Source organism: Ammospiza caudacuta, chromosome 3 (genome assembly GCF_027887145.1).
Source record: "Ammospiza caudacuta isolate bAmmCau1 chromosome 3, bAmmCau1.pri, whole genome shotgun sequence".
In the NCBI taxonomy this organism is placed as follows: Eukaryota; Metazoa; Chordata; class Aves; order Passeriformes; family Passerellidae; genus Ammospiza; species Ammospiza caudacuta.
Window position 1 is genome coordinate 27,347,965 of NC_080595.1, and position 144,179 is coordinate 27,492,143.

Sequence of the window (144,179 nt, forward strand, 5' to 3'; positions counted from 1 at the left end):
AACTTGAAGGACTGTTGCTCATGGAAAATCTTTCTAGATTTTTAAAATGCTGAGCTGGTCTCTTGCCATCTCTGCCCTTAAAGCAGTGGTAGCCTGTTGTTGTAGCTCTGTGATGGGCTGAGCACACACACAGGGCTGGTCAGACTCAGTAGGGAGAAATAGTCTGTGGGTAGCTGGGAAAAAGAAAAGTTTCTGAATGCACAGCCCTTGTTCAAGTGAGCAATGTGAGTAGGTGAAACTTGGAGCAATTATTCCCAAGCTGTATTCAACTTGTCATTTTTTTCTTTCTTTTTTAAACTCCAAGAAAGGATTTTGTGCTCAAAAGTGTGCCCATTTGTTCAGTTTCAGGCAATCTAACAAAATCTAGCAACCTTACTCACTCTTGAAAGGACAATCACCACCATACAGCATATCTTAGGCTAAATCTGGTCATAATAATCAGCGCAAACTGTTTATTCAATAAGCCCCTTTTCTTGGCTCTTGAACAGTTTCTTTATAATCCTACTTTTGACATTCATAATTCTTGAGTCTGTGAAGTTTGCAAACATATTTGATCTGAGAACAGCACATACAGAGTTTGTACTTGCTACTCTGAATTTGCTTATCCAAGGTTTGTGATTGATCGTAACTCCATTTTACTTGTTAACTGGATGATTTATGTGTTTATAAAGTGTATCTGCTTCTCTGCTTCCTATGCATTCAGTTCAATTTATTTATTAAGCCAGCTTCTGCTACTGGTCCAAGATATATATCCTACAGATATTTACAGAGAAAAATTTTCTTTGAGAGCATGCAGAAAATGAAATGCAGCTAGAATTCCCCCAAAGTTAAAAGAATAATTTTTCTCCCCTACCCTTCTGCCAGTGTTTAGACCCGGGAAAGTTCAAACGCCTGAATTAAGACAGTATTAAATATATGCAGTTTTCTTTCTTCTGTCTCTGTCCTCTCTGTCAAATTATCTCAGTACTATAATATTCTTAGAATAATTCTAGGTGCTAGGAATAATAGTTTGCAAAATGCATGTGAAATGTCACATTCTAACTGCTGAAGCAAAGGACACTGAAGAGTTTTGGTCAAGACACTACTCTGAGAGTCAGATACCTATATTAATCTCTGCATAGAAATAACTTTTTTTTTTGTTTTTAACTTATTTGGTGCAAATTTCATATAACTTTCTTGTGCAAGGAGCCAAATATTTTTATCAGCCTTCCTCAATCTAACCCCAAATTATGAGGACTTATGACATTCTTATATAGAATATGGTGAAAAGGAAACTAACTCTGAAATAGGTATGGCAGATTAAGAAAAACCTTTGCATTACTGAATATATTCAACTTTTTTCATTCCAGATCTGTAGAGTCTTCCTAAGGAATTGAATTCATGTGTCTTACTTACAAAGTGCCAGATAAAAAAAGTCTGCATTCAATTCTGCTGAGTCCTCTGTGAACTGCAGCTGAAAGTGAGTACTGTGTTACTGTCATTCACAGATTTGTTTTGGAATGGTCTCCTCCAAAGGCATGTACATGAATATATATTTACTGTTATATGTGTATGTACATAAATATACATATCGGCTCACATGCACTCTCATGCTGTGGGAAAAAAGCCCAGACAATTAAATAATCACAAGACATAGACTTTTTCCTATGCACTACTAGAAATTAGAGTAAATGTTATGCCTGTGGTCTCCTTCAGTTTCATCCTGGATGGTTCTGTTAGCTAAAATACATCTGTTGTCAGCACTATGAAGAAATAAAATCTATGGTTTAAACTTAAAATGTGATGGGATATTGCCTGGAATGTTTTCTCATATAGACAGTGTTATCTGAGTCCTGCCTTGGCAACAAGTTCAATCTGAAGACAGTTCTCAGATGGTTTCAGCAGCTTAGCTTGCAATGCCTCTGGAAGCAGCGCTCTGTTGTCCTCTTAAGGAATTCTCCCTCCCTAATCCTTCCAACTTTTTCATCTTTCGGGAAATTCACATTTGACCAAGAAATCTCCTTCAGCTCCTATTAGCATTTCTGGAAATCAGTAGACCTACCTTTTTACTGCTGCCATTAGTGACACGGTGTGTGCCCAGAGGAGCCAGGTGCATGCTGCATTTGTCACCCGCGGGCCTTGGCTGGTGGCTGCAGCGCCCCAAGGTGCAGCCTGCCTAAACCCACAGGGATCACAGAGATCCCCAGCCCTCACATTTGTTTGTTGTGCTGGGGGAAGCCACTGACACCAGCTGTGGCACTTCAGTATGCAGAGAGATGAAGCCTTTCACAACCTGTAAAGTGCACCTAAAAATAGATCACATGGAATAACTAATCCACAAATTTCAGAGGCTTTAAATTTATTTTTTCTATTTTTTTTTTTTTTCACTCATCAAGCAGCATAGAGAGGACATTACAGAAAGGAAGCAAGTAGTAAATTTGTTGGTTTGCCTCTAACAGCTGGTTTGGGAGGGAGCAGCCATTTAAGACAGAAAAGAAGGAATGCAGGATGGGGGAGTGAAAGGGAGATTGTAATAATACTCATAATTAAAATACTGCATTCTAGCTGCAGATTTCTGGAAGAAATTTGATTCCATGAAGTGCTAGAGGCCATGAGTGAAAATTCTTTCATAAGCAGGAAGTGAGACAGGGAACTATAAGGAAATATTTAGTTTATTTTGGCCATCATTCTAAAAAACCTGGGCTAAAAGCAAAGAGAAATGAAAGAAAGAATACTGATAAATGATGTGTGAAAAGTACCCAGAATTTTTGGAAACTGCAGAGCCTAATTTACCAAGCACGAGTAATTTATTCATGTGTTGTCCCGGAACTAATCAATATTTTGCACTTTATTAGGAATGGAAGGTTGCGTTGTCTCTTTCAAACATACGGTAGTTGGCTGATTAATTGAGTGGTTTGTTCAGTAGTATGACCAGCTGTTATAAATGGTTTAGTAATTTTTTGGCACTAGAAGTAAACAGGACTTTTTTTGTCTTTTTGGCTGGGCTAAATAGGAGAGCACATAGCCAATAAACCTAGATCATATTTCAAATCCTGAATTTTGTTTTAAATGCATAATAACCCTAAATGTGTTGCTACATTTCTAAGCAACCTCTCAAGATGCAAAAATAGATAGTTATTTTGCTATGATTAAAAAAAGTTCTTTTGATGTCGTTATTTTTCTTTACCAGTTCCCCTCTGACTGGCTCTAGCCACAGCTACAGAGAAATTGAGGCCTCCTTGAGGCCTGGTTTTTGAAGATTCTGACACGTATTTTTGGAATAGGTCCCTTTTCCTTCTGGAATAATATCAAGGAGGTGACTGGAAAGTGCTAGAGATGCTGAGTACGAGCCCAGAGCCTCCAAGGAATATCCCTGCTAACATTAGAACTGTGCAGCATGTGAAAGCTATGGGCATTATAAAATGGACAGGGCAGGCTGAGGAGGTGAATGGAGGAGGTATATTCAAAAGTAGGGAATGCTGGGTGGTGAGGGGCATGGGACTGCAGTTTCTTTGGAATACTGGACCATTTAAAAAGCTTAAGAATGGCTTGTGGCCGTGAGAAACATGTTTATCAAAATGCATCCCCATGCCTGGGGGCTGGCGTGATTCAAGTGTCAGACTTTCGTTTGGATTTGTAAAGCTGAATCCCATCCATGTTTGTGCCTGATTCCTTGCTGAGCCTGAAGATGTTTTTGGGCTGAAGAATGGCATTGTGTAGTTTCCATTGTCGGCTGTCACACTGCATATGTTTTGGGACTGATCTGAAGTTTTGTTTGACATCATGACTTTTATAAGAATCAAAACCCCCAAATCCCTCAGATGAAATCCATATGGCTTTGTTCACAGGCTGAAATAAAATCATGCTCACAGCCTTTACTGCAACTGAGGGATATTTGGTGGGAGTCGTTTTTTGCTTAATAAAAGCATAACGTTCAAATGCTTGAAATGTGGATATTATTAAGTACCTGCTCTGTGAGAATAACTCAAATGCTATTTTATTCCCTGCCCTTTTGTTAGTTCACATGCACAAGAGTCAGATCTGAGGCGGACATGAAGAACGATCTCCGCAGCCTGGCATGGACCCAGCTTCACTTAAACTCTGTTTTAGATATTATTGGGGGTTTGCCTGCATTTTGGCTCCTTGCAGCTCAGTGCTGAACATTTGGCATAATGTGTGGTAAGGGTTGTTACGATACACAGAGGTGAGGTAATTCACATAATTTCTGCAGTGTAGGCAAGTTTGCTTGGCTGCTCGAGCGGTTAGAGCAGGAAGCTTCCCGGTGTGCCGAGATGCTGATTACTGAGGGTCAGGCCTGGGCTCACCATGACATCATAAAACACAACCAGGGGCTGATTTATTTAAGAACTGTCATGTCACTGGTTTTGTCAGCAGAAAACCAGAGCGCAGAGAAGGTGAGGGGGAGCAGCAGGCTCACACAGCGCTAGATTTCTGCTGAGAAAGAAAACACTGATGGCTCCTTTGCCAGTGATGTAAGAAATGTTTTAGTCACCAGTGGGGCTGAGGTATGGAGTGGCACTCTTCTTTCATTGTGTCATTTCCAAAATAAAGAAAACATTAATAGCAAGTCTGGCAGGAGAGGAAAGACAGAGACAAAGCTCTGGGCAAATATTTAGACCTCCTTAGCCATTGCATTTGGCAAACCCAACCCCACTTGTCATTGGAAACGCTTGCAGTGTTTGCACATCCATTGTAGTGCCTTCAAAGGCAGTGCTGCATGAGAAAACTTTACCAGCTTGTCTTCCAGAAACAGCCATGATCAAATGACGCTTCCAGTGTCCCACTGCTGGGCTTCTGTGGCACCTGCTCCTATTCCTTGTACAGGACATATTACCTGGTGCTGGATTAAGCATGCTGAGATTGCTGGATACTGTTCCAATACTCCAAATGCTGTTTGAGTGATACAAAAGTGACACATGGGTGGTCTTAACCTGACCACTTCTGTAATTACTTATCAGAAAAATAAGTAATTCTTTCTTTCCCCTCACAAAAATTGAGTTTGCTTCTTGAAGATCAACACATAAGATACACACCCCCAAACTCAAAATAAACTAATAAGACTCAAGCACTACAAAAGCAATGGAAATTCACATTTGAATGAGACTGTAGCATGAGAAAGGGAATATGCTTTTATAAATGCACAATGCAAAGCTCCATACTGATAGGGTACATCTTGTCTTTTCCATACATGCGGTTGCAAAAACATGTGCTTATTACAGCTAGCATCTCACTTTAAGACCATTTTCCTGCCTTGATTCACTAGATTTTTGCTTCAGCTCTTTAGTATATTTTCTGGAAAATGTATGACTGCTTCTTATGCCAAAGAGTGCTCAGTGTTTGGTTTGAAATCCTACTGATTAAGTTATTTTTTGTAGTTCAAGTATTTACTTCATCTGGCTGCCTCAAACCCTTTTCAAATGAGAATTAGGACTTGCAACAGGCAGGAGGTATTATTAATAAGGGCAAATGAGACAGGCAGCTTCACTCATTTCCCTGAAGACCCTGAAATATGGGACTATAAATGCAAAAAATGCCTGGTACCTTAAATAATTCTGCTGAAATCAATGTTTATGTGCAACTTGGTAGAAGAACTCTCCAGAAGACTGAGTCTGAGTTGGGGTGATATACACATATATCCCTTAAAATGGGATTTATCAACCACTCTTGAATTCACTGTTACACATTTTTCATCTTTAAGTTAAAATCCTGCTTCAAGGTGATAAGGGCTTGCATGAAACACATCTTTTATCCACAGGTTGCTCCTATACCCAGTTAAAAGTAGAGGTCATAACAACTGATTTTTTTTTTTTTTGTTCATTGTGTACTTGAGAAAAGCACAGAAGAATTTTGATGAGAGTGCATTGGTATCTTTCAGCACTGTGACCAGAGGATGCTGGAGAATGTTTTCCTGTCCACAGTTTATGCAGCAAAGACAAGTGGAGAACATGAGGCAGGTGTTGGGTGTCCCTTTCTTTTGTTACTTGTGGTGATGCCCTGAGCCAGGGAAAGGAACAAATGCCTGGGCTGCATGTTTCCCTCTGGATGTGCTGAAAGCAGGCACCTTTTAGGCAAAGTGGGGAGGCACCTCTGTCCAGATCCCATTCTGTCAGTGTAACACTGCCATTCACATTCAGGTCCCAGCGCCTTTGCTCTGTTTAAAAATGGTTTAACTGAAAACACAGCTCGTGTATTTGTTGCAGAAGGGTTTTTTTATACGTTCTGAAAATTCTCTGGGTTGCTCAGAGCAGTTCCCAGCTCTCCATCAGAGGAAGATTTGACTTGAGAGAGGAGTCGATAATTGAAGCTCTAATTGAAGTTAGTGAGAATTCAAGATGTTTATCTTGTAAATCAGAATATACCTGTCCCTAGTATTAACTCCCTTGATTTGAGAAATACTTAGGTTTTTGGGATAGTTCCATTAAAAAAGTAAAAACTCACAAACTGTGTAATTTAAGCTTCCCTCCTTGTTGCAATCCTGTGTTTTTATGGGCAGTACATGGGAAATCCCATGTTGCCACATGCAGCAAGTGGAAGTGGTTGGATTTGCTGGGGTTTTTTTCTCAGCAATGAGTCTTATTCTGCAGGGTGCGTTGATTTTGGCCTTATTCGGGGCTGAAGGAGGGGGCCGAGCTGTGAGCTGGCAGCAGCCAGAGGGCTGTGGCTGCTCAGCAGAGTCACAGCTTGGCTGTGCCCCCCAGTGCTCCTTCCTTGGCTGCCCAGCGCCCAGAGTGGCCTGGGGGCTCTCCAGCGACAGAGCCCAGGCAGGTACAGCCCTGGTGGGAGAGTGGGAGAGGCTAAAATTTGTCCCCTGTCCTTTCCTCAGAGGACTAGAGATGTTCAGGTGCTGGTCCCTGCTTGAGCAAATGATTTCTATGCTGAGAGATGTGGCAAGATTACTGCCCAACAGACTGTTAAAGAATTCTATTTCTTCAAATAGAATACACCCCTACACTCTGTATTTGGGTCAGACACAGGGGCCAGACAGAGAGGGGCTGTCTTAAAAATCTCATTCCTCTGTATTTCTGTGTGGTTTTAGTTGGCAAGCATGTATTTAATACACAGATTATAACAGGCCTCCCTAAGTCAATGCAAGGAAATTTTATCTTAATTAACATTAGTCATTACAAAATCACCACCAAGGACAAATTTTGGTCAATTTTAGCAGTTCCAATGACAGCCTGTGTATAAATCACAGTATTTTCCTTAAATTCACAGTCTTTGTTTCAGTGCTTAGTTCCATGCAACTGGAGAATTACTTCTGGGATATTAATGAGATGAAGATTTTTTGTTAATGTGAAAAAATTTTAAAAGACTTGTGTCAATTATCCCTGTCTCCCTTTTAATTTAAATCTTAGGCTACTGAACTTAATACTGGGAGTATCATTAATTTGCAACATCTCCTTAATTTTTTTTTACTTTAAATGAATTGCAGAAGGCCAAGAAGTGGCAAACTCACTCACTAAATGGTGACTTGTATTGGTGGAGGTCCTTGGTTGTCTGAAATCAGAAGCCCGGAAATACAAGGGGATTTTTCCAATCTTGATCAATGCTGTGTGCAAACCCTGTTTATTTAAATAACAGCAGATATTTGAATGTTCATCATTCAAAGGGAACTTTTAATAACACTTCCTTTAGGTTTGGGCTTGCTTTCTGACCCTACTGCTCAAATAAACAGCGGGGTTTGCTGCTCTTTACATACCAGCAGTTTAAGTTCTAAAGCCACTTTTACTGACCTGAGATCAGATAAATACTCTCCTGGGAAGTTTTAGGGTTTTTTGCCGACAGTCAGTTGTATTAGGAAGGGTACAATTCTGTGAAAAGGCAGAAAAAAGTAGAGATGTTTCTTTCCCTGGAAGATAATTGACCCTTGCTCTTTGCCCTGGAAAAAGGGTTGAGGGAGCATTTCTGCAGGGTGTGGGAAAATGGTCAAGCAGCTTTTCTTTTGTGAAGAAGCCTGAACCAATCTACTTCAGTTCTGTGGTCATAGAAGACCTCAGTCTCAGCTTCACTGGAATTACCAAAGAAACTGAGGGAGCTTCAGCAAGTATCAGATAGGTCCAGAAAGCAAAAATGTGGGATATGGCTTAGGCATTTAAAAAACCCTCCAACAACCAAGCACAACATCTACAAACATAAAACTACCAAACAAATGGGCCCAAAACCCTGCAGATCAGCTGCATTTTCTTCCCAACTCAGCTTGGAAAATATTGATAATCATGAAGGATCTCTTGCTTCTGGTTTTCACAGCCCAGTAAAACACAGTCAGTGACTGTGGAACTAAGGAAAAGACATCCTCAGCATTTCAGAAAGGATCTGAGTATGTCTGGAAATGAGGGATACTACACCAAAACAAAGCTTACTGTGCTGTAAAGAAAGATATCTTGAGTGGACTGGACAGAAAGCATCTATGTAATTTAACTTAATGTGCTTCTATATAATTCTTCTCTCTACCTCCTCCTACTCTTTTACTTCAGTGTTTTCTTGGAGAAGTTTTGCCTGATCTGAATTAAAGGAATAATATTTTATACCACTGGAATGCTTGCCTGTTTTACATCTCTGGATGAACATTAAAAATGTGCATTGCTGCTTTTTTCTTCTTTCTTGCTGTATGTATTTGAGTGCCAGATTTATCAGTTCTGTTTTTCCCAATGCTGGAAAATGAATTTGCTTCAAATTATAGCTGTTTGAATGGGACCAGTGCACAAATGAATGCCATTAGTGTGTGTCTACAATAGGGCCAAACCTCTGATCTCAAATTCAATTTTGAAAATGAAGAGTTGACTTCTAATAACTTCAGTCAAATCACCTTGGATTTACACCAGGGAAGAAGAAATCAGAATCTGGACTTTCATGTTTGGTCTGGGAAGCATTTTGAAATTCTTGTGGATGAAAGATACTAAAAATGTATGTTATTATTATGTTATTCTTTTTCCATATCCCACTTCACATCACAGGGCTGACCATATATCTTAGGATTGTTCAACCCACACTTTCCCTAAATTTTACCCCTTTAATCTGATGATTATAGCTCATTCATATCATAAATCTACAGTTAAGGTTAAGCAATCACGAAACCATTCTCTTCAGTAGTGTCCTGGGAAATGTGAATGAAATCTATTCCACCATTTTTTGAACAAGAATATGGGAAGTCAGTGTTTCTTCCCATTTTTAATTTATCCAGCCTTGTGCTGCCAGTAGTTTACTCGAAAGCTTCTTAATGCACGGTCTGCAAACTTGGCTTGGACAACTGAGAAAACTTTGTATATGTTAAACCTTTGCTAATAATAGTCCAAAGCAAACTGCAAGAGGAGAAACCGCTGGCTTAATGTATAGTAAATACAATAAACATCTAGTGGAATAAAAGTTCTTTGGGAAGATAAGAAACAATGCTGAAGTCAGTGCTTACAAGTGTGTAATACCATGGGGTTATCTCTTCAGAAATGTTTGGATGATGAATTTAGAACTGTCCTTGGGCTTGCAGCTTCTTTGTCTAGATTTGGCAGTCCATGAATGCATAACTGCAAAGTAAAGCTTAACAATTTAATGAAAAACTGAAGCTTAAAGTTTAAATGTATGAAAAGGGGGTTTAATGGTAGATGCATGAGGCTGTGGTCCTGGAACAAACACACCTGGCCAATCCTGACTTGGAGGACCCCACAGCTGGGGCCATGGGGAACTGGAACCTTGGTTACATAGGGCCTCTGATCCCACCCCTACTGAAATTGGGGGGGAACAGACTTTAATTAAATTTCTCTGTCTCTGGCCAGGCTCAGGAAAGGACATTGAAAGTACATTTTCAAGCATGGGTTTTGGTCTTTTTGATCAGAATTTGCATGGTTCTCCTGCTTGATATATGCACCTCAAATTTTGTCCCAGCAGTGTGTTTTTCAAGTTTTAAAAATAAGTTGACTAGCCCAAAATATTTTTTTTTTCTGCGGGGCTCACTTGATCTTTAAGCAAGGATCAGAATGAAACATTGTCACTTTTTCAAACTTTGGGTGGTTTTATGGCTTTTTGGTTCTTGAGTTAATAGTTCAGGAAAAAAACTTGGAAAACACAAACCAACATTTTAGATCTTCTGATATGCAGTTAAATTTTCTGGAATAATGACAAACTTGTTCATTACTACAAGTATCTGAACTCAAACTCAGACAAGCCAGGAATAACAGAGCTAAATACATTTCCAGGAGTAGGGTCTTTTAATATCCCCTGCTAATAGAATTGTAAGAAAAAGATCGTGCCTGAATCTTCTACAGGGCTTTTGCTCTTGGAGTGTTTTACACAAAAGCCTGGTGATGCTAAGCTCCTGTTAAATGAGAAATCACTGTGCAGCGTGATGGGAAGGTTATCCAGCAAGCTAATGATGGGAGTGGGGCTCAAGCTGACTCTTGCAGGGTGGGTTAGCTGTTTTAGCTGTTCCACCGTGCCTGCTGGTGCTGGTTATTGTCAGAGCCAGGCTCAGGCTGCCTGTGCTCACTCTGCTCCTGCTGCTCCACCCAAAGAGGCAGGAGCTGCCTCACATCCTCTTGTGGCTCCTGAAACAAAAACCACTTTCTCAACTCCAGCTCTGCTCAGAGAGAAGAGTAAAACTAAAACTGTCAAACATGACTGGGACAAAGTGGAAAGCACCCAGTACTAAGAGAGTCTCAATAGGGTAGCAGTTTGTCTAAGACTCGATAAAAAATAGGGAGGGGGAACCCCAAACTCTGAGAGCTGTAATTGATAATGGGTATCATTGAAGGCTTTAGAACATAGTGTTCTGTGCAAGAACAGGCACAGTTTCGTTTGTTTGATGAGGTGCTTGAGCATAGAAGAGGCAAAATGTGTGGTAGTGTTCACTGAAGATCAAGTACAACTTCGCATCTTGAAAATGTAGCAAGACAGGCACAGGAAAGTACTACCTCAAGGTTCTTTAAAAATGAGCAGCAGCCAATCAACAGTTTCCTTCACTACTCTCATGTTCAAAAATGGCAATTTCTAATGCATAATGAAGTGCACATAGTCTTTCTCAAACAAAGTAGTTGTCATGGAAAATATCTCTATTTTCTCCTAGCAGTGCAAAACAGCTTTGCCACAGGAGACAGCTATAGAAAGCCCTCCCTAAAGCCATCTCTAGCCAGTCCTGGCCATTTAATTTCACACTTAAATCCTTCCTTTTATATTCTAAATGGAGGAAACAACAAGTCTAGTTGCATTGGTGGGTATTTCAAATAACCTTTATTATAAATCTTTTCCAGGCCTATCAGTTTCTTCCAGGCTTTTTCCCTGCAAAAGAGTTGTATTATATAAACAGGAAACATATAGGAACTTGCTAATTGCTGGTTTATTTTTCTGGTTTATTTTTCTTCTGCAGCAAGGGAGGCTGCTTTTCTTACTGTCACTGCAGGGATCAAGTTACACACGGAGCTGGGATGCTGGAGAAGAATGTTAAAGCAGAAACCTCGCTCAGGCTCAAGGAGCAGGGTAGGTTAGGACTCTGCTCTGTTGATAAAGCCCATCAGTTGTTTCTTCTAAAGCTCCCTTACGAACCCTGTTGAAAAGATAGTCCTAAAAATCAAGGGATGGTTGATTTTTTGGAAAACTGCTTTATATCACAAGGTGATGCTTAATGCTGTGGGTTTTAAAGGTGTTGTTGCCTGGGCTGGCCAGTATATCTGAGTGCTGCACAGCATTAAAGATTTCTTTTTTCCTGGCTGTGCTGAAATTCATACATAGCTGTCACCTCAGCCTTACTTTCAGCTGAGGTAGATTCTCTCTGAGACCTTGTGACAATAAGGCTAGCACACCGACACAGAAATATCCAAAAGTATTAGAGCTGGCTCTTATTTGAAGAAAATATAGAGGAAAAGCTGCTCACTGATAAAGAAAGCTTGGAGGCAGGCCTGTAAACTATTTGAGGATCTCCTGTTCCCAGATCAGAAAATGTCCCATTCAACCAGGACAAGTCCTTATAAGAGATCCTTTAACCACAGATCTGGATCAGCTTTTAAACCCATTGTAACCTTTATTTTGGGACTAGTTCCTTGGGACAGTTACCCCAGCTTCTGACTTTGACGGTTTTAAGGTTCTCTACCACAAGGACAGGGCTCTCAGCATTTTCTTTTGTTTTTACTGCTTTTGTTTGAGGGATTGTGGCTGCCTCTTAAGTTATCCCTTTTTTGCTTTGCTTTTGTTGTAGCAAGCATTGTGAACCAGCTGGAAGAAATCCTTAATAAATATAATACTCATGTTTTGATACAGAGTTTGCTCTCCTGATGCATCACACAAGATACTTGCAGAGTTTGTGCTACAGTGGGCTGCTACAGTGGACTGACTGAACTTAATGTATGCCCCTAGATTCGTATCTGAGAAAATATATAATGCTATTGCCCTGCTAATTATAGTTTCCTTGTTTGCCAAGAAGAAAAATGATCATTTCTGGGATCTTTAGGAGTCATCATAAATTAAGTGGAAAATAACCCCATATGTGAAGTGCTGGAGTGTTTCTTGGAGCATGCTCAGTCAGTGTCCCCAAGGAAGCAAACGCCTCCTTGTAGCTGTTCTAGGAAAGCAGAGGTGTGAATATTTTCCTGAGAGAAAGGGGGTTTGCTGTTGATAGCCTACTGTCAGTGCCAGAATCTCATATGTTTTTGCAATATATTTACTGGCATTTAGAAGCCTGAGGAGATAAGTGATTCAAAGGAGCAGCGTGCTACAGAAAACAGCCAGTGAATCAAAGTGAAAAAGGGGAGCTAAGGAGACAGTGATGATACAGTGAGGAGTTTACCAGCAATCCTTAGGCAGTGCTTTTTGCTCTCTCCTGAAATTCTGTCAAATCCTCTCACTGTTATAGTAAAACATTTCTGAAATGAAGACCAAGACTCCACATAAAACAGAAATAAATCATGGGTTATAATGAGGGACTCGTCAAACATTTCAAAAAGTAACAACCAAGTAGCAGGGAATGTTATACTAGCCCGGTACTTCTGGTTGGTTACAGTTATTGATATAAAATCTTCCTTGGAGGTCTATGGCTCTCTTAGGATGGCCACCTCATACACTGAATTGTGTGTTTCCCAGGCAACAAATGCATTTTGCTTCTGTGCTTCAAGTTTATTTAGGGAGAAATGAGGCCGTCAGGATGTAGGGGACCCAAAAAGGGGAAGGAAGGGAATAGTTGCAATATGAGAATATCAAACAACAAGAAAAAATAAGCTTTTTTCTTGCCCAGAGCTGGGTTCTGCATACCTCAGCCCAGGGTAGCCCCAGTGAAGCTGGTAGAGAAACCTGTGCAAGCTGAGTGAAGCTGGCTCCAAATTGGAGGTATTTATCTGAAAATGCCTTAGAAGTAGAAAATCTATCAGATTTCAGTTAAAATAACAATTCTTTGCAGCTCTGCCAAATGTCTGCAGGCTTCTGGTGATTTATTGTTCAACCAATGCATGGAGAAAGCTGAGGTCTGCCTTCCCCTCCTTCCACCCCAAACAGAGGAACCTTCACAAGACCTTGGCACTTGTCAGATTTAAATCCTTAGGGCAGTATTTCTCACCTCAAGTGCAAAATTCACCACTTCCCTGTGAAAATCGGTCTGGGTGAGAACTGCACACGGAGCAGAGCTCACTACTGGAGTTTATACAAGATTGATTATGTGGGTTTTGGGTTTGCTCTTGGTAGTGTCAGAAACGGGGGGGGGGGGGGGGGGGGGAGGGGAAACTGCTAATTATCCTCCACCCCCTTGCCCAATAAACTTAAAATATCTGTGTTAGAGTGCAGTCTGGGCCTGCCTAATCTCAGTATTGGTTTTGAGAAATAATCTCATTCCCACTCTCTCAGTTTCTTTGAAAGGCAATGAATTGGAATTACATGTAAATGCCAGCAGTATTTCAAAGGGAGGCTGAAGCACAATGTCTGGCCACTAATTAGTATTGCAGTGTGTGGCCTGTAATCTTGATGACAAATGAAGCAATTGGCCATCAGTGGCTTCAATTAGATGGCAGTAAAAATGGTAACAAAATAAAGCCACCAGTAAGGAAATTTGCTCTGAAAAGTGCTGCTGTGGGTGGACTTCAAGCTTTGCAATGAATTGGGGCTAATTGGCTTGTTTGCTCATTGTTCCTCAGGGCCAGAGCAAGTGCCTAATTAGAGAGAGCTTTCCAGGGCCCAAAGAAAACAGGAAGAGAAGATGTGCCATGGTTCCTCTCTCAGAGTACCCTATCTCCCCACACCACTGCGGGGAGAGCACACACTGCTCTTGCTTCTCCTTTTGGAAGATTTCTCGGATATTTATTGGCAAACCAGACTTCAGCAGAGCCTTCTCAGACCCTTTTCTTAAAGCAACAATCAGGAGCTGGCTTGGAGCTGGCATTGTGCTGGGGGGAGAAGTAAAAGGCAGAGAGCCCTGTGGTTGCTGAGCCTGGCAGTGATTCCCTCACTGTGTAGTGCATGGCTCTGTTGGTTTTGACACTTAAGTGAGGGAAAATAAGGATGGTGTGGTACTTTTCCTGGTGAGAGATTCATCAATGTTTTCCCACTTGCCCAGACAGTCTTTTACTCCAGGACACTCCCCTCTGTATAAACAGGACAACTTGATTGCTACCAAAAATACACAATAGGGAAAAGAGCCAGGCTGGTGGTACAAACTGTTTTCTGTCTGCTCTTCTGAATACATTTGTCTGTCACCACCTGTAAAGTCATGCCTCTCAGTGGTGATTATCATTATTTTAGTGGGAGACTTTGAGGCTGTCTCTCTTCCCATAAATGCTTTTCAAAGATGATGAAGATGCACAAATAAGATCGAAGCAGAGCGTGAAAAAACAAGGGATTTTCAAATTGGGGCTTACGTTTTCAATTAGGAGACTTTGTTATTGAAAACAAGAAGCTAGTTTGTCAGAGGCAAAGGCTAATTTGTCTTCACCTCTAAAAACCAGAGGGAAACAATACATCCTGCTCACTCCACACCCTCTGGGGAAAACCGAAAGGGCTGCCCAATGGCAATTCTGCCAATTCAGCCTCTCTAGGAACTGCTGTACATGTTTTAGAGGACAATGATTATTCCTTTCCAATTTTTATGGTATCCTAAAATGCATCTTAATTGAAATACAGCAACTAGATGGGGGCAGGGGTGAGGAATAAAGGTGTTGCAATGTCAAGCTTATGTGATTTAGGAGTAAGCTAGGGAGAGCTGGGGTCTGGCCCTGCTGAAAAATTCATTTTTGAAGGTGTTAAGCCCATCAGCTTCCAGGAAAGATATTGTATTTCAGTACAAATTTTACCAAATGATACCAAGATTATTTGGACAGTGCCTGTGAAAATTGAAAATTCATTTTGAAAGTATAAAAATGCTGCTGTGGCACTCTTTAGCACTAAATTTTCTTGATTTTTTTGCATCTCAGGGCTAACATCTCCAGTAGCACTTCACTCATGGTACATTCATTGCACAGCATGCTCAACATTTTACTCAAAGCAAAACAGACATTTACCTGCCTGTCTGTGGTGCTGGATGTGTCTGCCCATGTCTCAAGGAGCCCTGTGTATTGGCTCTGCCTGGAGCAGGCTGGGAGGGACTCCTGCTGGCAGCAGGCAGCTGTGGGTCAGACCCACGCTGGGCTCTGCAGGGACAAGTGGACTCTTAGGAGATAAAAAATGTCCTAGAAAGGCTGGAAGGCACCACAGTAGGTTATCTGGTCCAGCCTCCCTGCTCAAGCAGGGTCATCCTAGAGCACATTACACTGGATTGTGCCTGGACTGTTCTTGAGTAACTCCACAACCTCTCTGGACAACCTGTTCCAGTGCTTGGTCACTTCACCGTAAATGATTTCTTCTTTATGTTCATGTGGAACATCCTGTGCATCAGTTTGTGCCCATTGCCCTAGTCCTGTTGCCTGGCACCCCTGAGTAGAGTCCATCCCTTTGACACCCCCACCTCAGACACTGACGGACACTGATGTGGTCCCCTCTCAGTCATCTCTTCAAGTTCAGGAGGTCCCCAATATTGCTGCCATTCTCTGGATAAAGACCAACTATCCATAATGTTCAGAATTGTGTCTTTTTCAAAATGACACCTTTCCCACAGTACCCTGCTTCTTGATGAATTTCTTTTCTTCAGACAGTTGTTTTTAAACTTTCAGTGCTGCTGCCTCTGTTCCCTGAACAGTTGAGCTGTGGTGTTCAGAAAGGCTTTGTGGTATTTCAAAGAACAATCTACCATTTTGCTTCTCTTCAGGGAAGTGTGAACCAATGCAGTTAGCAATCCTGGCTGACATCTAAATTCGTAATGAGAGGAGTATGTTCTTGCAGAGCAGAGAGAAATAACTGAGGCTGCATTGCATCCCCTGCTAGTTGTGGTTATTATCAGTATACATTTATTACTAGCAAACTGCTGGGCTGGACATTTAGCCCATACACTAAAAATACTTTTATGTTTTGCTCCTCTGTTTGAGGATTTGCAATTGGAAAAAAAAGGGTTGTTATTTAAAAACAGGCTGCTAAAATGAGACACATAAAATACTGCTGTATTTTTATTATATATAAAATTAAGTCTCTGCATTTGTTTTTTATTAGTGCGTTACACACAACAAATGAATATGCTCTGAGCCAACAATTTCTACTGTTACACATGTGCACTGTGTTCCTCTGACTGCAGAGGGTTTTGACTAAGCCCTTCTAACCAGTTGAAAGAGTGGGCTGAATGATATTAGCTTAAGCAATGAGAGTCAACAGGAAATGGGAGATTTGGGGTCTGAATACTGAAATGAGTCTTGGAGCATGTCATTTGCACAATGGCAGTTCTTGGCATCCAGTGGCTTTGTGCTAAAAATGAGAGTTTATTCCTTAAAAGTCTCCAATTTGGGGAATGTGTGGTGGGCTTGAAAGGGCTCAGAACCTCTTGCCTGAACGACACCACTGGGGCTGGAGGCAGATTAAGACTTTAATCACTTCCAGTCATCTGCTCTGCATGGCTCAACAGGAGTGAGCTAGAGAGCATTACTGTGAGCAGGGCCAGCATGTAAGGCCTTTTGGATCACTGGTGCTGTAAGACCGGTAAAATCTTAGAGCCAACAATATAAAAAATATGACTATGTTCTTTTTTATCTGCAGTGGTGACACAATACCTTGCCTACTCACTCCACAGCTCCCTGTAGAGTAGTAACCGAATGCCAGCTGAAATTGCCTCGGAAAACAATTTTTTGTTTTAGATTCATTGCAGAAGGACAATCAAAACTGAAGAAAAAACAAAGTTTCCTCATCTTGAAGTAGATTCAAGAAAACATGCTAGGTCTGGGACTCCTTTTGCTTAGTTCAGTATTAGAATGTTGTATCTTTGGAAATATTCCTGATGCACATCAGAGGAAGTCAGGAAAGAATGAGGTCTGATAGCTTCATTCAGAGATGAGTAATGGGGTAGACCAGCAATCAAAAATCTTCCAAATTGGAGAAGAACAAAGCTTTCCTTTGCAAAGCTATAGCTGAATGCAACCACAGAATAGAGGTTTGTCACATCAGAGAGCCTTCAAAAACATATAAAGCAAACAAATTAAGATCAAAGAGAAGTCTGGAAGGATGGTTTTTAAAGGATCTGAGCATTGCCAGGAAAACTCCTTTTTTTTTTCTTTTTACTCCTTTTGGGTGTCCTAATCCATTGACTATGGCAACATCCTAAAGACAGGAAGCAAGTCCATGACCCTTTCCGTGTCAATCCACAGTGAGGGATTAAGCTGTGTAAAGCATAAACCCTGTTGTCAAGCAGAAGCTTGGCTCATCCTGCGTGTCAATATTAAAGTGTACTGATCCCATTTCTCTATGATCTTTACCTATAGCTGTGCTTGAATACCTGCATTAGTTTCAATTTGAATCTGAACTGTTCAGTCCCAGTTCATGATGATCTTAATTCTCATGTACCTTCAGTGGGTCCTATCTTCTCTGTAATGATTGCTGTTACTACCTGGTAAAAGCAACAGGAACAAAGATTGGCAATCTACCTGCCCCTGGTTTACCTTTCTCCCTGTTAATGCAAGATGGGATGTTCAAGGTAAGTCCCTAGTTCTTTTCCACCGTGGTATTTTTCAGAGTGAACCATAAATCTATTATCACTCCAGAGGGAATAGTTATCATTGGGTATGATTGCAAAATTAAAGTATGATTAAGGAGGTAGAAAATGGCAGAGTAAATGGCAGGTGTAAAGTCCATAACATGAAGAGAAACCTCATTCCTTATTATTAAAGTATAATAATTAGAGTAATATTATTAGAGTACAACATCACAGGCTGTTCCTCCATGGATCCACTGCCAAATGGCTCAGTCAAATGCTTATTCCTTGACTCCCTTTATTCTCTGGATGGGTGAAAATTGAACTTGGTTATAGAAAATTAATTTAGCAGCCAAGGAATTAGTGCATAGAAAGTAAAAATGTCTTTCCTGACAGAGTACAGGCGAAGAAATATTTGGATGAGATGGTGTGAAAGAAGGATATTAATATCCTTTCACACCAGGACGAGTATCATGAAGAATGCATGTCTGTCCTAATAGTCATTCATGAATATGGGGTTGTTTGAGACAGATTACTTTCCTAGGTTGCTCAAAACTAGCTCCCTAGACTGACAAATGTAAGATGTCTGCTAATAACAGCTTACAAAGACAGAACATATATACATATATATACACACACGTACACATGCCCACACACACAAACTCAAATACTTCTTAGTCATCCATAGTATTCTTCTCATGTCTGCTCATCTGCCTCTACAAATGTTGAAGCAAAAATACATGTATTTGCAGCTTATGAATATGTTATTTACTCTGCATTTATTGGTAACCCACAAATTATGTTAAAATGAATGAAAAAGAGCTTCCATTCTTTCAGGGTAGCTCCCCTAAAATTTGGGATACAGGACCACGGACAATCCCTTCATGTTCCAAGGGGAAAACAAAAGGATATACTTCAAATAGCTACACATAGTGGCAAGGCAGGTGTTTGGTGGACCAACTGTCTTCTGGTGTCTGTCATGGGCTAATAACTCCTCTGCCTGCATCAGGATTGTGAGGAAGAGAATAAACCCTGGCACCTGAAAGAGACCCTTATTTGCGTGTCTATGGAACATGTGCTGTTTTAAGCAAGTTTCAGTAATTTCTCTGGCAATACCCAAGTTTCTGGTGTGAGTAGTTTCTCAGAACTTGAAGATTTCTTGCTGCTGTCCTGACCCTTTCCTCTATGTGACTTGATCTCACCATTGAATTTCAGGTGAATTAGGAAATTAATAAATGACTGTAGTTGAGTATTTATTGCTTCTGCTTATGTTAAAAAGTTGCCTCATTGAGCAGAGGCAGGGTTGTACGGATAAGATTAGGCAGAAATTTGAAGTCCAGTGTTGTAGCAATTGTATAATTTTGCTGTTCATGGCATGAAAAGGTGTTTTCCAGGCTGCTTGGCAAAGACCAAAGTATTGACTTTGTCAAGAAGAGAATTGGATCTACTGGACCTTGCTGTCATCACCTACCTACCAGAAAAGTTGTCTTTTTCTGGTCTTTTCTGAGCTCTCTCAGCTTCAAGAATAAGGTCTTACTAAAAGACCTCAACCTCTGTGAGCAAGAGGCAGCTGGAGGTTTGTTGGGCAAGCTCTGCAGCTCTGTCCCTGATCACTCTGTCACTGGTGATGCTGGGCAAAGCCTGAGGGAAGCACCAGAGACAGCTGCCAAATTGTTTAATTGTTTGAGCAAGAAACTGTGATGTCCTGCTAGAGCTGGCAGTGAGATACAGAGCTGGTGGCAGCTCAGGAGCAAAAGGCAAGTGCCCCACTGTGGGCACCTCTACCCAGGTGCCATGCAAATGAAGGACAAATACTATTAAGCAGCTATTCAGGACAGCAGTGCTGTAACAAAAAATTATTATTTTCTTCTCTACTCCCATTATTTTTACTTCTATGTGCTAAGAAATGAATTTCAATCCTTTGAATTTTATCTTTAAAGGGTGAAAACATTGCCTAGCTGAGTAACAGCTGAACACTTTGAGGACCATTCACTGTGTACCACTCTATAAAAGAAAAAGAAATAGGAAACAAAACCTCTCAGTTATCAGGGAGACTGTGGCAAGGAGTAAATAAATGCCAGGCATGATTATTTGCCTGAAAGTTAATAAATAGGTAGTAGCAAGGCTAGGCTACTCAAAGTACTTTTCATGGATGGCAGATGCTGTGTGTGATCGAGACCTGGGGCTGGTGTGTGCTCTGGGATGAAGGATGGTTATCTCATTTAAGCTGCAGTGAGCAAAACTCTGAGAAGGGCTGCCAGGCTTGCTTCTACATCTGTGTTTTCTACAGCCAGATGAAAGTCATTTTCTGAGAGCTGGCAATTGCTAACAGGGTGTGCACCAATGGGTTCTGTCCAGAGGTGAAGGTCTTTTCCACAGCGGCCGAATGCATTTTTGGCAGCTTACATTGCTCTGAAAAAATCAATGGATTTTTTGTAGCTGTTTGTTATCTAAAGGCTGCGTTATGCTGTGCAGTGGTCTTCAGAGGAAGATGGATTAGAAGTAGATTAGAGTTGCAGTAAATGTGGCTTTGCATCAGGCCCTTGCTGTTTGAACTTTCTGCAGTTTGTGGTGCAGGCCTCCTTATCGCTGAGCTGCTCCCAGCCAGGATCTGAGGAAAAGGAGTGCTTGTAGTTGAGGACCCTGTTTTGGGTATAATTTCTTTTTCTTGGGTTTTTTGTTGTTGTTGGGAGTCTGTGTGTGTGTGTGTGGCGCTTGTTTTTTGTTTGCTTTGCTGGTTTTTATTTATATTATTAAATTCTGAATACTTGTATTGCCATATGAAGCAGTGTCGACAAATCTGACCCCAAATGATTTCCTGGTGTGCTGACATAGTGAAGGCAGATAGTGAGGTAGCCCATACCCTAAGGAGGTTTGCAATACAAGCAAATAAATAAAAAAATGAAAGGGCATAATGAGTCATGCAGGGATTATATGATTTTGTTCTGGCTTTGCAACAGAAGGGAAAGAAAAACTCTGATTTCTCCTGCTGACATGCCAGTATTCTGTCCATTAGTCCACATAAAAAATAAATTATGCTTACGTTCTCTTTTCACACAATTCTATGCTGGTTACTGCCAGCTCACAATTTTATTAGGGTATCCATATGTTCTCCTGTTTTTTAAAATCTTAGTCCCTGGATATGTATAATTATATGAGAACCTCTCTTAGGATTTGTTTTGTTCATTCTTGTTTTTATTTTTAAGTACATCTAGACCTTAAGGAGTAAAGCTTAAATGTGGTTCGTGAATACAAATTGCCCAAAAAACCAGAAAGCAAATAAAGAATTATAAGGGGTTGTTCCTTTGCTTTGTTTCTTAGAGACATTGGAGTAGTTAGGCCAATGTCCTGGATTTTTTAAGACTGATTCAACATTTTTTGAATCTTTTGGCTTTTCTCTACCCTGGTTCTGAGAAGGCTCTGGAAGAGGAATCCCAGGAACCCACAGAAAAGGGCCTGTTGTGTTTTCTCTCTGATTTGATTTTGCTCCATTTCATAGGAATCCTTATTCCCACCTGGGGAGAGTTTGGAAGCTGGAGATGAGCTTTCCTCAGGCACCTAATGTTAGAGGCTTAGAAATGCTTCCTTTCTGTCATGAAAAGGCAGCATGACAGCAACAGAAATGAGAGAGGAAGAGAGATTTAGGAAAAAAGGAATGAAAGAGTGGTTGTGATATATTCTGAATACCACTATGCTGTTCCTTGGCTGCTGTGCTCTAATTATTAAAACATGCTGTTGGCTAATACATGTGCTTTATTCCTGGGGGGTTTGCACAGAATTATTCACATTTATGCGTTTCGTGTCTCGTAAGCCTGGGTATAAATAACAAAGGCAGACACCTGATTGTCCTGAGCAGCCTAATGTCAGTCAAATGAATTCCCCAATTCAAACCAACAGGTAGCATTTCCAGAAATGAGATTTTGTTGTGGAAGTAGTATTATTCAGGTTATATGGTTTAAACTAGTGATGGTGTTGTGCTCAGCACTTTTTCTTGTGAACAGGTATAGTTGTGCGGCATTTCTAATAACCTAGGATTCTCACCAGTGTTAGCACAGGCAAATAGGGAATATTAGTCCCTGACTCTGGGCAAGGCAGGAGACAATTCTGATTATGGATAAACTGATGGCCTCAAATGGATCTGAACACCTGCCTACCTTCCACCCTTTACATTGAGGATATGGATTGGATTAAAAGTACAGCTTCTGGAACCATTCTGCCTGTGAACTTCACAATCATTAGGTATGAAGTACATTATTTTCCACAGTGGCTGGCCCTGATCCATCCTTCCTTGCTGTCTTGATATTCCCTCTGGGACTCACCTAACAACAATGCCACTCTTTGTTCATATTTTTTAAAAAATTACACCTCACTAGATTCCCTATGGATATTCATTCCAATAAAAAACTCCCAACACAAAGCTTTTGTCTTAAGGCCACAGTTAAGCCTTCAGTTAACAAGTACCCAGGGCCACACTAGATCTATCTTTGTTTGGAGCAAGGCAAGGTATCTCCCATGCATCCCTGAGACTGAAATGCTCCGCAATTGTGGGGGTTGCGCTGCATTTCTCCAAAGGTGCAGGAGAGGCAGTCCTTCCTGTTGCAGACAGCAGGAGTGCTCCTTCATCTCCTTGCAGAGTAATTTAGCCTGGCTCCTAATCCCCCAGTGGTACCTGGGTCCCTGGACAGGGTGTGAGCTGCTGGTGCACTTTGCTGGCTGCAGCACATGTTCCTGGGGAAAGGCCAGGAAACTGCTCCTTCCATTTCACTGTGTTATAGAATAATGTAGGTTGGAAAAGACCCTTGAGATCCTTGAATGCCAATTCCATCACTGAGCCATGTCTCCAAGTGCCCCATCTGCACGGTTTTTAAAAAACTCCAAGCATGGTGATGCATCTCATGTGTTCCTCTGCAAGCTGAGGACTGACATCACTTCTGCCTTTACTGGCCCGCTCAAATGGTGAGAGCTTGAGAGCATCACAGCTAGTGAAAGAATTTGTGCACTTTAGAGCCCAGCATCAAGCTGGGGAGGTATTAGAAAAGGTGTTAAATATGACACCTGATGCTATGACAATGCAGAGCTAAGGACTGGAGACAGCCAAAAAAGGTCAATCAAACATCACTTAGGGGTGATCAAGGGATGTAACACAGTTGTAAGGAGCTGAGGGTGGTACTGGCCAGGTGGCTCCAGGGCTCCTGGATGGGCATGAGCAGTGCAGCGTGGCAGCCTCATGCTGGGGGTAGCTCTGGGACCCCAGGGAGATGATGGTGATACACCCTTCAGAAGCCTTTGCCCCAGATCTACTCACATTCCTCTGATTGCCAGGATTGGGATGTGCCCCAGACAATGCTATCTTATGCTATCTTATACCCCTCCCATGAGATTTTATGGAAAAAGACTCTCCATTGATTTAACCTTAGCCAGACTTTGCTGTGTGGAGAGCTGGGTGCCATTTCCTGCTGGATGATTTGTCCTGCAACAGCTCCAAGAGAGGCTAATGAAAAATGAGAAGAATGTGCTGGCCATCTTAGCAGCCATATTTCACAGTGTGGTTTTGAAACCGTTTGTTTTCTTAACTTCCCGAGGTCAATGGTTACGGGAGATGGATGTCACCACATGTGCTCATTTGGAAAAATAGAGATGGTCAGGCTTCAGCTTAGTGAGCAGCAGTGTGGGAAGGCAAAGAAATTAAAACAAAACTAAACAAACCCTAAAAAAATAAAAGTAACTGACTTTTTTGGGATATGGCCAGGATTTCAAAAATCTCAGTTGAGGATGTTGATTAGGCAAATTAAACAGGCCTTTCAGTTAATTTATGATTTGTTCTAGACCTGAAGAAACAATATGTAAATGTCCAGAGTTACTCTAGGCTTTTAAAATTAACATTAGGGCTTTCTTCAAACAAATGGACTCCCATCTCTTCCAGAAGCTTTTTGATCTCAGCTTAACATGAAAACTTGATTTTTATCAGGTACTGGAAATGCATTGATTTAGGATACCAACTGAGTACTTGAAGGTGTGAATTATTAAGGAAAGTAGTCGCCACTATTGTTTACGGAAGTCTAAGTGCTTGGAGGTTTTAAATAAAACACATTTGAATTTGAGTTGTGAGACAAATTTGAGCACTGCAAGTGCAATAGTAATGGTTTTAGCACTTACATAAAAGCCTCACTGCCAGCTCCAAACTATTTCCCAAATAAGGATATGCATTTTGCAGACAAGGAAGGCTGATGTAATTTATTGGTGGTTGAGGGCAGGGCTAAAGACCCTGAGCCAGCTGTTAATGGGGCCAAGAGGGAGCGTGGGTCTGTCCTCCCCAGCCAGGGCCCAGCCAGGCAGCACTGGGGTGCCCGTGGCTGGCTCAATGCCCCTGGGACTCTCACAGGTTACAGCCCAACATGGCATTAGCCTTGTGACTGCCGGATGGAAGTGCCACACAGCTGGACGTGGTCCCCCCTGCATGGGACACAGCCAGGCTGGGACGGTCCCTGCTGAGCTGGCAGCAGCAGTGCCTTTATTTGAGCCGGTTGTTAGCTGTGGGATTTGTCACCCAGCGCCCACTGGCTCTCCTGGAAGTGATGCTGGCCGGCTGTCCGACGTGGGGAGCTGGGAATATTCCGCTCCTGGCAGTAATAAAGGGCAAGGCAACGCTCCCTCCGCTGCTTCAGCTTCCTGGCTGCGTCATGCAGCGCATTTGGTGATACTCAGTGCTGGCCAGGGATGAAAAAGAAATGAATTGGAAGGAAAGAGTATGACAAAAACGAATGGTATGGTATAACAGAAACTGGCTACAAGGCGTGAGACGCCAGTGCGGAGCAGTTATGCTGAAAAATGTTGAACAGATGGCATAGGACAATGCAAAGATTGTTTAACATTACCCTGAGGTACAGTGAAATATTGTCAGGTGTGGGAATGGAGTGAGATTTTCCAAAGAGGTCTTCTGGGACTGCTCACACGCCCCAGCGTGTTGGCAAGCGTTGGGAGACAAATTGAAACTAATAGCTGAGCAGGTGAGACCAACAGGATCTACACTCCTGTTGTTAAAATGAGTCTTTAATAACACAGGGTGGGACAGTGCTGTATATTTGATAGCTATTTTTGTTGCTATTGCAACTAATTTGTTTTATGTGGACACTGGAAAAGATAAATTACTAGTAGCATAGGTGATTAATATGCTAAGCAGAAACACTGCAGCTCTTCTTTCAGATGCCAGTGTCCATACACAGGAAAATTTACAAGAAGCTGTGAGCTCTGGCAGCCACTTTAGAGTGCCAGAAATAAAGGCACTTATCTAGATTTAAACCAAATTTTAACATAATACATTTTAATCAGGAAAAAACCCTAAGCAGTCTTCAAATATCTTTTTAAAAACTTAACTATTACAACTGGTTAGTTGCACAAGCATTTTTTAAAAAGTAATTACATTGGATTTTTTAAACATTGATTCCTATAGCACATTAAAATAATTAAGAAAAAGTACTACTTCTTTCTTGACTTCTGTCTGAAAGTATGAGACAAAAGTTGTCAAACACTTGAATGTGGCTTCTGTGGAATCAGCCCCAAGAGTGTTTTTAGTTACAAGAAAAAATGCTCTAATTTTTCGAGAATTATATTGGCTTGGGATGTGATGAGGTTGGAGAAGTGCTTTCTGTTTTATTCATAAAAAGAAAAATTTTTGGAGGTCATATGTCAAAGTTGAGTTTTTCCTGTTTTCTACAAAACCAGCAGGTGGTACTTGCAAGAAAACTCCATTCTTCTAATTTGCAAAAATTCCCAAGAAGAAAATATATGAGAGAGCTGCAGTTGGTTCCAGTGTGAAACTTGGCAAGAAAGATTTTGCCTGCAAAAATCAGGGCTTAGTTATTACATTTGGCACTTATTCTTTTTCATTATGCAATAAGGACATGAAACATCTACTGGATGCTCCCTAGAGATGGACAAAGTTCTCCCTTGAATTCTTTCTTATAAGAAGTGTATGCACATAATTTTTTTAAAGATTTCCATGAAAGAAAAAAGTGAAAGCTGGAAATGTTGTGAGGTTGTTGGGGATTTTTTGTCATGCCCAAACAAAAACCCAAATAAATAATTTTTTGACAAAATCCCAGAAAAATCAAAGACTATTGTTTGCTTTTTTAATTTCTGCTGAAAGATTTTGGGAGCCGTTTTCTCTCTGCTTGTCAACTCTCCTAACCTCCTCCTCTCTCCTGGAAGCATCTTTTATTCCATGCTTCATAGGTCTTTGTTATTGTTTACAAATATTACAATTTTCAGTGGGAATATACAATTTCTAGGAGTTCCTGCTTGTATTGTGTTTTGAAAGTCAAGGTTTATAAACCTAGGCACTTTGGTTGTTAAGAGTTTGGTTCTACAGTTTTGGACAGGGAAACACCCTTCCCTGTGAATGTCAGAGTTAAGATACCAGGACTAAGCCCAGTTGCTGTTGGCCTGGAATTCCTTGGGGGTTTGATCCCCAGGAGAAGATGGTTTGGTGATGGACTCTGGTGTAATCCCTGCCCTGTAGGGGGATTTCATGCCCACATTGGGCTGGCAGGAGGTGACACACAGGACACCATAACCCTGTTATGTGCCCTTCTGGGAACCTTCTTTTAGCTTTCTGGTGCTGTCTGGGGCTTGAGGATGCTCGTCTAATCCAGCCTCTAGTAGGCACAGGCCATTAAATACTTCTTCTTACTATTCCCAAGGAGATCTGTAACCTGCTTTGCTTTATAGATTGCCCAGGGGAGTTGTGGATGCCCTGATCCTGGAAGTGTTCAAGGCCAGGTTGGACAAGGTCTTGAGCAATGTGGTCTAATGGGAGCTGTCCCTGCCCATGCCAGGGGAAAGAGGGGGTTGGGACTAGATGATTTTTAAGGACGATTCCAACCCCTTAACATTCTACGATTTTATGATACTACAGTTCTACAAATCCATGATTCTATGAATCTTGCCTTTGAAACCTGCGTTCCCCAATGGTCCTTCTCTTGCAGGCACAAGAGCCCTAAAAGCTCTAAGGGTGATCACAACCCCTTTTTTAACTTGTGTCACCCTCCAAGAGCTTCGCTGGCATTGCCTTTCCTCTGACATGATTCACTGCTTTTCCTCCTCCCATTTTTAGTGCAGGTTAACAGCACTTACTGAGGCAGTGACCGTGCCCTGTCACAGGTGTCACTGTGCAACATGCCTTTCCTCTGGGAGGCTGGTGGCCTGGCTATGCCAGTGCCAGGACTGACACCTGACAGACAGACAAGGAAGTCAGTTGGATGCACTTTGCATCTTTCTTTGCCTTTGTCAGGCTTCCCACTTCTTTTTGAGCGAGCAAAAGCCGCTGACGTTACCATCCATGTTTTGGAGGGTAAAATAGTCTAGTGAAGTGGATGGTGAAAATAAACAGCCAAATTATGTCAAAATGAAACATGAATATCTAGGCATAGCTTCATCACTAAAAAAAATTCACAGCAAATGAAAGAATATGTTTGGCACAGTGCATCCAGCTGAAAAGATCTCTCCCTAAAGTTTCATCTTTAGTGCTTTATTTCTCCATGGCTGCAGGCAGTTACATGGGCTCCCTAAAACTAAATTAGGCTTTCAGGCTCTATATCTGATTCCTCCCTGTCTTATACCAGGAAATGTAAGTAGCATGGCTGATGTTAGCAGGGCTAAAATCCAAAACTGAAGAATAAATTCTTATGATGCATTTTTGCATTTACTGAAAAGCACATCTGTCAATATTTTTAAAAATTAAATCATCAAATTAAGATAGCAATCATTTCTCATAAAATAAACTATACTTTGTGTCCCAGACAATACATATGTGGGAATTAATCTCAACCAGGCAAAGCCTTATTTAATTGATTAAGTTTTAGATATGGTAAGTAACCACATTGGAGTCTATGCAATAAAGCTAAACATATGCTTTGCCTCTGCAGAGCTGGAGCCTTAAAGCTGAAAAGATATAAAAGAACTGCTTGGCTGGAAACCATCAAATTTGTAACCTTTCACTCTTTTACTACATACAAAAGAAAATACCTTGTATTATCAACAACTTAATTTATGGCGAATTTAAATGCAGTTTCCATAAAATAGCTCCCATTAGGATCTCATTAGAAGACACTGCCACTTTTTCCAGCATGTGTTACTGAATTCCTCATGAAGTTTGTGGGAGTTAAGGGTAGGGACCATATTTTATCATGAGCAGGATTCAACCTCGTACCAAACAGTAAAAATTGCCCCCTGACATTTTGGCCTCAAGTCCTTGTAAATGCTCATTTCAGCATAGCATTCCTACTTAAAACACTTGGCATGGATAGATAGATGTAAAAGTAAAAGAGTTATTTTGCATTCAAGAATTCTCCCATCCCACTTCCACAAGTGGCTTGGATGTGGCTGGTGCCTGTGAGGCATCAGGGACCGCTGATGGCAGTGGAGGAGGAGTGTGAAGGTCGGTGTGGCCGTGGAACCCTCGTCGGTCTGATGGGTGCAGGCTGACAATGAGCAAGGACCTGCCCTGTAATCCAGCTTTGAACTCTTGTGTGACCTATCTATCATGCAATGTCAGGATCTAGATGTGGTGTTTCAAGGGCTTCAACTTTTCCCTGGTTTTCACTCACATGTTGAAAATAGCTGGCTTCCCAGAGCGATGCCTGTGAAGGATGGCAAGAGACACTTGCTCTTTCCCCTCACTCCCACTGACCTGCTTAAATCAGGTAAAACCATGCTGATAAAGGTAATTTCAGCCCAATTTTAGGCTAGGTCCAGGGGGAAAAGGAAAAGTAAGTGAAAGCCCTAATTTTTCTATTTGTGGATTTACAGTGTGCTGCTTATTTTGGATCATCTCTGATGACAGCTCGGAGTTACTCTGTCATTATGTACTGTGCCACAGTCATGATGACATCTTGTAGTGGAGTGCAAATAACATTTATTTGTCAGGCAAAATATAGACCTAGTGGCTTTCAGATTTTTTGGGGTTTTTTGTTTTTTTTTGTTTTTTTTGGTTTTTTTTTTGGTGTTGTTTCTTTTTTTAAGGATTTTTTTCTCTATTATATTGAACCTAATATATCAATATTGTTCCAGTATCTATTTTATTCATGCATAAGAATGCATGTACATGTGTTTATATATATATATATATATATATATATATATATATATATATTTATATATATATATGTTTGGACAGGTTGTATATAATTGATTTGGAGCATATTCTGTATTGATGCAATATTGGTATTGTTTCAATGAAAGCTCTGCAATATATATAAAGAATCTGGCTTTTTCAATATTAAACTACAAAAATATATTCTTGTCTTCACACATTCACCAGACCTTCTGCTACATGACATAAAGTATATAAAGCACCAGACCTTCATTCATATCAAAAGCTTATTTCACTTAATCCAGAGTGTTCCATTGTGAAGCTTTCCCATTTTTCATAAAAGATAATGTTCTAAGTGCAACACTTTCAAAAACAAAGGGAAAAAAAGGAAAAGGAAGCCAGAGTAAAAATAAAACAACATATTCCTCAAAATTAAAACCAGGATGATATTCTTATGCAGGCTGAGCATGTTTTGGACTGATGTGTGTGTGTGTATATATACACATATAGAGCATGCAGACAACTAGATGTTAGTCCAAAACGTACACATTGCTATGTCTGCCAGAAAGTAGTTTTGTTCATGTGTGAATTTCTGAACTCTTATCCAATTAGACAGTTTTAGATAATTTTTAAAAATACATAGATAATCTACAGTGAGTAGTGAAGAGTGTAGGAAAAATTTACCTGTATCATCTCTGCATTAGACTGATTCAGTGATTAAGATTTTGACATGGTCAAATATGGAAAATGGTTAGAAAATGTTAAATAAAACTAATAGTAGCTGGCTGTATGGAGATTCTGGGATTTGATTCTCTTCCTGAAATGCTTTAATGCTGTAGTAGTAAACACAAGTTTATTCCCTGAAAAGCTGCAGCATAAACTGCCTTGTGCTTATATGTGCAAAAGCAGGTCTTGTTCCCAAACTTTTCCATGTTTACAACTGAATTTTTCTAAGAATAAGATCTGTACATGAAGAGAAAAGTGTTTAACAGGGAGCAGGGAGAGCTTGTGACAAAGCAGCACTATCAGCTTGAGGGCAGGCACTGCAGCTTTTGAGTGCATGGCTGAAACAGAGTGGAACAGAGAGCTGAATGCATTTTCTTTCATTGGGAATCACACAGCCTTGCCAGTAATCCTTCCATCACTTGTAGCTGTGCTTCCCATGACTCTAGACTTTCCCTGTGATCAGGACAGGCAGAAAACGTGAAATCAGTTAATTAGTCTTTCAGCTGGAAGCGTTTTAATCTGCTGATAACAATTAATAATTGGGAAGGGTGGAATGAAGCAGCTGTAATGCTTAATGATTTTTTGAGGGAAGGGGGTATAAAATTAAATCTCAGTTGTTTTTGTTGGTTTTTTTAACTGGTAAAATATTATTCAGGGAATTCAATCAATCTGTTACACATCTTTCAAGGATTTTGATGCTCTTTGTAAACTGCTTCCCTTACAATGACAAATTGCTGATCTGTCACTCCACTTAGTTGGCCCTACACTCTTGCACAGTGTGGACAGACAAGGCATGTAATTTCATTCCTACTTGCTCTGCACACTTTTCCTTGGCCTGCTGGCAAAAGCCCTCTGGTGCCAGGTCTCCCATTCCAGCTGTTGTGCATTTATCTTACCAGCGGACAAATACTTCATCATGCTGTAATTCTTTTTTGAATGGGGCTTCAGGGCAGACAATATTTGTGGGAAAATCTGCCAAGTCTGGCTGTGCCTTCTGACACAGGATGAAGTGGTTTTCCTCCCTGCCATTTAGGAAGGTCACAGACAGACACGTTTGGCTAAAGAGCACAGAGCCCTCTTTGCTGAGCCTGGTTGCTGCAGACAGAGCAGCCGTGTGTGCTCAGTGCTGGGATGGGATGTTCCTCACTGGCAGTGTGTGCTCAGTGCTGGGATGGGATGTTCCTCACCTGGCAGTGTGTGCTCAGTGCTGGGATGGGATGTTCCTCACCTGGCAGGGTGTGCTCAGTGCTGGGGATGGGATGTTCCTCACCTGGCAGTGTGTGCTCAGCTCTGGGGATGCTCCTCACCTGGCAGTGTGTGCTCATTGCTGGGGATGGGATGTTCCTCACCTGGCAGTGTGTGCCCAGAGCTGGGATGGGATGTTCCTCACCTGGCAGTGTGTGCTCAGCTCTGGGGATGCTCCTCACCTGGCAGTGTGTGCTCATTGCTGGGGATGGGATGCTCCTCACCTGGCAGGGTGTGCTCAGTGCTGGGATGGGATGTTCCTCACCTGGCAGGGTGTGCCCAGCTGGGATGGGATGCTCCTCATCTGGCAGTGTGTGCTCATTGCTGGGGATGCTCCTCACCTGTCAGTGTGTGCTCATTTCTGGGATGGGATGTTCCTCACCTGGCAGTGTGTGCTCAGTGCTGGGATGGGATGTTCCTCACCTGGCAGTGTGTGCTCAGTGCTGGGATGGGATGTTCCTCACCTGGCAGTGTGTGCTCAGCGCTGGGATGGGATGTTCCTCACCTGGCAGTGTGTGCCCAGAGCTGGGATGGGATGTTCCTCACTGGCAGTGTGTGCTCATTGCTGGGATGGGATGTTCCTCACTGGCAGTGTGTGCTCAGTGCTGGGATGGGATGCTCCTCACCTGGCAGTGTGTGCTCAGTGCTGGGATGGGATGTTCCTCACCTGGCAAGGTGTGCTCAGCTCTGGGGATGGGATGTTCCTCACCTGGCAGTGTGTGCTCAGTGCTGGGATGGGATGCTCCTCACCTGGCAGGGTGTGCTCAGTGCTGGGATGGGATGTTCCTCACCTGGCAGTGCCGGGCTGTTTGCAATGGGAAGCTGCTCACAGCCTCGCCCTTCTGGCTGTAATTGTCTCCTGACAGCTACCTGGGTTTCCTCAGCAGCGTCCCTCTTTTCCAGTGAAACCCGAAACCAGGTGAACCTTGCTCAGTGTCAGATTTCACTTCCAAATTGAAATTCAAAGCTAAAAGAAGCCCCGGGTCTTGCAAGGTTCACCAGCCTCTTGTCAGCCTAAGATGTAGAGTAATACAACCTAAGCCAGTTCAGGGCAGTGGAAATAATGTGTCTGAGACTTCTCTCATTGCTTTTGTCCACACTTGCCTTTAAAAAAAATTTATTTACTTAGAATCTTTTTCCTTCCTATTTGCACATCCTCTATGCAATAGAATATGTTGATTTTGTTATTACATCCAGGACTTACGTCACAGGGCAAATGCCTGTTTTTTAATGAGTGACATAGTGTTATAAGTTGAAATGTATGACAGAAAAGTACATAATTCACAACTGTGTCCAAGACAAACCTCTCACTCAGTAGAGTTTTATTTGGGTGAAAATAAACAGACAAGTCCAATTAGGAACAAAGTCTGTACACAGGGATTATTTTTGGTTATTTTTAAAAAGAATTCTTTTTTTTTTAAGAAGAAGGAGTTTACTTTGGATAATTCTGCTAAGCAGCTGGACTTTGAGGAGATTATGTAAGATGAACTAATTGCCAAATTTCTGATTCTTGTTTCTTGCTAGCCATAATTTAATTCTATATTAAAGTTTCTGGCTTTCACCCGCAGTTCCTCATGATTTGTGCTTTGTGCAGGGCCTGGGATGGTGAGTAAACAGTAACTATGGTAATGCTGAAATTCTTCTGTTCCTATGCCAGCCATGCGGCCCATCAACGTCCTAGGTGCATGTTAGAGTTGCCTTAAGGCTATTCTAACTCATGCCTGCTCAGCTTCCCACAGGAATATCCACACAGCTGGGAGGAACAAAATTGTCATTGCTGCACAGATTTTATTTATTGTTTCAGTGTAGTATGTATGCCAGCCATATTTCACATTTATTTTGAAATCAAAGGTTTTAAAAGTGGTAATGTCATAAAGAACTCAGACAATAAAAGACATGGGAGCCACAAAACTTGTCAGAGCTGAGTATATTGCAGATATCCAATTCTATACTTAAGCTGTATTAAATATAGCAGTGGGAAAAGTGGGGAAAGCATCCCTGTGATAAGGCACCAGCTGTGAACAGTTTGGTCTACAAAAATGCTCCTACTGTTGCAACTGCTGGAGGAGTGACCCAGGGAGGGAGGGGTGAGGGGAAGTCATGGTAAGAAATCAGAACAAAAATGCAAACACAGGCCCAGCCACAGAGGCGAGTTTATCACTGACTGAGATTGTGACCTTTCTCCAGCCTATCAAAAGGACCATCCTACAGTGTTCTGGTGAGATCCACCCTCAAAGTTCAACATTGTTCAGCCCCAGAAGCTCTCTCCTGGTGCCTGTGGTGGAAATATGGTTACTGTGTCAAATCTGAGGAAAGTTCTTGATAGGAGAAAAGAACTCTGTTCTTGTTTGCCGTTGCTATTCTTAGAGAAACTAATGTTTCGGTCACAGCTGGGGCTTGATTTCTTTCTTTGCTTGACCCCTGGGAGGTCACAGATAGGTCCTGAGGCAGTGTGCTGACGTCCATGGGGCAATGTATCCCGAAAAGCCTCCTCTTCTGCCTAGTAAAAGCCCATATTTGACTTGGTGGCCTTATACTCTTACCTCTCCCATCTCCATCTCTTTGAAACCATGTAATATCAGGCTGTGATGTTCTTGAGCATGGAGGACACAAATCCTAGCATGTCTTTTCTGTAACGGGATGTAACAGGAATCTCAGCATGGGTATGTGACAGGACTTATGATATATAAATATATATATATATATACCAGGGTATACCATGCAGATATTCAGGGATGTGAGATACAATTTTCATCATCCCAAAGAAATTCCATAATCTGCAAATATTCCTGTCCACTCCTTATCCTGCCTCTCCTCCAAACAGTGGGTTATTAGAATTTGAAAGTCTGTTTTAAGGAACACTTGTGAGATATCAAAAACAGATTCTGTGAGTCTTGTCCAGGGCTTGGGTGTTTTTCCCTCAGCTTGATTTGAAATTACTCATTCTGCATGAAAAAAAAAAGCATTTGGGAAAAATAACAGTAAAGGACAGGGTACTAAACTTCCCTCTCTGTCTGATAAGTCACATTCATTGCTCCTTTTATTTTCTACCGATTTTTTATTAACTATAAATTGTTTGTCATGAATTATTATATATATATAATATATATATAATATATATTATATATACATATCTAATGTTATATATATATATATCTGTATATTACATAATGGATCATTAAAAGGCCAAACTAGGACTAGGGAAGGAATCCTTGCATTGGATACTGGAGCAGATCTCCACCTGCTTTGATAGATCAGGTGTTTTGCCTCTGACTTTCATTGCAGGCTGCATCAGAGTCATCAGCACCTTTGTCTGACTGCATCAGCCTTGTCCCATCTCCCGTGTCTGTAGGGAGCAAACCTTTGTGAGGCATCATGCTCAGGAGAAGAGCAGTGTAACTGCTGACTAACTTACCCAGGGGAAGGCCCTTGCTCTCACCTCCAGGGAAGGTGTTCCTTCTGGCACTCTCAAACTGATGTGCATTCCGACACACAGGGACTGCAGTGAGCAGCTGAGTGGTGCACATTCACACCAGTAAATAGGAATCAATCTAAACAGTCAATGATAGTAGGTAATAAATATGATTTCAAAAACAACCTCCTTGAATTCAAACTATTTCTTTATCAACAGGTTGGTTGATTTGTTTACAAATTATCTAAAGGACTTCCTCTCACATTTTGACTCTGTCAGTAAAGTGCCCTTGCTTTTCCTTTATTCATGTGGTGAATTTGCTTTTCATGCACCTGCCATTACTGTTGTGTTTCACTGACAAGCAGAGGCAAAGCTTTTCTCTTTTGGAGAATTATTGAATTACATTTATTTTCTCGTGCTCTTTACTTGCCTCTCTGGAAAAGATCTCAGGTTCACAGGCTTGATGCCTGAGTGATCCACAGAGCCCCATTAACCGCACGTTTCAGTGCTCCAGGTAACAAAAGTCATCTCTCTCTGGTCTCTGAAGTGGAAAAGCTAACTGTTCCCTTCAGAATGAAAGGGGACTTTTGTTCCTACTTTATTACTTATGACTAACAGCATTATGAGGGGCTTGCTGTTGTGCCTCTGCTCTTGCTGCTGCTGCTGCTGCTGCTGGAGTGTCTTACAGAGTGCATTCATGGGCTCTTTCCTACACTCCCAGTAAATGTGCTCCTCTTGGCATCTTGTTGGATGAAACATGGCACATGCCATGTTTCAGGCAGAACTCTCACTTTGGTGACAGGATGTGTCCCTGGTACTCCAGATGGCTCTTCCCTGCTCAGGGAGGATGACCCCCACAACCTCAAGGGTGGATCTTGAAAAGCAAAACGTGAAGCTATGGTCTCTGCCTCTGTCTAGGGCGAGAGTTATCACCAGCTCGCCAGTGTCTGGAATTGCTTGTTATTGATTCCTGTTAGTTGTCTTATTTGTCTGAGGGCTGCCCAGATGAGCAGCAGACGCTTGAGAACTCTAAATACGAGTCAGCCACAGAGTTCAGAGATTAATCTGTCCCTTTGGGGTGCTGAGCAGCCAGCAATCCAAACAGCTTGTTGTAAGAGGCTTAACAATGCAGAACAGCTGATTTCAGATTCATCCATTGAAAACATACATTCATGTTGCTGGATGTTGGAATAATGCTAAATCACTTTAATCTAAAACACATTTGAATACGACTCCCACAGTTTAAAGGGCACTGAATTAATCTTGGAGTAACAGAGTTGCCTTGTAAAATGAATTTGTGTGATGTTATAAGAAACTTATAAGAAACTTGACTGTGAAGGGGCCAGCTCTTTGAACTTGTAAACCCTCACTGTTTAGAAATATTTAGCTGCTTGAACACAAGACTAAATGCAGCAGAATTCAAACAAACTATTCCTCTGCTTTCCCACATTTTAATGTGCTCATCAGTGAATATTTATGTAGGAACCCTGTAGTAGAGCACAGTCGTCATTTCTCAGCTGTCTCCAATTGGCAGATCGATGAAAAATTTGGTGTGCTCCCAGTCAATTGAAAAAAGTAACTAACAGGCTGCTAGGTCGTTTTCTCTCAACATTAATCCATCATTATCACCTGAAGGGCAGCACTTTGAAGACTGAGGAAGGTCTATATTTCAATTTAAATAATGCCTAACAGGTATAAGCTTGACATTTTCAGTTCCCACTAAAACTTAAAGAGCTGACAGCATTTTATTTTGTTGAGAATATATCTTTTCCTCCTCAAGAATTTCTATACAAAGACCTAGACATAGGTAAAGGTATGTCTTTATGCTAACCAGAGAGGAATCTAGTTTGTTATTTAGAAATGCCTTTATTTTGTACGGCTTTCAGTTATCATTGTGTCAGAATTTTAACAATTATTTTGCTATTAATTTATAGGATTTGGGTTTTTTGTTTGGGTTGTTTCATTGTTTTTGTGGTTTGGGTTTTTTGGGGGGGAGGTTGGGGTTTTTTTGGTTGGTGGTTTTTTTTTATTTTAATAAAAATCTTCATGACCTTGGAAAAGGAGAATTCTGGTAGATAAGCTACCTGCTTTGTTCTGAAAGAAATGCAGGAATCTGGTTTTGCAGCAGCCAGATGGGTTTCATCCTGAATTTTTCACCTAGGAGAGGCAAAGGAGGTGGTAGCCTCTTTTGGGTGAAAGGGCAGGATTTCTGTGGAAATCCTTTTGGAGGTATAACATGGGTTCTACAGACTTGTAGAGTGAGTCCTGCTCTGCGTGACCATCAGGACTTTCACAAACAAAGGGACGGGAACGTTGCTGGTGCTCTGCACCCAGCAGGAGTTTGGGGAGGGATCCCACTGTACCAGGATGCACTCAGCCCTCCCTTGCCTCTCCTCCAAGGCACACGTATGCACAAATGCATGCCAGGCGTAACACAGTTGCCAAAGGTTCAGAATGTCAGGTTCAGTCAGGTCTCAAGAACCTGCAGATGTTTCAAATCAAAGTGTTACCTTAATAAGAATGATTGGGTGTTTGAGAGAATATTTTGGTCTGTGCCTTTTGAATGGGAAAAACTATCCTTTCTCTAGCCTAGGGATTCTGTTCATCTGAGCATCTTTGGCTCAAGTTTCTTCCCATAAGTTGTCTGGAGAAGAAGGCCAGTGTTTTTCCTCTGCAACCATGATGGGTAGAATTTAACACCTTAAAAATGCCCAGATACAGAGTAAGGTGCTCCAAACAAATGTTGAGCAGCCTGTTTCCAGTGCTGCTGGGCTGGGGGGCAGGCACTGCCCATGGGATTCACTCCCCAGTGCCAGGCAGCAGGTGCTCCCTGATCCCATGGCAGGAGGAAATCTGGGGAAATGGAATTCCAGATGCACTTCCTTGCACCTTGGACACGGCAGGAATGTGTCTTGCAGCAGACAGATGGACTCCCGTCTAAATCTGCCATGTAGGGAACATGGTAGCTCCTTTTGGAAGGAAGTGGTGGAAGGAAGGAAGTGGCAGAAGGAAGTGGCGGAAGGAAGGGAGTGGCGGAAGGAAGGAAGTGGCGGAAGGAAGTGGCGGAAGGAAGGAAGGAAGGAAGTGGCGGAAGGAAGTGGCGGAAGGAAGTGGCGGAAGGAAGGAAGGAAGGAAGGAAGGAAGTGGCGGAAGGAAGTGGCGGAAGGAAGTGGCGGAAGGAAGTGGCGGAAGGAAGTGGCGGAAGGAAGTGGCGGAAGGAAGTGGCGGAAGGAAGGAAGTGGCGGAAGGAAGTGGCGGAAGGAAGTGGCGGAAGGAAGTGGCGGAAGGAAGGAAGGAAGGAAGGAAGGAAGGAAGGAAGGAAGGAAGGAAGGAAGGAAGGAAGTGGCGGAAGGAAGTGGCGGAAGGAAGGAAGGAAGGAAGGAAGGAAGGAAGGAAGGAAGGAAGGAAGGAAGGAAGGAAGGAAGGAAGGAAGGAAGGAAGGGAGGAAGTGGCGGAAGGAAGGAAGGAAGGAAGGAAGGAAGGAAGGAAGGAAGGAAGGAAGGAAGGAAGGAAGGAAGGGGCGGAAGGAAGGAAGGAAGGAAGGAAGTGGCGGAAGGAAGGAAGGAAGGAAGGAAGGAAGGAAGGAAGGAAGGAAGGAAGGAAGGAAGGAAGGAAGGAAGGAAGGAAGGAAGGAAGTGGCGGAAGGAAGGAAGTGGCGGAAGGAAGTGGCGGAAGGAAGTGGCGGAAGGAAGTGGCGGAAGGAAGGAAGGAAGGAAGGAAGTGGCGGAAGGAAGGAAGTGGCGGAAGGAAGGAAGTGGCGGAAGGAAGGAAGGAAGGAAGGAAGGAAGGAAGGAAGGAAGGAAGGAAGGAAGGAAGTGGCGGAAGGAAGGAAGGAAGGAAGGAAGGAAGGAAGGGGTGGAAGTGGCAGAAGGAAGGAAGGAAGTGGCGGAAGGAAGGAAGTGGCGGAAGGAAGGAAGGAAGTGGCGGAAGGAAGGAAGTGGCGGAAGGAAGAAGTGGCGGAAGGAAGGAAGGAAGGAAGGAAGGAAGGAAGGAAGGAAGGAAGGAAGTGGCGGAAGGAAGTGGCGGAAGGAAGGAAGGAAGGAAGGAAGGAAGGAAGGAAGGAAGGAAGGAAGGAAGTGGCGGAAGGAAGTGGCGGAAGGAAGGAAGGAAGTGGCGGAAGGAAGGAAGTGGCGGAAGGAAGTGGCGGAAGGAAGGAAGTGGCGGAAGGAAGGAAGTGGCGGAAGGAAGGAAGTGGCGGAAGGAAGTGTCGGAAGGAAGGAAGGAAGGAAGGAAGTGTCGGAAGGAAGTGTCGGAAGGAAGTGTCGGAAGGAAGGAAGGAAGGAAGGAAGGAAGTGTCGGAAGGAAGGAAGTGTCGGAAGGAAGGAAGGAAGGAAGGAAGGAAGGAAGGAAGGAAGGAAGGAAGGAAGGAAGTGGCGGAAGGAAGTGGCGGAAGGAAGGAAGGAAGGAAGTGGCGGAAGGAAGGAAGGAAGGAAGGAAGGAAGGAAGGAAGGAAGGAAGGAAGGAAGGAAGGAAGGAAGGAAGGAAGGAAGTGGCGGAAGGAAGGAAGTGGCGGAAGGAAGGAAGTGGCGGAAGGAAGTGGCGGAAGGAAGTGGCGGAAGGAAGTGGCGGAAGGAAGTGGCGGAAGGAAGGAAGGAAGTGGCGGAAGGAAGTGGCGGAAGGAAGTGGCGGAAGGAAGGAAGGAAGGAAGGAAGGAAGGAAGGAAGGAAGGAAGGAAGGAAGGAAGGAAGTGGCGGAAGGAAGGAAGGAAGTGGCGGAAGGAAGTGGCGGAAGGAAGTGGCGGAAGGAAGTGGCGGAAGGAAGGAAGTGGCGGAAGGAAGTGGCGGAAGGAAGGAAGTGGCGGAAGGAAGGAAGTGGCGGAAGGAAGGAAGGAAGGAAGGAAGGAAGGAAGGGGTGGAAGTGGCGGAAGGAAGGAAGGAAGTGGCGGAAGGAAGGAAGTGGCGGAAGGAAGGAAGTGGCGGAAGGAAGTGGCGGAAGGAAGGAAGTGGCGGAAGGAAGGAAGGAAGGAAGTGGCGGAAGGAAGGAAGGAAGTGGCGGAAGGAAGGAAGGAAGGAAGGAAGGAAGGAAGGAAGGAAGGAAGGAAGGAAGGAAGGAAGGAAGGAAGGAAGGAAGGAAGTGGCGGAAGGAAGGAAGGAAGTGGCGGAAGGAAGGAAGGAAGTGGCGGAAGGAAGGAAGGAAGGAAGGAAGGAAGGAAGGAAGGAAGGAAGTGGCGGAAGGAAGGAAGGAAGTGGCGGAAGGAAGGAAGTGGCGGAAGGAAGGAAGTGGCGGAAGGAAGTGGCGGAAGGAAGTGGCGGAAGGAAGTGGCGGAAGGAAGGAAGGAAGGAAGGAAGGAAGGAAGGAAGGAAGGAAGGAAGGAAGGAAGGAAGTGGCGGAAGGAAGTGGCGGAAGGAAGGAAGGAAGGAAGGAAGGAAGGAAGGAAGGAAGGAAGGAAGTGGCGGAAGGAAGGAAGGAAGTGGCGGAAGGAAGGAAGGAAGTGGCGGAAGGAAGGAAGGAAGTGGCGGAAGGAAGGAAGGAAGTGGCGGAAGGAAGGAAGGAAGGAAGGAAGGAAGTGGCGGAAGGAAGGAAGGAAGTGGCGGAAGGAAGGAAGTGGCGGAAGGAAGTGGCGGAAGGAAGTGGCGGAAGGAAGTGGCGGAAGGAAGGAAGGAAGGAAGGAAGGAAGGAAGGAAGGAAGGAAGGAAGGAAGGAAGGAAGGAAGGAAGTGGCGGAAGGAAGGAAGGAAGGAAGTGGCGGAAGGAAGGAAGTGGCGGAAGGAAGTGGCGGAAGGAAGTGGCGGAAGGAAGTGGCGGAAGGAAGTGGCGGAAGGAAGGAAGGAAGGAAGGAAGGAAGGAAGGAAGGAAGGAAGGAAGTGGCGGAAGGAAGGAAGTGTCGGAAGGAAGGAAGTGGCGGAAGGAAGTGGCGGAAGGAAGGAAGTGGCGGAAGGAAGTGGCGGAAGGAAGGAAGTGGCGGAAGGAAGGAAGTGGCGGAAGGAAGGAAGTGGCGGAAGGAAGGAAGTGGCGGAAGGAAGGAAGGAAGTGGCGGAAGGAAGTGGCGGAAGGAAGTGGCGGAAGGAAGTGGCGGAAGGAAGTGGCGGAAGGAAGTGGCGGAAGGAAGGAAGGAAGGAAGGAAGGAAGGAAGGAAGGAAGGAAGGAAGGAAGGAAGGAAGGAAGGAAGGAAGGAAGGAAGGAAGGAAGTGGCGGAAGGAAGGAGCTGCAGCTGTCAGAGACCTGCTGCCTAAAAGGTCATGGGAGAAAGAGGAAAAGAAAACATTTCTCTACAGCTTCCCACTCTTCCTGGGAGAGTCCTTGGAGCCCCGGCCATAACTTTTGCTGCACGTACTCCCTTGTTCAGCTTTAAGGATTTTTTCCTCCTCACTCTTCCATTCCTTAGAAAATCTACCTCATGCTGAGCAGTTTTGCATAGTCAATTATTAACTATGCATTATTTCAGAAAAGTGCTTTGAAATAATTTCTTTTTATTTATTTTAGGGGAAAAAGGGGGGAAAAATTTTCCCACCAATTACAGTTTCCTTTTCTAACATATTTTGCATGAGATTGTTGTTTTATGGGACATTACACAACTCATTAACTTTCGGAATAATTGGTATCCAACAGTGAAATCAAATCACAGGCTATAAATAAAGGAATTTTAAGATAGAAAATCTTCACTGAACCTCTCTCCTAAAACATCCAAATTTTTGAGGCATCTTGCCAGCTCTGCAAATTCTAACTTACCTGCTTTGGTCAAAATGATTACCCATTAGAGCAACATATTCCCATGGATAGCAGAATATAAAAAGTTGTTAAACACACTGTGTTAATATCTTATGAACACACTTGATAAAGGATATTCCCAAAAGTATGAAGAAAAGCACAACAAATAACATTTATAAATAGAAAGGCTGAAACAAGACAGGCAATTGAGCAAGAGTGCCAGTTTTTGAACCTGGAACTTTGTACAGCTTTTTTAGAAGATACTGTTGTATATTTTTCTGTCTTCCACAAGATGTAAAAACATCACTAATCTGATTCTGTTTTTTCTACCCATCTAGATTTATACTGCATTCCTCAGTGTGGTAGCTTAACCTTACTATCTCAAAGCTTTACATCTATTCAGATATATCATCATTAGGTGTAAAATAATATTCAGTAAGATGAATTCATAGCTACATATATAATGATCTGATCCTTATGAGATACTGTCTCTCTTGGTGGTGCACATCAGCTGAAGAGCTGACAGTAAGCACTTCAGACCATTTAAATATATTTATATGGAGAGAGACACAGGGAGACAGATATATATATATTGAGAGACATAAATATATAAATATGTGCATGTTCAGATGCTGCCCTCTGAAGAAAAATGTTTCAGAGGAGTTGTTGGGCTCTCAGAGGATGAAGGAGAGGGCCAAGTAAAAAGGGTCAAGCCTAGGCTTGAAAACCAATATTTTATCCAGAAGGAAACCCATGCATTTATCATATGTATATGTATGGTACCTTTAGATCAAAATATATCTTTATTTCCATGCACTGAAGGCAGGAGACACATCAGGGCAGGTAACATTGCCCAGACTTGTTCTGATGCCCTGAGTGTCTGCAAGGGAAAACCTGCCGAGACTCCAGGAGTGTAAGTCCCGTGCTCTATCTCTGCTTCCCTCAGCTTCCTTGCCAGAAAGGACACACAGCTTGGAGGGTCTCCTTGTGGTATTAGAGCTGAGACCTCTGAGGGAGTATCCACAGATATATCATTTCAATTCTTCCCACGTGTTTTAAAATCCGCACTTCCAACCCTTGTGCATTGTCCGCTGCTGTCCATCATTCACGACAGAGAGAAATGAAGGACTGTGAATAATGATAATGTAAAAAGCAGCAGGCAAATGTAATCTGCAGCAATGCTGGGTGGGGAGCAACATCTCTGACTGGACTTGGCTTGTGTTTATATGGGCTGCTATTAATAATAAACAAGTCTCTGCTCCTTTGCCATATGATAAGCATCATGTTCAGTACAGAGTTTCAAGATTTGGATCTGTCTTTGAAACCTCCAAAACAATACACACATGACCAGATCTGAACCCTTTGGATTGTTAAAAATCCGACTGCTCTGGCAAAGTCCACTGGAGAGCCAGGTGCTGCTGCTGTGAGAGTGGCTTTTACAGGTACTCCAGGGGAAAAAAGGTCACACTGGGCCAGGGTGGTTTTCAGTGTTCAGCTTCCCTTTGGTAATATTGTTAGACATGGAGAATATTTAAACAGGGTTTATGGCAACTGGCAAATCAATTGCCTTGAAATGATATGCATAACAAGGGAACTAAGGAAAGACTAAAAGTATAATCCCTAATCTAAAGCATTTGACATTTTCTGGACAGTAGTTTGGTATTACCCAGACTTCTGCTCGCAGAGTTGTCTGTGCAAATCAAAAACATCCATCATACTGAAATGAGCTTAATTATGAAAGTTTTGCTTTTCTAGTCAAGCTTTAATTTCAGTTTTTCCTAATTTCACATTACTTAGCTTCTCCTTTTACATTACATTCTGCTGTACATCCTGTACATCCATCACACTAAAGCTGTTGGAATGACAAACGCAAAAAACCACAAAGCTGATTCTAAAAGATGGAGATGAAAATCTTCAAACCCCTGTGTTTCTAGTGGAATCATTCCTTAATCATTGCAACATTTTTAAATGTATTGAAACCAGGAGTATCACTAAGGTGGTGGATGTGTCAGATCCCAAGGACACCTGATAACTACCAGCACCCCAGCCTGCAGTGAGCTTGGACAGACAGCCCTTAGTGTCTCTGTTCAGTCATACCAAAACACTGATCCTCCTGAGGGGAGCACTGGGATTCAGTAACCCTTGTACAAACCCAAGAAACCAGTGGCAAGATTATCTTTACCCCCAGTAATTTATTGTTTGTGCTAAATTTTTGCCCTGAGTGGGGGCCACACCTGTGCCGCAAAGAGGTTTGAGGTGAAACCCCTGCTCCTGCATCTTGGGGCTCTGCATCTCAGAGCCCCTGGGCTGTGTGGGAAGACATCTCTGTGTTAGGAAGCTTCACTACTGGTTGAAATAGTCCCCAAAGGCTACCCCGGTGTAAAACTTGGAAACAGTGTCATGCTGACTTTCTATAAAACATGAGGAGTAAAAGTAGATAATTCCAGGCTGATTACTCAAAGTTTTTCAGTTGCACAATTTAGCTTGATACAACATATATTTATCTGCAGCCCTGAAACTCTGAAAAGGACTTAATTCACCCCCACAAAACCTTTAATACTGTTGCACATGGCTGAAATTTGTCTTCCTATAACACAGAAGTTCCTTAATGGTACTTTCATCCTTTAAACAAATCACAGTTAGAACACCAGTACTCTCTTTTAAAATAGCTGTATCACTTCTGTATCCATTTATTTCAAATTCAAGATGCTGCTGCAAACTCCCTTTGGAAACTCTGGTTTTAGAAAATCCCATGCCACAAAGTGAAGAATATGATAAAATCAGTTTTAAGCATCTCTGTCATGCTTGTAAGTAATTATTTGCAGTGCCAATTTGGGGTGTTAGTGCCCAGGATGCCAGCCTGGCTGCACTGGAGTGCCCATCCCTACAGAAGCTGCAGAAAGTGGCTTATTCCTGTGAGGGGGGACAGCCACAGCATAGTGATGGTGATGGCCATGGTGACCTGTAAAAAGAGAATAGTGAGATACCATCACTTGGTTGCTCCCCTCCCAAGTTTGGGAGGTCTGGCAAAGTCCTAAACAAATGCCATGTTTCTAATGTGAACAAATTGTGCATGGAGAAAGAACAGTCCAAGTGTATACATTATATACATGTATGCATACACACATATGCCCCAGATAATGTTATTATTGGAAAATTGCGCTGATACTCAGATTCTCTTCAGAGCAAAGTCCTTGATGAGCTTTTCTAAATTATTTTTGCAAGTGTGACCTACTAGAAGCACACCTCTCCTGAGGTGAACCTCAGCATCACTGTTGGGCAGTAGCTTGCTGTCTTTACTGCTGTAGAGGAAATAGGAAACAGCTGTAATTAACAGATATGAATTTACACACCCCCTGCAGAGTCTTCAAGGAGCTGGGATTTACTACTGATTATGGATAGGTGGTTATGCCCGAGTTAGTTGGTGCAAGATTTCAATTTAGTTTATTATTTCTAAGTCTTGTTTGGACAGTAATCATTCTGCCCATGATACCTGCAAAGGCATTGTTTTTCCTCCTGTTAATATTCAAGTAAGTTTATTTTTAAAGTACTTTTTTTTTTTCCATTTTGTGAAAATGTAAACAAAGTAGGATCAACATAGTTTCCCATTCCCAAAAACCACATAGAGCATTTATTTCACACATCTCAGCAATTTGAGGCAAAATCTTGTTTTTGTAATGAAAATACAGTTATTACACCAAGCACACCAAGCAGGATTGAATGGTGCAGCTACCCTGATGGGCTTCAGGGTAAGTGGGTTCTTAATGTTTACTCTGATTAATTCCCACGAATAGTTAAACAGAGCTCAAGGTTGCTTTTAAGTAGTTTGGTGTCATATTTGCTGTGAAACCTTCTAAATGAGAACCTGTGTCCTTCAGGACAGTGAGGGGAAGACATCAGCCTGCTTGCCACTCTGTCACCTTATTTGTAACATAACTCTTTTAATTAATTTCTAATTTTATTTCCTGCTTTTGTTAAGAGCTAGCCACTGTAACTTAATATGAATGGTTTTATTACTAGTGCTAAACTTCCCTGCCCAATAAAAGCCGGACAGGTGGCTAGCCACCCTTTTATGAGCAGTTAAACCATTTAGCACATCGCCACTAGTTTTGCATTAGCACCAACCCTGGGATTCATTACATGGTTCAGCAGTACAGAAACCAAATACATTATGGCCCAGCAGGGCTCACCTCAGGCTGAGTTCTGCTTGATTTTTCACTCTTGGTAAGGATGCAAAAAGTCAACCATCCTGCAAGTGACATGGTTGTAGTAGACAGCTTATCTTTGGACCAACTCTGTACATTTACCATGAATCAATTTGGTGAGAACTGCTAAATGGCATCAAACCAGAATCACACCACCATCCACTCCATGAAGGTGCAGACGCAGCCTGGGTGTCTGATGAGCAGCCCTTGCTGGGAGGGTGTTTCCCATTCTGGACTAGTTTATGGTAGGAGTTTAAAAAAAAACCCATTCAAAAACACAGAAAGGAAAAAATAAAGACAAGAAAGTGTTGATGTTCTCTTAATCATTTGCTCCCCTCACACACAGCTATGAAGCTTCCAGCGCTTACTGCTAACCTCCAAGATGGTGTTTGTCATGTAGATATGCAGCCATTAGAAATATGAGAACCATCTGGTTCCTTTCTCCTTGGAGAGCAAACAGCTCTCTGCCAAGGTGGGCCGAAGTCAGATGGATTATTTCAAGATAAAAGGCCTGTTTGCTTTCTGTAGTTTCTCTCAGCCACACAAAATAACTGCACCTATTTATTTTTTCCCTGCTGTTGCTAAGTATATCTCTATGAGGGTCCACCTTTCTGCTTTATCTCTTTGCCCTTTTCACCCCCTCCCTTCTCTTGCACCATGTCTATTTAATTTTAGCTCAGTCCAATATTTCCCTCTCAAAAAAGCAGCACAATATTCATGTGGTCAAATCTACATTAAAGGTTAAACTTAATCTCTGAACTGAATTTTAAAGAGTATTTCATACATTTCTGTAAGAATGGTTGGAATTTTCAAAGAAATCTGCCTCTCAAATGAGGTAAAAAAGAGAAGGAGGAGCATAATTCTGGAATGGATGCTGCTTTCTGATAAACTTCTGCCCTGAAGAAAGAGGAGTTTTGTAAGAAACAAGACAACTTTTCAGGGCAGTGTTATTCTTCAAGATGACTATATGGATACTCATATTTGCTTTGATCTAGCAAATAATTTTGTCTTATTTTTTTCTAATGGGAAGTTTTGAAACTTGCAAAATTTCTGGTGGGATTTTGGTGTTGAATCTGCTTCCTCGGAGGCTCCTTTGGTGCTGCTGTGTTCCTTCATTCCCTGGCAGTCCCATTTTGGGAGAAGCTCAGCCACGGGCACAGAACTGTGGGATGGCAGCAACATCCCCCTCTCAACCCTGTTTTATGGAGAAACAAACAACACAATGCCAGACTTCCAAGAAATTTTCAAAAAAGATCATTCTCTCTGGCAAGCAGAAAGCAACAGCTTGCAAGTTAGGAATATATGTATTGACATTTGATTTCTTGCTGCTCAAACATACTTTGGGGTTTCATTTAGCCTGAGCTCAACTGCTGGTTGTTTATACAGGCTACTGGCTGTTTACATTAGGTCAATACACAGGACAGGCTGTTTATACCCAACCAGCAACAAATTCCACAGCACACTCTGTGTCTAGCACTGCTGCTTTTTCTATGTGCAGAGCTGGAAAGAAATAAAAAATTTGGCTCTGGAAATCAGCAAGCAACAAACCCTCCTGTGTGTGGACTGTCCCTTGCCTCAGAAGTGACCAGCACCATCACTATTTAGTGTTTTCTTCAAAAATGTGCAGCACTGAGAACAAGATCAGCACAACAAGAATGGCCAAGAAGAAAGTGAAGAGTCCCAGCTGATGTTTGTGTACAGGGTGACAGAACTCACATTTGTGGGCACTTGGTGCAGTTGCATACACAGGTTTGCACTTAGCTCACAGTGCAGCTGGCTCCAGCTCCACACAAGCAAAGCCTCCTGTGTTTAATTGGAATGTTTCTCTTCTGGATGACTTCATGGGCTGCCCTGACAGAGCTATGTGCAGAGCTGGGTTCTCCTGCCCTGGGTGAGTAATGCTGTTTGTACCCTTCATGTGATTGATAAACATTTGCAGTGCTGCTATGAAGCTTCTTGGCTACGGATCAGTGGGACCCTGTCAGGCTGTGGGACAAGGGAGGTTTCTGTCCTGCTGCTTTCAGCAGTGCTCCACTGATTTGAGCTGCCAGAGTCCATCCCTATGGGATTCACACTAAGTGAAGGATGTTGAGCTTGAGGATCTTAAAGGTCTTTTCCAAACTAAATTATTCAGTGTTTCTCTTTCTGGAGCCCCATCTCCCCACAGACCACCATGGCATTCCTCCTCTGTTTCTGCACTTTCCCAGTAAAAAGTCTTCCCTTGTCTTCCCTGCTGGAGACAAGACAAGGGGGAAAGCCCATCCTTAACTTGCTTATCTTGCTGGTCCCAGTAAACGTTTAAAGAGAGGTGCTGACTGTCCAGATGCTGCTGGGGACCTTAATTCTGTGCTGAATATGTGTGGATCCTGGAAGATGAGAAATATCTCCTTATTTCTGGGAAATGCAAGCTTGATTTTTTTTTTTTTTTTTTGCGTACTTCAGCAGTTTTGTTCTCATTTGACATCTAACTCCAAATGCAATTTGACTTTCTTTTGATTTGGGGCCTGTGGCTGCCTGTGTGCATTCCCAGCTGTGGCCCTCAGGAAGAACACAATGAGAAAGGGCACAAGGTTGAGTGATACCCACCCAGAGGGGAATGGTTTCACCTCCTGCTATTCAGCTCTGGGCCCTGAACAGCTGGTGAAGAGAATTTCCTGTGGGTGATTCTTCCAACCAGATCCAGAAATGATCAGAAAGCACCTGACAAGGGTCTCATCCCACCTCATCTGGGGGCTATTGATTACAGAGGAAGCCTGGATGTGTAGATGGATTAGGTATCTGGCTTCTCAGCGCCTAAGAAGGAAGAGGACTTTCATTCCACCTCTCCCAGTCCTTTCCAAGTGCACCAGCCTCACCAGGGCTGCCAAGGAGGGTAGCAGCAACTGGGTTGTGTGAGGATGCATGCATAATCTCCAGGAGTTATAGTGTTAATGGCAGATTTTATTAATAAATAAATGAATAACTCCAGGAGGGTGAAACTGTTTTGGCATCACCCCCTATTTCCATCAGGAACTGGGAGTCTGTTGGGGCTCCCCATGCCTCCCCTGGAGCTGGGAGATGATTTAATGGACTGTCTCCTCTCAGGGCTGGCTTGCACCTAATTCTGAACAAGAAATTATTGCCATGCTGGTTTTTCTGCTTTTCCTGCAGTAATATCATCAGGATGAATTTAATACAATATCAAGGTTGTGATGAGGTTTTATCTTTCAAGTGCGCCCTTCTTCAATGCCCTGTCACTACAGTGCTGGATTTAAAGGCACCTTATTTGGCAGATTTCTCCAAGTAAAATAGTTTTTCTTTATCAATTATTCATGTGGCTATTGCTAATAGTCTGAAAATTCACCATCTTGTGTCTTTGAAATCTTCCAGTTAAATGATAAAAAGAGGTTGCTCATGAAATAGGCATTGTTGGACACATTCCTGACAGTTGCACAAGAGGGAACTGAAGCTTGCAAAGAAACAGAAGCTCTTAAATTTTGGCAGCATTCAGTAAACTGCCTCCCATTAATAAATAACTGACATAATTTCCAGCTTTTTACTCCTTTACAGATGCTTTTTGCTTGGCAGCTGGCCTCATCCCAACCAAGTCAGGAGTAAAAATTCATGATGATTTCAGCTGGCCAAAGGGTCAGGAGGCTGAGAATGGATATCTGGATGCTGCAGCACTCTGGGGAGAGCAGGGAGCAGCAGCCTCTCCAAGAAGCCTCGGTGAGTAAAGGGTTCAGTCTGGTCTTTAAAAGTTTTTCTCTGCATTTTAATCTTGGGCATAGATACACTCCATGAGAATCTGCTTCCTGCACTGCTTCACTGACTCCCTTTGCTCCTATTTCATACTAGGGAAAACGAGCTCCATGGTATGTGGCAGCTGTGGGGTCAGGTTTGGAGGGCTGAAGACTGTGCATCCAGGCTAATCTTGCCAGAGGAGTTAAAGCAGCTGTACCATTCCTTACCATGCCCCTAACTGAACCCCATCAGCCCAGGGATAGGCAGGGAGGTGATGCTGTTGTTTAGCTGCCAATGCTGCATCTGCACTAGGGCTGCCTCCATCTCTCAGCCCCTGTGCCATCAGTGGGGAAGAGATGTGCCCCTTGTAGCGTACAGACCCTATAGCCACGGGGAGCACAGAATAAAAATCCCACCCTGTCTTTAAGCTTCAAATTGTAGCCCAGGTAACATTTGTTCCACTGGTGGAAGGTAGGCAGGAGCAGCACACAGGCTTGTAGGGGTTCCTGCTTTTCCCTGAAATTCAGAACTCATCTCAACAGTGTGGCACTTAGTGATAATGACCCCGGGGGATCTTCTCTGTGCTGTGCAGGAATGGGCCTGAGCTCCCTTGCTGCCCTGCTGTTCAGGGAAGTTTGGGGTAGCTCAGGGTTTGCAGCAGAACTTTGCCTTTAGCAGAGGCGCTGCTGCTCGATGGGGCTCTGTGCTTGCCTGTGAAATCCAACTGCTGCACTGCTTTTCCAGCAACAACTTTAAATGCCATTCATCAATAAATCCATTGGGCTGCTCGGCTTGTATTACATGCCACTGATTAACTACCATTAAATTAGCAGTTAGTGTAATCAGATATAAACATTCCTTTGTGGCTAAGCTGTTAAAGTTTTTTTCTTTTTTACAATTGCGTGTAACACATGTCGGCACGAGACAGGCTCAGTAATTTCACATTACTGCAGCTAAATTATGTTTGTGGGCTCCAGAAACGCTTCTGGTGCTACCAGGCTCGTAAACACCTACCTGGCAGGGAAAGGCTACAACTCCTGCCCCAGAGCATTTGGGCTTTAACAGCATTCGACGTAGTACAGTGAGTGGATTTATTACATAAATATGTTCCTGGCCTATGGACAAGCAATTGGTAGGAGTTCAGAATTTGATTTCCTGACATTGACTGCTGACTTTCACCCTGAGTCACATTATTAATTGTCAGCATCTAACTCATTGCAGGGAGACATAAAAGAAAGGTAGGTGGTAGCAGTTGGAAAGGAGAGGGGTGTGACTCCATGCGGCTTTCAGCTCTGGAAACTCCAGGTTGTCCTAGTCAAAAGTGGATTTTCATTTTTTTCAACAGGAGACATTTCACAGGTATTGTTTTGTACTTTATGTGTAGTTCTGTTCCCTCTCCATTGCTAAGTTTCTTTGTAACTCTTGAAAACAGAAATTAAATACACAGCTGCAGTTATTCTTATGCACCCGTGCAATACGGAACATAATGAAATTATTACTGGAATCTACTATTTCAATGCCAGTGTTACATCATAAAAAAATACCCACCAGCATCCATGTTCCCATCATAGCTTTCTGTGTCCTCACAATGCAAGAAAATAGCTACAACGTGCAGCCCACACAGAGCACATATAATCTGCAGAAAAAAACATCTGTGGAACATAATTTTTTAAAATGTTTGGGTGGTAGTGTTGCTGTTTTGTTTTTTTCCTGTATTAATCTGATTATGTTTCTATTGCTTAGGTATCACTGTATCAGCTTTTAGAAAAATACTTATACACTTTAAATTGTGTGTATGATCATAGGTGAAAATTTACACCAACAGTCTAATAACTTGGGAGCTAGAAATCAAACTACTAGATTAGCTGGTTTAAAAATTCAGCCTTGTCTCTTTAAAAAACATGACATTCACAGCATTTAACTCAAGTTGTTGAGAATGATTTTTTTAATTGTAGTTGTACTGTTTGGAAGTACTGTATGGATTGTGAAACTTGGATAATATCTTGTGTTTCGCTCTCATGGAAACCTGTAGTTTCTCCAGCTATGTTCAGACAGCTTTCCTGAGTCTTGGAATGGGAAAGCAAGAGGATTCAGCTTACACAACTGCCTGTGTTGTCTTACATTATGTTTGATTACTTGACAAAACTTATGATACAAAAGATTTGGGTTTCTAAAACCAAATAGTGGGTTACCCTCTAAATATATTCTCCTTCACTGTATGAGGAATTGAAATTTATATGGCTGCTCTTAATATTTTCTTCAGGGGTGCAAACCTGTAGAAACTGGATTAGTGTGTTGACTCCCTCAATTAACTTTAATCTAATATCCTGCCTATTTAAATTAGTGTAAACATTGGTGTATAGGGCTAAGGGAAAGAGTTGAACTGAAAAAGATTTATTTAAGGATTAGTGTAGTAGCTAAATTAGAATTAAATCCAGGAAGTAAACATCCCAGCAATGCAAGTTGTGGGAAACAAGAGACCACAGCAAAGATCAGTGGTTTGAAACAATAATGTGCCACCATGGGAAGAGAAAGGAAGAAGAGGAGAAACAAGTAAATCAAGCATTACTGTACAAATAAGACTCTAAGCCTATTACTGCCACACAGGTTGTGGGGAAACTCCCAATTAAATGCAATGGAAAGATAATTTTATCCTCTTCAGCCTTCTCCTTGATTTGCTCGGTTGAATTACACTGTGGACTGAAATACCCACAGCAATTAGAGTAAAAGGATAAATTTATAGAAGAATCCCTGAAGGTACAGAAATTATCACATTTGCTGGCATCAGATTTGCTACAACACCTACTGAGGGTTTGTTAGACCCTTTGAATAAGAAAATCAGCAAAAAAAAACAGATCACTCTCTGTTAGGCTGCACTGGGAACCAGATTTGCCTGGGACATAAAATCATTAATGCTTTCCCAGACCTAGCAGAGATTTTATCTCTGTTCTATCCAGCACTGCCATGGCAATGCTCCCAGGGCCACCAGCACACTGCCAGCCAGATCTGGCTCAGCAATCCCACACCTTACTGAGGTGAGCTGGGGTCAGACTTCTCTCCTGAGTAACAAGTGATAGAACAAGAGGAAAAGGCCTCAAGTTGTGCCACAGAGGTTTAAGCTGGATGTTAGGGAAATTTTCTTTACCAAATGGAAATTTTATTTACCAAAATTCAGTGATTGGAACAGCCTGCCCAGGGAAGTGGTGGAGTCACCATCTCTGGAGGGATGTAAAAGATGTGTAGATGCTGCACTTAGGGCCATGGTTTAGTGGTGAACTTAGCAGGGCTGGGACTCCAGGGGTCCTTTGTGTGCCAAAGGCTAAAAGGAGAAGACTGTGTTCTCAGACTGTTGAAAGCTGTCTTCCAGATTTCAAATAAAAGCACTAAGCCTGCTCTTGATATTTATTTAGTTGTATTTACTTGGATAGAAACATGCTATCTACTGAACTATGACTTTGGACCTGAATTATTTTTGCAGTTTGACTTGCATGTCAAACTTGCATGTTTCCGTTTGAGCAAATGCTACTGATTTGGTGACAAAAATCTGACAAAAATTCAGCCTGGGTAATACGGCTGGAGGATGCTCTGGCTGCCTGATTTATAAATTAGGTAAGGGCTTGGGGCTTATACACTTAAATAAGTTCAAACAGATTTTCTTCCTATATACCCAACATCTAAATACAGTTCAAACTGATTTTTGCTAAATACAGTTCAAACTGATTTTCTTCCTATATACCCAACATCCTTAGCAAATGTGAGCTATTCCCTTTTACCACTGGCCCTTATTGGCAGAAAACCCAGCCCACTGCTCCAGTGCTGCCAAGGAGCCCAGGAGCCCTGTGTTAAATGGGGCTCTGTCCATCAGCAGCCAAGGGCACAGCACTCCAGCACAAGGAGGAGGAGGATGGCTTGGATCTGCAGGCACCCGGCACGTGTGGGGCAGCCTCTTCCAGCAGAACATGCAGATTGCTTCCCAGCCACGTATAGAACTCATTTTTTAAAATTGTTTTGGCAGTTTCTTTGCGCTTTATACCCCCAAAAGACTGAAATGATCCAGCCAGCTTATTCTAAAGGAAAATGTCTGAATTTCAGCTCCTATGAGCAATTGTCTGGTAAAGGCAGGCAGCTTAGTATTCCATCTTTTTGACTAAAGCAGCTTTTAACAAGCTTGTTCTTGGCAGAAGGTTTTGGACTTAAGCATGACTGAAATACATCATGTGCCTTAAGAGCATGCTTTGTGTGAGCTGCTACCCTGCTTGGCAGGGGATGTAAAGAAACGCTGGTTCTGGGGTGACCTGAGCCCTCATAGTGTGCCTTCTGAGAGGTCAGCAGGGAGGAGTGAGAGTGCTGCATCACTCTTCATGGGACATCTGCTTGCTGGGCAGGGGAGAGAGTTTACAGGGCTGTTACTCACAGGACACAAAAACATCACTCCACAAATTAATAATCCTTGGTCTAATCCTCTTCTCTGCCCGAGAAGAGGAACAGCCTGAGCACCCTGCCAAGAAAACCTTCCACAGCCCCTTCTGGGTGGTTGGGGATGGCAAACATGAATGCAACCACTCCATCTTCCTCACTCACCCTAAAAGGCACAGCCATATGCTCAGTGTTAAACATGAAGCAACAAGATCTCTGGGTAAATTCTCAGTCTAAGAGTGTGCTGATAAACCTCTCCAGTCATGTAATTCAAGCTTTCTTCTGCCTGACACCTATTTCAGCTGAGCTGTTGGGTTTAAGGCTCCATGGTATTTTCAATAACGTTGCTTGACTGGCCCTTAGTTAATGGGTGTCACTGTGACCCTGGGATGTCTCAGCACAAATTGTGTGATGGAAATGGTGTGTTGGCCAGAGGGGCCATTACCCACCCTCAGGGCTGGGAAGGCCTCCTGTCTCCCCTGTCCTGCAGAGGCTGTGCTGGCCCAGTGCTGTGAGGCACTGACTGCTCTCGCATCCCAGCATGTGTATGTGAGAGAAAGCAGCACAGACAGAGAGGGTGGAGGATGGAGTATAAGGCTGACCCTAATCACCACCCACTTTAGGGGTTTGCTGCTCTTTTTCCCAGTGTATGGTACCTCACTATGGTAGTCGTGCCCCTGGGTCAGCAATTGATGTCTTCCTCAAGCTAAAGCGGGTCCATACTTTTCTGACAGTGCAGGAGGTCTTGGGTCCTTTATGAGAATTCTTTTATCAGATGCTGGTGAAAAGAGGTCATTACATAAGCACAAAGTGGACCCAGTCTGTGCAGAAAGGTCAAAAATCTGTCCATAGATCAACTTTCAATAAGCAATAGATGTAATTTAAGCCTGCTTAATTGCATTAGCTTGAAGTTCTAAAAAGTTGCAAGAGGCCTCTGGTTTCAGATGGGGTATAAAGAGAGAGTACAGGGTGCTGTTTCAAGGCTAAATCCTCTCTGCCTGTCTCTGAAAAATCAGATCTGAAGAGCTCTCAGATGGAGTATTAACCCTGAGATGTTCACAGGGCACACTGGGCCAGTCTGGACCCATTTGCTGGTGTCCTGACAGATCCCCCAGGAGCACACACATTGGGAGTTTGTATTATCCAGACTAACAAGAGTTTTCTGCTTCTACTAGTCTGTCATTTCACCAGCTTTACAGTAACCTAGCAAAAAGGAGCTTTTGACTTGCAGAAACTTTAGGCTAAGCTGGGCCCAGCAGCCCTGGTTGGTATTTGCCAGTGTTGGTTCTCTGTATGGCCCCAGCAATGCTCATGCTGGTGGGGAGAGCAGCAGTGAGGTGGGGTGGCTGAGGCAGGGGAAGGAATCTCTGCCTCTGTGAGCTCACCTGTGCTCATTCACAGAGCTTACAAATATGCTGCCTTGGTGCAACTTGGTGGAGTTTTTCCATTAACAGAAGATTTTTGGAGCAGGTCTTTGTCCAGGATCAGCAGGGAAAATGCCAGTTTACTTGTGCTGTCTTACTGCTCATTTCATGAATCCTACATATAAAAAGAGATTATATCTGAGTAGTGCTTTCCTCCTCTCGTTTAAATGGATTCAACTGCTCAGCTTCCATTTCCCCATCAGAGCTCCACATCAGCCAGGCCTGTTTGTGCAAAAGCCAGCAAGAATGTTTCAGCCAGTGTGGGGTATTAGTGCAGGAAGCCAGCACTGGGTTGGTTCTCCTTGTTCCTCTTGCTATAGAGTTTCACAGCCTGGGATATTAGTAAATATTTATGTTTAATTACTTTCACTTAAGCAAAACAACCACAGCCAAGAAAACTACAGAGCAATTTAATGGGTTTTAACTTGCCACACTAAACTGCCTTCTTAAACGTAATGAATTATATGAAGTCATCCGGTTTCAGACTCTCTTAAAGAGGTAATTTAATTCAAATAAGGTTGCATATTACTAGCTTCAGTGTCTGAAAACATTTACAGTGCCAGTAACTGTTCCATTGCCCTGAGTTATTCTGCAGCCTGAGAGACAATAGCAAGCTAAGCTTAGAAAAACGTGCTGTGGTTTGGTGCAACTGGTAGATGAAATTTCTACATTCACTGCCTCAGGCAAGAAGTGCCAGGTGAGTGTGTTGGAGTCTCCTTTTACATAAGATAGTCTGTGTTAAAACAAAACCGGGAAAGTAAATGTGACATTAGCTGCTCAACAGCATTGTTAAAAATCTTTTCCATGAGAAAACATCTTACAAAAGGGCTCCTTCCTTCTAGTTCCTAGACACCAGGCTGCCTTTCTCACATATGGTGATTAGATTCAGGTATATGTCCTTTGGTCCATTGTTGCAATATAACATAAAGATATTTCTGGCAGCCCTACAGAGCTCATATTCAGGGAGAAAAGGGGAATGCTGGGTTACCTACACAACTCTTTTTTTCCCTGACAGGTACCTAATAGAAAGAACTAAAGAAATACCTGTACTATCCCACCCATAGATCCCCAGCTGCTGAACTGTGTGCAGGATTAGAAATCAGGGCATTTTTCCCCTCAGAAGACAAATGGTTATCATTGGATTGACTTTGGCAGTTAAGAGTCAGAAGGTCTTGCCACAAAATCTATAAAACTTTGTGAGGCTTTCAGTGTCCTTTAAATGGTCTTCCTTTAAAGTAATTGCATACTCTAAAGCTCCTTATGGGGCTTAAGGGCTTTATTTGCCAGGACAATTGCACACCTTGTGAAAAAAAACTGTAATCCAAATCCCAAGCGTGGTTCTGCCAACTTTCCAGATGTTGATAGTTAAACTTGTAAAAGCTGCTGGATGTTGATTACTAAGTATGTAGCCTGCATGTAAGCCTGTCAACAAGGTAGGCAGAAGATACTCACAGAGAGCCCCTGTATTCTCATTTGTCTCCAAAGCTGGATATACAACTCACACTTTGCAACTTTGCTCCTCTGTTAAAAGCACATGTAATGACTGCAACACTGAGCAAAGATTACTGTAGTAGAAAGTGCTGCAAGTGCAACAGGCCCCACAAAAAAACATTGCCATCAGCCTTCAGCTGCCCACCATGACCAGCTGTGGAGATAATACTTTGCCAGATTTTGAATAGGACTTGTGAGAGCACACAAGCTTCAGTGGAACCAGCCTTGGCTTCAGAGCTTTTGAAGTCCCAGTGAAATCACAGTCCAACCATGTTTTCCAGTCATCTCCTAGTTCAGACACCATTTCCCATCTATTGTCTGAGAACACAGTAATTCCTCTTGATTCATACTCCAGCCTTGGAGTTATTCAATGCCTTTCAAGCCAACTGAATTGAAGAGTGAACCATTGATCAGTCTTTGTACAGGTAAAAATGTCAGCTTTTGGGTTGCTTAAAGTCCTGGAAGATCACAGATTGTGAAGGGTTTCCTTCCAATACTTGTGGGATAGGGACTGTATCCTTCCTGGAGTCACACAGCATCTGCCTGAATGGAACTGTGAGTGTCAGGCACTGCAAACACTGCACTGCCTGTTAATTTGTTCTGATTGCAAGCTCTTTGTGTCCATTCACATTCAGCTACCTCTGACTGCTGATTAATTATGTGCTTAAAGTTTTCCTCTCATAATACAAAGGTCACTCCTGGGAGAACATTGCTGAGCATGCCTGATGAATGTACAATATCTTCTTTAAAAGAAGCCACGTATGAAGTTGCTCAGGTGTTCTTACAGAAGACTTCTGATAGGATTATAAGTGAGCATACAACAATGGAAAAAAAATTATTCATTAGAAGGGATTACATTTAAACCTTTCAAGATGACTGATGTATTTTCCCTTTTAACTCTGACTTGAGTGAGCTGTTGAATGGAGCTCAGAGATTATTTCTTGTCAGAACCTATCAAAAAACCCTGAGATCACTAAGGCATTAGAGCATGTTAAACATGAAATTTTCATTGCCCTCTATGGTACATTTTAACAATGTCTAAAAACCAGTATTCACTGCTAAGGGTACTTAGTCATCTTTTAGGAGAACTAATTTCATTTAAGCTCATGGTCAGTAATCAGTCTGGAAATGAAACCATTAATTTTAATGCAGCAAGTGCATGTACACATTAAATTTTATTGCTTTGTCTGAATTTAAAAGGGCAAAAGTAGGGCAATTTCAGGTCAGTGTAAAGTTGCAGGTGCCTTTAATTTACTGCTCACTTCTTAAGAAAGGAGAGCTCAATGTTTCAAAGTTTTAGTCCTGCATATCAGTGAAATAAACTTCCATGCTGTGCATTTCAGGAAGATTTGGATCAAGCTTTTGGACTATACCATTTATGTGTGGGGACGCTCTCACCCAAAGACACAAGGTGTGTAAAGTGCGCAACAGGCACGACTGTGTGCTGCCATTACAACCAGGAACAACACAGATTTCAAGAGTCCTGAAACTTGCTACCCGAGCTTGATATACCTAAAGATCTATTGAGTCAACTATAAAGACATTAAAGAAAGCGCAATAATAAGAGTGCAACCAAAGCCAAGAATATTTCCGTTTTTTCAAAGGCTTCCAAACGTTTTATATGTAGCAAGGTCATGTTCAGACTCAAGGCATCACATTTCAAGTTAAAGTCAGGCATTCATCTGTAACTTTGAATATATGGGTTGGAATCAAACACAATATTTTCACGTTACTTGAGTTTAGGCTTTCTTTGTGTTTTTATGTTCCTGTTCAAAAGAAAGGAAATCCCTGATACCAAGACAAGTAATCTATGTTCTGAGCCAATAAATCCTCAGGGAATTTGAAACAGGTAGATTGTAAGAGGCCCTTTTTGGAGTCTGAAAAGCAATGGGTGACATTGGACCAATCTTAATGAGAGTTGCAGGTGCTCAGCTTTTAGGAAGAGGTCATTTCCTGTGTGTTGGCACAATGACAAAGATGGAAGATTGAATGGTTCTTCTGATTCTCAACTCAGTAATACAGACTTCTTAACTGGAAACGGCTGGAAAGATACCCTTGGAATGCTCTTGGTGCCCTAACACATCCTAAACACTTAAGGCACATCTCAACATCATTAAAATAATAGATGCAAATAAGAACCTGCTAGCTGGTAATCAACAACAGCTCCTCTCCCAGGCCTTATTGTTCGGTTTCATGTTCAATATAGATATCCTGTGGCTTTGTAGTCATCCTGGCTGCAGTAAAAAAAAGAAATAAACCCAAAACCCCCCCAGTCACCAGTGCCAATGTGTGTCTTTGTTTTTAAGAAGAACAATTGATCAGGGGGAGACTGGAGACCCTGAGATATTTCTCTTAGCCTGCTGGGAAAGCGGGACTTTGACAGCATGTCCAGCCATGGGCTGGGCCTAAAACAGCACCTAAAATCACCTAAACTTTCTTGTTTGTCTCTTGACCTCTGTTTTCAGTCACAGCCAAGTGATTCAATACAAATTCCCTCGAATAAACTTGCAAGTAAAACCAGGTATTTACATTTGAAGTGGATCGTCATTAAGGTTTCAAGCTGTCAATAGGAGCAGCACAGGAAAATGTTATTATTAGACCCAAAAGTCTTTAAGGGAATGTGTGAGAAGAAAGGCTAATATCAGGGGACCAGTAATCTGTTCCTAGCTGGCTTTTAATTCCACTTAGCAAACATGAATGATTTTCAGTGTTGAATGAAGAAGCAAGCTACAGAATCTGCACCAGGCATTTAAACTACAGCTGGCTGGAACACGATTTGCCTGAAGGCAACATTTTTAAGTTCAAAGGTAAACATTTGGCTTTTTATAGAGAAAATTAGTTGTACAACATACTTGATTGAGTATACTGCTACCCAGTCCAACTTTTAATTTAAATATATTACAAAAAATAACCCTTCTTTCACTGACAGTGTGCAGTTTCCTAGAGAGCTGCATAGTTGCTAGTAAACATCAGTCCTCTGGGCCAGGTCTAGAAGACCGAGGTCAGAACTTCTATAACTTAATATTTTCCAAGGCATCTAAAGGCTTCCTATTACCTTCCCATGTAAGTTGTTTACAGCCAGCTCCAAAGAGGAGCTCTCCTGCAGGACTTTGACCATGCCTGTAAACTGATAAAAAACCTCCCCCTGGAAAACTCCCCCGGTGAACCTCATCATAATGTTTTATTGTCTTCGATCTTAAGCATATGCACAGGGATCCTTTCTGGCAAAAGCACAGGCAATAAATAATGCTGAGCAAGGAGAGGTCCATACATTGAACTTATAAAGCAGTGATGGTGGCATTTTGTAGCTCTTCTTGCTGTTGGACTAAATGGAGCTTTCTAAGGCTGCTCCAATGTCAGCACACACTTTTCCTGCAAAGCTGTCACATAGCATTTGCATGCAATTTTGGACCTTTTAGCATGACCTGCTTAGGTTTTATTTCTCATAATTGTGGGGCTTTTTTTGTTTAAGTAAACTTTTTTAAAGTGAGGAAAGCCTATGCTTTACAATGGGGTATTGAGAACCATGTGTTCCATGGTACAGAAAGATATGTTATGATTCTTATCTTTGTGAGACTGTGAAAAAATAGTTCTTTGTCCTCAAACTCATTAAAAAGTTATTTAATAAAGAACTTGAAACCATTATCAATATTTACAAAAGAAATGCTTGAGAGCTGAGTTATGTGTTTTGAAATTCACAGAAGGCTCAGTGCATTGAAGCAACAATATATGTGATAGGAAGTATAGCTGACATTTTCCAAATATAAAAACCAGATGATGGAAGGTTTAATTTCTGTGAATTGGAGCAGTAGCTGAGAGCCTAATAATCTCTCAGGAATATTTTCAACCCTTTGGGGTGCTCAAAGAACATAAAATTCTCAGCATTTATGTCAAAGTAGTTGAGATCAGTGTGGGTTTTGCCAGATTCAGAGGTGGCTCCAGAATTAACCTAGATTTGATGATGAAGACAATTTTAAAATTTTTTGAGGGGGTTGGTGTGAGGGTGTGTTGTTTTATTTTTCCCCTGAATAACAGCCTATAGTGTGAAGAATCCTCAGAAATCTCTGTAACCATTGACCCAGGGTTGCCCAATCCCTACTGGCAGGTCAGTCCCCACCAGCCAAGGCAGCAGGGTGCTCCTGTTCCCATGGCCATGCGCTGAGCCATGCAGGTGTGAGCATCCTCACTCTGCAGCCAATTCAGGGCAAGGCTGGCCAGGCAGGAACCCACTGGGCATCTCCCCCCATCTGTGAGTCCATGCATTAACTGTCCTAAGGTGGATACCAGCAAAATGGGCTTTAAAGCCACCTTCTGTGTGGTTAAACCTGCCCCAACTGCTGGAAATGGAGGTGCTGAGTGTCTGTTTCTTTCATACATATTGAATCAGGGACTGACTAAATGCTTTTATGCAGCAACTGATAAAAAGTACTGCAGTACAGAATAATTTGTGTAATAATTTTTAATATTCAGCCCATTATGAGTATTCATGGTGGAGGGAAACGCATCATGTAGTTTCCTGCCAGAGTACTCCAGCAAGAAATGAGGGACAAAGGATAACTCTGGTCCCTCTGGGATTCAGATATTTAGGTCTCCTGGATTGCAGGACAATCCTAACCACCAGGATTGCAATCAGGACCAAAAATACTAAGCACCAAGTTAGGCAGTAATAATTACGGCCTCAGGAATCAGGTCTGTACATGTGATCCCTTTTACCCATATACTCACTATTACTGAAGGCAGACTTATGTCTGAGAAATTCCCATCCAGGGTCCAACCACACACACAAATATTCAATTAGTAAAAGCAGTTTTGTGGGATATTCATCCACATGATGCATGAAAATCCCAAACTGTTTGTGAGGTTGTTTAACATGATGCAATTGGTTTTTATCACTGATGAAGTGTTCATGTGAATGTACTTCACTGCTCATGCTAACAGGGCTATATGTTCCCTAAACTATGCCAACAGTTGATTTAAAAATATTCAAGCAAAAGACAGAAAAACGCCACATAATTTATTTATCATTTTTAATTGCACACCAGGGACTTTAGCAGGCTTGAAAATGGTCTAATTGGAATGAAGAGATGGCAAAAGGGTCATGAAGTCAATGTAGTGACCAATATCACTTCCAAAGGCTGGAGCCTGACCACTGAGGGCTTTAGTTTCTGCAGAAGTTCCCAACTTGGTCAATATGTACTGTTAGGCTGAGCTTTCAGCAGTAGTTGGATGAAATCTAATCCATACATCTGGAAACAGCCTGTGTATCACAGCGAATACGTGCAGAGGGGGCTGCTCTTGTCTTTGTGTCCCATGTGTTTGCTTTTATTTGATTTTGTATTTGGGTGGGAAAGGGAAAGAGGAAATTCTCTGACATTTTCACATGCCTTTTTTTTTAAGTGACTCTGAGAAACAATTCAAACATCTTGTTTATTCAAAGGAAAGTCTGTAAAGGGACCTGACATCTTTCCTTTTCTCTCACAGAAAGCACTGTATTCCCATCTCTAGAAACCACTACTGCAATTATCCTGCCTGCCAGCATCCTTGGAGGCAGATACCAAAGGCACAGGAATAAACTACAGATTTAGGCTTTCCTCCTTGCCATGTCTTTGGGAACTGGTAGACAGCAAGAAATCATCTTCTGAGTACAGAATAGCCTGCTTCTGCTCCTTTCCATTGTTCTGTGCTGCTGGAACAACTAAGACTCAGCCAACCTCCTTCTCCTCTCCAATCTGACCCTTCTATTTCTGTGCTGATTTCTATCCAAGATTGTTTAAGCCCCCTAGAAAAACTACTACTGCTGCAAAGGATTTCATGGCCTGGCAAAATATCTGTATCTCTATCTTCTACAATCATGCTTAAAATCTCACAGCTCCTAAAACTTTTCAATGCTATGTAAACAGATGAATTAAAATAAAAACACTGCTGCTGATTAATTATGCCCGGATTAACAAAATGCCAGCCTTTGCTTATTGTTCTGGGAGTAAGGAGGAGAGGAACCAGCACTGCCCTGCTAGAAGTGGCTCAGTCACTGCAAGCAGTCACTGCAGTCTGCAAAAGAGCAGAGGAGGAAGAGGAGGCTGAGAAGCTGCCATTTTCTCTCTGACAGGAGGAATGATCAGAAGAAATGACTGGAGGAAGGAAAAAGGGGGTGCTTCATGAAGGAAAAAGGGGGTGTGCTGGGAGAAGCAGGCTGAGAGGTGAAGATAGAAAAGACAAGAAGACCGTAAGCAGAGCCTGAAGACTTGAGGGGTAAAGACAATGTGGAGGCAGCCATACCACATCAGGGCAGCAAGGCAGGCAGAGGGCAGACACTTCCAAGAAATGCCAGGGCTCTGCCTCAGTGGTTTGAAGTCACACACTTGAGTTGCAGTCCTTCTTGCTTCAATTCTGCAGCTGCCCAGGGCCACAGGTTGCCCTAGACTCCGGCCTATCCTGATTCCCAGAACAAGCTCCCAAAGCTTATCTTGGTATGGAGAAAAGTGATGGTGCTAATCATGAAACGTACAAATTTTAAGCCATAAATCCCAAGAGATTTAGTGACCTTCATGTTTGCACACTATGCTTGTGTAGTATCATAATTACTGCAAATGATGTTGCCTGAACATTTTGCCTCCCACAACACTGTGTGAGCCATGGCCACAAGAGAATTGTGGCTTAGGAGTCAGAGGCTTAGGAGCACACACAGCACCCATCCCTGGCCTGTAAAATTGCTCCTGTCCAGAGTGATCCTCAGCAGAACCCTGGTTCCACATACTGAGTGGTTAGACCAGCGCTTCTGAAGGTGCTTCTTCAGAAGAGAAGGAAGAAGGTGTTTCTTCAGAAGCGAAGAAGAGAATGCTCATTTCATTTGATGTCAATTCATGGAGCTCCACAAAGGAAGCCCATTCACACTGGGAGCCCACCCCCTGCATTAAAGTATTAGGTTATTGTTTATTAGGCTGACCAGATGCTATGTGCATGTGTGTGGTTTTCTATTTCAGACTATGAAAAAAAAGAAGTAAAGGTAAGAATCCCAAGAGTGCCTCCAAGCCATGGAGAGCTTGGATTGAGCTACAAACGTGGGGATAAGGCAAGGCAGTGTGGTTCACTGAGAGGGGAGAGCCTTGAAGTGTCTCCTGGGTGCTGCAGGACCAGAGGTAAGTCACTTCCCATGTGCATGTGGACTTCTCACCTGGGGTGTGACACCTTCCAGTTCCCCTTGGGTATTGAGCCCCACCTACTCCTCTGGAGTTCCAATGCTGGGGACACAGGGCAGTTCTAATGTAATGTAAATCGTGAAATGAAAGAGGGGATTTAAAAATAATTTCTTTTGTTGCTGGTACTTCAAAATACTTTACAAGCCATATCAAGAGGATTTAAAAAAATCTTTCTTTATGAGTTGCTTTCTTTTCCAGAATAGTATCCTTGGAAATGACCCACTGGGTAAAAACAAAACAATACTAAATCCCTGTGAAAACCAGCCGTTTGAACTCCCATGAACGTCATTACCTCTAAAAACCTGGGCTGTGTTTGGGTGGCACTGCGGGGACAGAGCAGCTGGGACTGAGCACTGGCAGCACTGAGGTGACAGAAGGTGCCATGGTCGATGCAGAGTGCTGAGGGTACATTTGTCTGCACAGCAGGCTCAAACACAGACCTTGCAGGGTGAGACCAGGCCTGTGCCAGCTCAGGGTGCTGCATTTCACATCAGCACAGCTCAGTTAAGAGGCAGCCACACAGAAATCAGCGGGAAGAAGAAGTTGCAGAGTAAACAACTCTAAACAACTCTCCCAATTATCCAGGTAGCTGCTTGTGCCTTTATCACTTATTTTATGCACCAGATAAAGAGACCACTATGTTCACACAGATATTTGCACCCCAGCTGGGCTGGCAGGTTTTGTTTTTCCAGGTGCCAGGCACCACTTTGAGCTTACACCCTCAGACTAAGTGGACCTGAGGTTTGTTACCATGCCATGCTAGTCAGACTGAACATATAATTTTTAAAATGTCTGTGAGAGGCGACCTCCAGAGTTTTTGGCATGTCCTCAGGAAATGATCAGCCATGGAAACTCACAATTGTTGTTTTTTTTTAAGAATTACTGGAGGAGCTTGTGGAGATATTACTCAGAGACTGGTAGAGGGGCCATGTGGGAGCTCACTTTTTCCTCCTGGCATGACTAACTAGGGGAGCTGAAAAGAGCAATTGAAAAGAGTCAAAAAGTACTTGAGATGCTAGGAAATGTCTGCCTGTTCTCTGATACCTACCCCTAGCTTTTTTTAGAGCACACTCATGTGCCAGATGGAGCAAAAGAGCTGCTGTAGGTTCTGAAGGCACTTCCCAAGCTGCCCTCATACTTCTGCATATGGTCCTGCCATTTTATTAAATTCTTCTGGAGTTGCTCCTGACCTAAGCTAAGTACTTTTCTATTGACATCAACTTTTGCCACTTCACTATTCACCCCCAGGTTATTAATAAAGCATTAAACAATATTGGTCTGAGTCTCACTCTCTAGGGCACCTCATTATTAATCTCTTTCCCTACTAGAATTGGCCATTTATTCCACACCCATTTATAACCAGATTTTAACCCATGACAGGACTTTACCTCTCACTTTGTGCTTACCAAATTTCCTTAACAGTTTCTTGTATGGGTGTTTATCAAAAGGCTTTTGAATGTCCAAATAAATTATTTTCTCTGGTTGTTCTTTACTCACTATTTTATTAACTCTTAAAAGTGTAAAAGGTCTGACTGGCAAGATTTATTCCTATAGCATCTATGTTTCTTTTTCTCCTTTGCCTGAGACTTGATATTTCCCTGCAGATTGTAAAATATTTAAAAGAGTGACCCTCTAAATCTAGTGGCTTGAAGCAGCACCATATGTGTTGTCAATGTTTAATTAAAAAAAAAAGAAGCTAATGTAATATACTGCTGACTTTCTCAACTACTTCCTTGTAATGAAGTTAAGCTAATAATGTAAAATTTCCATGAGCTAGTCTGTCTGTGTAAATATTTACAGGGTCTTTATCGCTGCAGTACCAGATTTCCACATACATTAACAGAGTTATCCTTATAACACCTCTCTGATACAAGGAAGCTTTAATCCCAAGTGCCTGAAGAATCAGGGCATACTGACATCTGGCACATAAAACCCGAACTGCTGTGCTTTGAGAATAACAGGTTAGGAGATAAAACACTTTCTCCCACTTACAGATGCTGCATTCACGAAAAATGCCAGAATCATCACAATTCACAAACGTAATGAAAAAGGCTCAGTACCCCAGTGTCTCTTCCCAAGCTCTCTAAACTCCAAAGTACATTTTTCCCTTTGGAAAATGTACCTGCAAAGCACTGCAGGTAAAATCCAAGCTTTTCTTTTTTTGCAGGCTATCTGAGCTCGTAGGTTTTTGCTGGCTCTGCTAGTGACCATTTATTTTGGACTCACACCACACATCCAGTGTTTCATTATGCATTTTTGCTCCAGCCAGCACTAATACAATTGGCTGCATCTCAGCTTGCTTCAAATATACAAGGGAATGGGTTTCCTCAGAGAAAAGAAAGAACATCAGAAAAAGAGATCCTGTTTAAAGTAAAAAACATGATAGAGATTGTAAGAAAACTTAAAGAAGGCTACAAAATGTATGTGTGCAAGGGTCCACTGCTGGCCCCACATCCCTGAGGAAATAGAGGCTTTCCACCCTGCCCTGGAAGCTGACAAGTCCTTGGCAAAGCAGGGAATGAAGGAGAGGCTGGCCATGGAAGACCCCTCAGTGAAAAGGCATGCAGTCTGTAGATTCTGTTTTCAACAGACTTCTGGCCTCATGTCTGAGGGTGGACTTTACAAGAAACTCTTCTTCCACGTAAGCAGCCAGAATAGACAGCCAGGAATTCAGAAGGTTATGATGTAATCTAAAATTTAAAATAAAATTAATTCCTTAAGTGTCAAAGAGGAATCATGTGAGCACAGGACAGTTCTGAAAGAACAAGCTTCCTCAGCAGAAACTGAATTATTCCAGCTGCAAGCTTCCATTTGTGGTTTTTTGAGATCTTGAAGCTACCTATGCTAGAAAATGTGGAACTTCTTTTTTGGGGCCTGGAGTCAAAATCTCGTGAGACCAACAGTGGGACTCACTTGAAGATGCCTGCAGGTGAGAGTAAAACAGGGGTAATGGAGCTCAGCATAGCGAATTTCCTTGACTCCATAGAGAAGTAGTGCCCAAGCAGTTAGGCTGGGAGCAGAAGGGCACAGGAGCTTGGGGTTTGAGGTGGATCCTGGCTGGGTTTGGAGGCAATTCCCAACTGTCTTTCCCATCACCCATTCCTTGAACACAAGCTTTGCCTGTAGGATGGCCATGGCTCCTGCAGCAACAAAATTATTTCCCCAGGGAGAAGCCAATGTATTGCCGCGATCTTAATCTTATTTAGTGTGGTAGCATGGTTTTAATTTTTCCGTGTTTGATCTCTCAGCTCCAGGAATATTGATAGAAATAGGGGCTGTGAGGATTAAATAAAGAGCAGCTTGTTGCATATGAAAAAATACCCCTCAGTCCTCACTTTCTCCGCGGTGATTCAGCTTTTCCAACAGCGCTGCCGAGATAAAAGGCTCGCATGTGAGCAGAAGTGTTAGCAAGGGCTGTAATGCTTTCAGCGCAGCCTCTTGCAGAAGGGCCTTGGCTGCGGGAGCAGATCCCGCCTGCTCCCAAACCTCCTCCCGCGGCGGGGCGGCGCTGGGCGCTCAGCGCAGCCTGCTGCCCCTTCTCGCTCGCTGATGGCTCCAGCGGAGCTCGGCTGGTGCAGCCGTGTCGTTCTCTCTGGCCGGCGCACGGAGGAGGCGGATCGCCCCTTCCCTCGCAGCCGGGCCGGGCCGGGCCGATCCGGGCCGTGCCCCCGCCCCGGCACCGCCGCCCTAATCAGTGGCAGGCCCCGGGCGCGGGGTAATTAGAAACATCGAAGGGGCTTTCTATCTTTGGAAATCTGTCTCTCAACATCAAAGTGCTGCGCGCAAGTCGTCCTCCAGAGGTCGGCTCCCATATCTAAATGAGTGATGTATTTCGTGGTATCTGTCGGGAAGGATATAATGAAGAAAACCGGCTTTGAGACCGAGCATGATGTGAAAAACAGGTGACCCGCTGTTGCGGAGCATCTGTTTTGTAGTCCGGTTGTGTTCCTGTAAACTGCGCAAACACGGAGGGTGCACAAGCCCGGGGATGCTTACGGGGAGCCCCCGTGTCGCTGCGGACCCTCCTCCTCCCGGCCTGCAAGGGACGGGGGCACTGCCCCGCCTCGGGGGATGCGCATCTCCTCCAAACACTGCTGCGGGTGCCGTGCGGGGTGCAAGGCAAAGCAAGATCTCTCTTCTCTCCGCGCTGGCCCTGCAGCAGCCCCCACGGGGCTGCAGCATCCCCAGGGCCACACTCCTCTCTCATTGCGGGCACGGCCCCTCGGAGAAGCCGCTCCTCGCTCCGTGAGCCCGCTGGCCTCGGGTCACCCCCGGTCTGGCCTGTAAACAATATTCCAAATGATCCCAGGGCCGCCCCCTCTATGGGCTTGCACAAGCGCTCCGCCTGAGCGCGGCTATATTCTGACTCTTATCTGTGCAATAATAAAAAGTGTTGGCTCGTATCAACCAAGCCGTAAATCCAGCCGAGCGTGCACGTTTCAAAGGCACGGACAAATCGCCGTGATTTCCCCGCAGGACGGCGGGCAGCGGGAGGAGCGCAGCGCTGGCCCCTCGGCGCTGGCTTGGCTGCAGCGCTGGGTACGGGCTGGCCGGCTGGGTAAGAATGCCTCGAGTCCCTCCAGGAGCCCTCTGCCCTGCCAGGGCCGGCGGAGGAAGGGCTCGGCAGCGGGGGAGGGCCGGTGCGTTCAGATCTCCCGCACCTATCGCGGGAAGGCATCCCGAGCTTCCTGCCGCCGGCGGGGGCTGGGGGCATCCCGCTGAAAACAGGGAGGGCTGCAGGTGTCACAATGTCTTTGGAAGTGCATTTCCTGCCGTTAGGAACGCCTTTGCTTTGGAAAGAAACCCATAAAAACGGCCTGCCACCCGTGAAAATCCCACTTATAGCAGCGGGAATGGGCTGCCTCTGGAGAGTAAGACGCTGCTCCCGATAGGTAAGAGCAGAAACGATGAAGGAAAGGAAAAAACCTCCAACCCCCCAAAAGAAACAAAAGAAGACCCGAACCCCCAACCAACCAAAAATCCCACCCCATCCATGAAAGCTTCCCCCGAGCCGCGGTCCTCACCCGCGGGCAGGGCAGGTGGCACCGCCCCGGCGGGCGCAGCGAGCACCGCGGGGCAGCGCGCAGCGGGATGCGGCAGCGGCGCGCCCGCGGAGGCTGGGCTGGGCTGGGCGCCGGGGAGGGAGCCCGCTGTCCCTCCGGGGGCAGACAGCCCCCCCTTCCTACAGTTGTTATTTTTATTTTAATTGGTGATTACGCTCCCTCCCGTCACTGTTCGGCGGTGGTTGGTGCCAGGCTCGGGAGTCCCGCGGGGATGGGCGCCCGGTCCGGCAGCAGCCCGAGCCTCTGCCCGCGCCGTGTGCGGGGCCGCGGGTGGGCCGTGCTCCCGCTGCCTGCGGAGGGCTCTCGGAGAGCGGCGACAGAAAGGCTCCGAGGCTGCTGGAGAGACGGTCGGTCTCCGTATCCCCTGCCGAGGCTGCCTCCTCCCGGTCTCGCCGCTGCCTCCGGTCCCCGGGCGCTTCCCCGCGGCTCTGGGCGCCGGCAGCGGACGGGCGGAGTCTGAGGGCTGAGTTACCCCGAGCTCCGCTTTTTGTCAGAGCTGGAGGAAAGGTTGACGATCACTGATCGCTAGTTCCCGGGAACCGCGGCTGCTGTTTTGGTTTTCTTTTTTTCTTTTTTTTTTTTTTTTTTTTTTTTGTTTGTTTGTTTTGTTTTTTTTTTTTTTGTGTGTTTTTTTTTTTCCCCCGTACGGTCTCTCCGATGTGTATTACCGAAATGTCTCGTCCCTTTCCCTTATTGGAAATGATTTCCCACTTCTATTGTGGTGAACTTTGCCTCGCCTGACTCTTTACGGCTTTTCTCTTGTTGATGGTCTCTCCTTTGTGGAAGTTTCGCGGGCTGATTGTATTTGTTAATTAGTTGCTAACAGCATCGTAATGTGGGCTTGATGGATAACCATGTCATTAGCGCTTACCCCTGCAATTCACATCTCCAACGGGGCAGGGGCTACCCCCTGCCGAGCCTGTGATTTGTGGCTGTTCTTTCCCGTGGGTGACACGCAGCCCCATCCCCTCTCCGCTCTCCTCCGCGCTGTGCCGCGGCTGGAGGAGGCGCGACCGCTGCAATTTTCACTGCGAATGACGAACCCGCAGCTCCGGGCTGCAGCCGCCTCCTTTCGCTTTATTTTGGTGTGGAAAATACATCGAACCCTTTGTGTGGTGATACATGGATGCTCGTACAACACACCCCCCAAACCCCTCGGCTGCCGGGGAAGGGGATAAGGGCATCCCGCCCAAACCGCTGCCGGCGCGACTTTCCCCGCTGCCACGCGTGGGAAGAGCCACAGGCACAGAGCTGCCTGCTTCCCTCCCTCCGTCTCCGCCCGGCGGCAGCGCCCGGGGCCCGCCCTGCCCGGTAGCGCCCGCCGGGGGGGTCCGCCCGCCCGTCCCGCCCCTCTCCGCGCCTTCCCCGCCGGGGGGCTCGGCCGAGCCTGGGAGATGTAGTCCCGGCTCCCGGGTTCCCCGGCGGCCGGCGGGGCTGCTGCGGGGGACTACGTTTCCCAGGCCCCCCTGCTGCTCGGCCGGGCCGCGGGAAGGGCCGGGCTGTCAATCAGCGCGCGTCGGCGGGGGCAGCGGGACCGGGATCCCCCTGCCCGCCCGCCCCGCGTCCCGCGTCCCGCTAATAATAAGTGCTTCAGAGCCTTAAAAGCAGGGAGGCAAGTGTCATGCGGGCGCGTCGTAAGGGGCTGAGCTCCGGCTGAGCGCCCGGGGCCGTTTTGCCGCCGGCATAGCCTGGAGAGGGGGGAAAAAAAAGGGGGAGAAAAAAAGGAGGAAAAAAAAAAAAGCCTCGGAGCTGGTTCCCGGGGAAGGGGCGAGAGGAGAGAAGCCCGAAAGGCTGGACAAGCCGTCAGCGAAGTGGCGATGAGGCGCAGGAAGACGGCGGTGGCGGCCGGCTGCTGCCTCGCCTTCCTCCTGGGCACCCTGCTCAACCTCCTCTTCATCCCCGGCGGCCCCGAGCACCCGCCGCCGCCCCGCGAGGAGCTGCCGCCCCCCTCCCCGCCCGGCGCCCCCCTCTACCCGCCGGAGGAGGAGATCGGCGGCGGCCAGGCCGCCCTGGCGCGGCAGATCCGCGAGCGCTACGAGGAGGTGCTGCGCTACCGGCAGCACCGGGCGGCGGCGGGGCGGCGGCCGCTGCGGCCGCGGGAGCGGCGCCTGATGGACCTGGCGCCGCCGCGCACCTCGGCGGAGCAGCCGCGGCCGCCGGGGCCGCGGGGCCGAGCGGCGGCGGGGCCGTGGGCCGAGCTCTCGCTGGAGCCGCCGCTGCTGGGCTGCCGCGACATCCGCGATGTCAGCGGCGTGCAGTACCTGGGCTCGGGCTACACCAAGGCGGTCTACAAGGCGGTGCTCAACCGCACGCTGGCCGTGGCCCTGAAGGCGGTGGACTTCGGCGGGCACGACATCGCCCACTGCGTGCGGCAGTTCTCCGCCCTGGGCGACTGCTACCGCCTCGCCGCCTACAAGATCGTCAAGGAGATGATCCTGCTGCAGCGGCTGCGCCACGCCAATGTCCTGCAGGTACGCGGCTCCGGCCGCAGAGCTTCGCCGGGGCGGGTGGGTCGCGCTGCTTTTCCCCGGCGCTCTCAGTCCCGCCGCGGGCAACCTGTCGGAGCTGTCGCCGGCACTCCCGCCATGCGCGGGGAGCCGGCCGGGACCGTGCCGGGGAGCTCCCGAGAGTTCGCACACACTCCCCCTTCCCCCGTTCCGTGGGCAGCAGTGGCGGGGGTCGCGGTCGCCGGGGCAGATGTCCCTGTCCCCGACACGGCGGTCCCGTACCTCCCGTCCCCATCGCGTGTCCGCGGGAAGGCGCGTCCGTGGGCGCTTTCCGCTGGCAGCGGCGGTGCTCACCCCCCGGCGACAAGTGAATCGCCCCGGGCCCTGGGCAGGGCCGGGAGCGGTGCGGGATGCGGCGCGTTCCCCCTCCTGCCCGGCATCCCCCCGCCGCGGCCGGCCCTGCGGCGTGCGCTCTGATCCCGCTTCCTCGTAAACAAAACTAATATTGAGGTGAGGAAAGGGGCCAGGGGGAGGCTGAGGAAGGACTCGGAAATCCACAAACACCCCCCGAATGCGGGCAGTAAAGGCCGGCTGGAATGCAAGCGCCGCTGGCTCCGGTATCCCGGAGGGAAGGCAGCGGTGGGATCACCCCTGGCAGCCTCTGCCGGGACTCCCGGCGGGCTCAGCTGGATCCGCGCAGCCCCGGCACACGGGCCAGCCCAGGGGCTCACCAGGACAGGCCGGGTGGGAGCCCTGCTGGCCGGTGCGCCGGCACCGCGGCACTTGCCAGAAGGGGCTGCATTGTAGGGCTGTTACACATCAGCATGAATCTCAGCGGGTCCATTTGGATGTAAATGCTGGTATGGAAATTCCTATTGCGTTTCGCATAGCATGAGCGTTGCAGTAGAATAAAAAATGAACGTTAGACCAGACGGTCTCACAGTAGGTGCTTTTTGAACTGAATCGGGTAAAGGAGTTTTGTGTTTCTTCTTCAGCAGCTGCAGCAGGAGTACCAGCTCCCCCACGAGAACTTCAGATCCCAGCGATCAAAGCTCTCGAGTTTCATAAACTGTTCAAAGAAAGGCTAGTCATGATTTATCCACTACAAGAAAATAGATATTAACCAACCTTCCTTCCTTCCTTCCTTCCTTCCTTCCTTCCTTCCTTCCTTCCTTCCTTCCTTCCTTCCTTCCTTCCTTCCTTCCTTCCTCTGAGGGGCCAAGTCTTAACTATAATGCATAGAGACAACAACGTCTTGCAAACCACAAAACCCTGCACTTCTTGGAAGGATATTAATTTTTCCTCTTAAACTATGATGAATTCTGTTTGGAAAAGCCATGCTTCAGTGCAGCCATCGTTACTGGTTGCTCTGAGAGGATTTTGTTTCCCCCCCAAGACTGGTTATGTTTTGAATGTTTTTTTTCTTAGTGAGAGTTGGCCAGCATGGGTTTTTTAAAGTTGAGTCATTTTGGTAGGCACTAGCATTTCTTTCCCGTTTTACTCATCTGTAGTTTTCTTCTCTGGAAGGATTAATTTGGCATTAATTTGGAGCCATCCTTCTCATGAAAAGGAAGTGGGGTGCGCTGTCTGTCCTCGCAGGTGTGGGCAGGGGGTCTCTGGAAGCACTGCCGAGGTTGCCCGGCGCCCTGCTTCCCCCCACAGCAGACCTTCTCGGGAGCCGCAGGAATTACCTTCTCCGGTTCGAGATGTTGTGGGGGAGCCACAGTAATTTACTTTTCCGGTCCGGGATGTCAGGTGGACTCCAAAGGGGGGGAAGCGCAGGCGAGGCCGGGGCAGGAGGAGCTGCAGGATGAGCAGGCACTTCCACCAGCGCCAGGAGAAACACGCCCAGCCTCCGTGCTGGGAAAATGCTCTCATGGGCAAAAATCCCGTCTGTTAGCTAGGGCTTCATATTTACATGCCACCCCATTTAAAAATAGATTACGCTTAAAGCAGAAACATGTTTTCAGATTCGTTCCGATTTTGTCATTGTGTTTCCTTTCGCCTGCCCTCCTGCTGCAGCATCTTCCGCGGTGCTGCCAGGCCGGGAGGGGAACCCCGCAGCCCTGAACGTGTCCCCTTTGTTGTTTAACGCCCCGCGTTGTGGGGCGCACGGGGCCGGGGTGCTGCGGCCTGAGCCAGGGTGATAAGGCATTACCTTGGAAGGAGACGGTGGATATCGACCTGACAGGCACTATCTGGGCACTGTCGGGACAGCGCTGTGGGCCAGGAGCAAGTGTCCGGTGTCATGCAGGAGCCGTGGAACCGATGTGGAAAATGGGGCACCAGGGAATAACATGAAATATATTGGTTATGCCTCTGTTAAAATTTCACACAGGACAGGGTCGGCTGACTTCATGATTTTTAACCTGTTTTCAGCAAAAGCCGGCCCCGGGCTTAGAATTCACTGTCCAGGGTTTGCTGCCGAGGCAGAGGAATCCGTTCAAAAGCCAGCGTCTCCTCCTTCCTCTGGCTTTTGACAGGCGCTTCAGCTCCCATTGGAGCGGGAGGACCGCGCTGGCTACAGATGCCAAAGGCGCTGTGCCACATCTTCTGGGCCAGCGAGGCCCGGGGGCTTCCCTGCCTTTGCTTCTTACCTTTTGCTCCTTTTCCCCCCCTCCCCGGAGGTCCCCGGCATATCCAAACACGATCCGGCTGCTATAAATAGCGGGAAGGACGTGCCACCCTCCTGTCACCGGGCCGGGCAGGGCTGGCGGCAGCCCCGGCTGGGGCAGCGGGGCCGGCAGGGGTGGAGCAGGCGGCGGCGCTCACCGGGGCGCTCCTCGGCGGCCGCCCGGCGCTGGAGGCGAGCGGGAGCTCTTCTTCCTCCGCCTCCCCACGCCGCGGGCGTGGGCGGGAGCGACCCCGGGGAGGCGGCCACGCAGGCGTGCCTCAGCTGGAGCCCTCCCGGGTGTCCCCGGCCCCGGTCAGGGCCTGGTGCCTTCATGGGTTTCTTTTGCTGAAAATAAAGTTTCGTGTCGGTTCAGTCCTAGGAAAGGGGGTTTTCCTGTAAATCTCTGGCAGCTGACAGCCTGAAGTGTAGTTTGTAAGATAACAGGCTTGTTCTTTACTGTCTCAGCAGTTCTCATTCTGGCCTGTCTCTTGTCAAAATCAGCTTTTTTTTTTTTTTTTTTTTTTTTTTTTTTTTTTTTTTTTCAGCCATCCTTTTAAAAAGACTTGATTGTTGTACAAATATATGATAGAGGGGAAAAAAGCTCTTTCCAGAAAGTACCAGTGCCTTTAGACAATATGCTGACATATCCACCGTGCCCTCTGCCCGGGGAAGGAGCCAGATGTGTCAGCTCTGGCAGATGTGGTGAATCAAGACTAGCAAAAGAAACACGGAAAACTAGCAAGAGTGGTTTCGCATTAGGCAATGCTGAAGCGACGGCAGCTTGCCTTCCTGTTTGCATTTCCACGCTCTGCTCCGTCACTTGCACGGAGGGGCAGCGCTGGGCCGTCGCTCCCCCTGTCCCCGCCGTCTGGGGCTGCCCGGGGCTCCGTGGGGCGGCAGCCGCTGGGAAGGGCAGGTGCAGGCTGCAGTGGAAATGTATTTGCTTTGGAGCGGCGGAGAGAGGGGTAGTTCATTAAAGTTGATTTTATAATGAAGGGCACTGGGGAAGAGGGGGAACTGGGTCACTGATTTGTTGTAACAGAGGATTTAGCGGCCCGCTAATTGCTTTGCCCGCTAATTGCTCTGTCGAATGCAGTGCCCGATCTCTTCCTTTCACTCCGTGCTGCGATTTCTTTTCTTGCAGAGTTCAAATGCTGCTGTCCGAATCCTGGCTTTCTGAGCATTTTAGTGGGGGAGATGATTTAGAGTGCTTTAATTCCTCCCTGCCCATATTTGAGGAAGAAAAGAAAATCAAACCATTTGCAGTTAATTTCAAACAACGAGCACAATTGTAGTGACACAAAGGCAATGTTTGATTTACTGTAATAATGTAATTATAGCCTTGGAGTATCAGAATTAAGGGTGGTGCCATTCTTTCTTCGTCTTTGCATTGCTGAAGAGAAGGGAGGGAAGGTCTGAAACTGCAGACGTTTTGAAAAGTGCAAGTTTATTTCTGTGGCAGCTATTTATCAGCACTTTCAGTGTGAGTTCACAATGATTCAGTTAAGAAGAAGCTACCGCTCTTTCTAAGAACACACACAAAAGCTCAGGGATAAGCCTTAGCTTTGTCTGATGCTGGTGGAAGACACTTAGCTACTAACAGCACCAGTGGCTTGATGGCTGCTCATACGAGGCCAGTTCATTTGGCTTTTTTAGCTTTAGTGTGAAGCTAAAGTGTGTGGTTGAAATACTGAGGTGGCATCTCCACTAGAAAAGTCACCATCCAAATATCGAAGTGGTTTCTATATGAATTGGGTCAGTTAGCTCTATTGTATTTGTAGCTGATTTTTTAAAGATGGTCATGATTTACAGGGAGAATATTTGTCTCTTGCAAAATTAGTTGATTAAAATAGACTGCAAATAATACATCACTTACTGCTGGCAAGTAGACTTAAGATGTGCTAGCCGATCACAATATTTTTAAATACCCATTTTTAAACAGGATTTTCTTTTCTTTACATGTGATAATTAAGAGATTTTTTTTACCCTGATGGTTTCCCTATACATATGCATTGCCAACGGGATAGGGCAGTTTTAATTTCAATGCGAGAATTAAAATAATAAAGCTTTGTATACGGTTTGCTTATTCCAGGTGGAAGTAGACAATCTTTCCAAGTGTGAAGAGAGTCAATATACAATTAATTTCCAGTGCAAACTTATTTGCATGGCGATTGTATGGAGTCTTGAAGGTCTGGTCCTTCACCATCCCTCTTGCAGGAATCAAGTGTTGTTTTCACAGAAGGCAGGGGGGAAGGGGAGATTGTGCTATTGTGGAAACAGCTACTCAGGGACCTCTTCCCTGTTGCCAGCAGGTGAGCATTGAATGCCTTTTGTGGTGGCAGTGGTGCAGGATTCCCAACAACCAGTCTTATCCCTGTCTGGCTGGAGTTTGGCCATCAGGACTCTGGGAGCTCCTGATCTGAGGAAAGTGCTGCACTTGCTGGTAGCAGCTGATGGGAGTCTATGTGGAGAATTTGTCATTCTTAATTTTTGGATGGGGCAGCAGAGGTTCCCAGGTTTTGGGGATCAAATCTTCAAAAACCAAATACCTAATGAGATTTAACCTTTGGAGCTGGATGGGCTCTGACTATGCACCCCAGACTAATGCATGCAGGAAGCTCATGTTAGACTGGGATGTTTTTCTAAATGCCCTCAGTTGAGCTGGGACAGGTTTGTTAAAGATTCGTGAAGCCACCACGGGGTGCAAGACCAGGCTGATAGGGGCTGTTTAACTGGTGTTGGGATCAGAGGAACCTCAGCTCCCAGACAGATGAGCCTGTCATATCTTGTCAGCAGCAGGGGAGGTTGGCACATCTTGCTGGCCACCTCCTTCCTCTGGAAACTGCTGCCACCACCACTGCCTAGGGAGCTGTGATGGAGTGGCTCCTTTTCCTCAGTCAATCCGTTGCTTGACGTTATTGTAGGTGCACCTTGAAGGAGATGAGGTATTTAGCTCTCTTGGGCACCTTTGGAGATGGTTAGTGGTGGTCGCAGAAGGTGTTGGGATGGGCATTCATGTGGTGAGAGAAAAAAGCAGGCAGTGCCACCTACTGCTGGCTCGGCAGAGACATCTGCTGCTGCTAACAGATGTCCCCACAGCCCCAAGGAGCTCGGGCTGGAGTGGAGAAGGGCAGGGAGAGCAGACAGATGCGGTTTGGCGAGGAAAGAAGAATTACAGAAAGTGCTTCTTTATTGTGAGACTGCTTCCCAAAAGGCCCAGATGTTATCCTGCACTTTTAAGAGTGAAGAAAGGATCTGTTAACAAGAACTCCAGAGCTGCTGGAAGCATAGGGCTGATACAATTGCAAACCCACTCTTAACTGTTCCTGTCCCTGGAAGGCAAGCTGCACATCTTGATGCTGAAGTCGCCAAATAGTATTTTTTTTTCCCATTGAATTCCTTGAGATGGCAGAGGGTGTTGAACTTGCAAAATTGCTGGCAGGAATGACTTTGCATAAGGCACATGTCATCACATAAGTTAGAAGGGCTACATTGTCCCTCCTTTTAAAAGTAGCATTCATAAAACTAATCCCAATCATTTGTTGAATGATTTCTATGGTTGTTTCTCAGTTTTATGTGCCACGTAAATCACTCCAGAAGACTGGTTTGAATTTCTGTCTCCTTTATGGGAGTTGATGACTTGCAACCTCATCCAGTTTCTTTGACGAGAGCCCAGCACTGCTTCTTCTGCTCAGTGGCTTGGAGAGATCAGTGGTCACCACAGGATGATGTGGGTATGATCAAGTTCTCCCTTGCTGCTTGCCATTTTTCATGGGAGCAACAATGAATGAACGAGGTCATTCTGGGCCGTCAATATCCTGGCCTGGAATTAGTTATGACCAGGACAGAATTGCAGAGGGAAGCAGATGGTTTTTGTAACTTATCCTTTCATTCCCCCTGCCCCCCAGAGCAGGATAGCTAGGTAAATCTCTTCTCCCTGGTATCCAGTGGTAAGGCACATGGGAATTATTCAGAGCTGCCCTGGGGAAGGTTGAGACCTAACACTAAGGAGGGTGGTCAAACACTAGGACAGGCTTCCTTGAGAGGTGGGCAATGCCCCAAGCCTATGAGTATTAAGGAAGCATTTGAACAATGCCCTCAATAACATCCTTTAACTTTTAGTTGGCCCTGAAATGCTCAGGAAGTTGGACTACATGATTTCCTGTCCCTTCCAACTGACCAGCTGAAATATCCTGTCCAATCCTATCTCTGAAATGGATCATTGTGGCCCCCTTGCACATGCTCTGTCCTCTAGTTGCAGCTGTGTTTGGGAAGGGCAGGCAGGGATGTGGTGGTTGGTCAGGGAGGAGGAGAGGACCCCTGGAAGGGAGCACCAGGGCTGGCATAGCTCTGCTCCTCTGTCCTGCTCTGGGCATGGACACAGTGTTGGTGGATTCAGGCATCAGCTCAGGCTGTGCTTGGAAGTGTCGCAGGCCTGGTTTATGAAGTGTCTGTGTCAAATATGCAAGCTGGGCTTTTAAAAAGCTGTTTTTTACGGATTTTTGTGCCAACACAGTCATCTGATGGCTCAGGTAGATGCCCCATGACATGTATCTTCTGTTGCCATTTTTCATTTGAGTGATGACTGTGAAAAACTTGACAAGAACTAGTTCTCACAGGCACTCTGCTAATATTAATATTGACTTTTGAATAATTTTAAAGGATTTGTTATTTTTCATCACACTCAGCTGAACTGCTCAGTTTAGGTAACAGACACCAGACATGGGTATTTTATATTGTTTTAGGCCAAATTTGGAACAAGTTAGTTTGGACAGACTTGCCTTTTTCTTGGACTGTGAAGCTGCAGATAGACTCCAAGCTTATTTTAAAGCTTGCCATGATAAAGTTCAAAATTATATGACTCATACCTAAGAATGAAAAATTATACAGATGGATTTATTATAATGAATCCAAGACAAGCATTTCTGAACATGTGATGCACAGAGATTATTTGACAGTTTTGTAATGCAAAATCATGTCATGACAAAGGGTTAAAGTTGTGGTGCAGTGGAACTGAGTGCTGTGGCAGTGAGGGGAGCTTCTGATCTGGCTATTTACAAGATAATGAACTATGCCGACAGTGATATCAGCCTGTTTCCATTGAAATCATGGTTGTATGAGTGATCCATTTGTCTTGCTGTAAGGCTTTACAAGAGTAGGCTGCTTCAGTGACTAAATATTTGCAGGGTTGGGCCTTGAGCTTGTGCAGTGCAATGCAAATTCAAAGTGCTGTAAATGTTTTTAGTAGAAGAATTTTCCACTTCAGAGTGTAAGGAAAGCAGGGAGAGTAAAAGGGAGATAAAGTTACTAAATCATAAGATTATAGCCAACATAATATGTGTCTGAGCAGCAGGTATGTGTGGATATGTATACACACATATACCTCTAAAATATATGGAGATATCTGTGGACCTTTATGGATATAGCAACAGATATGGGTAAATACACATAGTGCTCTGTTTCTGAGTACTATGTTCCAATTTTTCTATTAATGAAAATGTTTGGTAAGATGTTTAGTAATAGTGCCAGGAATGAGATTCTTGTTCCTTTTAGTTCTCCTGGAGTTTAGTGCTAATCATAATAATACATTTATAAACAAAGCCTAGGCAGAACTGTGAATTTAGAGTTTAATATTTGAATTATCCACTGCTTTCTCTCGGTTCCAAAATCCAGACAAAATCCCATCTCACAGCTGTCAGCACACAGTTTGTGTCTCACTCTAAAAAGGTTCTGCATGTGTGAGTCTTTTTCCAGTGAAACTCAGCACTTTGCAGGGCTTGATTGCTGGATCTCTATGGGAAAAATCAATTTACTTCTCAAACACCATCTTATATATTCTATAGCAGGAAAATGGGCATTGAATTATCTTGAGTGAATTTAGACATTGAGTTCCTTGCGTTTTCCAGGTTCCCTGCATGTTACAGGTTTGCATGTGCTTTTGGGCTGATTGGCAATATATACAAATATTTAGTATGTATTTTTAAAATATATAAAACATTTTAAAATATGCATGCAAATATTGTGTGTATATGTTAGATATCAGAACAGGCATATACATATATGTCATATATACAAAAAATGTGTATTTATGTGGTTGTGTGTATATGTATGTATATTTATAGATGTATGTACCATCAGCAAGGAGGGGAAATTTTTAAAATACAAGTGATTAATAAACCTTAAAGTGACAGAAACGTCTCAAATCATGTATTGGTAAATTGTAGCTGTATCAGGCTGTGCTGGGGATTTCAGTTCTTGCAGGGATGTACTGTCTGAGTGCTTCAAGGATGAAAGGTGAATCCAAGGATTGCTTGCCTAAAAATATTATATTAACTTAGCAATAAAGTAGTAAGAGCTTCTAAAATGTACTGTTCTGGTTTTGAACCACAGCAGCTTAAGAAAATAGCTCATAGAAAAAGGCTAGTAGGAGCTTTTTATTTCCCCTGGGCCCCAAAACACTACAAAATACAATCTCAACACAACCAGTTTTGATTAAGCAACTTTGTCCCCATGTATTTCTGAAAAGAAAGGTTGTATCAAGTGTTGACTACTGTCACTCTTCGTACATGTGAGATTGTATTTCATGGCACTTTTCTATTGTGGGCAGAAGCTGGGTCCTACTGTAGTCAAAATTAAAAGAGAATAGCAGCCCAAATTGAAAAAGAAGAGAGTTAGGTTTCTGAAATTTACTTCTGGTGCAATGCAGTTGAGCCTGTCACTTATATTACAGTTGGTAGCAGTGTGCTTGAAGTTCACATTCCGGGAGTCACAGAAATCTCACGTTTATTAAAGAAAAAAGAGGGAAATGGCCAGTTTTTGTGGTTGTAGAGAGAAAAGAATATTCACAGTGCCTTGTAATTTTTAAGGAAATGCTATGATCTGTGCACGGGCATTTTGCCCTCCAGCAGTCCTGTCCCAGCCCGGGCAGCAGAGCTGAGCTGAGCCAGCAGAGCCCCAGCTCGGGAAAGTGGCTGGAGACCTGTTTGGAAAAGGTGGATCCTACTGTTTGTGACTGAATAACCTCACAAAGGAAATGTAGCACTTTGGCAATAGTTCTATTTTGACATTTATTTTTTGGAAAGTCCAGCTGGGGTGTCTGCACCAATGCAGGAGGGCTCATAGTTTGCACAGACTTACCCTGCTGATGACAGCTTAATAAGGTTCTTCTTTTTGTGTTTTTATTCAGTAAGCTTGTTGGCTTTTGTGTAGAGGCTGACCTCTGCTTTTGCCCTCCCCTGCTGCCCCAGCTCCTCTGAAAGGGGCATCTCTGTCCCCATAATTTGTAGTAAAAGGGAATTGTAAAGGGAGGTGAACTGGCCGGCTGTAGGGACATGGGCTCCTACAATGCAATGTAACTTTCACAGGGCTGACCCTGTATGCCCAGTGTACCTAAAGACTGTTGGAAGTCAGTGGGGATTTTGGGTGCAGAAAGACTAATGCAGGACTGAGCCTTTATGAACAAGAAAATCCAAACAGCAAGGGAATTATTTGGTGAACGGGGCTGCTCGAAAGAAATGAATTACAGCACATGATGTGAGAACAGGTCAACATTTCATATCTGGCATGCATTTTTCTAAACAGACAGAAAGGCATCCCAGTATCGTGACTGTTTGCTATTAGATTCTACACAAAAATATATTGGGGTGGCATTTAAATGCAGTGACTCGAGATAGCAAAAAGATGTGGGATTGTATTTCTTTCCATTCATTTAATTGGAACCATACTGAAAAAGTGTATGAAAACCATCACTCTTCAATATGTCTGAAGTGTAGCTTTGTGACACTGAGAATGATGTCCAACCTAATAGAATTTCAGATAGAGGAGATATTTTGGCTCATCTTTTGCTTCCAGCTATATTCAGTTTCCCTGTGTGGTTATTTTTCTTGTTATTATATGCACCAGCTATCTGCTTCTTACTTCACTGTCTGGGAATACAAACCATTCTGTCTCATTTCTGACCTTAAAATGGATTGGACAAAAACAAAAGGAAGTTAAAAAAAATGTTTTGGGTAGTGCCCTTGTACTTGTTTCTTGTGTTGTGTAAGTCAGCTTTTAAAATGGAAGGCCTCAGTATTGCTGCCTGGGAATATTTTGCATCCAAATATATTCTGTACTTTGTGCCATCTGTGTGCTGGGTGGTGGTTCATCAGCAGGGGATGAATGTAACCATTTCAGATGCTTAACTGGCTGTTGGGACTTGCCCAGTTTGTAATCATGGTAATTGCCCATACAAATATGGCCATGTAATTACATGTGCATTTTTGCATTTAGTTTCAGGAGTTCATTTGGAAAAGTATAAATGTGGCCCAATAAATCTTTCCTATCTCAGACTTCTGTGCTTTTATAACTCTTTATAATTATGTAGTAACTGTATCTGGAGAGGTTTCATTTAAGTAAAATCAATAAAGAGCTCAGGTTAGTTTATAGATATAGTCAGATACTTGGGCAGTGAAGACTTTTGCCAAGGTACAAACTGGACACTAAAATGAAATAATTGTGGGCAAAATTCCAGCTGAGAGCAAACCTAACTTGTTATTACTATTGACATTCATGGATATAATTGACAAAAATAGGCACTGTAATGAATTTCTACTCCTGTGATCATATGCACATAAATAGATAGTGAGACTCATTTTTCAATATTTTTAGTGCAAATATATATATGTATTATGTTTGTATAATCAAAAGGAATGGATAATGGTTGTTTATTTTCTGTGTTTCTATTCCCAGAGTTACTTTCACAAATATTGGCAATGTCTGATGGAGACTGATACCTTTTTTGTATTCAGTGTTACTGTGAACCAACAGTTACTGCAATACTGTCATTTCCCAGTCTAGATTGCTTGCTAATTTCCCTTATGGCTTTTTTCCCCAGTGAATAGTATTACTGTGCTAAAGACAAGAACTGAATTCTGCAGATGATACAGAAACAGATGCTAGATTTTGGCACTCAGAAGTGAGGGTTTTCAAATTTGCCAAGCTTCAGCCCATCTCCTTAGTGTGCCCACACACAGGAGGGGTGGGAAGAAGCTGGTAAGGACTGCAGAATCCAACCTTCCCTGAGAAAATAATATATATTGTAGTAAATATTTTCATTTAAATCAAGTTTTGGTTTGCTTAAACAGTTGTGCTGGTTGATCCTCTAAGATTTAACTCCTGGCAATAAGCTGCACAAAAGTGGTGCCACGGATGATAAGGAACATGCCCAAGTGTGGTCTGAGTGGCTCTAGATGGAGAAATTATTGCTGTTAGTATCTTTGTCATGGTTGTGGCAGTAAAGACAAATGTCTGTTTTCCTACTTCAAATGTTCATGCTGGCGTCTATCACAAATCCTCTTTTTGGCTTGTTTTAAAATAAAATCTTTTAGCTCTTTTTTTTTTGTTTGTTTAGGTTAATGTCCGTGTTTAAGCAGCTGTTTTGAAATACAGTGCCATTTTTACACCAAAAAGAAAAATTGTTTACTTCTTTTACATTTTTGGCAACCCTTTTTTCCTTTAAATGTAGACAGCGACAGTCAAAACTAGCAGCATGGCTCATAACAAATCCCATATTTGCTGACTTTAGCCTGGTCTTTGCTTTTCTGCCTGGGGAGGTCACAAGCTCTAAGAATGTGCTGGGTGTTGGAATCTGCTCACAGGGGCTGTGTGCAGACTCAGCCACTCCCTCCAGCCATGGCGCTCTGCTTTGAGATCCCAAATTTTATGATTTGGGATTAGTTCCTGTCCTGGCTGCCTGAACCTGGCTTCCTCTGCAGTGCCCTCAGCACTGAGGAGCCCCCTGTTATCTTCTCTGAGCTTTTTAAAACTGAAGGAGGTTTGAAAAATCAAATTTCTCAAGGCAAGGCAGCAGAGGAGTAGCAACAGGGCATTTTTTTCAATGCTGCATTTTCACATCAAACCTTTTACTGTATGTTTTATTTGTCTGGGGGCAGAGATTACATTTAATTTTATTTCATGTGCATGCTGTTCTGGCTGGAAAGTTGTGATCAGATCCTTATCTGGCTCATTTAATATCTTCTCTGCCAGGGCTTGGCAGGGAGTTCATAAAAGCCTGTCCCCCAGCCTGTCAGACATTGTCCCACTCCATATAAAGCAAGACAGTCTCTCCTCCACAGTCTTAAAATAATCTTCTAGTGTAATTATTTGTGCAAGTGGAAATCATTCAAAAATCCTTGGAAAGCAAATAAAAGAAGAAGCTGGAGCATGGCTGAAATTGCCATTTAAATGCTTTTAAATTGTAGAAGCTACTGGCAGTTTGTATTTTGGAGTATTTGCCCTGCTTTAATGATAATGTACACAGAATTTTATCAGGTATAGTGAGAGGCAATTTCTGGCTGGGAAAAAAGAAATGTTGGCTTTTCAGTTGCTTTTCAAGGTGCTGTGTCATTGAAATACACATTGCCACTCAAGGCACAAACAGTAAAATGTAATTTCAACTATTTACAGTATTTTTTAAGCATTAAGTCAGTATTATTTAGCCAGGTATTGTGTAGGTTAAATTACCTCTCCTCAGATAGTTTTGTGTTTCTGCATTCCTAGATATGTTAAATTATTATTATTGTTGTTTTTTGACATATATTTGTCATGGGTTGACCCTATCCGGATGCAAGCCATTCTCTCACTCCCCTCCTCAGCTGGAGAGGAGAGAGAATATATTTTAAAAGGCTCATGGATTGAGTTAAGAAGAGGGAGAAATCATTCAGTAATTAATGTCATGGGTGAAATACTTGACTTAGGGAAAAAATAATTTAGCTTATCAAATCGTAGTAGGGTAATAAAAGATAAAACCAAATCTTAAAAACATGTTCTACCCACTCCTCCCTTCTTCCTGGGCTCTGCTTCCCTCCTGATTTCCCTGCCTCCTTTCCTGAGCAGTTCAGGGGAGTGGGAATGAGGGCTGTGGTCTGTTAACCATAGGCTGTTTCTGTGGCACTTTGCTCCTCAGGAGAGGACTCCTGAGAGTCTTCCCCTGCTCCAGCATGGGTCCCTCCCAGGGGGGCAATCCTCCATGAGCACCTCTGGTGTTGAGGCCTTCCCACAGGTTGCAGTTCTTCATAAGCTGGTCCACAGTGGGTTGGATGTAGCCCACTGGATGCAGTCCTTCAGCCTGTGCTCCCTGCAGGGTGACCAGTCCTGCCAGAAGCACTGCCCACAGCCTCCTCTGGGAATCCTCCTGCCGAGGTGCACTGCACTGATAGTGGTTGTGTTGTTTTCAGCTCTATGGCTATTGCTACCAAGACAGCAATGACATCCCAGACACACTGACCACCATCACTGAACTGGGCTCGCCTTTGGAGATGATTCAGCTTTTACAGACTTCCTGGGAAGACAGATTTCGGGTGAGTAACAGCTGTTTTATAAGGATCTTTAGGAGAGTAAAAAATAAATAATGTTATTAAGCAGAGGTTGTGTACTCTTCAGCACAATTCACATTTATTAAACATTTGTTTTGCATAAGATTACATCTTGGTTTAGAAGCAGTATTCAGCACTTCCCTTCTGTAGTTTTTAAGACACTGTGTTATTTTGTCTGTCAGTATTATCTAATTGTAACCAGTTATATGGTTTTTGCATGATATCTCAAAACATTTCTTACTTGCTAAAGCTTAGGGCCCAGGAGTTTTGGCATTGTGCTCTGCAACCGGGATTTAAACAATAGAAGGATGTTACATTTCTCTCCTGATCCTTATCATAGGTTTGTTTTATAATTGTTTTCTACTGCTTCCTGCTCTGTTCATTTTTTTCCTGGGGGAAGAGTGAAATAAACGTACACAAATCTCAAACCCAGTTTGTCCAGCGCACTGGCAATTTACCAGGAGCACGAAGGTCACACTTAATTTGTCCAAAATGAAGCCAGACTGCAGCAATGCTTTGATCAAGACAGCTGTCTGGCTTGGTGTGTGTGGGGATGTGTCGTTGTCTGAGGTTCACTCCCTAGGACGTTGAAAGGCAGCAGAGTCTCCATCTGACACACTTTGGATTGCTTGGTTACGTCTGTGCCAGAAAATTAAAAGTGCGCCTGAGTGAGCTCCGGGTGGAAAGAGCAAGGTGCAGCCCACGGCTGTGCTGTTGCATTCCTGCCCTCTCTGAAGGCTGTGAGCAGGATTGGAATCTGCTGGAAATGGTCCCTGGGCCATGCTGCTGTCTGGATCCTGCCTGGGATCAGTGCAGGAGAACAGCCTTGGTGCTGGTCAGACCTGGCCAGAGACCGTGCTAGCCAGTGTGCATGGGGGATTAAGTTTCTGTGCCCAGGAATGTTCCCTGGCAGAGTTTATTTTGCTCATACAGCTGGAGGAAGTTTTGTTGCCTGCACTAAGCTGCAGCTCCCTTTTCCTGAGAGAATCATGGTCATGATAAGCAGCAGAGGTACTCAGCAAGGTTCCCAAAACACAGGACCACCTGCCTTTAGCTCATCTCATCCAGGGAATGCAAATAATGCACTGTGATAGCAATTGTGTACAAAATAAATGACCAAGAGATTATGGGTAATAAAAAGAGAAGTTTCTTTCCAGTGTGGCTATTTCTGAGTGAGCAGTTGCAAAGGAAGATAAAGGAGAATTAGATGAAAACCTTCACAGAGGTAGAATTACAGGTGAAACATTCCTGTGGCCACTGTAATGAAGTCCTAAATAATGTCATGCTCCTTCCTTTGTCTAGGATGCAACTAATACAGAAAGGAAGGAAATAAAATTGTCTTCTTGATATGTGAGATCTGTTTCTGGTCCAGTCCTGAAAATGACTGCATAAATCCATGAGGTCATTCCTACAATTGACAATTTCCTTTTGTGGATGGGCTGAGCAGTAAGCTGAGTAATCCATAGGTGTGTGACACAGGGCAAAGCCTTCACCTGTGTGCTTAAAGCTTGTGGTAAGGGGGCATTTGGAGTCCCAGCCTGCAGCAGGTCTGCACAGCAGAGTCTCTTGGAGTTGGGCAGAGAGGTTGCTGGTGCGCGAACAGGGGGCTTTTTGGCGTTTGAGAAAAGGCAATAATTTTGGGTGACAACCTGTGGGTTTTTTCAAGCTAAATTCTGGGTTTGTTGGCATTTGAAGATACCTATATTATAGGTTGGCTTGGGCTGGATGGGCTTTTTCTCTACAGTGTATTGCAGGATAACACAGACATGAGTTCTGTGTCCTTCCAAGGGGAGGTAAGGGTGGTCAAGTTTAGCATCCCAAAACCACACTTGTATGCACCTATAAGCCCTCCATATGAACTATGGTATCCTGCAAGTAGGAGAAAAATATTCTTGTCTGGTCAGGAGAAGGATTAGGTAGAAGAGTGAGATGGTTCTAATGTCCCACAGGTGAAGGGTCTGTGAGGGATAACTTCACCCGTGCTCAGCTTTCTTACCAAGGATGTGTTGAGGTGCACCCTTGAGGGTAATGTTTAAGCCCCTAGACTGAATTTGGGTTTGGCTACTTCAATGCACATGCCCTTAACATTGTCTTTTAATAGAAAACAAAGATTATATATAGAAAGTAAAAAGCCCGCTAAACTGAATATGGCCTGTTATTTATTTAATACATAAAATAAAAATTCCAGTATTTAACTGTGTTCATGTTACTGCTACCTTTGGATTAATAGGTTACATAGTGGACTCTAAAGGAATGCATGAATTGAAAACAGGACTTTGGTAAGGAGGCTGAATTCAATGTTCATCAGGGCTGCTGCTTAGTAGGAGTTACTCAAGTTTCTAATCTGTAGTGGAAAAGTGAAACATCAGCACAGAGCTCCCACCTCAGTCTCAAAGTGCTGCAAGAGGGTCCACCACAGCAGACCCATCAAGGCAGAGAGACATATGCACTTAACCTGAGGCATGGTGCAGGGTTACACTGGACCTGTGGAGCTTGTCTTCCTGGGAATTTGCTTCCTTCTCCCCTGGAAAAAGGAAAAAACCAGAGGAAAAAAATTATAAAAACGGTCAAGAGGCAGGATCAGTATAGAGGCAATACAGACACTGTCTGCAGTTGGAGCTCCAGGCATGGGTGCAGGGCAATCCAGCCAAAATTTCCAGACCTGGAGTTTATAAAAGGGCAGGATCAGACTCTGTGGTCAACGCCTGTGCATAAAGTGTTATTAAAAGTTAATGCTTTTATTTCTGTTAAAAGTAAGAATAGCAACAATGAACTCTGCTTCAAGAATAGTGTGGGAAAGCACTTGTAAAGAAGCTTATTTTTGTTTCAAGTCTCTCAGGGTTTTACAATCAGCTATGCTAATCCTGTGAAAAATACCTTGGTTGCAACATTTGGTTTTGAGGGTAAGTTATAATGCTTATATTAAGTAATAAATTTATGAGCATATCTTCAGCTAAAGTGGTTTTGTTGTATACTTTGCACTGAGAAAACAATGCGAGGAACCCATGTTTTTGTGTTTCAGATCTGTCTCAGCTTAGTTCGGCTTCTGCATTACTTGGCTCACTCTCCTCTTGGCTCGGTGACATTACTGGATTTTCGCCCTCGGCAGTTTGTGATCGTGGATGGGGAGCTGAAGGTGACAGATCTGGATGATGCCAGTGTTGAGGAGAGCTCTTGCACCAGTAACAGTGACTGCTTCATGGAATTCCCTGCGAGAAACTTCACCCTGCCCTGCTCAGTTGAGGGACGGTGTCAGAGCATGAATGAAAAGAGGAATCTCTACAATGCCTACAGGTCTGTGATCAGATAAAGTCATGTAGAGTTAAGGGTGGGCCTAGAGCTCCAGCATCCTTTACAGTTATTCACATCAATGAGCACATACTGTCTCAGAACCAGTGCCCAGGAGTAAATGAAGCCATGAATAATTGTTTCATTTGTGAAAATACATGGCATTTATAATGTTTGAAATATTTTGCATACTCTGAGTGTGATTCACCATTCAGTCTAATTCTGTGTTGGTTGAAGCCCACTGAATTCTTCTCAAGCAGAGATTTTCATAGGAGTGAAGCATAAGCACTATTGGAGCTTGGGGCCCACAAGTTCTGCGGTGCAACAATTCCAGCAGCTCTTTGGGGTGAGTTAAGAGGGGTCATCACAAGTTTTGCACCACCAGCTGAGCAAAGGGCTGGCTTCAGAGGGAGACTTAGAGCTCAGTTCACATCCTGCCCTCTGGCTCAGTGCTCCTTTCCTTGCTGGAGCTTGCTGTGGTAGGGTGATAACAGCCCCAGTGTGTCCCTGGAGCTGCTGGGACCACCCTCAGCTGCTGACATTCTGGGTCTAAGCCCAAACCTCTTAAAACAAGGGTGGTCTTTTCACCCTTCCCTCCCAGCCCCAGGTCTGTGTGAGCAGGTGCTGTGGGACTGACTCCCAGTGCTGTGCCTGCAGTGGGGGACATGTGGGCAGTGGGCCAGGCTGTACCAGTTGGTCAGCTGAAGGAAGTGTTCAGCTATTGCAAATCTTCCAAATTTGATTCTAAAGCTGTGTCCAGATTTACAGCTGGGTCCTTCTGGGCCATGGCTTTGTGTTTGTGGTCTTGGCTCTCCCCCATCAACAATCACACCCCCAGAGGGTAGAGTGGGATGCTGGGGGAGCCATGTCACTGCTTTCCAGGGAGCCAGTAGTGGATGCTCAGTGTTGTGCTCATCCTGCCATTGCTGCTCTGTCTGATGGGCACTGCTGGGATGGGCGGCCGCCCTGGCTGATCCAGATGGGAGGATGGAGATCTCAGAGCAGTGTGCTCATTTCTTAGGCTTCCCTTTCAAGTGACGTGCCATTCACTGCCTTCCAGACCACAGTGAGGAGAGGCTGCTCCAAAGAGAGCCTTCTGCTTTGGTCGCAGAGCGCTCACCAGCATGTGTGTCGCATTAGCTGACCACACTGAAATGGGCTGCACCACATGACAGCCATCTGCAGTTGTGCAGCACAGTATTTAGTGTGTCCTGCAAGATTTTCCATTTCCATTTGCGTGGCTTAAAGATCTTGCTTAGCTTGCTAGCTTTTGGTTAAGACTGTTTTACTGTTTCTGGGTAAGAAGTCTTTAATAGGCACCCATCCATCTTGGTTGTAAGTGGGGACATGTCTGTGGTGTGGTGGGCTTGTGGCAGGTTGCTGGTCACGCTGAAGGAAGCGGTCTTTTTCTAATACAGTTTTTAGTTGTAGTATTGCCTTTGAACTGCTCTCAAGTGTGTATTTCATGCACAGTGCCCCAGTGTTCTCAGCCCCTGCTTTGCCTTAATTCCGTAGAGACGTGGGGTTTTGTTGAACGGTGTGGGAGGCTGTGACCACCCATGCTAAGGAGTTACATCAAGCCCTATGCACTTGTCTCAAAAGGTGAAATCCTCACTTCATTAGGGATAGGCTGCTAAATTTGTTATTTTCAAAGGTGCACTCTGTTGCTGTAGGCTTAGAGGTTGCCCTCTGAAGCTGTTAGATAGAAGTCAAAAGCAGCAATACGTCAAACAATGTATAAACCCCTTGTAATTTTAAAACAGAGCACACCCTAACCTTGAAAGCATATTTAAGCCTATCTTACTGGTTTCTTTATGAGGTAAATAATTAAAGAAGAGAAAACATTTAGGAGAAACCTCTACAAGAAGTGGTCTGTTTTGACTTTCAGATGGTTACCTCCTGTCACAAATGTGTCTCACTGTGTTTTCCTCCAAGTGTTTGGGGAAACAGTTTTCAAAGCACTGGACAGTTTTGAAAGTAAACAAAATTAATATTTTGAATTATTAACCAATGGCTGAGATGAATTCTCCATCACTGAGAATTCTTAAATTAGTATCAGATAGTTCTCAAAAAGAAACAATTTGTAGGAACGAATGTAAAATGATCGACAGTCTGTATTATGCAGATAACAGGGGATACCACTGGCCCTGGAATCAATGAATAACAAATGTTCTTGCAATTAAGTTGTGCAGACTGCAGTGTCTGTACATGTCAGGATCTCAGATGTGGGTATTTGCAGCAGAACAGTCGCATGTTTCTGTGGCCCTGTAGCTATGGAAAAACAATAACCTCTGTGACTTGCTTCCAGCCAGCATTGAGCAAACTTAGTGACAGCTACTGAATTTTAGCAAAGAACTATTCACAATCAGTTGGACTCTGCTTTAGGGATAATCTCTAAGCAAAAACAATGAGCTCAAGTTTACCAGACAAATTATTTGTTACAAATGTTTTGCTGCTCTCAGATTTCTCTATGTATTTACATTGGCTGTTTCATACTCATCATCAGGAAAACCTGCCAGTGGATTATCCCACTTGGGAAAACCATAAACATTATTTTGGTTTGGGATGGAAAAGGGAGTAACATTCTCAGAGCAATTCATTGTGTAAATAGTGTCAGCTCAATAATACATGCCTCTGTGATCAATTTTTGGTATCAGTAACTGAATTTTCTAATTTGTGTTTATGTAAAGCATCTGTTGGTCTCCCTCCTGAGCATGAGTCCCTGGGGGTTTCCATTTGACAATGTGGTCTCTGTATATGAAAAACTGTTTACTTTGCTTTGCAAGTTAGAGGTGAAGCAGGGCAATTTCCCAATTGTGTTCCTGTGATTTTCATTAGCTGATATTTATGTCCGGTAGTTCTGTTTATATTGCCAGATCCTGACCTGTCCATCTCCATCTTAGGTTTCTGTGACCCTGAGTTAGTTGCAATAGGTAGTAGTATTGGCAGAGCAGTAGAACTCTGAAGGAAGAATATGAAAACTAAATGTACTTCCAGGGAAGGTAATGGCACATTGTTTTTTCTTTTGTAATAAAAACCATTAAAATAGATTTTGGAATCTCCTTCTCTGTAGATATTTAAAAGCCACGAGGACACAATCCTAAGTGTTCTAGGGAGCCCTGCTTGAACAGGAAGGCTGGACTAGCTGACCTCCAGTGGTGCTTTCCAGCCTCTCCCATTCTGTGATGCTACCTCCATCAGTGAATACCTACATGAATGTACCTTGATTATAGATAAATGATAGGAACAGAGAGGGCATTCTGTATTCCAGCAGCATTAAACAATAGAAGGTGGCTTTCTCCTGGCACTTAATTTAAAAGTCTAAGAAAACTGTAGTAAAGAAAATAATAATTTCATTTATTAGAAATGAACAGAAATCGAATTTATGTACTTTCAAGGTTTGAAAAAAAAACAAGCCCAAGATTTATGGGGTTGATGGCATCCTTTTAGTTTGTTGAAGTACAGACAGCTTTGCAAATAGTCACAATCCATGGGGCTTCACAGCAAATTGGTGTATTAATGGAACATTTACACATAGGTACAAGGCAGCCTTGTATGTAGCAGCATGGTCTAGGTATGCCAGACAGCTGTGTGTGAATAGTCTCAGCTATGTATTTATTTGAGTATAGAATACCATTATATTTCATGTATAGGTCAGTGGCATATAAGCAATAGGAATTTTATTCCTTGTGATGTTCAGGACTTACCAGATGTTTGTAAACTCTTAAAAAAAAAAAAAGTCAATATTGGTTACTTTTCTATTGCAGGTTTTTTTTTACCTATCTTCTTCCACACAGTGCTCCATCCTCACTGAGACCATTGCTGGATAAGATAGTCAATGCAACAGGTAATCACAATAAACATGGTAATGCCAAGTAGTTGCTTTTTTAGTTTAACTGTTATGGTTGGGAGGGGAGAATGCTGCTTCTGTGCTCACTGCAATAGAACTAGGTTATTTTTCTATCCAGAATGAAATTGCTCCCATACCAAGAAGGCAAGAATGGGCCCAAACATCAGAAAAATCCCATTTTTAGATTTTTTCTAGGCTTCACAGAGATATTTGTTTCATCCTGACACCTCAGGGTGAATTTTATCAGAATACAATTCCTTGTGGGGTCTGAAAAACTTCTGTCCCTGGAAAGGGAAATTTTAGTGATAAAACCCAGGATACTTTCTCATTGTCAATGATATCAGTGGTGATTTATACCTCAGAAGCCAGCGGCACAAATGGCATTTCCATAGATCTTCACTGATTACCAAGGTAGTGGCTTTGTGACAAGAGTAGTTGCCTGTGACACTGATTTGAGGGTTTTTCAGTGCATTGCTCCAGTGTGCATCTGAAGGGAAAATAAATGATGCTGGGCTATAGCTAATGAGCAAGCAAAGCTTTGGAGTTCTCTGTATTGGCTGATGTTGATCCCTTGTGGGGAGTTCTCCTCAGCATTTTGTGCCTGTAGGCCTGGGGCTACCAGCTGGATGAGCCAGCCTCTAGAATGCCTAGGCAATGTCAGGTGTGAGACTTGTAGGACCTGTAGGAACTCAGGGATTTCCTGCCTAGGGCACCACCTTGCCATGAGGCAGGGCACATGGGACTCCCAAGCTTAGGGCTTCATTCAAATAAAACCTTATTTTGTCCTGGGCAGGATGCTCCTCATCTAAGTCATTCTTTTCCTCTGCTTTTTTAAAGGAGAACTGCACTGGGGAATAGATGAGACAGCTGCTCAGCTGGAGAGAGTTTTGGATCTGTATAAGAGTGGGGAGTACCTGCAGAACACAACCCGGGTGCCGAAAGCTGGTAAAGTCATCTTCCTTGAAACTAAAAATCTGAGATTTTGTCATTGTTGTGGGGTTTGCAAGGGCCAATGTGCAGAAAGCAAAGCTCAGTGGCCCTTGAAATCATGCATGTGATAATATTTTATCTGCTTTTTGCTTCCTGGGAGCCTCCTGTAACTCTTCTCACTCTGTGATGTAGCTGGACATCCATAAGTGTGAGCAGGCTGTACTGGAACTAAGGAAATCCAAAGGGAGTTCTCCATGACAGATTTATGAAAAACATGTTTCACCACATCCACACACTGCTGTTGTAGTAGCAAAACCTGCCTGAACCTATACTGGGGAGAATTCAGTCATGAGACTGTAATCCCCCCCATGGGCTTCCTGGGACTTAAAATGAATTTCTTGTTACATAAGTATTTATTGATTGGAAGACTAAGAGGAAGTAAATTTTTACTTCCTTTGCAAAGGAAAAATAGTGTGTCCCTCATCTTCTGCCAGCAATAGAATGAAAAAATAGAAAAAAAGAACAGGATAAAAACAAGGCTGAATAACAGTATCTTTTTCATATCATGTCTGTATGCTATTCAAGCTGTGGTACAAAGTGGTGCATGTTCTTCCTAGAAGGACAGCTGTGGAATTGTACATGTCAAAGAATACTATGTGTGCTGGAAATGACTGTTAAGCCCAACAATTGTAAAAGCTGTTTTGCAAATTATTTTTGTGTATGTACAATGTTCATGTCAAACTGTCAACATAATTGACTGCAAGTTGATAGGAAAATTATGGCTTTGCTGCAAAAGCTCAGTAAAGAGGGAAAGATGGGTTCTAAATGAAGATGAATGTTGGCACAGGGGGTTTGAAAAGTTCAGTGAAGCATTTGCTCAGTGAAAGAGATGCAGGAGCCAAATTCATTCTGGTTGTGGCTCTGTTAACCTCAAAAAGCCATGATACCAGGGATGAATTTGACCCACTTATCAGAATAATTCAATATTTATTTTGTTGTAAAATTGGCAGGAAAATTGTTGCAGGTGTTCATTTAACTTTCTAATTTTCAGCTTTTCATCACATCTGTGCTGAGTGATACCTGTCAACACAGCAAAATTATTTTCAGCAGTACAATCAATAGTACAAACATGTCCTTTGTTGAAGAAGTGCCAGGAGAGCTGAAGTTGTTCTGTGATGCTGGTTGATTCCAGGTTTCACTGCTGTATCAGGATGAGGTGAAGGTTTTGAATTTTTGATATCTGTCATGTTTATAAAGACTCACGAGGAGAAAAGCTTTGGACCGCAGTAGTCAGAGTATCAGTGCAGGTTTCCAGGGACACAAAGCAGAGCTCTGTGTATATTTAGCTACTGTAAAAATTACACATTTTTGTGTTAATTTAATTCTGTAGAGTCCTTGATAATGTAACACAGAATCCACTGCCCCCATGTTCATGGCTAGTAATGCCCTGCTCTGCAAGGAGCCTGTTTTATTTGCAGGACACTGCTAATGGACTTAGGCACTTCACAGTGTGACCAAAGATGTTGAAAATCTGTAGATGCTTTATGTAACATATTGAATAATGTACATTAAATACCCTGAGTGTAATATTGAATTCCTTGATAGGAAAATGTTCTCAACCAGGGACAAGCCTGAGGAACTGGGTATGTTACTAGAAATTACACTTAGATTAGATGTGTTCTCAGATTTAGCTGCCACGCCTTTAAGATGTGCAGGCCTGTTTCTAGTTTGTTTTAAGTGCACTTTAACCAAACAGAAAAGGTGTTGTAATCTATTTCTATTTTAAGACTCCCTTTCCTTGCCATGCAAATATGAAGAAGTTATATAACGAGGGCTAAAATGTGCCTATATACTCACTTTTATAATTTTAATTCAAATCATAATCTTTCCTCAACTGATATTTGACTGATATCTGATACTAATACTGTGTTGGAATTAATTTTTAAAATTTTCAATCCAGAGGTTATGGAACTATAAATTATTAATTAGAATGTATTCGGAGATAATGGAATGGGGAACTCTCCTGTGGTCCAGTGGAGTTGGAAGGGCGTGGTGTCCAGGGAATCAGCCTCTTCTACTGACAGGACGTTCCCAACTGAGATTGCATCCTCACCACTGAAACCAAGGCTGAACTGCGAGCAGATGGAATATTGTGCATAGATCTTGGAAGAGGGGTAGACAGGGATGAAAAAGAACAACTGGGATATTTTCCCAAGCTGTAGGTTGAGGTTCTGCTTTGGCCCTGTTCGGACAAAAAAAAATATTTTTAAGATTGCATGATTTTTAAAAATGTTTTCTGTGTTGCTTTGCAGCACAGACAAAGTTCAAGAAGGGTGTTTTTCAGCCCAGTGCCAAGTTAAGATAAAATGAAAGGTGATCATTTGGTTTTCAGGGCAGATGGGAGTTAATAATCTTTGCATTCATACCCCAATGGGTGCCAAGATGGGGGAGGCACAAGTTTGCATCCATTTTGCTCCAGATGATAGAACTCTCACAAGGTGACTCACTCCCAGGACTTTTGCTCTTACAAATAGTGGAAATGACAGGAATTTGTGATGCCAATCTCCTGGCATCTAAAGGTTTAGTGACAAAATAAGGCCTTTCTGGTGCACGACCTATTTTGAAATCCTAAAAACACAGGAGGAAAATTCACATCCAAGAATTATAAGGTTTTGTTTTGTTTGGTTTTGAGAAGAAACTACAGAAGGTTCAGGTAATGGAGCTTCAGAATTTGTCTTAGGTCTTAAATGCTTGGAATTAGGCATTATCTTGGATAGACCATTGTAAATTCATAGTAGGAAAGACCAGATCATGATCTTGGGCAAGTCATGTAAGGCCATAACTAAAACATTACCATTGAGGAAACAGTGTGTTATCTATGTGAACTTATGTTTTTGAAAGGAAGACCTCCTCCTATGAACACCACAAAGTGAGAAAGGTGATATTGATAAGAAGTAGGGAAGTGGCACGAAGAAAGTTCTTGTCGGGCCTAGTGTTCTCATAAATAAAGTTTAACAAGATGACATAGTCATATTACAGAAGGTCTTGGATATTAAGCTTTCACTGTGCTTCAGTTGTAAAGATTTTATAGTGCTGTAAATTATATTATGCTCTGGACTTTGGTTTAGTATCCTAGAGTAGAGGCGTGGGAGACATTTGATAGCTGTGTATGTGATCTGCAGTCATAAATCACACTGCTGTTCACATTGATATGGGAACATTGCAGCGTTTAAAACAACACCAGGAACAACTGCTTTTATATTCCATTGGCTGTTGGCCTCTCCTGCTGGAATCCAGAAGAATGTGAATTAAAACAGGAACCATGTATTTCTTCTGACATATATTATCTAAAAATGATTAAATCATTCCATTAATTATCCAGATTAAGGAGACTATAAAAAACTACTGATGTTCATCAGTAAAGTCATGCCCCAGTATCAAGGTTTTTATTACTTCAATCAAGTGACAGTGATTTGTACCGAGTATCTGGCCCTTGAGCTAAGCCCCAGCCCTTCAGCTAACTCAGAATTTACTCAGAAATGCATGAAATCAGCTAACACTCGTAAATCGGATAGCTTTGTTATTCATTAAAGCTAATAAATGACCCATTATTAGGTCTAGGGGTGTGCAAGCCCACAGAAAGCTGTAATTAGCTGCTGTTCTTAGCTTAAAGCACATTCTCAAAGCTAAAAAAGCTGGAAGGCTGGACATAAAGCAAAGACACGTTGTGTTTTCCTTTGTCTCAAGACAATTTGGCAGGATTATGCTGTATGTAAATATTTACAGTACAACAGTGTTTTGAAAAAAATATTCTGCAGGATCACTATAGCAACCTGCTTAGGAATCTGTAAATCTACCCAAGAATTATTGAAATCAGGAACAAACTGCAGCCCAGATTCCTGCTCTATCAAAATATATTATAATAAATCTTATCAGCTTTATATTTTTTTAAATTATTTTTATTCATGTGCCTTTGGTGTCCCTTTCTCAGTGCCTTCAGGGCTGAGGGGGAAAGGAGCACAGGGCAGAAAGTCTCCTTTGCATCCTGCCTGGCTGGGGGGTTCTCACATCAGGAGGCAGACAATGGCAGCACACAGGAACACAGGAGCAGGTTCCTTTGCATCCATGTGGGTCTGTGCAGCTCTGCAGGGACCACAGCCTGTTGCTTGTTGCTCTCTTGTATCTCCACCACCATGCAAGCCATTTACCCTGTTCCCTGAGTAATGTTTTGCTGTTGCTGAACTTCTCCCTGTCCAACTTGGCACTGCACAGCAAAATGCTTTCTGCTGAGGTCCTTGGTTCCCTTCCAGAACACTAAAGAAGTCGCTGAGTGTCTTTTATAAATCCTGTGGGCCTCTGTCTTCCAGCTTAAATGACCCAACACGTGACCCTAGGCAACTTCTGACTTGTCCATCATCAGCATCCTTGTTTTTATGATTTGGTGGACCACATTCAATGTTTAAGCATCTGTAGGACATTTTGGGCTTGTTGCCTTTGGTAAATTGGTGTGTGCCACAGAGGTGGCTGTGGGTATGGAACAGCTCCCTGGGATGTGTGGCACAAGGCAGGAAAAGTGCTCCAGCTGTGTCATGTTAACAGGAATAAAATTTAAGGGAACATGTTGTTCCTCTGGTTATTTATTTGTGTTTCGGCGACGGCCTGCATGCTGATTTAAATTCGGCTCTGCTGCCGGCACAGTGGGAGTGCACAAAGAGCCATGAGGCCTGGCCTGGCCCACGCTCAGGACACGGGAATGCTCCCCACAGGAGCAGGCTCTCTCCTGCTCTGAGGGAACACTCCCCACAGGAGCAGGGCTCTCTCCTGCTCTGAGGGAACACTCCCCACAGGAGCAGGGCTCTCTCCTGTTCTGAGGGAACACTCCCCACAGGAGCAGGGCTCTCTCCTGCTCTGAGGGGAACGCTCCCCGCAGGAGCAGGCTCTCTCCTGCTCTGAGGGAACACTCCCCACAGGAGCAGGGCTCTCTCCTGCTCTGAGGGAACACTCCCCACAGGAGCAGGGCTCTCTCCTGCTCTGAGGGAACACTCCCCGCAGGAGCAGGGCTCTCTCCTGCTCTGAGGGGAATGCTCCCCACAGAATCAGGGCTCTCCCCTGCTCTGAGAGGAACACTCCCCACAGGATCAGGGCTCTCTCCTGCTCTGAGGCAACGCTCCCCTCAGGAGCAGGGCTCTCTCCTGCTCTGAGGGAACACTCCCCCCAGGAGCAGGCTCTCTCCTGCTCTGAGGGGAACGCTCCCCCCACGAGCAGGACTCTCTCCTGCTCTGAGAGGAACACTCCCCACCGGAGTATAGCTCTCTCCTGCTCTGAGGGGAGCGCTCCCCACAGGAGCAGGGCTCTCTCCTGCTCTGAGGCAGAGCCATGCCTGCCAGGCCAGCCTGGCTTTCCCAGCAGTTGGGATGTGTCAGGCCTGGCTGAAGGCAGAGCCCGCGGGACAGGCCTGCCTGTCACTCCCTCAGGCACATCAAAATGTTGATCTTTTAGCAAACCGTGCACAGTGCTTTGTGGGGCCTGCTGTCAGAAGCGTGTTTAAATGTGAGGTATTGGAACATGAGGAAAAGTTCAGAGTAAAATGAAGCATACTAAAAACATCAGTGTGTTATTGTCTATTTTGGATCCAGTGCTGTTCTCCAAGAGCTCCCTGGGAATCAGGAGGGGCCTGTTTGTAGAGCAAAGTGCTGCTCAATACCACTTTTTGCTGCTATTGGCAAGATCTGGCTCTTTCTGCTTACTTGTGAGCAAAGCAATTAAAAGCAATTCCAGAGTTGACTGCCAGTGTTCCTCCTGAGACTGGAAGAATAAAGGAGGGAGAAAAAGGAGCAATATGATTTTTCTCTCAAGGATGTACATGGTTGTGTCTCTGTCATTAACCCACAGTGTATTGGCAGGTGATAAGAAAACTGGGCAAATCTCCAACAAGTAGCTGTAGTTGGTAGTAAAAATGCAGTCTGGCTGCTGTGGCCGAAATAAATGGTCATTAGGACTGATTAAAGTCAGATTTAGGGTGATTCAGACAGGCTAAAAGGGGGAAACCGCAGGCGGTTTCACATAGTTTATTATATACTTGTGGAGCTCTTTATATGATTCAGTCTAGTACAGTGAAAATGAGTATGTTTATAGATTGTAGTCAGCTTTGGGACAATGCAGGTGGTTTTTGATGGAAAAAAAGAATAAGAATTTAAAGCATTGGCTTTTTAATTTTTTTAGCTCTTGCACTGGACAGTGATGCTGCAGATAGCTTTTAAAGATGCCTCTCTTACTTGTCACAACAAGTGGGTGATCTTGGTTTGAGGATCAGTGTGGCCATCATGGGGATGTGGCTAACATGCTAAGAAACTTCTAAGATTTCGGCCTGATCAAAGCAGCATGTTTTGGTTGATCAGAACACCATGTAAAAACATTTAAAACTATAGACGCTATCACAAAACAAAACTTCTGAGGATTGCCTGGCTTCAGCATAGCAAGGTATCTTGAAGCTCCAAAATGTTTGCAAGAAAAAATGCTTTGTAGTAGAATCTATCTGTATAACTGTGAGCGTTGTATTACCTCCCCTGTGTTAAACTCTGGAGTAAACCCATTGTAAGTAACATCAAGATCAGGCTTACTGCACTGCATTTAGTTGCTTCAATCCTCACAAAATTAGTTAGGGGAGGAAAGGGTTCTTTTTCTGCTGATACCAGTAGGGATGCCTTGCATTTCTCTGATCTATTCCTTGCCATTACCCTGATAGACTTTATGTACTCTCTGTCAAGCTATGTGTATGTACACAAAAGTGTAAATTTATGGCTGCATTTATAGTATTAGGCAAGCATTTATTGGTTTTAAACACCATTAGTCTGGAAATTGACCAGAACTTTGACCTTTTTATGATGTGATTTACTGCTGTGAGCCTTCAAATTCCAAGGACTCCATTTAAGCAAGTTCCAGGTCTTGGCAGGACAAAAACTTGGGCTGGAGCTGTCTTTAAACCATTAGAGTACTGCTTAATTGAGTAGCTGCGCTGTGGTGTCCAATTTAAAGGTGTAGGGGAAGCCCAGCTCTTCTGAGGGCTGGAACTCATGTCATTGCTGGGACACATCTCAGTGGAGGAGCATCCTTCAGGAGGGTCCTTCCTGTGAGAAGGAGAAGGTTCATGTGAGAGGAGTGCATTTCATTGTGACTTTCTTCTCAAGTCACACAAATAAGGGCTAATGGGTAAGCTCCCTAAATCAGCACTATGCAAGGAAGAGATTCCAGGGATACTTGCCTTTACCATGCAAATGGACAAGGCAGCTGCCTTGCTCTGCTGGAGATGGAGTGAGTTTTGAAGAGAAGTGCAGTTTGCTTAGACCACCACTTGATTGGTGTTGCAATGAGTTTCTGATCAGCTCTGACTGTAATAGTTTAAGAGAGGTTCCATGTTGGCTTCCCAGGGCAAGCAGGAGTGCCTGGCTGGTGTGGGAGCAGGAACCAGGTGCAGGGCCATCACTGCTCTCCACTCCTTGTGGCTGCCTTCCATTGGGATGCTCCGAAGGGAAAGCACTCCCAGGCAGCCATCGCTGCTGTTTGCCATGCAAGGGGGGACAGGGGCTGCCTTCCTGCGTTCCCCTCACTGCATCCTCCCCTCCCTGTGGGCAGCACAGTCTCCAGATTGCAGGTATCCAGTGGCTCCTACCAGCTGGAGGTGCTGTCAGAAGCTGCCCTTGTGGAGCCCAGCCCGTGTGACTGTGTGCCTTCCCTCAGATTCCTGCGGCGGTGTTTCCACCCGTGTGGTGCTTGGTGATCTCCCAGCCAAAGGAAAATGCTCTTTGCATCTGTGTCACACTGCCATGTTCCTGGTACTTGTTCCCATGAGTCACTGGAGATGGTTTTGGCTTTCCCTCATGTCAGAACTGGCAGGGAGCAGTGAGAAGGGACAGCCACAGGGCTCTGCTGAGTGGTGACACTACCCTTGCATAGCTGTTCCCATCCTCGCTTGCAGACTCAAACCAGGACCTTGCCATCGCCGTTACTGCTGGTCCAGCTCCGTTGATTAATGTGTCTGAGCTGCCCAGATGATTTACCAGGCTTGGTCACCTTGAACAAGGCAATGGAAAGGGAGAACTTTATCTCCTACCTCTGAATCACTGCTGCTCCTTTGAAGTCTGTGTATGTCAGCTGAGAGCCTTACCCCTGAGAGCTGTGTTGGGAGCAATGCTGAGGAAAAGGGAAGCACTTTAGGCCTATTAAGAGACATATCTGTGCTCAAAAGTTTAAATATTTTAAATATTAAATAAGGGTCCTCAAGGTGGGCTTCTCCCTTGCATGAAGAAAACCACATGATATGATGTAGGGCTGCTCTCTTAGTGTGATGATGGTGTGCTGAGGGATGCTGCAGCTTCCTCCCAGCCCCAGCATGGAGCCTGTCAGACTCCCAAAGTGCCCTGGAGAAGGGCTGGAACAGGCTCCCTGCTGTCACAGAGAATCAGGCTTCATCTCCTGCTCTGTGAATGCCCCCTGTGGCATGGGGCTTGGCACAGTTCAGTGTGAGGTGGCTGTTCTGTGCTGTGCAAAGAGGAGCTGTAGATAATCACATTTTATATCCAGTCAGCATAGCATGTATGCTGATATAAATGGTTACATACGGTGCTAACTACAGGGAATTGATGGGTTTTTTTTGCTTTTAATTTGTACACATAATTTTACTGACCTAGGCTGTGAGGTACAAATCAATACTCAGCAGTTGCCACGTGAAGAGAATTTTCTGTTACATTCAATTATTGTTACACTCCAGTTGATACAGAAACTGGGAAAAAAGGTACTTTTACCTAGCCGACAGTTTGATTTATGCTCTGACTTCTCTTCAGAAGAAATGCATAAATGTTTTTGATGGAGAAATGACCAGTCATAATGTGGAACTACATTTTGAAATTTTTTTTTCTTGTGCATGAATCTGCATTTCCTGAATTAAAAAACCTTTTTTTGCTTTTGATTTAACTGGGACATGATCAGCTCTGATTTTGCTTCTTGTTTGGGAATGTTTCTTATGATACTTTAAATGAGCTAGGGCTTAAAATAGAATGTATTTACTACATTTGTTTCCCACTATTTCAGACTGTGTGGTGAGAATGAGCACTCGTGAATGTGCACTTCTTTTCCCAGTTGAAATATTGACAGTTTGGAGTAGCAGACACAGTTGCCTTTGACTCAGTGCTGTTCATACAATGTGCTGTATGAAATATTAGCAGGCTGAATCAGCAGAGCAGACAGAAAATGCCTGAACCAAAGTGACTTAAGAATAGCCTGTGAGTCAGGGCAGGCCGCTCTGGTTTCCATAATAGACACAATTAGAAGAAATATAGAATCTATTTAGTTTTTTGAATAGGACGTGGGGAGGAGAGACAGGAGGGAACCATTAATTTGTGCGTCTGGAGGCTAAACAGAAATGTTTATAAATGATCAGTTGAATTTGCTGATGCATTCATTAGAGAAAGCCCTGTTAGTGGCTGGGAAAGTGAGAGGAGCAGTGAACAGAGAACAAGAGGCAGCTCATAAAGGCAAGTGAGACTGAACGGCAGCCAAGGAGAGGAGCAGGCAGTGGGGCAGTGGAGGCGCGGCTGGGCAGGACCACGCTGACATGCTCCCGCTACTCCCCCCTCCCTTCTCTTCAGAGGCCCATCAAGCGACTCCTCTTTTGTCCTAATCTGAGCAAGCAAAAAAAGTTTGCTTAATTAAAACCCTGTCTTTTCTTCCTTCTCTAAAGGAGCCAGAGAAAAATAGCATGCTCTTCTGAGGGAGAGGGAGGGCTGGGAACGCCTGGTCAGGTCTCACCCCGACAATCCTGCTCACTGTTGGGAAGTAGGACAGTGAGTCAGTTCATTCAAGTGGATGCTGTTTATTCAATGGGACATTCTTCCTGTAAAACTCCTAATAAAACCAAAGCCTTGCCTCCGCAGTGGGGAAGGGGAAGGGGTTTTGTGCACAGACTGTTTATTTACAGACGCTTTCTGGAGAAAAAGGTGAGGAGAAGAAAGGAGGGAAGGAAAAGGAAAGGAAAGTGCAGAGCTATAAACACGTTTGGGAATAAACCACAGACTAAACTGTCAGCTTTTCCATCATATATCCTGCTCCTAAGCTGCTCTAATAAACCTTGCCTGTTAAAAACAACCAGTTTACTGGAGCTTTCCAACCACTGCTTTGCTCTGATTTGTAGAGTACAGACGGGTGCCTGAAGCCTTTATTCCTGATGAGAACTACAGATGCTGGCCATCCTACCATCACAAGGGCTGCCTCCTCTCCGTGTTTGATGTCAACGAAGCCATTGAGATCTGTGACAGCTACTCCCAGTGCAAAGCTTTCGTCCTGACTAACCAGACAACTTGGACAGGTAGGTCCTGGATGCTGTGGAGCAGAACTGAGTCACCTCTTCTGGCTTTCCTAAGTGTTTTAATACAGTTTGGGGAGTGTGTTGGGCTGGGCTGGGGGAGCCACCAGCAGCATCTGGAAGTGAAGCAGTTTCTGAAGATTCACCTGAGGCAGCTTCTCTTTGGTGAGGCTTCTCTTTGCCAGCTGTCAGGGGAACAGAAATAAAAGACAGGCTCACAGGAGCTGGCACTAGAGGGCTAAGCACGTGGTCCTCAGGTTACCAAACCACAGGATCTGAAGTGTTATTTTTTTGCATTTTTGTGCTTCTGGGGGGTGTGAGCAGGCGCTTCCATGGAACCAAGAAAAATCTAATTCCTGTTAACCTTGTCTATAGCTAACCAGTGACTACTAGGTCATCATGTCAGACTGTTTGTAGCTGGAATTTTGCACTTAATTGATATATTTAAAAAGTATTTATTCTGGCACAGGGAAATTCATAGCAAGTTTAGAGCAGCTCCTATCTCAGGTTACAATATTAAAAGCAAATGGGACAGCACTATTTGTAGTCTTATTTGTCATTCCCTTTGTCATACCATTCCTGAGGCATGAGCACCTGAGTACCTGAAACTTGCAGTTTGGAAATTTGCTCAGTAGTTGAGGCATCCCATTTGCCATGCAATATTTTTAAAGAAAATAGTGTTATGGGAGCCCCCTAGAGAGGCAGGCTGGGAGCAAATAGCATTTGATTTTCTCAGGTTTGGAGAGGGAAGGCAGAAGTACAGCAGGCATGGAGTGTATCTTTGTGCTGCAAAGAAAGGCAGTGATTTTGCAGGTCTGTGGGGCAGCAGGAGCTCGTTGGGAGGCAGGAATGTGAACAAGGTGCCAGGTCAGTGAGTGTGGGGAGATAGAAGAGCTGTGCTGTGGCTCCCACAGACACCAAACAAAGAAACTTGCCAAATTCAAGGATATAAATGGATATAATATATACTGGCCTTGGATATAAATGCAGCAGGTGCCTTATGCTACCCAGGCTGTTGTTGCTTGCTGCTGCTTTTTGTCTGAGGACTAGAAACCTTGTTCCATCTTGTTTAAAGCCCAGAGCTACAAAGTGATCAGCAAGAGCTGTTTCAGAGAAACTCATGTTTAGTACATATTGCACTGATCAGTTTTATAAAGATCAAGCATGCAAATATGATTCTGCTTCTGTACAATCAAACAAATGTCCTTCATTTAAGCCCCCAACCCAAGCCTGTTTTTTATTAGTGGGAGTCTCAAAACACTTTTTTAAACACCACATGGAATTTGTATTAAAGTTTTCAAACCTTTCTTTCATTTACTGTGCTAGCTGTGCACAGATATATCTTGACCATAATGAGGCAAGGGTAAAGATACTGAAACCAGGGGAATTTTGGTGTCATTTTAGACAAAAACAGTTCAGGTTTATACCAGCTGGAGTTAAGAGAGAGTTCAGTCTTGCATGGCCTGAAGAATGCGTAGGTTGAAGTAGAATTTGAAATGTCAGCATTTTAAGGTAGGCTACCTTTTGCTCATCACTTCTAAATATTCTCCCCTTCCTCCTCTTTCCTATTCAATGCAGGTCGGCAGCTTGTCTTCTTCAAGATGGCCTCAAATCATATTGTGCCTGATCCTGACAAGATAACATATGTGAAGGTGACAGACTGACACCTAAAGTGGCTCAGTCTGACACGTGAGTGATAAGGGCTGTTTGTGTATAAATATAGGCAGCTGTTAGGTAGAAGGCGGCTGTGGCCGGAGAATAATTGCACTATTACTCATTCTAATCTATAGAGTGCTAAAGGAAACTTTAAAGAAATAACCTGCATGACCAGGATGAATGTGCAATAAAACAAGATTTTGAAAATGTGATTTAAAAACAAAGCAAAACAACCCAAAGCAAAGTACAAGAGATGATACACTGTTAGAGTATAATTTTGGTTATAAATCAGCTAGCAGCTCTGGCTTTTCTAAGCAAGGTTAGCATAACATTTCTGACCTATACATGTGTGTCCAGGGATGAAAGCTGATCATTTCTCTGGGAAGCCTGTATCCTCCACACTGGTATTTATTTGGGCACGTACAATCACAACAGAGGAACTGAAGCGTATCAGTTTGTCTGCTGAATAGCAAACGTTGCTGAGGACAATCAGCATTTGTGTTCAAGCTATGGGATATGCAATGCTGGCATATTTGTCAAACGGAAGGAATTGCTTATGTTTAGAATTGCAAGACTGCAACTAATTTTCATTTTTGCTTCCAATGTTATCATAAAGTTTCATTTTTAATTTGAAAGAGCCATTTTGTGGATCTAGCAAATCACATAAGCATATGAATAGTCCCACTGAAAGGGCAGGGACTTACCCAAGTGCCGAGTGCTTTGCTGGATAGGCCTGAGCATATGCTTACAATTAAGCCTGTGCTTAAGACTTTTGTTGAATCAGTTTGAATTGTTCAGGAAGCCACATCTTTGACAGACTGGCAAAGCAGTCCAGCTGGTTGAACAGTACTAATTTAATTACTATCTTGCAGTTATTCGTACCTTTTATCATCAGGTCCTTGGTTTTCTAAGGCATCGCTTGCTGATTCTAGAGTGAATGAAGTAAATGACCTTAATGATGTCAAATGAATGCTAGCCTTAATTCTATATAAAATGCATCTTAAAGGCAGGGTGTGTCTAGAGAATTTGCTTTCAGTGAAAGCAATGAAGTAAATGCTAAAGTGACCAATGTCATACTGTTTTGTAGTTTGAAGAGTCAGGAAAAAATGTGCTTTTGTTTCTCAAATTGTTTATTTTTGTAAAAAAAATAAAAATAAAAGATAAATAAAATTTCTTTTATTCTTGGTTTTTGTGTGTTTGTGTTTCAAATAAATGCCTCAATCCAGTGTATTGTATGTAAAGTTAAACTTGGGATATTTTTTCCAGAAAGTACTGAGGTTGTTCCAGTGTCTCCCAGGGAAGGGTCTGTTGGTGCCTGGAGTACTTGGTGGCTTTGCCTATGTGGTTGCCTGCCACAAAGTGAGTCACAGTTAGCAGACAGTGGTTAAGCAGCCTTTGCTCCTCTGTGCTTTGCTTTATGCTGTTATCAGCCTTTGAGCACCTGGAAGGGGCAAAGGTGAGAGCAGGACTTGATGCAATTGCTCCTTGGGCCAAAACAGAGGCTGGGCAGCAGCCCCTGCCAGGGAGGGCAAGGGAGAGAGGGCAGGAGAGCCGGGGAAGTCAGGCAGCAGTGTGGGGTCTGACAGGGAGGGAAGGTCTGACAGTGGCACCACGGGCAGTGGGTCTCGGGTTTCTCTGAGGTCACCGATGCCCTAATGGCTCTGGCAATTGGCTGAAGTGAGTCCTGTAATGGCTGTAACTCACAAATTATCAAACTCCCAGTCCTAATAGCTCAGCTGATTGTGTCGCCCTGCACTTAGGAACCCATCAATCATACTGTGGTAATAAACAAACACTATGGATTCTTTTTAAATTGCTGCATAAATCATGCCAACACACACTGCACAGTTCATTGAAGTGATATGGGTTGTTGGCACTGAGGTGCTGGTATGTATTTTGAAAGTCTTTAACCTCCTGTGATTTCCTTCCCATTAAGCACTGCACAGTTCCAAAAATACTCAGCATTTAAAAACGTTCTTTAAATTTAAATCCTTTAGTTGCATTCCTATGTAAAAAATGCCAACATTTAAAAGAAAAAAAAAGGCATTCAGGGTAATACTTTAAAGCTGTAGTAGGTAACTTCCATAATTTCATTCCATCACTTTCTGTACCCTGGAAAAAAATGCCTCTTTAGTCAGGAATTGTTTATCCCCAGAATTAAACAAAGTTGCCAAACCAATTTATATCAGCTTTTGCAAACAGAGATCATGTAAGCAAGAAAGAAACATATCTGTGAGCCAAGAAGCTGGATTTTAAATTTCAGTGGTAATCAACTTTATACAGGCAGGTTTTATAACTCTGAAAGTAAGGCTTTCCAGTGGAAGTGCTGATTAAAATCTTAGTAAGAGAGGTGTGATACTACAATAAGAGAATTTAACAGCTGTAGTAAACATTGGCAAAATTCTGAATTTATGTGGAGAAAGTGATTTTTGCAGCAGTGGGTCTGATTCAGCAGTGCCTGATTGGCACATGTGGCATGGAAACCCTTGAGAAGGCACAGAGGAGGAGGAGGAGGAGGAAGCAAGGCACAAAGTGAGTTGGCAGATCTGGGTCAGTCAGCCTGGGACCTGCTTCATGTTTTCTGCAGAAAAGGAATTTCTATCTGTTTTTTCCCCTAACTTTTGGACTGCTTTTTACATTTCCTGGCTTCCTCAAGCCACAAGGTAGAAATATGAAAGAAGACACCCACAGGGCTTTAAAGGACTGCTGTCTGTGTGTGCACATGCACGTGTGTGTATGTGTATACGTATTTATGTACGTGTCATGCTGAACAGGGAGAGCTTATTTCCTCCGTGAAAAACCAATTGCCTGTGCACAAAATGAAGTGCTAAACAGGATGTTGAGTTCATCTGGAGAAGTGAGAGCTGTGTGAGGCTATGGGTGCTGCAGCTCTGCGAGGGGCTGTGCTGAGTGCTTGGCCCAGTCCAGCACCATGGGGTTCTGGCTGGTCTGAGGCTCAGAGCACCTCCAAAAGCTGCCCACTGTCTCCTGATGGTTTGGTGAGGAGGTGGTTCTAGCCCCACCACTGGGAACAGGTTCCAGGCAATAAAACAAGCACTGGCCAGCATCACCTTCAGCCTGATGTCCTGAGGGTTGCAGGGGAGATATGCCAAGAGCTTTCATCTTAGCTTAGAGCAAAATAAAAATGTGTTCTTCTATTTTTTCTCTGTCGTGTCTGAGCCTACTGCTTTATCTCAGCTCATTTTTCTGAGCTTTCTCCCCAACTTCAGTGTGTGTTTAAGTGGAAAGCTGAGGTCTCCTGTAATCAGCTTCAAAGAGGTGGTCACAACTCACATCACATCTGGGAGAAATCTATGGTGGAATTAGTAATATTGCCATGAGCATTCATTGCCATGAGACAAAGCCTGAAAACAAGTGGGCCCTGTTTCCAGCTGAGAGGTTCAAGTAAGTTTGTATAAGAGTGAAGGGGGTTGGATGGGCAGTGAGATGCTGGTGAAGAATGTCAGAGAGGTACTTTCAACATGAGATCAAGGAGTTTAGTGTGGTACAATTATTTGTGATTTGTCCTGCCTCTCACTGCTTCACTGAGGCATTTTGCTTAGTCCTTCTGCCAGCCATGATCAAGTTTCCCAAAGGTTTGTGAGAAATGTGGGAATGGTGGAATGGGGTGCAGGGAGGACAGCAACCTGGCATGAAGGCAGCTCTTCCTGTTGCAGCTACTGTCTGTGGTATGGCAACCACAGGGGACACTCACCTGGGGCAGAACCTGACCATGGTAGGTGCACAGTGAAGACCTTGTCCCTGCCTCTGAAATTCACCTTATCAACTTGTACCAAGAAGATTTGTAATTCAAAGCATATTGAAGGTGGCAGTGAATATCCAGGGATCATATTATGTTACCTGTCAGGAAATAATAATGTGAACAGCAATGATGTGAACACTGATGTTCAGATTTAGTAGGGAGAGCTTATATTGTATTCTTTAGCATGAAATTCTGTGAGCTACAAACTACTATTGGTGGAGGGGGAAGAAAAAAATGGAGTGGCAAGACTATTCACAAGTTTTTTAGAGGAAAACTTATCCCTAACCTTTTGGTCAAAATGTGAAATGGCGTTGAAAGAAGTCAAACAGATTTAGGTTGAAAAGACTCATCTAAAGTTTTCATCAATCTGCTGCAGAAACAGAAAATGGGACTCAAAGAAGAAGAGGAACATTGGTGGAAAGAATGCAGTATATAAAGACTTCACAGTCATACTCTGCTTAATGTTTTTTGAGATGTGATCACTGAATCGGTTTTTTTGGTCATGAAAATATATTTTTTTCCTCTTTCTGTGTTTTAAGCAGGAGCAAAACATGTTGGGCTGCCCTCCTCTAGAGCTCCCAGGGCACACAGAGTCCCTGTCCTTCCTTCAGCCCAGACATGGGCCTTGGCATTTGAACTCTGACAAGTAGGTTTCTTACAAGTACAAGTGATGTTTTTTCTAATTGGAATGGATGCTTTGAAGAGGTGCATTTAAAAAAATGTGAAGGAAACAAGATGTTGTCCCTTTCCGCTTGTGTACAGTCAACAATTGCCTTTGTGTAAAAGGTGCCCCACTTCTCTTCAAACTGATGGGAAATATAATTCAGCAGGAGCCACCCTCATTATGAAACTGTCTTTGATGTCAAGCCAGAGGGCACACAACGCGTTTATTTGAAATAGTGGCTTTTAAACAAAAAATCCCTGCTAACCACAGTTTTTCAGCAAATGACTGGGAGGCGCTGAAGGAAGACTAAACTATCCAGTGGCTACTTGAAATGATAAAATGAGAATCTGATCTTACTTAGCTTGATTTTACCGGTGTAGATCAGTTAATCTTTGATTTATGTTCACGTAAAACAGTATCAGACTGCTACATTTTCAACAAAGAAGGAACTCAGTAAAACCTTCCTTTTGGACCTAAATGTTTGAGCCATATAAGTGAGGAAAAATACACTGATTTTCCCATATGTACATGACCATGTGAGCACATATAGGTTCCTGTGAAATTTAAACAAAGACAACATGAAAACTTATCTTTCTTTTAGATGGCAGCTTTAACAAGATACAGAAAATTAAAGACATATTATTTAATAAATAATGCCAGGAAGGCAATATGAATTCTACACATTTGCACTCAGTGTTTAATAGGTATAATGCCATACCTATTTATCATTCTTCTCCCAACTTCAAGTATGCCCTAAGAACAAGTTCCAGTTTCCAATACTACAAGTACCTGGCATGTATGAAGATAATGGTACAAATTGGTATTTGTGAATTACAGCTTTCCATAAATAGAGCAGAAGGAATGCAGAGCAGCCAGGCAGACAAATAGATGACCAGGGGCACAGTGGCACTTTTAGAAGTGGGTGCATTTAATGTTTTATACAAGACCTTGTGTTTGTGCAAGTTCATGACCTATGAAAATCCCCATATGACTCACTGGCAGGGACTGCCTCATTCTTGGGCACAAGCTGTTGATCATCATTGTGCTACTATTTCTACATGTTTTACCATCCTGTCCTTAAACCCCCATGAGATACAAACCTAAAGCCTCTTTAGAGAATGGAAATGCTTCAGTTAAATGTCAGGTTTTGATTTGTACATGGCTCTGATCTGTGATTCATTATAAAACTTTGGCCAATGACAGCTCTTAAGCAAAAAGAATATTACAGATGCAAAAAATAATGCACATTCATGCAGTGAATTTGTGAAGAGACTCTGCACTGTCTACCTGGAGAACTGAAAAGTTTAATGACTTGGATTGAGGGTCGAAGTGGCAGATGTGAAAAGAAATCACCATTTTGGAGCCTTACATTGCAACACATGTTCCATAGCCTCTAATTATTGTGATATACAGTCCATTTCTTAGAGACTGAGCTCCTGGAATTGTGTATTCATAGGTGAACAAACTCCTCTTTTACTCTTTTTACCAGCTACTAAAGAGTAGGAGTAAAAGATAGCTCTATGAATATAACAATACTCTTGCAATTCAGAAACTAGGGTAGCAGTGGACTCCACATGGCTTCTGCACAGTAACAATCAATGGGAAAGAATTGGTGGCTAAAGTTAGCAGTAATTCCAAAGTGGATATTGAAGCTAACAAAAAAAAAAAAATCACTGGATGGCAAACATGTCTAATTCTAAAAGTAATAGGAAAGTGATATGAGTACTATATAGTAAAAAAGGTGTAAGAAAAACAGAAATACTATTTTTTTAATAATTGTATAATTTGCTGTGGGGGAAAAACAAATATGCAGTCCAAAAATTCCACCCTACATCTCAGGGGGAGATTAACTCTTACCACTCCAAAGTCACCAGCCCATGTAATACCAGTTCACAGTTTCTTCAGTATCCTTTGCAATTTATTTCTCTCCAGGTTCCAGTCATCCCATTCTTGCTCAGAGGTGGTGGGCTCCTTGTGTGTGACAGATGGAAACTGCAGCAATGCTGTCACTGCTCAGCTGGCCTTGGTTCTGGCCTCATGTTGCAATTCCCTCACCATAGAGCATGCCTTCAGCTTGCCTGGGATAAATTCAGTGTGTAAACTTTGTGTTCCTGATAAAAATTACTACAGACTGTTTTCTTATGATGAGATGAAGCACCCTCCAATGCCATCTAGTGATGCTGATGGAATCTTGTTTAGAACCACAAACCTTGTGCATTCCAAGTAAGTGTTACATGTGTCTATATACTATGAAGTATAATTATGCTTTCAGAGCAAACCTAGAACAGGTTTTTCTGCAATTAATTTCAGCAGTTTTTACTAATTTACTTTGGTAATTTCCTATACAGTTGTATATGGCCTTTTTTTTCCCCCTCTAAGCTGCTTGGTGATGTAAGAGGCAGCTGAATCTGCTCCAGCTGTCACCTGGGACCTTGGTGCCATATGCCATGTTGATTGTCCTTTATTCAAACTCTACCACAGGGCAATGTGAAGCTGTCTGTTCAGTACCTTCCAAGAGGCACAAAGCTTGTTTTAAAGCAGAGCTCCAAATGCAGAATCCTACAGAAAAATGCTAATAATTAAAAAAATGCACATTGTTTATTGCAGCAAACCATACATGAATGGCATCACATTTCTGTTGCCATGTCCTTTCCAAGCTGAGGCTGATAAGATTTCATGCAGCTACAGAAAATCTGGGGAGGGGAACACAGAGGGGATGGAGAAGGGAATGGCAAATTTGCTGTGTTTAATGTATTGGACACCATCTGTATTTTATTCAAATAGGGTTATATATTTTGTGAAAATGAAAACCAGCCTCATGAGTCAGTATGTGCAAGGCAGTCACTTGAATATATATAATGGGAAACATGTTTTAGGCTGGAAGTTGCAAAGGGAAATCAAATGTTTGAAGTGTCAAAGTTGGAAAAATATAAAATACGCCTGACACCGTAGCTATTGAAGCCAAAATGAATAAATCATCATCTCAGGAAAGAGAACCCCACCAAGTTCTTGGCTATAACCTTCATTTTCCTACACTCAAATAAAATTACATACAACCTGATAATTTAACCAGACTTGTCAATAAGAACTGATGGCTTCAGCAGACACTATCACTTCATGCTTCAGTGTAGACTTCAGAAGCATCCAGTAATTTATCCAAGAAATAAATTTAATGTCAAACTTGTCTCTTCAAGTTGATAGATAGAAGAACCTTACACAGTGGAGCTGATGTGAAATATACCATATTGCAGAACACTAGAGTAAAATTAAATTAATGCCAGCTCAGTAGTTTATTCCCCATGTACAGCTTTTCCTGAGCAGTTATGTAAGAAGCATTTTAGTATCTTTCTCAGTAGTGCAAGCATGACTTCCAAGAAGGAATTCAAGAGAAACTTTGAGGTTACAATATTAGGAGCCTGAGTTTACACTCCAATTTCTTTTGCAGTCTCAGTATTGATTCAGGTCAAGTTTTAAGCCATTTTTTCTTCACAATAGTCTCTGTGTCAGAAATGTGATTTGCAAACATATATGGTAAGACCTATCTGTGCCTATCTGGGGAGAATTACTGGGACATGGTGTTTTCTGGCTTTGTGTGCATCAAGGTTTTATTTTTAACAAACAAAGCACCCTGATGGAGAGATGAGAGATATTTTAGCTGCAATTTATATGCAATTACCTGGGAAAATTGAGGCCATTAATTTACTATTTTAGATGCATTCGTACCTGTGATTCATTTTTATTTGCTGAAAATATCCTAGCTGGCCTTTTACTTGCTAAAAATATGCAAGCCACTCTGTTCTCTCTAAATTCTGTCCCTTTCCCAGCTGTGACCCACAGTGAACAGTGCAGATTCTCGGCCACGGCTTCACCCTGTGAGAAGAGCCCAGCTTTGCCCAATGGATTATGTGGATTATGCGTAGCTGTGCATTGGATTTGTCCTGAATGATGCCAGGGGAGCAAACTGGGCAGATAACACAAACTCCAGCTCCTTGCCCTGCTCTAAGCAGCACCTGCATTTTGAAAGGTCACGTGAAGTTTGAGCTGCAAAGCTGTGGTGACACTGACAGTCTGTCATGCAGGCAACTTTCATCTGCTCCAAACTGGCCTTGCTGGGGCTGACTAATCAGTCAGTGCCCCTGGCTGCAGTGTCTGACAGTGTCCAGCAATTGACCTCGAGGGGAAGAGTAAGTACAGAGCTGACCTTTCCTCTCACAGTCTCCTCCTCTCTGTCAAGCAGCTGATCAGGATTTCCACAAGCTTAAATTATTAAACCATCTCCAGACATTGTCTGTAAGAGTGTTATATCACTTCTCTTGGCAGCTGTGGCAGGACCAGCATCTCCCACTTTGAAAATAAGCTCTTCAGCTTAGTCTCAGAACAACAATTTTCTGCCGCTGTGTATGCACGAAGACTTAGTGCTTTTCTATTGGCATGATATCTTAATTAAATCTACAAATGGAGCACATCTTTGGTGTTTTCAGCAATTTTTTTTCCTCTGTGAATTGCTTTCAGAATTTGTTTGTCTGTCAGCCAGAAATGCTGTCCAAAGGAAGTTGGAAACCATGCTCAGCCTGGAATCTTGAAACTAGCAGGTACAGTCCACAGAAAGCCATTCAAAACATTTGTTTAGCAAAACCTCATCCTCCCCACAAAGAAGGTAGGGTTTTTCACCATCCTGGAAGATTAATTTCAATGTCTAGCAGTTGATATTTCTAAGGCAGATTGGAATAGCTCATTTCTCCCCCCAACAGTTATTTCAGAAAGTTTCTGAAAGCACCTCTGCTAATGGAACTAAAAAAGGGTGCAATACTACAAATTTTTTGGCATATGTTACTATTATAAAGACCTGGACTAAGCAGTGAGTTTCTGATTTTTCTGGGCATAGTTTGTAAAAACAGCTGAGGCAGATTCAGTGTGATCCAACACTGTAGTGCAGGATCTCCAATCTCAGTTTTTGAGGTTTTTTTCCACATTTACCTTGTTGAATGCATAGGCTTATAGGTTGAACTAATTCAGGAATTATGGTGAGGTAACTGAACTCTGAATTTGGACTGTAAATTTCAGATGACTGTGTGGAAATGCAATGTCTACTGTGTATATGTTTTTACAGTAATGTTGTTAAATTCCTTGTTTGGAAGGCTGAGTTTAAAAGCATGTCCAAAAATTTCTCTTTTGAGGTCACTTCCTATTTAAAGGGACTTACTAGAACACATTTATATACATGAAATTGTTTTCCAATCTCTAGTTGCACTTAATGAGATGAACTTGAGAAGCTCAGCAATCAAAGGCATTAGTTACCCTGCTTCATATGCTGAATACCTTTGCTGTAAATGAGCATAAGAGATCTGATCCTCTTTTCAATCTGGATGAAGATTTTCTAAACAATTCTTTATCTCTAAATGTCTAAGTTTCACAGATATAGTTATCCAGCTTTCTGGTAAATGTAGAAGACTACTAAGAACTAAATACAAAGGAATTGAATGAGATACCCTTACCCTTGAAAGCAACCCTTGAGAACAACCTGCATCCTATCTCCAAACCAGAAAAATACTTGTGAAAAATTGCAGGGGTGTGGAAAAGAGATGAGGAGGAGAGAGCAAAGCCTGCCTACTTTCCCTGAACTGTTGTGTTCCCTAGTGGAACTCTACTCAAAAATCTTACCTCTGTCACGTGAGGTGCATGAGAGGCAAAGGAGGCTTAAGACATTTACATTCCAGCTCCTTTAACTGGCCTTTCCTTCTTCCTCCTTTTGATTTCTTTCTCTCTATCAAATTAACACTATCATTTTTATACAGCAGTTGTATGTGAATTGATGACTTAAATCGGAGTTGCATGCGAATTGATGACTTAAATTGGTTTTGTCATAGAAAGGTCAAATTCCTCCTGCAGCCCACCCTTTCTGAGCAGGACGGCAAAATGCGGGCTCCTCATGCAGCATTTGCTCTCAGGCGAGTCCCAGCCCAATACAAACAAAGCTTTTGACTTCAGCGTGCCTGCTCTTGTGAATAAGGCCTGTAAGATACAGCCTGTACATTCCAAATTGCCTCTTTTTTTGTGCCATTCACACCAGGGATTAATATCTATGGGAGGCTTTTGTGAAGCTTTCACCCTCTTGCCCTTCCACAGTCCAGCAGTAGCTATGATTTCAAGGATGCAGATAGATTTTTTTTCTCTGTACTGCCCTTTGTAAAATAACTCTTTAGCTGAGCTTGGGGAAACTGAAAATTTGCTTCCAGCCTGTAATTTAAAATCCTGAATTGCCTTTATTGGAATTCTGATGGAAGGTCTGAGAGCCAATGCTTTTCAGTTCTCACTGCCTGTTGATACTTCTCTGCCCTCTGTCAAAATTTCAAAATTAGAGAATGGCAGTGGCTGCAGAATACAAGCTGTCCATTAGCTCACCTAAGAAATGATGCATTGAATATTCATTGTTCCCTCTTGCAAAATGTCATTTTTCCATGAGTACAGCTTAAAGCAGTTCAGAGAATACATTTGCATAAACCATTTGTCAGAAACAGAAGACTCTTTGTGAAGAACTATTAAGAAACCACATAATCTACTTTTCTGTTCTTATGTAAGTTTTAGAGAGAAGACAGAGCTCCTTTGTAAACAGAATCTAAATACAAGTGCTGGGTATGTTTTTTCTGCAATCAAAATTCCATAAATAATAAAATTGGAGTTCAAAACCAGAAGTACCTGAAATTGTTAAATGTAATGTTAATGATTTCCTGGCAGTATATGAGATTCAGAAAGTTTAACACTATTAACACCCACGCTATTTTGACTGAGCCGAACTCCCCCTCTGCAGTACTGCTAAATAAAGCTGTAATTAATGCGCAATACAAATTTGGATATCTCCAGTTCCTGGGGAAAAGCATTTTTATAATACATCAGGGGAAGCTGATTCTGTAAATTCAGTTGTGGGTTTTAATAGCCTTCATAATTCATTGCTGTCTCAATGATTTTCTGCATTTATTGCCTTTCTGAGCCCTTTTGTCGAGATAGGTGGCCTTGAAGGTTGCTTTTTTAGCGGTAGCACCTTTCTTCTTTAATGTTTCATTGCTCTGCCCCAGCAGCTGATCTCGTGCACACTTAAAGAGGCCCTCCAGCACCTCTACGATCACACGGATTGGGGTAAGTAAGCCAGATAAGTAAAGGCAAACAAAGCCCAAGTGTGGCACACTGAGCAGCCAAAGAGATTAATGCTCATGCGATTAACATCTTTTCATGCCCCTTCTCCCACCGCAAGATGGTCTTGTTTCCTTTTCACTGGACAACACAGTTCAAGTATTTACTTGTTGCATTTGCGCACAGTGAATTACTCAGGCGTTCCTGCCACTCCCTGGGAGCCCCTCCCGTGCCTGGCTGTGCTGCAGAGGGAGGCGCAGGGGCAGTGCTGCTCAGCGGGGAGGCACTGCCGGAAAAGCTCTGCATGTGCTCTGCTAGGCAGCCTGGCAGAGAGCACGTGTGTGTAATGGCCTTCTGGTTTTACTAATGGATAACTCCTTGCTTGAAATGAAATGGGAAACCTGTGCAGATAACGGGTGCCCTCGGAGCATGGTGACAGTCATTTGGGCTAGCAGACTGCAGCCAGTTACCTGCACTTATTATCAGCAGAAGTCATATGGACTAATTATATGTCACCTTTAGTCCCAGAGTCCAGGTCTGCTGCCAGCATTCATTTACACTGGCCAGCTGTGCAGGTGCTGAGTGCCTCCTGATACCAGGCAAAGTCACGGTGCCCTGGCGTTTCCTGGGGCGCTGCTGGGCCTGGCTGCAAGCCCCACAACACTGTTTTCTCTGTGCCTGGTTTTCCAGCTGATTACATTCCAGAAGCCAAAGAGAAAATAAATAAGTTGATAAAGTTGAAATGAAGAAAAAAAGAAATGGAAAAATATTGGAAGTAGGACCCAATGCAGGAGGTCTGGTTTAAATCCCCCACATTTAAATGATTGTGTGATATTTTATAATTGTATAACAGTTCTAGATCCAGCACAGCAGCCATACAGAAAGTGTTCCATGTGACTGCGCTGCACTGCAGGCTAAGGCCAAGCTTAAGTAGACAGAAACATTCCTCACTATTCACCCTTGCAGTATATCCTGGATTTGGGCCTCAAATCCCTGATACATCAACTTCTTAGTTAATTGCACCAAATAATACACATTCAGCAAGAGAAACTGAGATCCCTTTTCCTTGGGAACTAAGGATAATGGTTCCTATTGAATTCTGCAAGTGTCCTCCCTGGATTTGAAATTGATTTATTTGGCTCACAGCTGTTTGGTGTTCACTTTCCATGTTTGTATGATCAGACTTGACCATCTGAAATATCTGCAGAAAGTGGATTACTGGAAAACTTGAGGAAACACATTTTGACTTACACTTTATATCTTCTGGATGTATTAGTTCACAGATTCAGTGCTGAAGCAGAGCCAAATCAACCTTAGGCCTTTTCACCAATCTCTACACAGCACAACCCAAATGCACTTGTCAGTGACTCCAGTCAAAACTTAAAAGTGTATCTGAGAGAGTGGAGTGAGTTATGACTGAAATGCATACATTGAGAAAAGAGGCAAATTTCATCCAAGTCTTATGGGCTTGCTGCAGTCCTGACTGAGGCTGCAGGTAATTTTTCCTGTGGGGTTTTGCACTCCAAGATATGATGTGCTTCCCATGCCTTCTTTTGTCTCTGTCCCCCACTTCCTGTGCTCCCTCAGGTTGCTACTGCCCCTGGTGGGATGTGCCAGAGAACAGATTTAAAACTGTCCACCAACCTTCTTTACCAAGCCAACCAAGGAACAAACCAGTGCAAATCAAAATAGCATTTGGTGGAAATAGGAATTCTTTAATTTTAGCTTATATTGCTTAACACCTTTGTTGGGAACATGGAGAGCGGGTTTGAGTGTACCCTCAGCAAGTTTCCCAGCACCAGCAAGCTGTGTGGTGTGGTCAGCATGCTGGAGGAAAGGGATGCCATTGAGAAGGACCTGGACAGGCTTGAGAGGTGAGCCCATGAGAACTCCATGAAGTTCAGCAAGGCCCAGTGCAAGGTCCTGGCCCTGGGTGGGCAGCAATCCCCAGCACAGACAGAGGCTGGGCAGAGAGTGGATTAAGAACAAGCCCTGAGGAGAAGGTTGTAGATTGTGTTGGTTGATAAGATGCTCAACAGGACCCAGCAATGTGCAGCTGCAGCTCATAAAGTCAGCTGTGTTCCCAGCTGCACCAACTGCAGCGTGGGCAGCAGCGGGAGGGAGGGGATTCGCCTCGTGCTCTGAGGGTTTCCAACAGCAGATGAGTCTTAAACTCACATTTTCTCTTATCAGCATACCTCTCTTTTGTGCTCTGAGACATAACAGCTCATCCGGTACTAGTCAACAAAGTTGGTTTGATAACTGATGGTGCAGGTAGAAAACAGAACAATTAACTCTGAGGTTAATAATACAAGTGTATCCCACATACCTATTCTATCTATAAATCTGAGAGCTTGAAAACAGCTGTGGGCTTTAAGCAGATTATTTACTTTTGATTAGAAACAACATTTTGCTTAACATCCATGGATTCAACAGATAGCATCCTTGCTGGAATGCAGAATTGTGCCAGATAATAATCTTTTCTTGTACAGTGTTCGTGCTTGTGGCTGGGGTGGATCAGGTGGCTTCAAACTCCATTGCTCTGTGGTGGTGTGTGAGCTTTATGTTTGAAAAGTTTATGAAATACACTGGCTGGACATCAGAGTACTCACTTTCATCAACAGCAATGTTCTGTTCTGTTTTTAAATGTTCCTTAACTGTGGTTTTCTGGCTGCCTCTGCAAAGTCCCAGCAAGAATACAATTTTTCTGCTAGATTCTTGAACTGATAGTTATCACATGGGATTTTCAGGCTGTAATTTTTTGAAGAGTTTATTGCAGCCAGACAATAGCTGTCACCTATGTTTAGCAGAAGTCAATCCCTAAACTCTTTTGAAAATCTCAGCCTTTCCAACGAAGTTGAAATGTGGGTTCCTGAAACATCCAACTGAAATTATTTTACTGAGTAACTGTGCATGGCAATGTATAGAGGGCAAATCTGTGTACATTTTGTGCAGTATTGGTCTTCTGGCTGCAGAAGCATGGCATTGGTGCAAAGAATTTGGACAGCCAGCTGGAAAATTTAATCCTGTATATTTTTCTAAAAATTAATGCTTGTACTTTAGAGACATAGAATGAAACAGTATGAAAATAATACTTCTGTTGAAAGTATGTCCCTTTATGCCCCTTTTCAGGGATTTTCTTCTGATTTTTACATTCTTCATATTCCATATTTATATGATTTAAAATTGTACTTGCATATTCCTCCTCTCATAAATATGTTAATTGAACATAAATTTGTATTGTGTTGCTTAAGAACAAACACTCCAAATGAATGGTCTGTTTTGTGTCTTGCTGTAGAGAGGGCATCAATATGGCCCCCAAATGCAAGAGGTTCTGGCAAATAGGATTACAAAATCCCAACTGTGTCTGTTGAAATTTTTTTACAGAATGAAGGCCTGCCCAGAACCACACGTTTTTTGCAAGCTCTCGCACCCATTCTCTCCTTCTAGTCTGACTTGTGTCCAAAATAAGGTGCCAGCAGTCAGCAAGTTCTGCGTATCTTGCAGAAGCACTAACTTGTTGGCTGAGTGATGACTCCAAACTCAGCATTCCCTCAGCTCTCACTTGTGACAGGGATTGCCAAAGCTAGTGGGGAACCAGATAAGGGCGGAGGAACAAGCACCAAGTACTCCTTTGGATTCCTTTTGAATATTTGAACAGTGACACATCATATGGCCTAGTGTTCCTTAGATAGCCTAAGGCTGTGCCTCTGCTGAGGGAGAATGCAGAGTCATTATTTCTCACTCTGCTTTCAACCATGAAATTAAAAACTCCCACGTTATGCCAGCATTTAAAAGTTTGTTACTGCAGCAGGAATCACATTTATCAAGATCAACTTTTTTCAGGATCTGGTGGAACACTAAGTGAGCAGACTGGTCATAGCCTGGGCATCTTCTGGGTTTTAAAGGAAGAGGCAGGATGAGAGCATCAGGATTATGATTCTCTTTTTTAGAGAAGGTTAGGACATTGCTCTGGCACAGAGGGAGGGAGCATGATCTCCTAGAGACATCTCTGCCCAAGCACTTAGGGGGCTATTCCTTAGGTGTTGCCTGAGCCTCTCCATTTCTGGTGGCTCTGCTGTGTTTATGCTGGTGCCACAGGGAAGTGTCTAAAGCTGGATCCAAACCAGTCCGGTCAGCTGGGATTGCAGATGAAGGCTTGGGAAAAAGCAACCCACTTTAAATGGATTCCTCCATGACAGATGCAGGGTGGGTGGAAGCTTCCCAGGAAAGTGGTGGATATGTTTATTTGGCAAGAATTCATTCTAATAGTCCCAAGACACCCATGATACTTTAAATCCAAGCAGAAGAGTAACTGTCACATGTAATACCATCACCTAGGACATCCCTCCAACCTGCTGAATTTACTGCTTTTCCAGTCATTGATCTATCTGGGAATCCTTTTCAAATTCATGTGAGTTTTATTAAATGTTGGGTAATATGTGACCCCATCAAGTGAATGCAGTGTCCACTTGGGAGACTTTTGTTCTATTCAAACCTTTGTTGACAATGCAGCGAGCTCTGCTCCGGGCTGCCAGGGGGGCGGGCAGCCGGGGCCGAGTGCGCTTTGATTGATTTGCACAATAGGAACGAAAATATTCCTGAAACTCTTGAGATCACTCAACTCTTCCTGCCAGACTTCCATGAAATATAACATGCAATCAATTTAGCTTACAGCCAAATTCTCCCCTTTCGGCCCCCTCTTTCCTTTGGTGTGTCAGCGAAGATAAATGAAAGAAGCAATAAGGAGTACAAACAGCAGTAGCCACGAAAGCAGCAATTGCTTGTGTAGGGGGGACTCATGGTGCCAGGCCAGAGCAGAACCCACAACAACTTGACCAAACACAGCAATGAATGAAAGGTCCTTTTGAAAGGGCAAAAGAAAGACCGCGTTGACCTCTTTGCAGAAAGAGGAAACTTCAAAGGCTTTACAAGAGTTAAAAGACCCAGTTACACGCAGCAAAACCGACTTGCTTTGGATGCTAACCCAGCGAAACTAAACAACCTCACAGTAAGAGATAGAGCAGAAGGTGGGGTGGAGGGGGCATATTTCCCCTAGCCACTGGAAAAATGTGGAAAAGGCTAATTCTGTCCGTTTGGTGTTAGGTGTAAGGTTCATTTGAAAGCCATACATGACAGGAAAACAGAAATTTAGACAGAACTCCTAACAGGCTTTGGGAAAGTCAGGCACATATTTTCTTTTCATTTTTCTCATCAAGAAGTGTTCTTGTTGTGTGCTTCTTTTGGAAACATTTGGCAGTTCCTTAGGTATGACAGAAAATGTCTCTGAGGAAGTTAGAACTAATGAAACTGGGTATTTAGCAGAGAAAGCTCCTGAATGATCCAAGCGTTGCATATGATTTATGAAAACTGCATTGAAATGAGCAAAAAAGTTCTAATAGCCTGAGATAGTTACACTCTGCTGTTTTTCCTTATGCAAGGTATTTTACTTGCTCAGCACAGCTTGGAAGGTATTTGGTCACATGTGTGGTTTTAAGCAAGAAAGAGAGAGCTCCTGGCTGCAGGGACATTGTTTGTACTGGGGTTAGGCAAGTGCAGAAAACCTTTTGCTAGACAGCAAGGTCTGTCTCTGAATTCCAAGGATTTGAGAGCAAGTAAGTCACAGCACTTCAATGAACAAAGACTTTCCTCTTTAATCTGCTCTAGTTGGGAAAGATAAGACCTCAAATGGAATCTACTTCAAGACTAGATTACACATTAAGATAAGCATAATGCGATAAGGACCAACTGACACAGCTTCTGTAAGGGCAAGTTGTGCTGCTCTATCTTTCAAGAATTTCGTGCTGAAAGTGCATGAAGTAAGAGATGAAATGCATCTTTCGAACATAATTTACGTGGAATTTCAAGAGACTTCTGACAGGACCCTTTGTGAGAGGTTTTGAAATAAAATAAAATAAATAGAAAACCACGTGCCCAGCCTGTAGGATGCTTGAAATTCATAGCAGATAGCCAATCTTAAACTGAAAGAGTAATGAGAGAACATATAGGATTTCTGTTTATTATTTGAATCACTTTGAAAAAGGAGTTTTAATGCAATTTGTTAACAAATTATTCTGGATCAGTAACAACTAAAAAGGACTATTAGACACTCCTAAAAGTACTTGTATTTGCCCAAAACATTCATTCTTCCATCTATCTATCAACATTCTGGCAGATGAAAATGACTATGTGTTAGAAAATAGAATAAAATTCTCCTTATCGCAATAGACTTTGATCTAACATGGTTCCCTGAGGAAGCAGATATGAATCACCGAGAGTGCCTTTGCAAAATAAACTAACAAAGAGACAGGTTAGAGAAATACTTTACAAAAGGAATACCTTGCTGTAATAATGATTTAATAGAAAACCAGAAATGATAGATTCCCTGTTCACAGTTCAGTTTTGGATGGCTCAATTTAAATGAAGATGCTATGCAGAGAAAGCCTCTGAAGAAGAATGACAAACCCAGTCAAAGTTATATGAAGGTTTGCTTGAATCATCACTCCAGCTATGGGCATTTGACATATAAAGACAAGGTTAGCAAAATAGCAGGCAAAATACACTTTCATAAATTAAGCTTTGGAGTGCCCACATTCAGAATTGTGTGTTACCAGATGCAGGGTCAGTCTTCTGCAGCATGAGAGACAGGAACCCATTATCTTGAGAGCCATTGGTGTTGCCTTTTGCAGCTGTCTTCTGCAGATTTTTACAAAGTAGTCCACGTATCCCTTTATCCACAGCCCATGAGCTGAAAATTACTGGCTTAATGAGACTAAAACATGATTTCAAACACAAAATAATGAATGTCAATGAGAAGAATAGCCATCCATTTCTTTCTTCTTTGCTCCACTGTAAAACATTTCAAGGCCTCTGATTAAACTTGGATTCAATACATTCAGGACATCTCAGTTAAAGGAAATATTGCTTTATTTAGTTTTAGTAATAGCCAATTTGTAATTCATTGACACATGTCCTCTCTGGCTCTGGTATAGTAGTAGGTTTTTATTCAGGTTTTCAAATCTACATGGGAACTTTTCAGTTTTAGTACAATTTCTCAGTTTGGTAAGGATTCAACCTTTTTTTTTTAATGTGCCAAATAAAAATCTCCAAATCTATGGAAAAAACCTATAAAATCTCTAAATCTATATACATGTAAAAATCATGTCCTTAAATATTTTGCCAGGGATAGAAATTCCATAGTATTATTTAGCAGAACTTTGGTCAGCAATGTAAGTGCTCTGAGGATTTTATACCCCTGTCTTTACTGGTATATAAGACAAGGTGTTTGGAATAAAAGATCTGTTTATAAATCACCGTTTTTCGAGAATGCCACTGACATCAAAGTCCAGAATGACTAAGACATTAATGCAATATTGTCTATTGGGGTGGTTTAATTTTTTTCTGCATATATCAAACCAATAAAATGAGATGAATATTTAAGGTAAAGATTTTTGAATCCCCTGTTTAAAACTACTGTATTTGTATTAAATGTGGTATGAAAATAAGAAGCCACTGCTTTCTTTTCTGCCTTGGTGAGCTGTTATTTTGATACTTCCAAGTGGATGGGAGTAAATGGTACATGCTTCAGCCTGTTGACTCACAGCCACTGACTGTTCTGACATGGATAACTGCAGCAGCACGAAGATTGATTGCCCTGGTGCAGAGGCAGCAGCTGCCATTTGCAAATGCCAGCCAGTGCTCCTCGTGGGGATTTGTGACTAAGTACAGAAATAAGCCAGAATTGCTTCTATTAGCTGAATACATGCCTTTTTTTCTTATTTTGCAGTCGCCACTCTGTGTCCCCACAATAATCTTTTATAAAACACTAGCTGATTTTAAGTAAATTTGACAGAGGCAGCTGATATTTAAAAGGCAATTTAGTTCTTACAAATAGTGTCAAAATCAGTGATCAAATAGAAGAGAGAGAAAGAGGTTTTTCAAGTGTCCTGTCTAAAGGAGAGGCTGTCACATATATTTGTTATACATCAAGGGATGTATACAACCAAGAAATCTAAATGCTCAGAACCACCAGGATTTTGTAGTTGTCAGATGCAAGAAATGCTTTCTGTAGCCAGCCTGGCATATGTGTGTCAACTCCTGTCATGTATCATCTTGTGATCACAGAGTTGTGCTATTTCTGTGGCAGCTTGGCACTAAAGAGGCAAGCCATAAACAAATTTCTCTCTTTTCATACAGTTGCAGTTCACTTGATTTAAAATTAACAGTGAAATAATAACTTGGTGTTTTATTTAACAAGGTGAGGTCATGCTGGAACCATCACCCAAGTAGTTCTGTTTAGTTTGGAAGCTGCTGCAGGGTTTTTAACAGTGTGGGTATCTGTGTGCCCATTGATATATGTGTGTGTATATGTGCATACATTTTATATGGTGTATATCCTTTAACCAAGACTCCCAGGTTGGGAACTTTCTTCAGCACATATTTGTGCCTGCTTTACTCACAGTGAATACTATCTATTGGTGACTTACTCCATTGGTTTTGTATCAGATTGCTCATAGATTAAAGAGCTAATCAGCAGGAGGCAAAACTGCTGCCAAGTTTTTCAATTTTATCACAAAGTCTTGAGATATTTGGGGTTTTTTTGTGCCCTAGCTGCTGGGATAGTGGAAGTTTGTGAGAATCTAAGTTTCCATTAAAACTAGGGACTCTTAATGGCAACTTAGACTTCTAGCCTTCCAGGCTGTGGATCTAAGTTGAAAATATGAAGCAAATAACCTCAGAGGGTCAAGATATGAGAAGTCAAATATAAACATTTTTCTTTCTTGAGACATTCTCATAATGTCTCATAATTTTCCAGTGTCAGTGATGAATGAATAGGAATGTCAGAATTTCTTCCTCAGCTTTAAAATGCTATGGGGTGACTTCAGCAAAGATGAAATATAGACATTTGGTTTTCTTCATGAAGGGATGGATCAGCATAAACAATATGTGGGGCTGAAACAACAACAAAAGGTACTTTTATGGACTGTGCAGAAATATGGCCCTTCATCTATGACACCTTCCAGAACTATTAATCTCCTGCCTGGAATCAGATTCCTGAGACTGGATCAGTATCCTCACTGAGTACAAGCACATGTCTCTCCTCATTCAAGACAAACTCTGGTGTATGGTTTTCCTGATGGTAGTTTTACAAAACTTTGTATTTCAGTGAAAGAAAAAGAAAAATATTGAAAAGCTAGAAGGATCTATAAAACAAGGACATACCTTGTGTGCAGCTTGGAGAATAATAAAACGGCAAAGCACTGATCAGAAAAGGGATTCATAATTTTGAAAGGAGTTCCTCCTTTTCTTTGGGTTCAGGGAAGGTCTAATCAAACTGCACGACAAATAGAGTTGCATCAGACAAATTTTACTCCATCAAGTGTAGAGGGAACTGAGTAAAAATTAATAATGTCAAAGTTGTTGTTTAAATGGTTAACATACCCTCATAATCCTATGCAGAGTGGTAGTGGCTTGCTAAACAAATCACTCTTTTCTTTCTCTGCTCTTGTTTGTGTGTACTCCCGTTCCTCATGACATTAAGAGGACGCACTGCACTTTAAGAAACAGTGCCATAAATTGCAGCAATCCGAGAACCTCCAGGACTATGCCATCAGAAGCAATGATTTGAGAGAGACAACATGTATTTTAAGAAACACAATTAATCAAAATCACAGACAGAAAACCAAGTTAAATGTAGTCACCTTTAACTTTCCAGGAGTGACAGTTTTCTTCTGCTGTGAAGGGAATTCTGGATGAAGCCACCTAAAAAGCCTTTGCCAAACTGTTAAACAGAAGGTAATCAGCTAGTGAACAATTCCCCAGAAACTCTCCGTCATTTCCCTCTCACTTGTTATTCTGCCTTTGGCTGGTCCCCAAAATAAGCCATGTTTCCTGAGATATAGCTCTCCATGGCTCCTGATGCTGTCTCTCCCTCTCTCCCCCATGGATACTCTCCCCAGTGAGAGTATCACATGGATATCCTCTTTTGCATTTTTTATAGCATTTGAATCTCTAGCTGTAAAAGATTAAATTAAAAGACTATTTGACCTGCCTTTTGTGGTCAGTGCCACTCTAGCAAGCAATACATCACTGGAGGAATGTCAACTTCATGACCCATTACTCAAATGAGGCGCCAACTAGGAAGTGTGAGATGAGAGACCCAAGAGTTTTAAATTTATTGTCATGATACAGCTAAAAATAAAAAACCCACCCCTCTTATAGTACATGGAGTGGGAGGCAGAGGCAAGAAAGAGTAGGAAGTCTCTCAGGTCAATCAAAAGCTTTAAATAATGTGACTCTGGCAAGCACGGCTTCTTTGCACATGAGATAGCTAATTCTGCTATTTTTATTTTCCTCCTGAAAAAGACAAAATGTTTTATATCCTCCCTTAGTGCAGCCTTTAGATTTCTGGGCAGATTTGCAGCATCAGATTGGATTTGGATGGGTGAGGATATACCATTCACTCTGCTTTTGTGAGATAAATTGTTAGGAATAGGTTCTTCACCCAGAGGGTGTTTGGGCACCGGCACAGCTTATCCAAGAATGTGGTCATGGCACCAAGCCTGACAGAGCCCAGGAAGGGTTTGGACAAAGCTCTCAGGCACACGGTGTGACTCCTGGGGTGTCCTGTGCAGGGCCAGGAGTTAGACTCAAGGATTCTTGTGGCTTGCTTCCCACATGGAATATTCTGTGGTTCCGTGGCTGTGCTGAAGCAAGGAGGACTAGTTTGTGACTCAGCTGCTGACCTGCTGCAGCTTCTGTGGGCAGATTGTTTAAGCTGGCCCTCATTTCAAGGCAAAGAGTTGGGGCAGGGTTAGCTTCAGAAGTGTAATTTGACTGTCCCATACCTAGCACAGTGTGACCATTCTTCCTGCTTCCATATTCCTTTCAGCCTTAGATCTCCCTCATGTCTTTCCTGCAGCCTCACTCTCCCTTGAGGTCTTTGTTTCTCTTTCATTCTTATTTCCATTTGTCTTTTCCATAAAGATTTCCATTTTCCTTCCTTTTTAAAAACTGCGTGTCCTACTGGTGACTCATCTCTTCTGCACCACTCCTCCAGGTGTTCATATCCTTGAAAAAACACTGGGAAAGAACTAAAATTATGGTGGACATGGACTCTGCTGTCTCACTTTAACCTCATTGCCCCACTCAGTCTGATACATCTTCATAAACTTCATACACCTGCAGAATGGGCATTTTTAAGAATTTCTATAGCTAAAGGTAAGTGAAATGGGTATCAAAAAAGCCCCAAGACTGACATGTGCTTCAGGATGCTGCTAGAAGGTAGATAGGGAGGAGGGAGAATAATAACTGTAAGCCAGGGCACAGCGTTTCAAGCTTAAATGTAGAACCTGAAGCAGCTGGTTCTGATGAAGAAAGGCTGAAATAGAACATTTGATGTAGTCAGGGAATACATAGATCTGTTTGCGTCATTGACAATCCTCTGTTGTGGGGCGTGATGAAAAAAGTACAACCACAGGAGACTCAAAAGTAAGGTGGTAAAAGGATGAGCAAAGGACAAGATTTCAGTCCATCCTCTGGCATGTGACATGCAAAGTTATGGAATGTTCTAGCATGGAATGAATTCCAGAAACCCTCCAGGACTTTAAAAAAAAAATATTAACGTGTTCAGAGCTGCTCTGTGCTACAATATTCTCTTTTAACTATGTAGAGTTTCACAGCTTCTGCAGTGCCAAAGATTTTTTTTTCATAAACTTGGTATTTGATCTTATGAAATTATAACAATGTATTATATGACATTAATACAGGATAATATAGCTACACAAGGCATTTATGAATTAGCTGATCAGACTTTTCAAGGACTCCTGCCCCATGGAATGGAGAAATATGCTGTCCATGCCGAATTATGCCATAAATTGTACCCATAAGACTTTTGCTACCTGAAGCAGTTTTGATAGGATTTTGAGGGTAGGAGTGAGCTGAATTCAGACTGTTGGTAGAAATGTGTCCTTGTACATGTGTAAGTGTTCCCATCTCTTCTTGTTCATCAGTTCTCCTATGGCCCTTACTTGGACCACAGTCCCAATGCAGCCATTGCTGGGCCATTCTCCTGAGCTGCCAAGGACTCCTCTGTGCCCACTTGGGATTTGCCTGTGTGGAGTTTTCCTGTGAGGCTGAGGCTTTTGCTGTTTGGGGAAAAAAAGAGTCCAATTCATTATGTCTGACTGGCATCTAGAAAACTTTAACTATGAGAGTACTATTCCACTAGTAATAATGATAATAGTAACGATAATATTATTGGTAGTACATTTTCCTATTATATTATACTACTAAAATATGTTATTATATTTTTTATTATTAAAATAATTTACATAGTTTTGCTGCAGTGAAACTAATTAATATATAAATATATATAAAGAGGGAAACACTTTTTAAAACCTAGTTTCATAGCTGCTGAAAATGGCTCATTTTTCCAGGCTCTGTTTTTCTGGAGGGATAATCCCCAGCACAGTAGTAAGCCAAGACACGGTAGACTGGAAACAAAAGTATATGACTCAAAAGAAAGGCTCTCATTCATGGCAGAATTACTGCAGCAGCTCACACTTCTGTGCTGGGACAAAGCAATCTCCAGAAGGGTGTGATCTTGGCTGAGAAGAAGCAGTTGAGGTCCAGTCCTCCCCCAGGTTTGGTTTGTGGTGTCCCAGGGGCTGACAGAAGGTCAGTCCCCACGCAATGGCTCACCCTTCCCCGAGGAGCTGTGAAAAGCTGTGCAGGGATCTCTCCCCCAGCCACAGCCACGGAGGAACAGGCTGTTCACTCACAGGCTCACTAGGGCACAGCTCCCAAAGCAGCTGCCAATGCTCCTTGCTCTTTTGGCACCTAGAATCCATTTTTTAGCAGTACCCTGTAGCAGGTATGAAATGTATCTGAGCATTGCAATTTATAATGCCACAGAAGGAGGAAAAACTCTCATAAGAAATGGCAAGCAGTGGAATACTTAGCCTAAACCTTATCAAAATAATTGTCTTTGTGCACTCTATGTTGTGTGATTTATAGCACAGCTTCATGAGAGACCAAATGAAACCCTGGGGTGAATTTCACTCAAAAAGATCAAAAGTAAGATTATTGAACTAGAATTCCTTACCTATACCATTTATAGGATTCCACTGGACAGAGAGGTCCCTTTTGATCCTAGGAGTCCGACCTATATATTTATATTTTAATCTTCTATTTTTTACATATTTTGTATAATGCAATTTGCATGTTTATACACAATTACTAATATGATTTATTACAGTACCCTCCAAACATGCCAAATGCTTTAGGTGCAGTTTCCACTTACACATAGTTCTCTGTTTCAGAGAATTTAGTAGCTGGAAACTTAAGTTTGGAAATGTCTGCACTCAGGTATGGCTCTCTTCACTTTATGTGCAGGAGTGTTTGCAGGGTTGGGCCCTGTGCAAACAGCTGGAGTATGGATATTGCAGTCCTGAAAATCACAACTCTCTGACTTATTTCAAGACCATTTTTGTTACCATTTTGGAATCAAAAATCAATAGATTTAATACTTTTCAAATTGAAATTTGCTTGGAGATTACTCAGGGATGTAAAACCTGGGGGTTACTCTGGGAATATTTAAATTTTTCCTCTCCAAAGGCCATATCAAAATGCAGTAGAATGAAGGGGACCTGAAACCCCTTGTGAAAGAAATTACTTTGGCAGGAGTGTGCTGGAATATGGCCACACGTATTTCTGTGGGGAGCCTTCTCTATGGAGGTTGTGGCAGGACTGAACATGGATTTACAAGAAATTCCCATTAGCGCTTTTATCGTAACCCGTATCGTAAACGGGTGCTTCTCCAGTCCTAAGGTAATTTTGGGGGCAATCATCTCCAATTTATCTTCCTCAGAGCGTGATGTGGCTCCACAAAATGCAACACCAACAGCCACGTGCCATTTTTCACAGGAAACCCCCTTTGTTCCCCACCCAGAGAGCCGAGGTGTGCCGTGTGCTGCCCACAGAGGCCACCCGTCCCCTCACTGCCCAACACTGGGCCAGTCCTCTCCAAGAGTGCCACTAGACCTAAGCTGCTGCTCCTGTGCCCCATAATTGCTCTCCAGAAATGCTTTTTGGACAGGCCTAATGGGTTTTTGAGGGGGAGGGCCCAGCTGGTCCCCCAGGCAGCTGGTGATTGCAGGGGGCACCCCGTCCCGCCCTGCCCACCCTCGCTGGGCCTTTCTAAACGTTCCTTTTCCCCCCACGCTAACCCAAATAAACACAAGTATCCGTAATGATGATGAATGCCCACCAAAGGCTAAAATAATGTGCAAGTTTCTAATTTGTTTTTAAATATAGCGATTTTATTTGTGAGGTTTTTTGTGCAAGCCTCTCAAACACCATTAAACTCATACTCAAATATTTACAATGTGTTTATACTTACCGTGTTCACCTCTGAACAAATTGTTTGACCTTATTTGCAAATGTGTTACAAAAGCCCCCAATGACAGATGATCTTTCATAGGAAATCACAACATGTAAGTGAAATTGAAGCTATGCTGCTGCCCTGTGCAGTATATCAAAGCACTCTGATCTCCCCAAAACATAAATTTGCAGCACAGCCACCCTGGCAGAGCCTGGGTGGGGATGGAGGAGGGTCCTCCTGTAACCTCTGGTGTGCAGACCCACACTTCAGGGCTCAGTTTACGCCATATGAGATGGGGGCATTTGACGTCCAAAACCTGCGGGGCTGATGCTACCCAGTCACTCAAATCACATAATTAATGTGCTCCTGGGTTCCAATAATAAACAATTCTGATGCCTACTCGCTGCAGCCAAACTTCCCGGCCTAAATAAACAGCTTTTGGCTTAAAAATGGCTCTTTTCCAAAATGAAGTTTTCCATTGATCAACCAGTCCTGCTGTGAGTTTGTGCTTTCATGATTGGCGGGGGGACAGCCACTGCTTTAGTTTCCCACTGATTATGTTAAGATTGAGAGGACTTATTAAAGAATTATTTATGTTTCTGTATGTATAAATTTTATGCTGATGCTTGCTCACATTATCTCCAGACACAGTAGTCACACTTAAACCATGTCATTTCAGCTAACTAAATATTATCCTACTCATAGAATGATGCTCTCTCATGAAGGAAGAATTAAAGGAAAATTAGGATAATTCAAATTACATCCTATTATAACTGAATGGCTAAAAAACAGTCACCAAAGAGCAAAAGGGAGCATACTTACCATTGTGTGTCTTACCCCACTGAGGAATTTGAAAGAACTATAGCACAACTTTCCCCTTTGCCAATAAAATGGGTTTTTTCAGACTCTTATTTTGTTGCTCAACAGCTCTTAATGAAAGAATTGCGCTGCAGGGAAGTGTCTTCTTCCTCAGGTGACACTGAGGCAGCTTATTGGGTGAGAAAAATTGAGAAGAGATCCTTCTAGCCCCATGACCCAACCCAGCCCTTCCACCCACAGATTTCATGTTGAGCTGTTTCCGTGGATATCACTGAAGCTGCTGTAAGTCAGCAATCCTGATTTACAATATCTGTGTCCAATAAAAGAACCAGGGCAATTACAGTTCTTCAAACGGGAGCCTAAGCAAAGTCTGTTCCCACTTTAGACACAGTCTAGATATCATTGCTCAGCCATCCTGAGGCCTTTCTGGAAGGACAATATTTCATAGTCATGTAATCACCGGCCCTTTGCTGACACGACCAATAAGAAAGTCAATTGGTGTCAGCTGTAGTGGTGATTTTCTGATGGGAACATCTGTCCTTTTTATTCTTGATGAGACTTAGTCTTGGTCACTGTTAATTGGGCGAGGATGAAAGCTCCAGATCCTGTTACAAGTCCTTTGAGTAAACTAGTTACTCGTGATTTTTTCACATAGTTTATCTCCTTTGATTTGTAAAATTGTTTCCACTTGATGCTTTGGGCCCAGGTGCCTTTTGAGTAATAATAAAAGTTTGCAGCCAGCCCCTGACAAATTCAAGTGCTCATTTCTACCTATCCTGGTAGTTTAGATGACGCTGTATCTGCCTCAGCCCTTCACGGTCCTTCAGTTTTTCATGTCTGTTAATTAATCATTCTGACACAGATTTCTGCCACGCCAAAAAATGTTGTAAATATCCTATATATAGATCTCAACTAGGACTAGCAACTAGGGATTTCTGCTTTGTTCTTTTATCGCGCATATGTTTCACTTTGATGTAAACATTGTTTCAAAAACAGTAAAAAGAGCTTTTTCATACTATGCATAGATTATTCCATAAACATATGCATCCTGTCAGACACAGTAATAATTAGAAATAGCTGCAGTTTCATTGCTAACTCCATAATACTTCAAACTGCTTAGATTTTTAAAAAGTAAAAATCAGATGCACATCTTTGCTTCTGGGTAGAAACTGTTTAAATTTCAATTCTTTTCCCTGTCACTAGGATTCATTTAATGTTTCTGAGAAATAAACAGCAAGATTAATAAACTCTTTGCAATTTTATAATTTTACAACAGTAAAATTTCACATTCCCAAAATTTATCTGGATGAAGGAGTTGAAGTTATTTTAAGCGCGAAATTCAGAAATGTTCTTACAACATAATTGATTTTTTTGTTGCTCATGAATATCTTTTACTATACAGACAAACTGATGACATGTAAAAACCTCTGTTGTACCATACAGTTCCAGTCAACTAAAAATTTAATTATAAGAAAAATGAAATTAAAAACCTTTCAGAGAGAGGGTGCATTTAAATAAGTCTTATATCCCATGCTGATAGCTGTGGGGATAAAAAGATTAGAGAGTTCTTATTTTATTTATAAAACTAAAAAAACATTTATTTTTAATTAAACATCTCTCAGGCTGTGCTAGATGGTGTCTTGATAATAAAGGCAGTGTTTAAGGGTGTTATTTGCTCTTATACCTGTTCATGCATTGAACTTGACTCATCTTTCCACCTTAGCTAGTAAGTGCAGAAAGAGCACTAATCATGAAGGAAGAAAGTGAGGTTTATTTAAACCTGGATGCCACAGGCAGCAGCAAATTAATTTTCATCATATTTAATGGATGGGACTCAAAACTCAATGAACTCAACAGGAATATCCACGATGCGTGTAAGATGGATGGGCATTTGTACAGTCTGGTGCTAAAGTTCAGTCTGGCCGCAGGGAAATCCTCCTGGGCACCTTGAGACCCGTGCCAGAGGCTGCAGTGCCGCATTGCCCTTGTCACCTGTGGCTGCCCAGCTCGGGGAAGGGCAGTGCCCCAGCCGGAAGGCGGGCAGGGCTGATGCCCTGGCCCTGGCTGGTTCCAGGTGGAGGTTCCAGGCGGAGGTTCCGCGGTCAATGGCCAATTGTGCCGCCCGGCTCCGCATCCTCCACTTCCAGCCCCCTGCTTCCCCCACCTCCTCTACAAACAAGCTTTTCAGGAAAATTCTGCTTTGCAAGGAGTGGTGCCAAGTGACATGCTTAGTGAACTGTGTTACCCTGGATAATTAAGAAGAGCTAAACCCCAGGTTTGTTACAACAGCTTTACTACAGAGCTATTACTGTGTAAGTATCAACAAAGTCGTTGCCCACTGATCGTACTCCAACTTTTATTTTTGAAATACATTAAATGAACTATTGCTAATGCTAATGTCTCTGAAGATTAATTAAGAGTGTTGGAGAGGAAATTTTTTTAAGTACAGTTCAAGAAGTAACATTTTCCACCAGATGTTTCTAATGTAACTCTAGGAAACTGAGTGTCACATCATCTAAAAATTAGATTTGGCTCAGTGGGAATTTCCACCACAATTTTATTTTCTCCAAAATTATACCTGTTATTAAAGAACACACAAAAAAATAAGGGTTTTTTTTGACAGCAGTGCAGCTACAGTTTTCATTAGATAGATAGCAGATAATCTGACTTTTATGAATCTCGCAGTCTGCCTTTGACTTTGGCATATTTGAGATAATATCACATCCATCACAAAGAGCCTGGTAGAGATGCTTTCCCCTTAATTTTGCCTTGGTAAACACAAGATCTGATCTACTTCCTCTTTTCCCCTCTGAGGCTGAGGAAATTCTTTTTGTTCAATCTATTCTATCTTTCAAGATAAAAATAAAAAAGCATTTCTGCTGTCGGGTATGCACTGACATTTCCCCGAATCAGCATTTTGTGTTAGGAAAATTAAATATTGTTAAAAGGAATAGTGATCACAGGATTCCTTCTGCTGTTTAGCCCTCCACTGCAGGTAGTGCCAAGGCTGAAAGGGCAAACTGGAGTTTTCCCAGCTTGCTAAGCTGAGTCCCCTGACCTCCTGTGTTCAAGGCAGCAGGATAAAGAGCGCTCCACCTCTCCAAACTCTTGTGCTTTTATGTCCAAGTGGAGCTGTGATTCAAATACAAACAGGCCACGGGACCCCAAAATTTAACTAAGTATCTTAATAGATAAGTGGATAAACCCTGATTACATGTTGCTCACGGCCCATTGTTCATTGTTCAGAAATAAAGGGCCCTAGCAATCCTTCAGCAGTAATGATATCAGCAATACTTATCAGAAGAAGACTGATGCCTTTGTACAAATGGCGCTGATAAAGGACTTGCGGAGCAGAGAACAATTCAAACAAGTGGAACGAACAGAGAAGTGCATGGCTTATCTTTTGTGGCATTTTCCATGGCTTCAGAGTATCTGACAGTGGAGCCAATGGGAATATATATTTTCCATGATAACAGTTACAGATGTGGCTTGCACTGTCGATGTCTGTGCTGGAGCACGCTCAGTCTCCTGTCTGCTGATGCAGGGCAGGGCAGCTCTGGCACATGGGATCAGCCACCACTTCAGCTATCCTGGCCTCAGAGTGACAGGTGATTTAAGGTGCTCTCTTAGGATGGTTGTTTTCCACAGCTGCACCTATCTGTCTCCAGATAAATATATATATATATATATTTTTTTTTTTTTTTTTTTTTTTTTTTTTTTTTTTGTTAATAGTCACCACAGTTCCCAGTCCCAAAATAGGAGCCATAGCAGAAACCCCCACGATCATAATTTGTCACAATTTCATTTGGTAGACCATTGTTTTACTTCAATCAAACCATGCTGTGCATTTCCTGCAATGAAATACTAGACTTTATTTTAATCTTCATTTTTTTGTGATGGCCCCCATATTATGTGCATCAATATCCCTCTGCCTGCCTTTCCATCACCAGTTTGTAATGACAGACTCAGGACTAGAGCTGATATCTTAACACAATCCTGCCTCATTTTCTTTGTTCACAACAAAAACATTGAGATCACTGGGCATGATTCTTACTTCAGTTACACTACCTTAAAACAGTGGAGCTTTTATCTTTTTTTGTTTATCAAAACCTATTCTTGCTCTTTCTCCTTCTACCTTTGCTGCCTTTTTTACCAACCTCTTTTACTTTTTGTCACTGCAAGTTCTTTGCTATGGTCACTAACACCATATTTGAACCTGTGACAGCTTGCATTTTGTGCCTTCAAAATAATTGAATTTATACTGTCAATTTTATACTGTAAATGCTCTCTGAATTTAAGTTTGCACCACCTCCAGAAGGAGCTTTTTACATGGTAGTAAAGAAGTTTCAGAAGTGCAAAGACAGCATAGTGAAAGCCAGGAAGCATTCTATAATAGAGCCTGGACTGAAAAAATAATGATTCTTTACTCTTAGCTGTAATCTTTATAACAAAACACCAAAGAAAATGAAGCACAAGGAACAGCCTTCCAGTGTTCATTGGATGGCTGCTTGTGAAAGTTAAAAAATTCAGAGTACTCTGGGCATATCTGAAGTTTTCCTCTCCAAAAGCCATATCAAAACACAGTGGTATGAAGGGGACCTGAAACCCCTGGTGAAAGAAATTGCTTTGGCAGGAGTGTGCTGGAATATGGCCATACATGTTTACTTCCATACATGGGGAGCCTTCTGTGTGGAGCTTGTGGCAGGACCGAGGATGTTGAGCTGAGAGTGGAGTGGAAAGCTGTGACAGAGCCTGGGTGTGACCTCTCTGTGGTTGATCTGTTCATCCCCAGCCTGGACTGGTAAGTGCAGCACCTGGCACTTGGCTTTGTTGAACACCATGAGCTTCCCATGGTGCCACTGATCAGGATTGTCCCAGTCCCTCTGGATGGCATCCTGGTTCTCAAACTTGTCAGCTGCACTCCATGAAAATGGGGAGCCTCATTGCTGCCTGTGACTGTGTGAACTATGGCTTCTCTCTCCTGTTTGACTTCATAAAATGTGTTGCCATCTTTTACATTTGGATCAGGAATTTAAAGTGCAGTTAGTAGATATGGAAAAATGGAAGGTATCTCTGGTTGGTGTTCCAGGTATGACTCTCGCTTTGCTGAAAGGAATGAGCTGTGGAAACTTCATCCCTTTTGCTTTTTCAGGTGGGTCTTAACTTTTCCAAGCAGCTGTCTGCAATATGTGTGGCCCCATATCTCATGAGAGGCATTTTTGATACCCTCTGAAGTTACGGTTTCAAAAAATGTTATTGAAAAAACGTCCCTCCTAAGAATATTTTTTCTTCGAATAGTTATAAAAAGGGAAACCCGTGCCCCGAGTTTGAAATCCACATGTTACTTTCCATGTGGTTCACACATGTGTAACATAGGCATGTTTTTATGAATCGTTTGTATATTCCTCAGCCAGACTCCTGTGTTTAAACAAATGTGGAAACAACACAATACAGCTGTACAAGGAATTTTTTTGTTCATAAGTAGGATCTATAGATTTTTAAAGCTACACTTTCAGCAATAAAGAAATTGTCCATGTTACTGGAATGTACTTCATATCTTGATAAAACCTTTCAGTCTTTTGGTCTGGAAAAAAAAAGACCTATGAACTTTATCATGATGCCGACTTAGCCTTGCAAGGGTTAGCAGTAGTCAGGGGTGAAGGTGCTATTCTACTAAGGTATCAAAACAGGCCTGTCTGCTTGGCAAGAAGGTTAGTTCTGATGTTGTTTCCAAAATTATTAACATCCTATTAAATGAACTGTTTCAGAACTTGGGATAGTTGAACAAAAAAATCCTGAAAAGTGAAATACAAAATAAATGGCCTTTATTGGCAGTTCCATTCAAACTTTTTTCCTATCCTTCTCTTTCCTTTTAGACCATGAAAGGAATAGCTTTGGATGGCTGCAAAAGCATATGAGAAAATGGCCTCACTTCTTGTACTGGATGATGTAAAATATTGCTTCCTGAATTACTGTACTCTGAATCATCCAAGAAGCAAATACCAAAAATCTGAACACATAACTGCTTGCCAAAATAAAGTGCTGAATTTGGACAGTGTGAATTTCAGGTGTCAGATGTCAGATGGTCTACAAGATAAATGGTCTACTGTCTGCTCCACTACTAATTTGATGAAAAGACAAGTCAAGTTCACATTCTATATTGCCAATATGAAGAAAATTAACTGCCTTTTGCTGGCACATCATTCAGTCTTATTGCTGCCTCTCAGACACAATGAAAAATGGTGTCTGCTCCCACTATGATTGCTTGGAAAAGAGTAATTTCTAATCCTCTCAAAGGGGTGCCACACACTACCTTCCCTACAGTGCCTCTGACTGTGCTGCTGACCCTGATGTTTCTTCTCTGCCTAATTAATGTATAAAGCAAGATACCCCTTTTCATCTTATTTTTCCACTGGGAGGGTAGTACTGAACTTATTCTCCTGCGGGATCCTTCATGAAAGCTATTACAGAATATTGCACAGACATTGCTATTCTTGTTAAAGTGACATCCTAAATTTTCAAAAAAATAAAAGTATTTTTGCCACAGAGTATGAAGTCAACTGAAAATACAAATGCCGATGTGAGCCCAGTTAATGAGTTTCTATCACTAAATAAATTGGTAGTTATTCTAGGACTAAACATTCTTTTATTGAAAATTTTGTTTAACCAAGATGATCCTATACTCTATAGAAAGGACTCCTCTCACAAAATTGCTTACCAAGTCAGAAATAAAGCAACTGAAGCTAAAATTAGAATTTGCATTTACTTTCCACAAACTGAGCTTAAACAATAGTAAGCATTTGTGTCTGATGGATGTGTCTGATGCTTTTTCACCATGCAGCACACCCTACATTTCACCAAAATTATCACTGACAGCTTTAGGAATGTGCAATTAACTGAAGGCATGAATAGGATGAATCCCATCCAATTGTGTGGAATTCAAATCTGCATTAAAATTATTCTAGAAAAAAATAATATGACTGGTTCAGTGGAAGAATTCTAGCCTTCATGTGAATAATGGATTTTTCCATTCCAAAGATGCCTTATGAAAAAGAAGGAATGAGAGGAAAAAGGAATGGAGAAAATTTTAAGACATCCAACAATTTTAAGATGTAGAAGCCCTCTTTAAGTTACTTAACCTCTTCTTTTACTCCACTTTAAAGGTTTAGGTCAGTTAAAAAAAAACCAAAAACAGAGGAAAAGCCAAAGCATGTGATTTTAGAAATGTTCTGATTAAGTGTTTTAACTTTTGTGGATAATTTTTGGGGTCTTTTGGATTTTTTTGCTGAGCTTCTGCCAAAGGTGATTGAGATTTTGTATTTCTTAGCCTGCATGTTTAGCCTGTGTTTTTATGTGTATTTATGCCATATAATTTTGTTTTTATCCAGTGTTATCAAGAGATGGAAAAATGCAATGTATCAATAGAGCAAAAAAGTGTATTGGCACTGGTACCAAATGAGAATAAAGGAGAGAACTCCTCAGTATTTGACCCAAAGCAATAAATTTTCTGACTTCTTGATAGGACCCTAGATCAGAAAGGGTAAAGAAGAAGTTTTACATTGCTTGACAGAATTATCTTCTAATACAGCTTATTTTTTTCTGATTCAGGGATGAGGCAGACAATGAGCTCAGTAAATGCAGACCCTGATGCAAACCCTGGCCTGCTGGGGCGGCCGCAGCAGCCGGAGCTGATCACTGCCTCTGGCCTGGGGTCTGTGTAAACACCAGCAGAGCAGCCTCGTGTACTTCTGGGGCTGGGACTGATTCCACAGCAAATGTAGTGAGAGACATCTTGCTGGATTGCTGGCAGGATGCACAGAGTCAATATTTGTAATAGCAATTAGTTCTGGAACTGAGACAAGTGACTTGATGCACAAGTTATGGCATTGTCCTTTAGCTCCTTCCTTTTTGAAGTAAATAGTTATGTTAATCTAATCTTGCACAAAGTCACTTTCTCACAGTTCTAAGTTTCTTTTACAAGGGAATTTGTCTAATTTACCAGCTGTTCAGAGGACAGCTTCTTCCTAACAAGTATTTCTGCTAAAGACAATCTAAACTAATAAAGACTAATTGTCAAAATTTAGTAGTAAGATTAGAAAATCATAACTTTGCTGTAGACTACCATTGAAGAATGCATTTTGTCAACCAGAACCAAACACTTTAATACTAGCTAGATATATTAGGAGCCAGCTTCATCCCTTTGGAAGCTTATTCTGAGGGTCCTACTTGGAGACGACGAAACCAGATGGAGGGAGTATCATCATTTACTCTGACCTCCAGCATAACTTAGATACAGGACTTTCATAAACTATGTCTCCTTCCAAAAAAGCATCTGATTTAGAAAACATTCTAGTTCTGGTTTAAAATGGCCTATGATGGGAATTCACTGTAACCTTATTAAGCTGTCCTACTGGCTAATCTGTCACTGTTCAGAATTTGTCTAGCTCCAGTGCTCAGACAGTTAAGCTCCTTATAATTTGATCTTTTGCAACTCTGAAGAATTACATTTTTGTTGCCAAGCAGATTGCCTTTTTATATTCTCCTTGACACAGAAATCTGTTGAGTTCCTGAATGTTCTGGTATAAAGCAAAATTTTCATTCCTTTGTTTCATTTCCCAAGTATTTTCTGCAATCTTTATGGCTCTTCTGTACTCTGTACAGAGTTGGGCACCAGCTCCCAAAGTAAATGTTTGGTGACTTTCCTTGTCCTGTTTATTAGTATCACATTTCTTCATCTAACCCTGAAATAAATGAACCCTTTCAGCTGTAGCACACCATCAGGGACACCTCCAGACCCCAAGCATTTCCAGAGCTACAACTTGCCAGATGTAGTCTGCTGTCTTGGCAGCGCTCACTTTGCATAGCTGGGTGTCCTGCACTTGGCCGTGCTGGAGCTCTGATTTATGGCTGAGGCTTTTCACACGGCAGCCCAGGTGACTCTGGGTCTGTGACTTGCTTTCCTGAGCGCTGCCTTCCTGTGGCATCCCAGCACTCTTGGGAAGTGAGCAGGCAGGGACACGGCTGCTTGAGTTCATTTCAGCTCTGTAGAGCTAGAACGGATTTTCCTTTTCTCATTTCTCTTTGCAGACCCATTCAGCTATCCAGCTTTGGGCTATTTCATAAGGTTGTATACATTTATCAGAGTGTGCATTTCTTATTCAAAATGTCATTAATGCTATTAACTCAAAATACCTTTCATAAGTCTTGCTGAAAGTACACTATTAATTTTATCAGCCAAATTTGTTGCTTCTTGTGTCTATCCTTAGAAGAGGATCTTAGACTCTGGCTTTTCATTTAACTAGCTGACATTAATTAAATACTTTTCCTTTGCTTCTCTGTCTGTAAAGTGCAATGTCAATTATTCAGACCCATTTCTGCTTTGCCTCTCTCACATTGTTTAAATATTTGCATAGAAGTGGCTCTGTCCATCTCCAAGTAATTTCTGGAAAGTTTCACTATTTCATGAAAATTGAGTGTTGTGCCGAAGAGAGTTCACTTACCCTTTCTGTTTTTAATTTTGTAGGAGGTTTCACTGATAAAAATTGTAACTTCTATTTATCACGTTTCTTGTTTATTTGTGTAAGGAGTAATATTTTGCTTTCATTAAATGATAACAGTTATAACAATCCCTGAGACAGCACTCTCTAAATATAACATTATTGAAATGCAGTTGCAGGCCAACAGTTTGTTTTACTCCCTTTATCTGTTCCTTTATTTCATAACTCCCCATCCACCACCCCACATAAGAGATTATCATCTCAAACCCCCATATCTTTTAGGATCAATTGCACCTTTCAAATGAAAATACTGCCTCTGTGGATTTCAGATGGAATTAATTAATCTTAAGTACATAGGTTCAAAATTATTTTCCAGACATACATGCTCTCTCTGGAAAAAAAACAAACAACACTGATAATTCTCAAATTCTGCCATGAGCTTCATCCCAGGCCTTCCACTGGAATAGGCAGCATAAATCTCATGCCTATTGACTTGGCCAGAAATTCATAGATCTCATAGATCTCTGTTTTGTTTTCTGTTCCAAATCTGTCAAAACAGGGAATCCCAGTAAAGACATTCCTGATGCGGCAATCCAGCTGCCATTTAGTGTCATGAGGTTTCTCTGTGGGTGCTTGAGGGCACCCTGGGTGAGATGGAGCCCCAGGGGCCTGTCAGCCTGCCATGCCTGTGGTAACCTGTGTGACGGCCACGGGGTCTGCATGGACCCAGCTCTGCAGCTGTGGAACAAATCCAGATGTGTGGAACCCCTGGGAGCAGGGACTGCAGCGCCCAGGAGCCACTAAGCCCCTTGTTTGGGGTCTGTGGAGTCTTCAGCCCAAGGAGAAGAATTCCTCCCATTCTGCAAGAGCTATGATTGTATAAACATGCTGTAGGCTCTGGACAGGTTATTCAAGACGTAAATTCTCTTTCATTACTTATTTATACACTTTTGGTTTGGGCTGGTGATGATTTGGGTCAGAGTTCCGTGTGGTAACAACCAAAAGAAACTTAGATGGTGGTTGGGAAGTAGGATAGACCATCCATTTCTCTAGGTACCTTTGCTCTCAGATATTTGATAATAACAACTCTAGTCCTCAGCAGGAATTCAGATTGCTTATCAATTTGCTGCAAAGAAACCAAGAAAAATAGAAATAAGAAAATAAGAAAAATGAACAATTCAATAAGCTGTAGATAAAACTCGCAACTAGACTTCTTTCCAAATTGATTCCATGTGGTGAGTCAGATTCAGCTTGCCATTACATGAATATAAATCTGGAGTCACTCAGCTGATTTCACTGGGGTAACAGCATTGAAAACAGGCAGCAGAATTTGGCCCAATGAGTAGAGATACAGCTTATCCTATTGCTGTTGATGTTCTTGCAGTGCACCAATACACTTGCAAATATTCAGCTCTGTCACCACATGTTAAATGTTCTAAAGCCCTTATTTTGCACTTGTTGGCTTCACAATGTTTGGGAGCCTGGAATACAAAGTCAAGGTGCTCCAGGAACCTGCTCTATTTCTTGCTATATAAGAACAATGTCTGTAATGAATTGAGGATAAATGCCTTTTGGAAAGTGAGTGTGGGAGCCAGTTGATAACAATCAGGAAAACAAGAAGAAATTCTAACCCCTAATTTTTCTCTATGCATGAGAAGAAGTTTAACAACTTCCTTCTCCTTCTAAAGCCCAGCAGCCACATTCAAAAACCCAAATCGAATGCTTTTAATAGAAATCTCAGCATGGTTAAAAAAAAATTACCGAGTGTTCATTAACTGAATGTGCTAGGGTTCAGACAGACAGCTGAGTTATAGCAACTTAATAAGTTACTGCCTGGCAGCAGAACTGCAGGAACTGTTGGTTACTGGCCATATCTGTCTTAAGTCTGTCCCAGTTTTAAACTGATGTAATGTAGATTAAAAGTTAGAGAGTTTCAGTTTTGGTTTTTCTGCCTCCAACTCCACCAGTTGTGAAGCATCAATATTACACTGCAGCTCATCAGTGGTAACCAAATAGATATCTCTGGTCCTTCTAGTGCCCAAAACATGGCAGCTTTATGAATTTGATACTGCATCAAACAAAGTGCTGATTGCTGAGCTATGACTCAGTTCCTTGCAGAGCTGGAATTAGCTACCAGAGCCTTGTATATTCCTCATGAGTCACATTCTGTGAATTTTTATTCACATAATTAATGTAATTATTCATTTATGCTGGAGACAGAGGTGTTTCAGAGTAGAAACCTATGTCCATGCTCTAGCCATGAGATCTATTGAACTTGTACCCTCCCTTTGTCAGCAAAGCTTTACACGAAGTGCTGCATCCATCACCAGTAGTTCCACACCAACAGTGGGAAGCTATCCAAATGATTGCTGGAAAATAGAAGATAATGTTACACAGAGGCTGCAGAATGGTGAAATCTGAAACATGTCAGAAGCTGCTGGTAAGTTTTTTACTCTCAGAAATAAAAAAGAAAGCAAGCTGGAAATCAAAAAGTGATCTGAAAAGGTAGCAGGCAGTCTCTCACCCTGAGGTTGAATGACAGCTGATGCCTTTCAATGCATGTTTTATTTCTTCAGCTTCTCCTTCTCATCCTGCCTCTAAGCTGAGGTTGTTCTTTGTTGTCCAGAGATCAAAGGGTGTACCATGTAGAGACACTGATTTCAGATAAAGGAACTTTAGAGAGTGTCTTTTCTCTTGCTCTGTAATTTTAACTAGCTCTAAACTGAGAAGTTTGTGTTCTGCTAAAATAGCTCATAGTGAAATTCAAATGCAATTGAAGAAACTGAAT

The 144,179-nt window shown here is 43.0% G+C and overlaps 1 protein-coding gene across 1 annotated transcript; it reads left to right on the forward strand.

Moving 5' to 3' along the window:
- Positions 1 to 70,365: 70,365 nt before the first annotated feature.
- PKDCC (protein kinase domain containing, cytoplasmic) lies at positions 70,366 to 106,243 on the forward strand. Its single transcript, XM_058802260.1, has 7 exons — positions 70,366 to 71,112; positions 84,919 to 85,041; positions 88,079 to 88,350; positions 92,112 to 92,191; positions 93,032 to 93,139; positions 103,311 to 103,484; positions 105,060 to 106,243. The coding sequence occupies exons 1-7, from the start codon at positions 70,459 to 70,461 to the stop codon at positions 105,143 to 105,145; spliced, it is 1,497 nt and encodes a 498-aa protein (XP_058658243.1). The 5' UTR covers positions 70,366 to 70,458; the 3' UTR covers positions 105,146 to 106,243.
- Positions 106,244 to 144,179: the final 37,936 nt, after the last annotated feature.

Coding starts and splice junctions, on each gene's coding strand:
- PKDCC (XM_058802260.1), top strand. CDS start 70,459: ATGAGGCGCAGGAAGACGGCGGTGGCGGCCGGCTGCTGCCTCGCCTTC. Junction 71,113..84,918: donor GCCACGCCAATGTCCTGCAG/GTACGCGGCTCC, acceptor TGTTGTTTTCAG/CTCTATGGCTATTGCTACCA. Junction 103,485..105,059: donor TAACCAGACAACTTGGACAG/GTAGGTCCTGGA, acceptor TATTCAATGCAG/GTCGGCAGCTTGTCTTCTTC.